Source organism: Heloderma suspectum, chromosome 2, assembly GCF_057233095.1.
Source record: "Heloderma suspectum isolate Gila_16-S chromosome 2, 16-S_ref, whole genome shotgun sequence".
In the NCBI taxonomy this organism is placed as follows: domain Eukaryota; kingdom Metazoa; phylum Chordata; class Lepidosauria; order Squamata; family Helodermatidae; genus Heloderma; species Heloderma suspectum.
In genome coordinates, this window is record NC_139459.1 from 277879767 (window position 1) to 277999962 (window position 120196).

Genomic DNA, 120196 nt, shown 5'->3' on the forward strand with positions numbered 1-120196 from the left:
TAGGTCAGTTCCCTGAATTAAAAAGGTAAAGGTGTCCCCAACAGTCGTGTCCGACTCTAGGGTGTGGTGCTCATCTCCATTACTAAGCTGAAGAGCCAGTGCTGTCAGAAGACGCTTCCGTGGTCATGTGGCCGGCATGACTGAACACCGAGGTGCACAGAACACTGTTACCTTTCCCGCCAAAGCGGTAACTATTTATCTACTTGCAATTTCTTGCTTTCGAACTGCTAGGTTGGCAGGAGCTGGGACTGAAGACGGGAGCTCACTCTGTCACGCGGCACTCGGGTCTCGAACTGCTGTCCTGCCGACCTTCTGGTCTGCAGTTCAGCATCTTAACCACTAAGACACCGCGTCCTTCCCTGAATTACTGGAACCTTTAAAGCTGTCTTTATTAAGAAATATTTACTGAGAGGAAGATCTTATGCCTGTAAGGGGGATGGGCTATCCAACTGTATCACAACTTGATTTTTTCTTTCCTAGACAATCATGACATCATCTCAATGAAATTGTTCCAGCTGATGGTGGATCATCCACCAGAGGAAGAAAACATTGACTGGACAAAGATTGAGCCTAGCGTCAGTCTCCTCAAGTCACCCAAAGGTGAGTTGCTGGCGCTTCTGCCTTGAATGCTTTGTGAAGCAAATGGGATCACCCTCCAACATGAGCAAGCAGCCCCATAACTCTTCGGGGAATGCTAAACAGTCCACATGCCCATTTCCAGAACAGCATTTCACCCTTGGCATGAAGCAATAGACCAAAATTAAAATCTGAGTGTCCTCTTTTAGAGAGTAGACTCTGCAGTCCCAATGCAGGAGTGCAAGATTATGACTGCAATCCTGAATTCCAGTAAATATTTCCAGCCACATTCAGTGATGCTTGAATAAATATATTTTAGAAGTATTTGTGTAGAATCAGTACTGTTTTGTTATTTTGGATGTAATCTTCTGGTGCCTAGTTAATGCTTCTCCAAAAGATCCCTATAACGACTCCGAATGTTGTCAGCCTGTTATTAACCCATTGTCTATCTAGCATAAGAGTGTGATGTGTACTAAGCTTCTTTTCTTTTCTCCTTTAGATAATGTGGATGACCCAACAGGAAATTTCCGTAGCGGGCCCTTGACAGGCTGGAAGGTGTTCTTATTGCTGCTGTGCTCTCTGCTTGGCATAATTGTGTGTGCTGTGGTGGGGGCTGTGGTCTTCCAGAAACGCCAGGAGCGGAACAAGCGATTTTACTAGCGGGGGAGTGGGTCCAGATTCTGGGCGTTTGGGATATTTTTTTTACAGGGGGGAGGGAGAATTGTATAGACTCTGGTTTCTAAGAGGCTCTTTCAGAGAAATATATGGAATATTTTCATATCTCTTTCATTTCCTGGCCACACTAGCCAGGCAACCTGTGTCAAACAATCAGGAATGTAGGGTGAAGCCCTACTTGGGAGCCTGTTTTTTCTCTTTCTGGATACTTTTCAGAGTCAACAGCCCCTATTTTAAAAATAAATAAATAAAGGGAAACAGCAAACAAAATTGGTTAGAACTTAGAAATGGTAAGTATTCCTCCTCTGGGGGGCATGGCTCTGCATGCCAGCTAGTATTTGCTGGTGTTTTTTTCAAGCAGGGTGATATTTCCATAGTCCTGCTAACTCTGCTGGGGGCAATTTTCCTGCCTGGGCCATAAACCCACATCAAGGTGGGTGTTATGAATTGAATGTATTTTGCAGTCTCATTAGTCCTGAAACTTCCTTTTATTGCCAGCTGTCTGTATTGCTGGGAGTGAGACTAAATTACACCAAAACAACTGGTGACCATCAAATGTGATTTTCCCCTTTGGTGATGGAAAGTGTGATTGTGTTGGGAGAGTGGGGGCTTGGTTTTCCCAGTTACTGTGAAGTATGTGCCACAACTTGGTCGCAGAAGCTCAGACCCCATCTCATTAAGCATCTGAGATGTGTGATTCAGCAGTGTACTTTGTCATAACCACATAGCTGTGTGTGCATTTGGAAGATGATAGGTTGAAGAGAGGATATGTGAAATAAAATGAAAAATGATCTTAGCTGGTGGTCTGTCTTAATTTAATGGAGATTGAGAATGAGTGAACTGTATTTGCTGCTACTGGGGCTTTCAATGTGTAATCACCTGATGGCTTGGGATCATGCTGGGTTTAACATGCATGCATTGCTTCTTCACATACTGTGTAGAAGGTGGATCCTCTTCATTAAATTTTTAAAAATGTAGGTATGTAAGGAATTCAATAAGAAAAAAGAAGCCCCAATATATTTCTACTGCATTTTTAATGTGCAGAAAGCTTTACAATCTTTTAGCTCATTTAGGTTCACAACACCGCAATAAGTAAGTTAACTGTTCACGTTTTAGTTGGAAAACTCAGGAGATTGTAACTTTAACCAGGGCCATTACCCTCCTAAATCTACAGTTTAGAAGACTGATTCTCAACACTGAAGTTTGCACCTCCCTGGGTTTAGTACAAGACATTGGCCTAGTTTGCATGTAACGACAACCCATGGGTTGTTTAAACCAGGGGCGTTGTCCTGGGCACGGGCCCTGGATCTTTTCAGCTGTCCTAATTGCCTTTTTTTTTTACATTTTCCCATTGACTTGCACTGGAAAACAAAAACAGCCATAACTTTTTGAGTTTGTATGATAAATACATGAAATGTGGAGGCTTGGTAGCCCCCATGCTGCTGAGTGAATATGCCAAATTCCAGGCAGTTAGGTCCAGTGGGTTTTGTGCTAATCACAGGAAAAAAATGCTATTTTCAAGAAAATGTGTCAAAGCAAAGAGCTATATTTTTTTTGTGCTTCCACATATGTTCATGGAATTTGGGGACCTGGCAGCCCCTATAGAGATGACTGAGCCTGCCAAATTTCAGACAGTTGGGTCCAGTGGCTTTTGCACTAGCCATGCATACATTTTCCTTTTCTCAAAGTTTAAAACAAAAAGTAAAAACTGTCAAGTCACCCAGGGGATTAGAGATCCTAATCAGAAGGTGTCTAATGTGACCATTAGGAGGTCACTATCCCTAATCTCTGGTGTAAGTTTATTTATTTTTTTTTTTGAGGTGCAAAAAATCTCTCTTCCCCCTACTTTTCTGCTCTTTCCTGCCCACTCTTGGGAGCTTGCCTGCAATGAAATTTTGAAGAGGGAGAAGGAAGGGAAGAAAGAGCTCCATGTGAAATACTGGTATTTCACACCGCATCTGATTTTACTGCCCCAAACTGGAACCTTTGGCTTCTGCAGAAGTTTGGTAGCTTCAGTACAGAAAAGGAGCCAATCAGCCTCCACAAACTTATTTCTCCCCCTCCACTTTAATTTCTCCTAAATAGCTGTAGGACTCAAATAATCCCAAAGGGAGGGTTAGGACTATGTGGCGTCATGACTGAGAAACTGCTGGGGCTTTTAAATCGGTTCTACAGTTTTAAAAAAGCTAGAAAAAGCCCTCAACCACCTCACCTCATAAAGTTCATTTAAGTACTGCAGTCCTTATAAACCCTCCACAGCCTCCTAAATTCCTCTGAAGTACTACCTCTCTGAAAGGAGCCACTTGGCTTAGGGAATTCTTTCTACCCACCACTCCTGCGCACATTTCCAATCACCATTCTTCTTCCCTCCCCTATCCTTTCTCTTCTTTATTCCACCCAGAGCATATCTTGGGGAATTCTTAGAATTCTCTTAGGCGGGCAAGAGAAGTTATGAGCTGTATTTGACTTTATACAAACAGACAAAAGCGTTGGTTTTTCTCCTCAAATCTTTGAGAAGAGTGGGTTCACATAGTCACAGAGAAACAAATCTGAGGCTGTTTTGTTTGTCAGTTGCCATTGTCCAGCAATAGGAAGGACTGTAGCTCAGTGGTAGAACATATGCTTGGCATGCAGAAGGTCCCAGGATCAACCCCCAGCATCTCCAGGTGGGACTAGGAAAGAATCCTGCCTGAAACTTTGGAGAGCCACTGCTGCCGGTCAGCACCAACAATTCTGCACTAGATGGACCCAGGGCCTGACTCAGTACAAGGCAGCTTCATGTGTTCCTATGGACAGAAAGTTCTAATGTAAAAAATAGGAGTTTTTGGTTTGTTTCTTAAGTGGAGGGGAGATAAATATTGCTAATTTATGCAATCCTATGTATACCTGCTGAGAAATCCCATTATGTTTAATGAGGCTTACCCTCAGGAAAGTGCATAGGATTGCAGCACAAGTTACTTTTGCCAGGAGGTTTGCACCTTGATGTTCTCCATTTTTACTCAGAAATAAGTCCTGAGTTGTGAGCATGGTCCTGCAGGCTTCATACAGTGCCTACCCAATTCTGTCTAATGAATTGACTACCCTATCAGCTCAGTCCTATGCATGTTTTGTCATCGGTGGGTTTGCGTTTTTTTTTTCTTCGCATGAACCCTAGCTTCAGTGGTGAGGGAAAGGCACTTAGTACATGCTCAGAGGCACTCTTAGTACTAGGGCTCCATAACTTAGCCCTAGTTTTGAAAACAGACTCATTGGCTGAATCCTGGTGAAGTCTTGGCACTAATGAAGTTGTGGGGAAGAAGATACAATGAGAGCTTGTGCATAACGAGGAGGAGGTAGAGAGGAGTTGCACAAAACAAGACATCTGTTTCGATGAAGAATTGCTGGAGGATGGTTGGATGAGGAGGGATGGTTGCATGGAGTGGAATAGAATTGATAGGGGGGAATGTGGCAAAAGAAAAACATTCTGCACATGTTCAGAGGCACTCTATATTTAAGAACATAAGAAGAGCCGTGCTGCATCAGACCAAGGTCCATCTAGTCCAGCATTCTGTTCACACAGTGGCCAACCAGATGCCCATAGGAAACCCACAAGCAGGACATGAGTGCAATAGTACTTTCCCACCCATGTTCCCCTGCTGCTAACATTGGTGAAATGTAAATAAATTCTAGTAATTCTAAATTTGCAGGCATGTATATCCTTCAGAAACTTTGCAAGTTTCTTGCCTGGGGGACACCTCTAATGACCTGTGCATTTTCATACAAATTTACCTAAAAACTGTTGAGGAAGGAGTGAAAGCAATCACTCCCTCCCCCAAATTGGAGAACTCCCCTTCCACATGAACTGCTGCACCTATCCTTCTGAAACTCTGCTGATTTCTTACTTAGAGACAACTGTAGGCTCTCTGTAATTTTCAGAACAATGGCCCACAAGGAACATAGGGAGATAAGTATGTCCTCTTTTGGAAACCTCAAAATGTCAAGGCCACCCTTGCACAAAAACCCGTGTGGCTATCATTCTGAAAATTGGCAGACATTATCTCCTCTGATGGGGCAATGAACCCTGAACTTTTTATCCACTTCTTCCAAGTAATAAATATGTTATTGGCAGTTCCCTTTAAAAGAAAATCAAAATATAAACCCTACACCTATTTTTTATCTGACATTGGGCAGGTATAATCCCCTTCTAGGGGGCTACTATGCCTGAAATTACCATCCAGTTCTGACCAAGAAAAAAAAGTTACTTTTTCTTTCTTTCTAATTTCCCATGGTAGTCAACAGGAAGCATAAAGACTCATTTTTCCAAACACTGACTCAGGTTTGGTGCTGAGCTGAAGTGGTCCAACTACAAATTGGCCCGAGCAGAAGCGGGATGTTTTCCAAAATGCTGAATTGGGGTCTGAGTTGAAGTGGGGTTGGGGGTCAGTGCACACTTCTTATGTATGTATGTAATCTATACACACATGCAAGCACACTGCATGCACACACCACACACACACACACACACATTAGACGTGTGCTTAGACTCGTGTGTGTGTTTGTGTGTATGCAAATTTGTGTTATGGGCCTGTGCCCCGGATCTTTTAAGAACCTCTCAACGCCCCTGGTTTAAGCCATGGGTTGGCAGGGCCAACCAGGAGTGAGTGAGCACACTGCCTCCCATGCGCCCATTGCTTCCGCTTTCAATTAACAAACCAGGTATGTTCGGTTCCTGGTTTGTTATCGTGACGTCTGAACCTGGAAACTCTGGGTTTAAGAGTTAATTGAAAATTGTTAATTGAAAGTGGAAGCGACGAGCATGTGGGAGGCAGCGCACTCATCCTTAGCAATTCATCCACTCATCCTTAGCAATACAGAGATGACTTAGTGGATAAAGTAGCAGTTACAGGAACTCTGGGGGAAAGCGACCATGTTGCACTTGTGTTCTTGGTTCTAAGGGAAGCAAAAGCCGAGTGTAGTCAAACGCGTACCCTGGATTTTAGGAAAGCTGATTTTACTAAACTCAGAACAATGATCAGGAAGGTCCCATGGCAAGCGACGCTAACGAGAAAAGGAGTCCAAGATGGGTGGGAGCTTTTAAAAAAAGGAAATTCTCAAGGCACAATTACAAACAATTCCAACAAGAAGAAAAGGTGGAAGACAACAGAAGAAGCCAATGTGGCTTCACAAAAAGCTTAGAGATGACCTGAAAACAAAAAAGGACACACATAGGAAGTGGAAAGAAGGCCAAGTAACAAAGGAAGAGTACAGGCAGGTAGCACAGAATTGCAGGGATGGTGTCAGGAAGGCTAAAGCTGAGAACGAGCTGAGGTTAGTGAGGGATGCTAAAAACAACAAAAAGGCTTTCTTCAGCTATGTGCATAGTAAAAGGCAGAGGAAAGAAATGGTTGTTCAGCTGTTAAATAAGGATGGTAAAATAACAGAAGACAAAGAAAAGGCAGAGGTGCTCAATTCCTACTTTGGCTCAGTCTTCTCCCAAAGAGGGTCTATGAGCCCCCTGGCAAAGGTGTAGTACAGGCTGAAGGGGCAGGATTGCAGCTTGAGATCGATAGGCATATGGTCAAGGAACACCTAATTCCTTTGAATGAGTTCCTATCTCCAGGGCCAGATGAACTGCATCCTAGAGTAATAAAGGAACTGGCAGAAGAACTCTCAGAACCACTGTCTATTCTCTTTGAGAAATCATGAAGGACAGGTGAAGTGCCAGATGACTGGAGGAGGGCTAATGTTGTCCCTATCTTCAAAAAGAGTAAAAAAAGAGGAACCTGGGAGCCTCAAACCAGTCAGTCTGACATCAATCCCTGGGAAAATTCTGGAGCAGTTGATAAAGCAATCCATCTGTAAGCACCTTGAAAACAATGCAGTGACTACTCGAAGCCAACATGGATTTGTCAAGAACAAATCCTGCCAGACGAATCTGATCTCATTTTTTGATCAAGTAATCTCCTTTGTGGACCGTGGGAATCCTGTAGACGTAATGTACCTCGACTTCAGCAAAACTTTCGACAAAGTGCCCCATGATATCCTGATGAGCAAACTAGCTCAAAGTGGGCTAGATGAGACAACAATCCAGTGGATCCACAGTTGGCGACAGAATCGGACTGAAAGAATGCTTATCAATGGGACCTTCTCAAACTGGGGAAGGGTAATGAGTGGGGTACCGCAGGGCTCAGTCCTGGGCCCAGTGCTCTTCAACATTTTTATTAATGACTTGGAGGAGGAGGTGCAGGGAATGCTGATCAAATTTGCAGATGACACAAAATTGGGCGGGATAGCTAATACTTTGGAAGACAGAAACAAAATTCAAAGTGATCTTGATAGACTGGAGCGCTGGGCAGAAAACAACAGAATGACATTTAATAGGGATTAATGCCAAGTTCTGCACCTAGGAAAAAGAAACCAAAGGCACAGTTACAAGATGGGGGATATGTGGCTCAACAACACTACAAGCGAGAAGGATCTTGGAATTGTTGTCTATCACAAGCTGAATATGAGCCAACAATGTGATGTGGCTGCAAAAAAGGCCAATGCTCTTTTGGGCTGCATTAATAGAAGCCTAGCTTCCAAATCCCGGGAAGTACTAGTTCCCCTCTACTCAGCACTGGTTAGGCCTCATCTGGAGTACTGTGTCCAGTTCTGGGCACCACACTTTAAGAAGGATGCAGACAAACTGGAGAGGGTTCAGAGAAGGGCAACAAAGATGATCAGGGGACTGGAAACAAAGCCCTATGAAGAGAGACTGAAAGAACTGGGCATGTTTAGCCTTGAGAAGAGAAGACTGAGGGGAGATATGAGAGCGCTCTTCAAGTACTTGAAAGGCTGTCAGAGAGAGGAAGGCCAGGATCTCTTCTTGATCATCCAGAGTGCAGGGCACGGAATAATGGGCTCAAGTTACAGGAAGCCAGATTCTGGCTGAACATCAGGAAACACTTCCTGACTGTAGAGCAATACAACAGTGGAACCAATTACCTAGGGAGGTGGTGGGCTCTCCCACATTGGAGGCCTTCAAGACGAGGCTGGACAGCCATCTGTCAGGGATGCGCTGACTTGGATTCCTGCATTGAGCAGGGGGTTGGACTCGATGGTCTTGTAGGCCCCTTCCAACTCTACTATTCTATGATTTTATGAATTCCTGGGTTAAACCACCCAGGAATTGCTGTTACGTGTGAACCAGGTCAATGGCAGGAATGTAGGCTTGTCAGCCATTATGTGCACATGCTAGCACTCTGTGCTTGTCCTACAACAGTAAGGCCATTATATCATAGTTGCCCATAGGTCTCTCATATTGTAGGCCCAGTCCATAAGTAGCAGGTGGCCCTGCTTAACAACCCATAAGCAAATCCACAAACTAGATCTAAGAAGGCTCGTAGCTCAGTAGCGTAACACATGCTTTGCATTCAAAAAGTCCAGGGTTCAATCCCTGGCATCTCAAGTTAGGGCTGGAAAAAACTCTGAAATGCTGCAGAGTCACTGCTAGTCAGTGTGAGTAGATGGGCAGTAGTGACAGTTTCCTATGTTCCTAACTGTAGTGACGGAATGCCACAGTGATATTTGGGGTGGGGAAAAAGAGCTCCGATTCTCAATTCTGTTCAGTAAATTTAGAATTCTGTTCCCGAGTTCAAAGATAGTGGAGAAACACTGAATCAAGCCACAGAATCAAGATCGTTTCAAGACTGGGATGTCGCTGTGCAGCTTGAACCGGAGGACTGCACCTCGCGGACCAGCCGGCGGGGAAGAGGGGCGGGTGTGCGGGGGGGGGGGGGGTGCAGGCGAACGCGTTGCAGAGCGCCTGGGGTAGTCCTACGTCTGACGCCTCCGCTTTCGACTTGCAACCTCTCATAGCCAATGGCATAATAACGCCCCCGCTATTCAGGCGTGGGGAGCACTTCACATAAGCGGCCTAGCCTCCTGATGCTGCAATGCTTTTGGGAATCGCTGGGAGTTGTAGTCCCGCCGCCGCCAGCCCTGTGCTCCAGCGATTACGTGGCTCGAGAGTCCGAGCGGCGGCGGCGGCGGCGGCAGGCGCGGCGCGATGGCGGCTCCCGGGTGCAGGCCCAGCGTGCTGTGGCAGCTGGCGCTGGTGGCCGGGCTGGCGTCCCCCGGGTGGGCTCTGTACTTCCACCTGGGCGAGACGGAGCGCAAGTGCTTCGTCGAGGAGATCCCGGACGAGACCATGGTCATCGGTGCGCGGGGAGGGGGCCGGAGTGGAGGCGGGCGGGGGAGCTGGGGGGGCACTGAACTGGGGGGCGGTTTGGGGGCTGCGGGCAATAGAGAGCCGAGGCGGGGCTGCCGGCCAGGAAGAGATCGGCGCGCTTAGGCGCGGTGGGAGAGGCGGATGCTTCCGCATTGGCGGCTGGTGCGCACTTGGGGGCGGACGGCGGGTCACCGGAAGCTGGGAAATCTTTAGAATCCCCAGCAGCCCATATCACAGAAAGGGGGAACAGGGCGACCCGAACTTTCAGATCGTGAGTGCCAAGAAGAGGAGGGAATCCATACAAAAGCGCCCCTTTGGATCCATATTGACCTGTTGCAGCAACCACCGCCATTGCACAAGGCGACTCAGTACTCTGAGATCTTGAGTGCAAAGCAGTGGGGGAAATCCACACAAATTATCATAACCGTCGTTAACGACGGCGGTGATTCATTGCAAAAGGGGATATGCGAGAGCACGTCTGCAAAGCTGAGTGTGTGGGGCGGGATGATGAGAGTGACGCTAATAATAACGGTAGTGCTATTCTCAGAGCCAGCAGTGGTGCAAGCCCTCGGGCCGCCTGAGGCAGGAGAAGAGCCGCCGCCACGACCCCTGGCAGCAGCCCCCCGCCCCCGCAGCTGCTGCCACTGCTGTGACCCCCCGCCCCTTCCTGAATGGGGCTAGGGTGGGCTCGGAGAACCGCTTTGGCGGGCGAAAATAGCAGGCGCGGGTCTGAGAGAGTCGCTGTTCTGCAATATCTGGCTTTGACGGCCAAACAGCATTTTGCCCCAGTTGTATGTAACTGCATGTGGTGCCTCTTTGGATTGGAACTGTGATGCTTCAGGATGGGGGATTTAAGTTTCCTTCTCTCCTATTATTGGGCAGGAACCCCCCCCCCCACCGCCCTTGCCACTTGTGTGGGGGGTTAAAAAAGAAGAAAAACCATCTCCAAAGCCAGACTTTTTTTTTATCCTCCCACCCCGGGAGGGTGGAATTTCTGCACGAAAACGGGAGTGGAGAAACGTAAAACCCCCTCCTGAATTGCCAGGGTTGCAATCCAAATTGTGGCTGCACATGTTTACACAAGAACGTTAAGTTTGGCCCTGAGGGGGTCCTTCCTCAGAGCCAGGCATTGAGTGGAGAGGTGTCCAAAGAGATCGCCTGTGCTCAGAGCTAGATACCTTTCCTTTGGAGTGGCCGCTCTTCCTCCATTGTTGTTGTTGTTGTTCAGTCGTTCAGTCGTGTCCGACTCTTCGTGACCCCATGGACCATAGCACGCCAGGCCTTCCTGTCCTGCGCTCTCTCCCGGAGCGTGCTCAAGTTCATATTCATTGCATCCGTGATGCTATCTAGCCATCTCATCCTCTGCCGTCCCCTTCTCCTTTTGCCTTCAGTCTTTCCCAGCATCAGGGTCTTTTCCAGGGAGTTTTCTCTTCGCATTAGGTGGCCAAAATATTGGAGCTTCAGCTTCAGTATCTGTCCTTCCAATGAGCACTCAGGGTTGATTTCCTTTAGGATGGACTGATTGGACCTCCTTGCAGTCCAGGGGACTCGTAAGAGTCTTCTCCAGCACCACAGTTCGAAAGCATCAATTCTTCGGCGCTCAGCCTTCCTTATAGTCCAGCTCTCACAGCCATACATTACTACTGGGAAAACCATAGCTTTGATTAGACGGACCTTTGTCGGCAAGGTGATGTCTCTGCTTCTTACTATGCTGTCTAGGTTGGCCATAGCTTTCCTCCCAAGGAGCAAGCGTCTTTTAATTTCATGGCTACAGTCACCGTCTGCAGTGATCTTGGAGCCCAAGAAAGTAAAATCTGTCACTGCTTCCATTTCTTCCCCTTCTATATGCCAGGAAGTGATGGGGCCAGATGCCATGATCTTAGTTTTTTTAATGTTGAATTTCAAACCAGCTTTTGCACTCTCCTCTTTCACCCTCAACAAGAGGCTCTTGAGATCCTCTTCGCTTTCTGCCATTAGGGTGGTATCGTCTGCATATCGGAGGTTGTTGATAATTCTCCCAGCAATCTTAATTCCGACCTCTGATTCATCCAACCCGGCATTTCTCATGATGTACTCTGCATATAAGTTAAATAAGCAGGGTGACAATATGCAGCCTTGTCGTACTCCTTTCCCAATTTTGAACCAATCGGTTGTTCCATGTCTGGTTCTTACTGTTGCTTCTTGACCCTCGTACAGGTTTCTCAGGAGACAGGTAAGGTGGTCTGGTACTCCCATCACTTTAAGAATTTGCCACAGTTTGTTGTGATCCACACAATCAAAGGCTTTAGCGTAGTCAATGAAGCAGAAATAGACGTTTTTCTGGAATTCTCTTGCTTTCTCCATGATGCAGCGAATGTTGGCAATTTGATCTCTAGTTCCTCTGCCTCTTCTAAACCCAGCTTGTACTTCCGGTAGTTCTCGGTTCGCATACTGCTGAAGCCTAGCTTGTAGGATTTTGAGCATCACCTTGCTGGCATGTGAAATGAGCGCATTTGAGCGGTAGTTTGAACACTCTTTGGCATTGCCTTTCTTTGGAATTGGAATGTAAACTGACCTTTTCCAGTCTTGTGGCCACTGTTGAGTGTTCCAGATTTGTTGGCATATTGAATGCAGCACTTTAACAGCATCATCTTTTAGGATTTTAAATAGCTCGGCTGGAATACTGTCATCTCCGCTAGCTTTGTTGTTACTAATGTTTCCTAAGGCCCACTTGACTTCACTCTCGAGGATGTTCGGCTCAAGTTCAGTGACCGCACTATCATGGCTATCAGGGACATTCAGATCATTCCTGTATAGTTCTTCTGTGTATTCTTGCCACCTCTTCTTAATCTCATCTGCTTCTGTTAGGTCCCTGCCTTCTTTGTCCTTTATCATGCCCGTCTTTGCACAAAACGTTCCCTTGAGATCTCCAATTTTCTTGAAGAGATCTCTAGTCTTTCCCATTCTGTTGTTTTCCTCGATTTCTTTGCATTGTTCATTTAAGAAGGCCTTCTTGTCTCTCCTTGCTATTCTCTGCAACTCTGCATTCAGTTGGGTATATCTTCCCCTTTCTCCCTTGCTTTTCGCTTCCCTTCTTTCGTGAGCTACTTGTAAAGCCTCATCAGACAGCCACTTTGCTTTCTTGCATTTCTTTTTCTTTGGGATGGATTTCGTTGCTGCCTCCTGAACAATGTTACGGACCTCCGTCCATAGTTCCTCAGGCACTCTGTCTATCAGGTCTAATCCCTGAAATCTATTCCTCACCTCCACTGTATATTCATCAGGGATATGATTTAGGTCATACCTGAACGGTTTAGTGGTTTTCCCGACGTTCTTCAATTTAAGCCGAAATTTTGCAAGAAGCAGCTCATGATCTGAGCCACAGTCAGCTCCAGGTCTTGTTTTTACTGACTGTATGGAGCTTCTCCATCTTTGGCTGCAAAGGACATAATCAATCTGATTTCGATATTGACCATCTGGTGATGTCCATGTGTAGAGTCGCCTCTTGTGCTGTTGGAAAAGAGTGTTTGCTATGATCAGCATGTTCTCTTGGCAAAACTCTATTAGCTTTTGTCCTGCTTCATTTTGTACACCAAGGCCATGCCTGCCTGTTATCCCGGTGATTTCTTGACTTCCTACTTTAGCATTCCAATCCCCTATGATGAAGAGGAGATCTTTTTTTGGTGTTAGTTCTAGAAGGTGTTGTAGGTCTTCATAGAACCGATCAACCTCAGCTTCTTCGGCCTCAGTGGTTGGGGCATAGACTTGAATTACTGTGATGTTGAATGGTTTGCCTTGGATTCGTACTGAGATCATTCTATCATTTTTAAGATTGTACCCCAGTACTGCTTTTCCCACCCTTTTGTTGACTATGAGTGCTACTCCATTTCTTCTAAGGGATTCTTGCCCACAATAGTAGATATGATGGTCACCTGAATTAAATTCGCCCATGCCTGTCCATTTTAGTTCGCTGATTCCCAAGATGTCGATGTTCAATCTTGCCATCTCATGTTTGACCACCTCCAGCTTACCTTGATTCACTGATCTGACATTCCAGGTTCCTAAACAATATTGTTCTTTACAGCATGGGATTTTCTTTTCACCACCAGACACATCCACAGCTGAGTGTCCTTTCGGCTTTGGCCCAGCCGCTTCACTCTTTCTGGCGCTACTTGGAAATACCCTCTGCTCTTCCCCAGTAGCATATTGGACACCTTCTGACCTGAGGGGCTCATCTTCCGGCGTCATATCTTTTAGCCTTGTGATACGTTCCATGGGGTTTTCTTGGCAAGAATACTGGAGTGGGTTGCCATTTCCTTCTCCAGTGGACCACATTTTGTCAGAACTCTCTGCCATGACCTGTCCGTCTTGGGTGGCCCTGCACGGCATAGCTTATGGCTTCACTGAGTTACGCAAGCCCCTTCGCCACAACAAGGCAGTGATCCATGAAGCTCTACCTAAAGAGAGGACTGGGTGGCTGCTCTGGGGGGTGGGGGGTGGTCCTAGGAGATGGCCTATAGTACAGGCCATCTCCTTGGACACCTCTCCAGCCAGGCCTATAGTACAGGCCATCTCCTTGGACATCTCTCCAGCCAGGCCTATAGTACAGGCCATCTCCTTGGACACCTCTTCAGCCAGGCCTATAGTACAGGCCATCTCCTTGGACACCTCTCCAGCCAGGCAATACCGGACTCTAAAGCAGGACCCCTTCAGAGCCGGGCATTTGAGTCTGGGCACCTCTGAAAAGCCCATCTGCCCTCAGAGAGTAGCTCCAGCCTGTTCTTCGTCTTGGTCTGAGAACATTCCCAGAGCGAAACTGATAGTGGGTAGCTGCTCTGGAGAGCTGTCACTTGCTCGCCTGCTGTGGCATTTGTGGCAGCAGGTGAACAGGGCCGGCGGGACTTTCTGGAGCACCTGACAGTGCTGCAGCAATGTGGAGCCCTCCTGGTGAGTGGTGGGAGCGCACAATTCACTGCGCCTCCCAGTCTGCTGCCTGAGGCCAGGGATTCACCCCACTTCATAGGTGAGCCAGCCGTACGCAGAGCCACACAGAAAAGCAGTCTTTGGAACCCAGGAGGAAGTTAAGAGAGCATCCAAAATCTGCTCTTTTGCATGTCCACTACAAAGCATCCCCTAGCCCACCCTACTCAGAAGTAACACTACATAAATCAGCTTATGCATGTCTACTCAGAAGTAACCAGATTTAGATTACTCAGAAGTAAGCATGGGCAGCAAGTTCTGAGAGCATCCAAAATCTGCCTCTTTGCACAAGCGTTCCCACCGTAGCCACCCTTTGGCATACCTACTCCAAAGTACCTGTGAGAAGCAGCACAATTCAAAAGTCCAAATTATACATGGCTACTCATAAGTAAGCAGGACTGGATTACTCAGGAGTAAGTATCGGCAGCAAACTCTAAGAGCATCCAAAAATCCATTGCTTTGCTGTGACTCTCTCCAACATGGTAACGTGGAGATTAGGGGACAACTGGTATGATGTGCAGGTGCAAATGAGGCAGGCAGCCATGACTGTCCATTGGTCACCCTTCATGGCACTATGTATTCACCCATTCCAGTGAGTCCTGGGAGGAGCTGATTTATGCCTGTATATGGCATTGAAGCAGACAGTCCCATTCCCTACCTCACAGCTTCCTTCCAGGCCATGAAGACTGTTGGGGATGTTTTGAGCATGCACCCAACGTGCGCCTGTGGTACTGAGGAAAAGGAAAAAGGCTATCACTCTTGTCCACGAGCAGGGAGAAGCAAGTGCAGTAGTGCATCTGCCTGTCATGAGTCCATTTGGGATTTGGGGCCATAATTAACCAGGGGTAGGGAGGGCTTTGGAGTTTAGGTGGACACCACCTCATCTGTCCCAACATCTGTCCCAATGTGTGTAGATGATGGTGAAGGGTTATGTTTAGAAACAAGTGATTAATCTGTTCATTGGCCAGCTTTCCTCTTATCATGCTGTGTTCTGCATCACAGGGAATTACAGGACGCAGCTGTTTGATAAGCAACTAGAGTACCTTGCCATTCCTCCTGGCCTGGGCATGTTTGTAGAAGTGAAGGACCCTTATGAAAAGGTACGTGGGCCCAGAAGTTTGTTCTGGTGTGTATTTCATTCTAAGGGCAGGTGTGTGGTGAAACCATACAACATTTCTGCTAAAAAACATAGGGAGAAGTACACAGTCTAAGGCATAGATGGGTAGGTAGATCCAGATCTACTGGTAGATCTCTGTGATTTGAAGTAGATCAGCAAGGATTTCCTATCCCTAATTGTTTAACAAAGGCAACAATGAAAAGACTCCTACCTGGGTGACTAGGAGTGGATTTTTGTGCATGGAAGTGCTGTGACTTCCTATGGGTTCTGGTAACTGCAACAAATTCAGGACTAAGGATTCTTTAATTCCAAATGTATGTCTTGCACTTAGTTCTGGTTGGTGGTTCTCAGGGTTCTAGGGAAAAAAAGAAGATCCTGCAAGCGTGAAGTCTGCCCACCCCTGGCTTAAGGTAGGGATGGGCAGACTTTGGGCTTGTTGGATCTACTTTGTTTTTTCTTGGAACCCCGAGGTTTACCAACCAGAGCCAAGTGCAAAATAGTGGCTCAGGCAGGTGGGCGTACGCTAAGAATTAAGGAACAAGGTGTCTCTGAACACATGCTCAGTTCAGGATTTGTAATCGGTACCAGAACCAACTTCACAGATCCTTCCACACAAAATTCCGCAGCTGGTACCCCAAGTGTTGTTTCTCAGCAACCTAAGTTGAGGGGTAGGGGGACTTTTTACTTGTTGCTGCTGTTAGACAATTGTAAGTCAGAAAACCTTGCTCACCTTTTGCAAGAGGTGTACCAGTAGATCATGATCTACCTTCTGCCTACCCCTGTCTGAGTGTTATGGCTGTGCTACAAAAGCTTTTGTTTTAGTTGCATTTTCTTGTGCTGTTGTCTGGCATTTGTCATTCAGGCACACAGCGACTGGATCTGGGATGAAAAGGCAGAATGGTATTTCTGGTCCTTTATTCCCTTTTTTGTGGAAACAGTGTCAGTGCATTGGGCTTACTGCATAGATGCTTCTGGAACAGTCTGTTTTGGGTAGCTAAAAACCATTTGGAGATTTTTGCTTTGTGGAAGTCACGGGCAAACTGCGCTTTATCCAGAAATCTTCTGCACAGAGTCTTCAGGCTGTGCCTGCTTCACCGTGATGGAGTGCCAGTGATGTGTGTGTATAGAGTTCACAGTTAAACAGGCCATCACCTTTATCCCCAAAGAAGAGCCTGAGCAGCATGGTTTTTGAGAGATTAAGGGTGCAGTTGTATGCATGCTTAGCCAGAAAAAAAGTCCTACAAGGCCTACAACATGCTGGCTGGAGCATGCTGACAGTTGTAGGCCTTTTTTCTGTCTAAGCATGCATAGGATTGTGCCTTAATTTAATAATATTTGTAGCAAATGGTATGCTGTCATATTTTTCTCCTGTTCCCTTTCGATGGAAAAGCTGTCTCTTTGTCACAACAGCAGAATTTATTTATTTATTACATTTATATCCCACCTTTCTTCAATCATGGAACTCAAAGTGGCTACATGTGGTTCCCAGGTAGTCTTCCCTCCAAACATTGACCAGACCCAAACCTGCTTAGCTTCAGCAAAGTGGCTTCCTCATGTGCCTTCAGACTATGTCCTGGGATCTATTATAGCAGTAAATATTCAGTCTGAAGACACGCTTCCTCTGACAGCTTCCACCTGTTTGTAAGGTGCAATCCTTCCTTTAGGATGCAATCCTATGCATGTTTAGACAGAAAAAAAATTCTGTCTAAATATGCATAAGATTGTGCCCTTAGCGGATCTGTGGTTTATAATATATTGCTTGACAGAATACTGTTGGTTGAGACTGACTGCACTGTTGAACTTGTCCTAAGCATGGACTCCACTTTGGATGTTTAATATATAATACATGGGGAGGAGGGATGAATGGAAAGATCGTTGAACTCCTTACTTGAACTGCTTATGTTTTTGTGAACCAGGAACCCAAACATAAACATATTTTTGGGATACTGGGTTTTCTCACATCTCTGTTGTTCTCTTCATAGGTGATGTTGTCCCGGCAGTATGGCTCAGAGGGCAGATTCACCTTTATTTCACACACACCTGGGGAACATCAGATCTGTCTGCATTCCAATTCCTCAAAATTTTCCCTTTTTGCGGGAGGCATGCTGGTAAGAGGATCCAAGTGAATGGTGGAAGGGAGGGTTTGTTAACTGGTTCAGTTGCCAAACCAGCTCAGGAGGCCTCTTCTCCTGGGGAGTATCTGTAGGCCAGAGGTTTGACTGTTGTTGTTTCTCACATCATTGCAGAGGGTCCACTTTGATATCCAGGCTGGGGTCCGTGCCATCGACTACGCAGAGATTGCAGCCAAACACAAGCTGAGTAAGGTGCAGTTGTGTGTGTATCAGTCCTTAGAGATGATGAAGCAGATCCAGAAAGAGCAGAACTACCAGCGGGTAAGAGAGAGAGGGACTCCAGCAGATCACCTCCTTTTTATGCAGAAGATCCCAGGTTTATTTTCTCTTGTATCTCCAATTAAAAGGACCAGGCAGCAGATGATGGGAAGGACAGCTCTTCCTGAGACCCTGGGAAGATGCTGCCAGTCAGAGTAGGCAATCCTGGGTTAGATGGACAAATAGTCTGACTTGGCATAAGGCAGCTTCCTACGAGGCTCCAGTAATGTTCTCTGAACTGTAATGGTGGGGAGGGAAGTTGTCAGTGTACATGCTTGTACTATGCAGTTCTGCTTTTGGGGGAAAAGACCTCATTCTAAGAGGAAATACTATTGGAGGAAGTTCTCTGCCTACGTAACTTATTATTGTACTGTTTTCTCGGCTTTTCAGATTTAGCTGTTGTCCCAGATCAGTTCATGGTGAAAAAGTAGCCCATTGGCTCTAGATTATGATTGGGAAGAGGGTTAACTGCTTTATTTTTCTCTCTTTTGCTCAGAGGCAAGAGGAGGTCTTCCGGCTAACCAGTAAAAACACAAATCAACAAGTTCTCTGGTGGTCCGTTGTCCAGATTCTCATTCTTGTAGCCATTGGAGTTTGGCAGATGAAGCATTTGAAAAGTTTCTGTGTTTTAGGGGTGGAATCCAACTCACTGCCCTTCTGGGCTTCTCAAGGGAGTGCAGTGGTGACTAGCCAGTATGTTCAACTGAGCCCTGGTGAGCACAGGAAAGAGGGTTCTATCTGGAACCGAGTGGTGAGTGTGGCTTCTGTATGGGAAAAAGTGGTGGGATGAGACCAGCAGTATCTAGCTACCAAAATTGTGTGGGTCACCTGTGTTGAACTATTTTGTGAAGCATTCTCCAAGGGGTTTAGGGCTGCCGTATTCTGTTTTCTAGGCTCACTTCTGGAAGGATCAGGACCACCATATTTACTTCAAGATTCGTGGAGCAAGAAAGAAGAATCCATATGGGGATGGTTTTCCCCTATGGAACACTCAGGAAAGCCTTACTGCAGGTACCATGGTCAGTTTAATAGCTTGGAATGTATTCCACTGTTGTGAATTCTGGACTTTTACCTGCACTTAAGAGTGGATTAGTTTCTGGGTCCATTTGCGGAAAACACCATGCAGCCCAATCCATTTGTTTGTTTTTAATATTCAAATCATACACCATAAACAAACTTCACATACTCATATCCATATTAGCAAACATATAATCACCTCACCCAAACCAATGTGGTGTCATAACTGTTGCAGAACCCAGAGTCAGAGAGACCACGGAGTGAAGGAAAAAGAGATTCTTTATTTAACGCGCGGGCTTAAGGCTGGAATCGTTTCCAAAGAGCCAGAAGCCCCGATTTACATTAGCACATTGGTTTTATAGACATTGTGACACATATGAAACGGCTCCTCCTCCCCCTCCCGCATGGGGTTGCAATCCTCAACATTTTTCCTCCTAGCACCATTGTTTATAATACAAGAACTGGGTTATAGGGTAGCCATGATAAGGAGAGAACAGAAGAGAACAGCAGAGAACAAGATATACAGTTGTATGACCTTTGACAAGATAAGGAATTCCTGTGTCTCGTCAGCTTACAACAATATATTCAAGGGAGAAAGAGCTCAGCAAGAACATGAAGCATGAGACTGCATGAGGCTACTTAGTCTGACCCCCGATATGGCTGCTACATTCCCCCCTTAAATGCATAATTTCATTACAATTATAGCATTTCTGATAACTATACAAAGCTTTTTGTGACATACATATTACTTAGCCTCTTGTTGGGCTATTAGAGCATAGAGGGCAGCAGTTTTACTAGCTGAGACATAAAACAGATTGGTTAAACAGCGCATAAGACAAGGAACGCAGAGACATAACAGAACTTTTATGAACAATACTGGTAGAATTAGGATGAACAATGCTTTTAAGCTAGCTAAGATCTGGAAGCCAAGGGGTTAACTAATTGAGCTAATTGTTTTGTCTTATTGTTTTGTTAGCTACTATATTGTGCAGCTTGTTGATCTGTTCATCTACAGCATTGCCATTATCAGTTAAGTTAAAACAACAGAGGTTTTGGTGTGTCTCACAACTTAAATGATGAAGAAGGAAGAGGTAATCTATACCAGCTCTGTTTTCTAGAACTGCACCTTTTAGATCACGCAGCTTTTTATTTAACAAGGACAATGCTCGTGAGGTGGCATTTATGCATTTGGCTAAGCTGCAAGCTAACCGGTTGATTTCCAGACCATCAGCCAAGGCTAAACCTGGAACCTTAACCAGTGACATTGCTAAGGCCAATTTTTCCGAGTCAGAATATAACTGCACATGACTATTACAATTTTTAGTTAGTTGGAGTGCTCGAGGCTGCCATTGACGGATTTTTTCAGGCTACAGGGGAAGAATTGGCACCAGTTCAATTGGCGGCTGAGGCAACATGGGTGGTTATCAGACAAGTTGGCAGGAATGAATGACCAAGTGCGGGAATTACATGTCTAAAACCATCCATGAGGCAAAAGTATGTGGGCATCATTAAAAGATATGTTTTGAATTTTATTTCAGTGGAAGGGGGCCAGGGATAGCTTTATATTTTCTGGAAAATTTTTGACAATTAAGCATTCGTGCACACGTAGCATTTGTTTCAGCAATGATGGGGGTGCGTAGAGTGAACTCTGTAGGGGGTAGGATCTTTGCAACCACGCCCCAATTAGCATTTTGGGAATAAGTTAAACTTACACCATAAATTCTTAACATGGTATCTTTTTGAATGTTCCCAGGATGTCTACAGACAGGTATTAGGCAAGAGCTAATAAGCCTGTTTGCAGGTATACCTCTTGGCAAACAAAAATGTTTTACTCTCGTGATGTTAGCCAGGTGAAGCCAGTAATTATCAGCAAATCACTGGGACAAACTTCTTTTTCTAGGGGCAGGCCCCCCTTTTTGCACCTTATTAAGGAAACACAATGCAACACTACTAACACTACAACACGCATGTTTGATCTTCTTTGGGATCTGACCGTACGCTGGGCAGCTATTCACCTGGCAAGCTGCAGTAGGGTCTAGTCCCCTTCTTCAATTCTCCAGTTGCAGGTCTGACCGTACGCAGGGGGACAGTTTCCCGGTGTGTCCACAGTAAGGTCTAGCCTGAGTCTTCTTACTGCTTTTTCAGAATGATTTTTAAAGGATTTTCAGGATTTCTGTTTACAGTCTACTCTCCCCCTCTCGCTCTCTTGACTCGTGTCCAATGTATCCAGGGTTTAACTCTAGCTGCTTTCATAGCTGCGGGGGTGGAAAGTATGACAGTTCTGAGTTCTTTCCATCTGGGAGTCAAAGGGTTATTTTTTCCTCTTTAACTCATACTTTAACTCTTGGTTGGAAAGGATGAACTTCTGTGATGGGAATGGCTTATTTTCTAAGACAAAGCTACGCTGGGCTTGAAGAACTTTGTTTAGTGTTTGGACTTCTTGTTTAAGGCTAACGTTTGCTTGCTTTTGATGCTGCTCCAGTGTCAATCATGAAGTCAATGTCACTGCCCCTCACAGTCAATGTCACGGCCCCTCTCAAGCTGTCTCCCTCTTCGCCCATTCTGGCCTCTTTGGTTTTTTTTCCTTTGTGTATTTGATTTATTTTATTTGGGCATTCATGCCACTAATGTCCATCTTGTCCACACTGGGCACACTGGTTCTTTTTTTAAGAATCTTCTGCCTCTGCCGGGTCTTCTTCTTTTTTTTTTTTCGTTTACGTCTTCTTGGGCCTCTGGGTCAAGGGGGGTGTACTGGCGATAGGCATTTGAAAGATGCTCCAAGTACGCTCTGGGGCCTCGGTGGCACCTTGCAGCACTTTAGACACTTTGGTCATATTAATTGACTTCTTTATACCTGCCTTTCATGGCTTCTAACAGCAGGGTTTGATACTGGGTGAGGCGCTCTAGCCCAACTTGTGTTTTGGGATTCCAGCAGGGGGGGGTTACTTACAAGGAGACTTTATTGGGTAACTTACAGCACACAGGCGTACTTAATTTTTGGATCAGACAGCTTCTCTGAACCACGAGCTATTGCACTAAATGGGTTTTTATACTATACATGTTACCCATAACACTAGCAAGCATTTTCAGCATAGGCTAGAAGTGTTTGGTTCTCAGGCACAGCTTCCTGTAAACAACTTCGCTTCCCAAAGTGCTTGATAACACTTTTTATTTATTAGTATGGGAAGACAAATTTTTTCTCTTTCTTTTGCTTTCTTTTTCTTTGCTGATCTGCCTGTATTGCAGATCATGTTTCAAACTTTTTATATAAAACTTTCTGCTCCATGCACCAGCCTTGTCTCTTTATTTGTCTTTTTCAAGTTAAACTTACTTAAACTTTTCTGCCTTACACTAGTCCCAATGACACACATTTGGGATAGGCTCTTCTTCTCCTTCTAGTTAGATTTTCTTTATCTTAAAGAACTATTACATTATTGTGGCTACTTTACCCCAGGTAATAAGCTCCAGGCACAATCAGCTGCTTTTAATTTACCCTGGGGGCAACTATGGCCACGCTTCTTTTTTATAAATGTTTTTTCTTTGCCTTTTGCCTTTTCTTTTTCTCTTCTCTATCTGTCTTCTACTTTCTCTATTCCTTCTTTTCTACTTGCTTTTGTCTTTTCTCTTCGTCATCCATTGGGAACCACACTTAGTATCATTTGGAGTTGCAACTAACACTAATCTGCAAATATCACATATACTTTATGATATCTAAGAAATCATAAAATATATACAACAAACTTTTTCTGCAATTTAACACAATGAATGGAAAACACTTCTTGCATGGTAAGGCATGATGGAGCAGATCCAGCAATCATACTGGTCTTCTGGCTGAAAGCTCAGGGCCCATTAAAATCAAGGGACGGGCATACCCACACACGCAGAGTTCTAGGTCACCATTTTTGCATCGGCAACTCTATGCTGCATGAGTTCTGGCAGAAGGAAATCTAAAAGTTATAGATCAAACTCAGCCTGCTGTACACTGAGCTGACTACAAACATAGACACACGGTCCACAGCGATGAGAGTTCAAGTTTATCAAAAGCTTCATAGCACTGTCCATGGCAAGTTTGTGACAATTTAAAATTTTAGTTCATGTGCAGAGTGTCTCTAAAAAGCCCAGATGATGATGGAGGCAAACAGAGAAGGCTCTGGGCAATGAAGATGCGATGTTTCCAGCAAAGGCTCTCTACTTTTGCATCAGTTTAAAAAGGGAAAGTGTGGCCCTACACCCCTTTTGACAGACAAGGGCCTTTAACTTTTTAGCAAGGCCTCTGTCTAAACAGAGCGGCACAGCTCAGCTCTCTAGCCGTGACACTTTAACCTGGGCAACTCCTTTGTAAATTTTATTTTACTTCTGTCAGGTTCTCTCACAGACATTTTAAAAACTTACTCTTTTTTTTTCTTTTCTAACCTGGTACACAAAAGCACTGAAACACTGAGTGCCGAAACTCAGGACGCTGGGGGTGATGGGCATCGCTTTATACTTGCATTTTTCAGGCAGCCATTAATCTTCGGGGAGGCAGTGGGGTGATTTGCAGGACTTCAAAGGCAAGCTTCTCAGTTTGTTTGTATTTGTAAATCCCAAGCTTAAAACAGGACACGATGAGGTACAGGGCAGCTAAATTCTTGCTTTGGCACGGGCAACAAATAACTCGGGTCAGCTTTCTTCGCTGGGGTCTCAAACAGGAAAACAGTCTTAATTTAAAGTTGTAACATCACTGACAGCGTCAGCCAGCCAGCTACACAGATCTCATTGTTTTTTAAGACAGTTGCTCCAATATCTTCTTTTCTTCTCAATCAGGTTGGGTCTCCCAGCTTACACAGTTTATTGCAGCTTTCAGGAGCATGGCAGTAGCATGATTTTGGCTTGGCCAGGAACATGCTGTCTGGTTTCTCGGTCTCTTTAGCACACACACTTAGGCAGTGTAACACTGGACACTCAAATCAGTGAGATTTCTTCATTGCAGGGAATCCCACGGCAAAAGCTTAATGGTTACGCTCTTCAGAAATCATATAGCTGATGGTCAGTAGCTACAGGCTCTATGCAATTTTAACACAGTTCAAAGCTAAACACGGTTACCTTGACAGAGATCTTCAACGTGGTCTTTCCGCTTCATTCTGCTTTGGGACAGTCTTATGGCACACTTTTCACTCGAAGAGGGGTCTAGCCTGTGCTCTGGGGGCTGATTCTTCACCTTTATTTTCTATTTTGCCTTCATCTTCTGGGTCTTCATTTTCAGTTTCCATTTCTTAGGGATTTCATCTCAATTAGGCGAGGTGATGATGTTGCACAACTCAGAACGTTGTGGGCAATTTTCCTGCCCCCCCTCTCTCGGCGCGCTAGGCTAACAGCTACGTCTTCGGCCTTACACTCTCACGCTCCCACGCTTTGTTAAAAGCCAGACTGTCCTGCAACATTTTTCTAATTAACAGCCTCAGATCTTGTTTTTTTCCTCTCAGCTCGACCTTGAGCTTTTTGCTGTTTTCTCTTTCTATTCTGAATCTTTAAAAAAACACCTTTTTATTTCTTTGTTTGACATACATCTCAAGGGGGTGCAAGGTTTGCTTCCCCCACCACCCATAGCCTCCCTCTTAAATTGAAGACAGACACAATTAGGGAATGGGAATTGGTCAGTGAGTAAGGGGTCTCACTGGCCGACACAAGAGGATTTTTCACACCACGCACTTTGCTACTGGCCTGGGCACCCGGACGGTCAACGGTATGCGTCAGAAACCGCAGTAGCCACTCACACAATCATCAATCTCTCCACTACATCCATATGTCCCTGCCACCCACTTTTCCCACTTTTTACCAGAGCGGAAAACGGCTTCCCCAGCTTCCTCAGCTTCCTACTGAGTACTGGCGTGCTAGGTACTGGCGCCCACTCGGGGGTGTGATCAGGCCCCCCTTCTACCCGCAAGGAGTAGGTTCTTTTGTATACGTATACCACCAACACTGACCTTCTTCATAAGGCGGGGCCCTCTTTTTTTCTGCCCAGTGGCCTTTCTCCCTAAAGGCGGGGCCCTCTTTTTCCCATATACTTGCCTTTCTCTTGAAGGCTTCCAATGTGGGTTTCAACTCAATTGCAGCTGCGATATAGGCAGGGCTCAAGTTCCTTCCTCCGCTTCCCAAGGTTCTCTTGCTGCTCGCTGCCGTTTGGGCGATCCCGGTGCAGGCTTTCTCCCATTCACTCGACAAAAAGGTCGGTGGCGCCAAGAAAGGGAGGCATGCGCCGAGCTCGTCCTCCTGGTGCGGCGATCAAGAGCAGGCAACTGCCACCTGTCTGGCTCAGAGCCTGCCACATCCGAGTCACGGCACCATTTATGTTGCAGAACCCAGAGTCAGAGAGACCACGGAGTGAAGGAAAAAGAGATTCTTTATTTAACGCGCGGGCTTAAGGCTGGAATCGTTTCCAAAGAGCCAGAAGCCCCGATTTACATTAGCACATTGGTTTTATAGACATTGTGACACATATGAAACGGCTCCTCCTCCCCCTCCCGCATGGGGTTGCAATCCTCAACATTTTTCCTCCTAGCACCATTGTTTATAATACAAGAACTGGGTTATAGGGTAGCCATGATAAGGAGAGAACAGAAGAGAACAGCAGAGAACAAGATATACAGTTGTATGACCTTTGACAAGATAAGGAATTCCTGTGTCTCGTCAGCTTACAACAATATATTCAAGGGAGAAAGAGCTCAGCAAGAACATGAAGCATGAGACTGCATGAGGCTACTTAGTCTGACCCCCGATATGGCTGCTACATAACTACTGTACTTAATTCAGTTATATTTCATAAAAATAATATCATAAAACATCATTATCACACCTAATGTAGAAGTCATTCATATAAATGGTATATATGACACAAATGTTATTTAGATGGTATAAATGCAACATGTAAAACAGAGTAGCATTAATGGCATCAGTAACCATTTACAAGTAATATGTGAAAATAGCATAAAAATTGTAGGTCACATAAATTGCATAAATCACATAGGTAGAATAAATAGCTTGAAACTATATATACATAGCATAAACAGTCCGTAAATAAATAACCATCTTAGATACCATAATTATTATAACTAAAATTAAAATCTCAAGTAACAACAGTCACAATGAACTTCATAATTATCACAGAAAACACAAACTCCTCTGCTGTATAAATTCTAAATCTCTGTATAGCATATTACACCAAATTAAATGGATGATACCCAATGACCAATGTGGAGTACAAAAATGAATGGAAAAACTGCTTTGATATTGCAGGAGTTCAGCTACCCACTGGTTACTTACTTGGGGCTTCTGCTGGTACAGGAGATCTTTCTGGTGAGGGCTACTTGCCACGGAGGAGGAACTGGCTGTGTTGCTTGGATGTGGTGGTTTAGTTAAAGTAGAGTCATTGTTAGGTGTAGTGGACCTGTTTGATCGCTTTATTGAACTGGATACTAGAGGAGCATAGGTCAGTTCCCTGAATTACTGGAACCTTTAAAGCCGTCTTTATTAAGAAATATGTACTGAGAGGAAGATCTTATGCCTCTAAGGGGGATGGGCTGTCCAACTGTATCATAACTTGATTTTTTCTTTCCTAGACAAACATGACATCATCTCAGTGAAATTGTTCCAGCTGATGGTGGAACATCCACCAGAGGAAGAAAACATTGACTGGACAAAGATTGAACCTTGTGTCAATCTCCTCAAGTCACCCAAAGGTGAGTTGCTGGCGCTTCTGCCTTGAATGTTTTGTGAAGCAAATGGGATCACCCTCCAACATGAGCAAGCAGCCCCATAACTCTTCGGGGAATGCTAAACAGTCTGCATGCCCATTTCCAGAACAGCATTTCACCCTTGGCATGAAGCAACAGACTGAAATGAAAATCCGGATGTCCACTTCTAGAGAGCAGGCCCAGGTCTGATTGTGGCTGTAGTATTAAGCATACTTTCCAGTCAATATGTCCTATTGAGTTCAGTGGACATACACTTCAGAGTAAATATATTTTATGAGTATATATGTAAAATCAGTACTATCTTGTTTTTTGGGATGTCATTCCTATGGTATCCAGTTAAAGATTCTCTAAAAGCTCTCTCTTACAATTCAGAATATTGCCAGTCTGTATTAACCCATTCCCTATCTATCATAAGTGCATGATGCATACTGTAAATCTTACTTTCTAAATTTCTTTTATTTTCTGCTTTAGATAACATGGATGACTCAACACAATTTCTAAAGAGCAAATGGGAGACGTCACTAGTGGGTCTTTGATGGGATGGAAGGTGTTCGTATTCCTACCGCACTGTTTGCTTGATATCACTGTGTGTGCTGTGGCCTTGCAGATACACTTGGAGCAGAACAAGCGATTATACTAGTGGGGGAGTGGGTCCTGATGCTGTATATTTCAGGATATTTTTTACAGGAGGGGAGGGAGAATTGTATAGACTCTGCAGGGGGCAATTTTCTTCCCTGGCTCATAAACCCACTCCAAGGTGGGTGTTTTGAATTGAATGTATTTTGTAATCTCACTGGTCCTGAAACTTCCTTTTATTACTATTTCTTTTTTAAATAATATATATTTATTATAATATATAAGGAAATATAATACACATTGTATCAATCTGGAGGCCTGATCCACTCAGGGCCCAGTCCAAAGAGGTTCTGAGGTTACCGAGATGAAACAAGACCACTTGCGTAAAAGAATGACGTACAGTTTATTGAATACACAGTTATAATATGGATGCAGATATAAAAAATAAATTTAAAAAAAAGCTCACACATGCCCCTCCATTGGTGATCACAGTCTGCGTCACTGGGTGTTGCACTGATTCACAGAATGCAACAGGGTGCCATTCCAAGGGCCTACAGTCTCTAGGCAGGCGGGAGCCCTTCTTTCTCCCAGAGTGTGAACGAATAGCAAACTATCCTGCTAGAATTTATACGTGTCTCTCTTCAGTTCCACAGCCTGTCATGAGAAACACAGGCTGGGAAACAAATCATTCCCCCCAGGAGAAGGGGAGCCTCAGCTCCAGGTTCTCACGGGAGAGTGAAACAACATTCTTATCTCAGAGAATGAGATCATGCAGCTGTGAGATCTTCGTTGTGGAGCTGTAAATGCTTGGTGCCAGTTATCTCACGTGAGAGGCCTACAACTAAAAGCTGCCTATTATGCTAGGCTATACATGTCTCTATACACTCAGCACATTGTATAAGATGTGGCTGTGGGAGCTCACTGAACTCGTCCCCATTCTTCCAGTATCAAACTCACTACACACATTATAAACCCTATAGCATTCATGCAAAAATGAAAAAAGAAACAAACCCAAGCGTCAACATTATTTAACATTCTCATCAAATATTCAGAACAGCTAGCAAGTATGTTAGACAAGTGAAACAATGAAACAATTATACAATGTAGACAAAAGGTGACAAATTTTACATCTTAATCTGATTATAACTAGGGATAACATATTTTTCAAATGTCCAAATTGTACCTAGCCCTCATGAAGTCATTAAAAGGGCACCAGATATTAGAAAAACAGGCAGTCTTTTGTCTACCACCTCTTAAATGGACATAACTAAGTAATCTCTGCAATCTTCCAAACTTTACTATTCTTTCAAAGTGGTGATAGTGTTAGTCCTCCAGTTTTTGGCGGCCAAATTCCTAACAGCAATTAATAGATTCTGAACCATTTCTTTCTGTATAGGATCTATCTGTTCAACTACATAACCAAGCAGAACTGTTAGAGAGCCACAAGATATAGAAATGTGAAACTGCACATAGACCCTTTATGTGCACAAATAACCTTTTTTCCAAAAATAATTAGGGGGCATTCCCACCAAATGTGCATAAAATTAGCTTTGTTGTCACATTGCCATAGATGTGATAATTGTACCAGCTGTTTCTATATTGCTGGGAGTGAGACTAAATTACACCAAAACAATTGGTGACCATTAAATGTGATTTTCCCCTTTGGTGATGGAAAGTGTGATTGTGTTGGGAGAGTGGGGGCTTGATTTTTCCAGTTAATGTGGAGTTTCTGCCACAACTCGATCGCAGAAGCTCAGACCCCCATCTCATTAAGCATCTGAAGTAGGTGATTCTGGTTTCAGTGGTGTATTTTGTCATAACCACATAGCTATGTGCATTTGAAAAATGATAGGTTGAAGAGAGGGTATGTGAAATAAAATGAAAAACTGATCATAGCTTGCAGTCTGTCTTAATTTGATGGAGACTGGGAGTGTTTGAGTGGTGGGTCAACTGCCTTAGCTGTTGTTGGGGCCTTTAATGCAACGTCACCTGATGGCTTGGGCTCAGGCTGGGCTTTAGGATGCACTTCACATTCTGGCCAGTTCAGACATAATGCCTCCTCGTGGGTGTTTAAACCATGGGTAGTTGTGACTGCATGGAAGCAAGCAAGCGGGTTGGTTTCTGCCCATTCGCCTGCTTCCGCTTTGCAAAGCAACCCAGGAATGCCCCCGTTACTGGGTTATTTGCCAAGGCATCCAAACCTGGAACTCTGTATTGTTTGTTGTTGGGTTAAACTCTGGCTTGTTTCTCTCTCAAAAACCCAGAGTTCTGGGTTCAGACGACACGGAGCACAATCCAGGAACAGGGCATTCCTGGGTTGGTTTCTGAACTGGAAACAGCTGAAGCAGTGAGTGATTGGGAGGCAGCGCACTTGCTCATGGACACAACTAGTCCATAGTTTAAACAACCCATGGGAGCATGATGTGCTAATTGATAGGCTGCATAGACAGTTGATTCTCTTAAGTGAATAGTTAGAAATGTATTCATGTAAGGTATTCAATAAGAAAAAAGCCCCAACGTATTTCTGTGACATTTTTAATGCTCAGAAATATTTGAGCTCACCCTCACAGTTAACTCAGTTGTTGTTCGCATTTTACAGTTGGAAAATTCAAGAGGTTGTACCTTTGTCCAAGGCCATTACCATCCTAAATCTATAGCTGAGTAATGTGATTCTCAAAACTGAAGTGTGCACCTCCCCAGGTATAGTATAAGGCATTGGCAAGAGTATAGGGTTGCCAGCCAGGCTACTGATGTGCACATGCTAGTAGGAACATGCTGACAGAAGTAGCATCTTGGTCTCTGTGCTTGTCCTGCTACAGTAATCTCATAGTGGCCCATAGTTCTCTCATAGGGCACTTGTATTGTAGGGGGATTGTACTCAATTGAGGGTTGGACTCAATGGTCTTATAGGCCCCTTCCAACCCTACTGATCTATGATACTATTCTGTGATTCTAGGTCTAGCCCTTAAGTAGTAGGTGGCCCTGTTTAACAATCCTTAAGCAAATCCACAAACTAGATTCTGTTTGTGGGAACTAGGGAGGGGTCATAGTTCAGTGGTAGAACACATGCTTTCATACAAAAAGTCCCTGGTTCAGTCCCTGGGATCTCGAGCTAGGGCTGGAAAAACTCCTCTCTGAAAACTGCAGAGTTGCTGCGAGTCAGTGTAGATCAGCAAGGGTCACACCACTTGTGACTCCCATCAGTCCTAGCCAGCATAGCTAATGGTAAGGGATGATGGGAGCTGTAGGCCCAAAAATCTGGAGGGCCACAAGTTGCCTACGCTGTTGTAGATGGAAAGTACTGCTGAAAAAGAATCAATATGATTTCTGCAAAAGTATATCCTGTCTCACTAATCTTTTCTTTGAGAGTGTCAATAAACATGGATGGGTGATCCAGTGAAAAGTATTTACTTGGACTTCCAAAAGACTTGACCAAGTCCCTCATCAAAGACTTCTGAGCAAACTTAGGAGTAATGGAATGAGAGGAGAGATCCTCTTATGGATCAGTAACTGGTTAAAGTACAGAAAGCAGAGAGTAGAAATAAATAGTGAATTCTTCCAATGGAGGTATGTAAACAGTGGGATCCCACAAGGATCTGTACAAAGACTGATGCTTTTCAACTTGTTCATAAATTATCTGGAATTCGGAGGGAGCAGTGAGCTGGTCAAGCTTACTGATGGCCCCAAATTATTTACGGCAGTTCAAACATAAAGGGATTGTGAAGAGCTCCAAAATGATCTCTCCAAACTCGGACAATGGGCATTAAAATGGCAAATACCTTCAATGTAAACAAGTGTAAAGTGATTCAAGTTGGGGTCAAAATTCCCAACTTCACATATATACTGATGGGATTTGTGCTGGCAGTGACCAAGAAAGAGATGTTGGGGTTGTGGTGGACAGCTTGATGAAAATGTTGGCCCACTGTGCAGCTACTATAAAAAGGGCAAATTCCATGTTGGGCATAATTAGAAAAGGAATCTAAAATAAAACTGCCAATATCATAGTGTCCTTATACAAATCTGTGGTGTGATCGCACTTGGAATACTGTGTACAGTTCTGGTCCCCTCCGCACCTCAAACAGGATATTGTAGAACTGGAAAAGGTGCAGAAAAGGGCAACCAAAATAATCACGGGGCTGGAGGAACTCCCCTATGAGGGAAGGTTACATCTTGGGCTGTTCAGCTTAGAAAAAGGGTGAGTAAGGTGAGACATGATAAGAGGTGTACAAAACTATGCACGATGTGGAGAAAGTGGATGGGGAGAAGTGCTGTTTGCACTCCTGTCCTGCTTGTGGATTTCCCGTCGACAGCTGGTTGGCCACTGCATGAACAGAATGCTGGACTAGATGGACCCTTGGGTCTGGTCCAACATGGCTCTTCTTATATTCTTAAGCGTTTCTCCCTCTCTCATAATACTAGAATACATGGTTCATCCTGTGAAGCTGGGTGGTGGGAGATTCAGGAGAGATAAAAGGAAGTACTTCACATAGTGGATAGTTAAAGTATGGAATTTGCTACAAGATGTGATACTGGCCAATAACTTGGATGGCTTTAGAAGGGGATTAGACAAATCTATGGATAAGGCTATCAATGGCTATTAATCAAGATAGCTTTATATTACCTTCAGCATTAGAAGCACTATGCCTCTGCTTACCAGTTGCTGAGAAACACAAAGAGGAGGGTGCAATTGCCTTCATGCCTGTTTGTGGGCTTCCCACAGGCAGATGCTTGGCCAGTGTGAGAGCAGAATGCTGGACTAGATGGACCTTGGTCTGATCGAGCAGGGCTCTTCTTATGTTCTAGAGCTGAATTGGATGGATCAAGAGTCTGACTCGATTGAGGACTGTGTTCCTAACTGCAATACTACAATATCAGAGTGATATCTGTGTGTTTGTGTGGGGGGGTATATAACCCTGGCATATAATGAAATGAGGGGGGGGGGAAGAGAAGTCACACATATGAGAACTGCATGTGGTGTGTTGGGTGGAATATAAATTAGAAAATGGGGAGTAGGAGATACAGGGTAACAGGCCCATAGCCAACCTAAAAGTTCCAGGGGGGTGCCAAGAAAGTAGGGGGGCAGTTCTTCTGGTTTGCAGGCCTTTTAAAGACAACATTGTAAACTGTTATTTGTAAAAAAAATGTTTAGGGAGGGCAGAGAAAATTTGGGGCAACCCTCCCTCCCAGCCTACAGGGTAAAGCTAAGGGAAGCCTTGGCCAGCTCCATCCTTGGATTCCCTCTCCACCTTAACCCTCAAACTCAGGGTTTATGTTTGATTCTTACTGTCAGTTATCTTCAGTAAGTTCAGCGCTCCGTTCCCGTTCTAAAGACGCACTACATTTAAGTTTCGACACCAGACTCTTGAACCGGTGGAGGCTAGTAGCTCCGATTTCAGTGGGGCTGTGCTTGCATTCTGGGTTTCCGTCAGAACCAGGTAAAACTCTAAAGGAGCTATCCAAAGTGCTGGGCCCATTTTGGAGATAGGGGTCAGCACCTTGGATAGCCTCTTTAGAGTTCTGACGGAAACCCAGAAGGGAACCACAGCCCCACCGAAACAGGAGCCACCATCCTCCAGTGGCCCGGCCTAGAGGTTTGCTCCTCGCGGGCCCAGCAGCGGGGAAGGGGGCTGGCTGCGCCGGGAGTGGGGGAGGGAAGGGCCGGGCAGGCGAATGCGGCGCAGAGCGTCAGGGGAAGCCCCGCGCCTGACGCTCCGCTCCCGCCACACTTGCTGCCTATCGTAGCAACGGTATAAGGGCGCCTCCGCCAGTCGGGCGTGGGGAGGGCCTCCCATACACTTCCGTTCATGGGATCGCTGGGAGTTGTAGTCCCGCCGCCGCCAGCCCTGTGCTCCAGCGATTACGTGGCTCGAGAGTCCGAGCGGCGGCGGCGGCGGCGGCAGGCGCGGCGCGATGGCGGCTCCCGGGTGCAGGCCCAGCGTGCTGTGGCAGCTGGCGCTGGTGGCCGGGCTGGCGTCCCCCGGGTGGGCTCTGTACTTCCACCTGGGCGAGACGGAGCGCAAGTGCTTCATCGAGGAGATCCCGGACGAGACCATGGTCATCGGTGCGCGGGGAGGGGGCCGGAGTGGAGGCGGGCGGGGGAGCTGGGGGGGCACTGAACTGGGGGGCGGTTTGGGGGCTGCGGGCAATAGAGAGCCGAGGCGGGGCTGCCGGCCAGGAAGAGATCGGCGCGCTTAGGCGCGGTGGGAGAGGCGGATGCTGGAGGAAACGGGGTGTAGATGGTGAGGGTTATGTCTGGGAACGAGCGGTTTACGTGTTTAACGGCCGGCTTTGCCCTCATCCTGCTCCCTTCTGACTCACAGGGAATTACCGGACGCAGCTGTTCGATAAGCAACGGGAGGAGTACCTTCCTGCTACTCCTGGCCTGGGCATGTTTGTGGAAGTGAAGGACCCCGATGAGAAGGTATATAGGCACATGGGCCCAGCAGTTTGTTCTGGTGCATTTGTCAGTCTGATGGCGGACGCATGTGGTGAAACCACAGAACATTATTGCTGAAAAGGCACAGGGAGGAGCACGCGGCGTAAGTCAGGAGTGGGCACAAGGCAGATAGATCCTTTTCTACCCGTATGCCTACTGGTAGATCTGCTGGAAAAAGCAAAGTAGATCCCACAAGCCTGAAGTCTGCTCACCCCTTGTTTAAGGTAGTGGTGGGCAGACTGGGACCTACTTTGACCTCAGGGCTCTTTGAAAAAGCAATCAACCGGAGCCAGGTGCAGAATAGTGGCTGGTGCAGGCACACGTATGCTAAAATTTAAGGAACAGGTTGTCTCTGAGCACATGCTTAGCCCAAGGATTTCTGATCAGTACCAAAAGCAAGCTAAGAAGAACGTTTGCCCAAAACCCCATTCCTGGTTTCCCCTCAAGAGTTCTTTCTCAGCAACCTAAGTTGGGGGAGGGGGCAAGCTTTTTAGGGCATGTGCATGTTTAGTTTGAGAAAAGGCCTACAACTCCCAGCACTCCCCAGCCAGCATGGGAGTTGTAGGCCTTTTCTCTGTCTAAACATGCATAGGATTGCACCCTTAGTTGCTGTTGTTAGACAATTGGGAGTCTGCTGTATGTGCAAAGCACCCAGAGATGTACCAGTAGATCCTGATGTGCCTTCTACCCACCTGTTTTTGAGCTTTTGGGCTGTGTTATAAAAGCCTGTGTTTGGTTATATTCTTTTGGGGTGCTTCCAGATGGAGGGATCCTAGAGCAAACAATCAAATGGCATTGCGCAGCTGTTCCATCTTTTCTTCCTTAAGAGATTATTTTTCTGGTAATAAAAAAGAAGGGAGAAGAATTGGGAAAACATAGGAGGGCTACAAATTGAGGGTCAACGTCATCTGGAATCACCCATAAAATCAGTGAATGAAGAAGTGAGCTTCATAATAAATGCCTTGTCTGGAAGCACCCCTGGTCTGGTCTGTTGTCTGGCGTTTGGTGTTCAGCTACTAGATCTGGAATGAAGAAGGAGATTTGTGGTCCTTTGTTCCCCTTTTGGGGGCAGTTTGTTCCCCTTTTTGTGGAAACTGCCAGTGCATTGGGCTAGTGGTATAGATGCTTCTGGAACAGTCTGTTTTGGGTAACTAAAAACCATTTGGATATTTTTGCTTTGGGGGGGTCATGGGCAAATTGCATTTTGTCCAGGACGTCTCCTCTACAGAGTCTAGAGGCTGTGCCTGCCCCACCATTATGGAGTGCCAGTAGTATGTGTATATAGAGCTTTCCATTGTATAGGCCATCACCCTTATCCCCAAAGAAGGGTCTAGGCAGCATGCCTTTTGAGAGATTATAGGTGCAATCCTATTTAGGTTAGACAGAAAAAAGTCCTAAAACTCCCAGCATTCCCAAACCAGCCATGCTGGCTGGGGCATGCTGGGAATTGTAGGACTTTTTTCTGTCTAAATATGCATAGGATTGTGCTCTCATTTAACAATGTGCATAGAAAACTGTATAGTGTCATATTTTCCCCTGGTCCCTTTTAGTGAATGAATTTATTGTTACAACCACTGGTTCCAACAATGGCCACTGGAACCAGAAAAATATGGCATAAAATGCATAACATGTTAAAAGAACAATTTATAATCAATGAAACTTATTTATCATTCCACATAGGGTGTGGGAAATTAGCTCAAATTTAGAAGCTAAAGGGTGAAGTTTGCCATGGTCGATAGGGTATCCCATTTATGGGATGTAAACACATCAAAACACAAAACATTAATAACAACCATTCATAATCAATAAAACTTGTTTGTCATTCTACATGGGGGGTGAGAAGTTAGCTCAAATTTTAGAAGCTGAGAGGGCAAAGTTTGCCACAGCAAATAGGATTCCCCTTTTATGGGATGTGAAGAGAACATCACTTTTCTCCAATTCAGGCTAATGAGTTTTCCCTGTTAGGGCGCATTTTAAAAACTTTATTCTAGCCATAGAGAAAATAAAACAGTGAAACAAGTAGAGGGGAAGGTCCTATACCAACCCACTGCCATATGGGCAGAATCTAGAGTCGTAAAGTATTTTATTAAAATGCCCTTCTAAAACAGCATTTACCATTTGTTGCATCCTAAGCTGGGTTAGGGCATTTCTAAGGGTAAAACTGGAGATAAGCTTCAAAGAGCTCTCACATTCGAACTTAGATTTAAACCTTGCGTAGCAGGGGGCTATCTTGTTATTTGCGATAGCATACAGGTCAGATTGAATAGAGACACTATGAACCCATTCTCAGAGTATCTGCTTGCTCTCTGTAACACAACAGTAAGCTATTATAACATCTATTATATATTACGTATGAAATCACCCTTCCTTGGACAACTTCCACCTGTTTGTAAGACCTTTAGGGTGCAGTCCTATCGGGGTGCCTGTCAGCCTCTGGACTCAGAGGCTGACAGGGATCCTATGGAGAGCAGGAGGAGCACGGAGGAGGCCTTCGCCTCCGTGCTCCTCCCACTCTGCATTTTGGCTAGATGGGCATTTTTGCCTGTCTAGCTGAGGTTCTGTGGAGTGGGCGGAAGGAGCCTGGGGAGGCTGGAAGATTCTTTGGAAGCTGACCTCCCCAGTCCACTCCCCTCCCTGCCCACAGAAATGCCCCCTTTACCTCTTCTCTGAAGTCACTTTTGCACCCTGGAGAGGCAGCTGGCGAGGTTCTGTCTGCACCAGCTGCAAGGGGCAGGGGGAGTGGGGGAGCCCAGACTCCTGGACCTGAGGCTGGAGCGCTGTCTCCGACCTCAGATCCAGGAATCTGAACTATCCTTTGGCCCCCCAGATGCTGTCTAGGGGCCATAGGATTGCTCCCTCCGTGGATTTGTTTATAATATATTGGCTTTACAGCTTGACAGAATGCTGTTGGTTGAGACTGACTGCAGTGCTGAACTTGTCCTAAGCATGGACTACACTTTGGATGTTTAATACATAATACATGGGGAGGAGGGAGGAGGGATGAATGGAAAGATCGTTGAACTCCTTACTCAAACTGCTTATGTTTGTGTGAACTAGGAACCCAAACATAAACATATTTTTGGGATACTGGGTTTTCTCACATCTCTGTTGTTCTCTTTATAGGTGGTGTTGTCCCGGCAGTATGGCTCAGAGGGCAGATTCACCTTTACTTCACACACACCTGGGGAACATCAGATCTGCCTGCATTCCAATTCCTCAAAATTTTCCCTTTTTGCAGGAGGCATGCTGGTAAGAGGATCCAAGTGATGGTGGAAGGGAGAGTTTGTTAACTGGTTCAGTTGCCAAACCAGCTCAGGAGGCCTCTTCTCCTGGGGAGTATCTGCAGACCAGAGGTTTGACTGTTGTTGTTTCTCACATCATTGCAGAGGGTCCACCTTGATATCCAGGTTGGGGAGCATGCCAACGACTACGCGGAGATCGCAGCCAAAGACAAGCTGAGTGAGCTGCAGTTGCGTGTGCGCCAGCTCTTGGAGCAGATTGAGCAGATCCAGAAAGAGCAGAACTACCAGCGGGTAAGAGAGAGGGGGACTCCAGCAGGTCACCTCTGTTTCATGCAGAAGGTGCCAGGTTCACTCTCTCGTATCTCCAGTTAAAAGGACCAGGCAGCAAACGGTGGGGAAGGACAGCACTTCCTGAGACCCTGGGGAGATGCTGCCAGTCAGAGTAGGCAATCCTTGGCATAAGGCAGCTTCCTATGAGGCTTCAGTAATGTTATCTGAATTGTAATGCTGGGGAGTGGGATGGGGGTGTTGTCATTGTACCTGCTCACATGATGCAGTTCTTCTTTTGGGGTACCTCCACCCCGTAGGTCGGGCCTCATTCTAAGAGGAAATACAGAGCAAGAATGGGGTACCTCCACCCCATACGCTGAATGTGGCCCATGGTCATTCACCATCCAGCCTGTGGAGGTTTCCCTCCCAAACTCTGCCCCCTCCGCAGGTGTGTGAACAAGGCAGCTGACTGGCTGTTGCCCGAAGGAGTTGCCCCTCCAGACACGTTCCAGGTCCATTTCTCCACGCAGAGAAAGGCAAAATGGGTTCCAGGGACAGATGACACCAGGAAGGGCAGGACCTCAGGGTGGGCCCCCCACCCCCTGACATCATCCACTGGATTGGTTCCCCACCCCTGCTATAGCAGAACATCTGCCCCCATGAAGCTTATTGTTGCACTGCGTGCTGAAGGTGGGCATACAGATTTAGCTGTTTCCCCTAATCAGTCCATGGTGAAAATGTAGTCTATTTGCTCTTGATTATGAGTGGGAAGGGGAAGAGGCTTAAACTGCTTTTGTTTTTTCTCTTTTGCTCAGTGGCGAGAGGAGCGCTTCCGTCAAACCAGTGAAAGCACGAACCAACGGGTTCTCTGGTGGTCCATTGTCCAGACTCTCATTCTTGTAGCCATTGGAGTTTGGCAGATGAGGCATCTCAAAAGTTTCTTTGAAGCCAAGAAGCTGGTTTAAAAAAGGGGGATGGGGGTGACATCAGCAAAAGGCCTGCATTTCCCACAGGAACAGTTCCTAGTGCTTCATGTGTCCACACTGGGCCCTTTTCTCTCCTCAGTCATTCTTTCCACCCGACTGGTTATTGGCCAGGGTCCTTGTCAACTACCTCTCTCTGCCTCTGCCCCTCCACCTTCCCACCAGTCAACATCCCAGCCTGCTGTGATACCAGCGCAGCGTGTTGGTGCCACGAGACCCTAACCTCTCTCCAGACAATCGAGACCTTCCTACCCGTGCTGCCTCTCATGGTTTTTAGCAAGGGGGAGGCACCCTGTGTTCAGCTTTTCTCCTGCCTAAGAGTGTTCCTCATCAAAATTAAGATTCCTTTTTGGAAGGGCACTCAGGACTCTTTCCCTATCCAGCATCACAAATGTCAAAACAAAAAACTGATGGCAGTTTTGAGCCCTGCTGTACTTGTACTAGCTCTGACTTCTTATGAGATTGGTGGAGCAATCCTTGGGACTATTTCTAAATTATGTGCATGTGTGTTGGCAGGTGGATGTGATAATCTCTGGGCTACTAATCAGGGATAACCAAGTATTAAAATCTACTTGACTTTCCTTATGTCTTCCTCCCATAGCTTGTTAGATTTAAATTTGTTTTTCCTTTATACATGCAGCCGCTGTTCTTCTGACAGATTGGATACTTCATTTGCTCACCAGTCTGAGCTTATGAGCAGTTGCAGGCTTGGTTCTACAACACAGCTTCTGCTGTTATAGCAGGAACATGTGATGACACACTTGTTTCCTGCTGCTCCACCAACCCAATCCTAACTTGGAAGTAAGATCCACTGATTTCAATGGAACTCCCTTACAAATAACTTTGCTAAGATTTGCAGTCCCACTCTCCTTGGGGTTTGTTTTGCTAAATACATTATTTGGGCATCCACCAAAATACTACTGTATGGTTATTATTCCAAACTTATGGAAGCATCCCCTCTTATCCTTTCCCCCATCAAAATTTGGGGTTGCAGTTTGGGGGAGGGGAAGAGAGCAAAAAGTTTGGCTCAGTTCAGACATAACACTCTCAAGCCAATAAACCATGTCTTATTAGCCAAAGAATGAGAATAGTGCCTGTGTACTCCTCATTCCCTTATGCATCTAGTTTCCAGACTTATATCCTGGTTTATTAGGTTTCAGATCCTAACAAGTAGTGCTTATAAGCCACCATGCTTAAGCCATAGTTTCTTGGTGTGTGGTTTAATGAGCCAGGATATAAGCATCAAACCTGGGTGTGCAAGAGAGGTGTGTGTGGAGGGGTGTGGTGTGGAGGGGGTGTGGTGGCACATGGGCCATGATTGTTGCATCTGAACCTGGCCATTGTATGTGTAGGGTTGAAGTGAAGGTCTGTTACTGATCTCCATTGTTTTTTGTAAGCATTAGTTCTAAATAAGCTTGTGGAAAAGCAGCTGTCTTGGACTGGCCTGTCATGTCTGATTTGGATTTGCGGGGGGGACGGGGACCTGACACATTGAAGATTGGGTTTTTACTATAGCTGTGCTTGCCCTATCACCACACCTTATCCATGCCTGCTTTTTTCTATAGAGGCCTGAAACTTTTCACTTGTTTTATTTTTTTCATGAGGATTGAGCAGAAAGCTTAGGAGGATAGTGTGTTATTTGCCCAACAACAACTTCACAGTTAATATGTAGATCACTTCTGTATATAAGTAGGTACAAGCATCCTCTTCCCTTAAAATATGAAAGGGAAAATTTGTTGCCTGAGCATAATGCAGAATTATTCACTGAAGGTAAGTGGGGCATAACCTCCTGGGAACAAGTTCTGTGATTCAACTGGCACAAGCTGGTCAGTTTCTAAAAGGAGTTTTACTGATCTTTTACTTCCTGCTGACATGAAACTCTTGTATAACTGGATTAACAAAATGAGTAGTGGTGGTGGTACTATTGCTGAAATACTTGGGAGTGTCCTCAGGTTGCTAAGGAATTTGAGTCAGACAAATCCACTCTAAACTGTGTTCCCTAATGAATCCAGCATGTTAAAAGCCACAAGTTTGACTTTCAGATAGAACTTGCTAAATGTTGAGGGGCTGAATTCAGGGCATTAAACTGGGCTTTTTGATAGGGGTACATGATTTAGGCCAAGACTCCTCTTCAAAAACAGTTTGGTGCACTGGAAAGAGGAGATCTTTCTGGACTGGTGAAGGAGGGGATGTTTCTAGACTTGTAGAGGAGGATTCCTACATTCAATAGGTGAATGCTGGTGTCCTGTTATTGGAAGGGGGGTGGTGGAAGGGGGCTTTTGATGTGTTTTCAGTTTTCCATATGCTAGGCATTCGGGATGCCTTGGATTTGTGGCACCAGCTACATCAGCCTTCCCCAACCTGGTGCCTGCTAGATGTTGTGGACTTCCATCAGGCCCAGCCAGCAGAACCAGTGGTCATGAATGCTGGGAGTTGTAGTCCAAAATATCTGGAAGGCACCTGATTGGAGAAGGATAATTACACTATCCAGTTGAAGAGTTCTAATATCCCAGCCACCTTTCCTTTACTCTTCTGCTTGGAGATGAAACAAGTCTGTTTCTTACTGCTGTAGCCAGCTACTGACAAAAACTTAAGTGCTTGACAATTTAAATACTCAAAAGTATTTAAACTGCAGGTTTTGAGTGGGAGAATAAAGAGCTTCAAGGGTGAGGGGATTGTTTTAATGAATGACACATGCTCGTTTTATGTTTTGAGGCTATTTTAGCCCTGGTTGCTACTGTATTACAGAATGAGAGAAATTATTAAAGATGGTCTTTCCTTCTAATAATGAGTGCTAGCTTTATTACATTCTAAGATCTTCCACTTTCTTTAGAAGTGCAAAAAGGCACATTGACGTATCAATATTTTAGTCGACCGATGCATTGAAATAAAAATGCTGCGCTTAAAATTAACCAACAGCGTTCCTGTTGTATCCCACCCAAATTCGAATACCTTATAAATCCGCCATTCCCCCGGCGCTGTGTAGAAGTTCCCCCTAGACCGCGCCACTTACCCTAGATTCTAGGCGAGAAGCTCCACTTAGATCAAGGGTGGGCAGCTTTGGGAGCCATTTTCACAGCAGCGATGGAACGGGCAGAGACCCAGGTGAAGGGAGGAAGCAGGCAGTAAATCTCGGACTTGGATCTACTGCCTTCTTCCCCTCACCTGCGTCTCCGTCCATCTTACTTCTGCCGGGAAACTTGCCACGTCTCTTTCGTTCCTAGGCGTCCTTCGGCTAGGAACAAAATTTAGGCGGAACAGCTACTAAGGGCCGCGTTTCTGGGGGAGCGCGCAAGTCGGCGAACCTAGTGTCCTAGCCAACGTGTCTCGGGCGGGGAGTCCTGCCGTCAAGGCGGCAGGATGTTCCCGTCCCGGCGTAAGTCTGCTATGTATCGCAGCGCGGGCGGCGGGTAAGTATTCTAACGGTGAGGGGATTGTGCGAAAAAGGAGCTATCAAGAGGCAGGAGGAGGAGGTGCGGGGAAAGGAGTCGTGGGTGAGAAGCCCTCGGGTGACCCTGTTGTAGCAGCAAGCATCAGCGGCTCAGCTTCTCTCAGGGCTCAGTCGGGTTGGGTTAGCTGCTACGCTTCAGCCCTGAAACACCCGTCTCTCCAACATGTTGTCACACTCTACAGTGACCAAGAAATAGAATCTATGCTGCTGCTGCTGCTATGGAAATATAAACAGACATGGATCTGATTCACTCCCTTCCGTAATGGTACGGCGATTTCGTCCCTGTCCTCATTCAGCCATAAATAAATAGCTTACTTTCTCGCTAGCAGCCTGCCCCCCAACCTGGTGCCGTCCAGATGTGTTTGACTGCAACGCCCATCATTCCCAGTCAGCACGGCCAACATACCTCGAGGGCACTAGGTTGAGGAAGGCTGTTGTATAAGAATGAATGGAAAGCACAGCAGCAGAGGGGATGAGACCCAATGCCAGAGGCGTTTTATGAGAAGAGACCAGGAGCCCTTCCGTGCCCTTCCTGTTCTGATATTTTGCTAGAAAAGTAGTAACGAACTGTGTTGTCTCTGAGTCAGCGTGTTTCCTCCTAAGTAACCATAACATCTGCCACACATCAAGAGTTAAGAGGAAGAGTTTCCAAGCTGGAGGATATAACGTGAAGCAGACCTGGGACCCTGTGCTGTTTGTACCTTCTGTAAAGAGCCCATTTCAGATCACAGAATCATAGAATAGTAGGGTTGGAAGGGGCCTATAAGACCATCGAGTCCAACCCCCTGCTCAATGCAGGATGACTGTGAAGGCATAGGAGCTGGTGAAGCATAGGGGCTAATGGTCCAATCCTATGCATGTTTACTCAGTAGTAAGTCCCACTATCCCCTTTATGGATCACTGCCTTGTTGTGGCGAAGGGGCTTGCGTAACTCAGTGAAGCCATAAGCTATGCCGTGCAGGGCCACCCAAGACGGACAGGTCATGGCAGAGAGTTCTGACAAAATGTGGTCCACTGGAGAAGGAAATGGCAACCCACTCCAGTATTCTTGCCAAGAAAACCCCATGGAACGTATCACAAGGCTAAAAGAGATGACGCCGGAAGATGAGCCCCTCAGGTCGGAAGGTGTCCAATATACTACTGGGGAAGAGCAGAGAGTATTTCCAAGTAGCGCCAGAAAGAATGAAGCGGCTGGGCCAAAGCCGAAAGGACACTCAGCTGTGGATGTGTCTGGTGGTGAAAAGAAAATCCGATGCTGTAAAGAACAATATTGTTTAGGAACCTGGAATGTCAGATCAGTGAATCAAGGTAAGCTGGAGGTGGTCAAACATGAGATGGCAAGATTGAACATCGACATCTTGGGAATCAGCGAACTAAAATGCACAGGCATGGGCGAATTTAATTCAGGTGACCATCATATCTACTATTGTGGGCAAGAATCCCTTAGGTGAAATGGAGTAGCACTCATAGTCAACAAAAGGGTGGGAAAAGCAGTACTGGGGTACAATCTCAGAAACGATAGAATGATCTCAGTACGAATCCAAGGCAAACCATTCAACATCACAGTAATTCAAGTCTATGCCCCAACCACTGATGCTGAAGAAGCTGAGGTTGATCGGTTCTATGAAGACCTACAACACCTTCTAGAACTAACACCAAAAAAAGATGTCCTCTTCATCATAGGGGATTGGAATGCTAAAGTAGGAAGTCAAGAAATCACCGGGATAACAGGCAGGCATGGCCTTGGTGTACAAAATGAAGCAGGACAAAAGCTAATAGAGTTTTGCCAAGAGAACACGCTGATCATAGCAAACACTCTTTTCCAACAGCACAAGAGACGACTCTACACATGGACATCACCAGATGGTCAATATCGAAATCAGATTGATTATGTCCTTTGCAGCCAAAGATGGAGAAGCTCCATACAGTCAGTAAAAACAAGACCTGGAGCTGACTGTGGCTCAGATCATGAGCTGCTTCTTGCAAAATTTCGGCTTAAATTGAAGAACGTCGGGAAAACCACTAAACCATTCAGGTATGACCTAAATCATATTCCTTATGAATATACAGTGGAGGTGGGGAATAGATTTCAGGGATTAGACCTGATAGACAGAGTGCCTGAGGAACTATGGACGGAGGTCCGTAACATTGTTCAGGAGGCAGCAACGAAATCCATCCCAAAGAAAAAGAAATGCAAGAAAGCCAAGTGGCTGTCTGATGAGGCTTTACAAGTAGCTGAGGAAAGAAGGGAAGCGAAAAGCAAGGGAGAAAGGGGAAGATATATCCAACTGAATGCAGAGTTCCAGAGAATAGCAAGGAGAGACAAGAAGGCCTTCTTAAATGAACAATGCAAAGAAATCGAGGAAAACAACAGAATGGGAAAGACTAGAGATCTCTTCAAGAAAATTGGAGATCTCAAGGGAACGTTTTGTGCAAAGACGGGCATGATAAAGGACAAAGAAGGCAGGGACCTAACAGAAGCAGATGAGATTAAGAAGAGGTGGCAAGAATACACAGAAGAACTATACAGGAAAGATCTTAATGTCCCTGATAGCCATGATAGTGCGGTCACTGAACTTGAGCCGGACATCTTCGAGAGTGAAGTCAAGTGGGCCTTAGGAAGCATTAGTAACAACAAAGCTAGCGGAGATGACAGTATTCCAGCCGAGCTATTTAAAATCCTAAAAGATGATGCTGTTAAAGTGCTGCATTCAATATGCCAACAAATTTGAAACACTCAACAATGGCCGCAAGACTGGAAAAGGTCAGTTTACATTCCAATTCCAAAGAAGGGCAATGCCAAAGAGTGTTCAGACTACCGCACAATTGTTCTCATTTCACATGCCAGCAAAGTTATGCTCAAAATCCTACAAGCTAGGCTTCAGCAGTATGCGAACCGAGAACTACTGGAAGTACAAGCTGGGTTTCGAAGAGGCAGAGGAACTAGAGATCAAATCGCCAACATTCACTGCATCATGGAGAAAGCAAGAGAATTCCAGAAAAATGTCTATTTCTGCTTAATTGACTACGCTAAAGCCTTTGATTGTGTGGATCACAACAAACTGTGGCAAATTCTTAAAGTGATGGGAGTACCAGACCACCTTACCTGTCTCCTGAGAAACCTGTACGAGGGTCAAGAAGCAACAGTAAGAACCAGACATGGAACAACTGAGTGGTTCCAAATTGGGAAAGGAGTACGACAAGGCTGCATATTGTCACCCTGCTTATTTAACTTATATGCAGAGTACATCATGAGAAATGCCGGGTTGGATGAATCAGAGGTCGGAATTAAGATTGCTGGGAGAATTCTCAACAACCTCCGATATGCAGACGATACCACCCTAATGGCAGAAAGCGAAGAGGATCTCAAGAGCCTCTTGTTGAGGGTGAAAGAGGAGAGTGCAAAAGCTGGTTTGAAACTCAACATTAAGAAAACTAAGATCATGGCATCTGGCCCCATCACTTCCTGGCATATGGAAGGGGAAGAAATGGAAGCAGTGACAGATTTTACTTTCTTGGGCTCCATGATCACCGCAGACGGTGACTGTAGCCATGAAATTCAAAGACACTTGCTCCTTGGGAGGAAAGCTATGGCAAACCTAGACAGCATAGTAAGAAGCAGAGACATCACCTTGCTGACAAAGGTCCGTCTAATCAAAGCTATGGTTTTCCCAGTAGAAATGTATGGCTGTGAGAGCTGGACTATAAGGAAGGCTGAGCGCCTAAGAATTGATGCTTTTGAACTGTGGTGCTGGAGAAGACTCTTACGAGTTCCCTGGACTGCAAGTAGGTCAAATCAGTCAATCCTAGAGGAAATAAACCCTGAGTGCTCATTGGAAGGACAGATACTGAAGCTGAAGCTCCAATATTTTGGCCACCTAATGCGAAGAGAAAACTCTCTGGAAAAGACCCTGATGCTGGGAAAGACTGAAGGCAAAAGGAGAAGGGGACAGCAGAGGATGAGATGGCTAGATAGCATCACCGATGCAATGAATTTGAACTTGAGCACACTCCGGGAGAGAGCGCAGGACAGGAAGGCCTGGCGTGCTATGGTCCATGGGGTCACGAAGAGTCGGACACGACTGAAAAACAACAACAACAAGTCCCACTATGTTCAGTGGAGCTTAAAGTTATTGCAGCCAAAGAGTGTGGCATAAGAGCCCATGGTTCAAAATAAGCTTTCTAAGGGTGCAATCCTATGCATGTTTAGACAGAGAAAAGGTCAACAATTCCCAGCATTCGAAAAGGCCTACAACTCCCAGCATTCCCTAGAATGCTGGGAGTTGTAGGCCTTTTCTCTGTTTAAACATGCACAGGATTGCGTCCCAAGTAACTTAAGCAAGCCAAGAGCACTTTGCCTCATCCCCATTATGGGAACTACTAATATTGAACTACTATCCAAAGTCTTTTATTGCAGTAATAGCTGTTATATGTAAGTAAGATAGCTTAATATTGACTACGGTGTGCATGTGGCCTTGCCTTCCTGGCCCTTATCCCTCCCACCAATGCAGCCCTCCACCTGAAAAAAATTGCTTACACTTGGCCTTTATTAATACTTAGTGCCACCTTCCCCCAACCTGTTGCCCTCCAGACGTGTTGGACTACAACCGGAGTGGGCAACCCTTTTAGGACTGGGGGACGCATTGGCTCCAGCAGCAGAAACAATTGGGGGGAACGCATGCGGGGGTGGGCCTGATCAGTGAGACAGCAGTGGATGAGGCCAGGTCACACTAATTCACAGACATCCATTTTCTCTGTCTCTCTCTCACACACATTCTCATAGACACACACATATATATTCAGGGGCATTATCAATGGGGGGGCTAAAGCCTCTTCTCTCCCCACTTGATCCTGATTCAGGATCACTGGGGAAGAGGAAGAGTCTTTGCCCCCCCCCCCCGCCCCGCAGCAATCCTGATCCAATTAGCAGCAAGAAAAAAGTAAACCTGCCTGCTGATATCACCGGGATGGGGTGAGGTTAAAGCTTCCCTCCCCCCTGTCCCACCCAAGCAATCAAGATCACTGGAGGAGGGGAAGATGCTTTAACCTCACCCACCGTTCCAATCCTGATAAATATCACTATAACAGAGATCCTGCCTGCAGAGATTGCTGGAATGCAGCAAGGTCAAAACCTCTTCACACCCAATGGTCCTGATGAAGATTGTTTCCCTGTTGCTAGCAGCAGAAAACAGCAATATGTTCTCCACAGTCCAGTTGGTGGTTGATGAGCTGGGCTCTGGGGAATAGGGGGCTGGGATTCCATGGGACTCTGTAGACTGCAGAGAGGGCAAAGGCAGTGGATTGCCCACATGTGGACTACAAATCCCATTATCCCCAGCCAGCATGGTCCTACACATCTGGTGGTCACGAGGTTAGGGAAGACTGGCTTCATGTTAATGAGGTTTCCCATGTCTGTCCAGTTTCATCTATTTTATTTTCACATTGTGGCAATAGCGTTATGCTGAGGTTTTGCTGTTGGGGCACAATGAGGGACTTGAATTCCAGTCCCAATGGTGATTCCCACACTGACAGGCTGTGCTTACTCTGGAGAAGCCTGTGGTGGTTTGTGTATATCTATCTTCCGCTCTTTTGCACTTGGGGTAGTCCATCCTGTCTCACTGTGTTGTACTGCCTTGTTCTGATTTTGCTTCAGGTCCTGCAGGCTGCTGGGCATCCTATCCCGGAAATGCTCTCTATTTCAGCTCTTCTTTGTTGCTCTATTGCTGGGTTTTCTTTCCCTGTTGTGGCTGCAGCTCAGTTGCTCAGGGGATGTAGCTAGAAGTCAACGAACTGAGGCTACGGTGCCTCAGAAACCCTGCCCATTTGAGCCTCTACCTCAGCTTCCTGATGACCCGTCATGGGGACCCCACCGCCTGGCAGTGTTGGTGCCTTTCCGGGAGCGCTTTGAGGAGCTGCTGGCTTTTGTGCCCCACATGCATCGCTTTCTCAACAGGAAGAAAATTCGCCATCATATCTTTATACTCAACCAGGTGGACCATTACAGGTACTGTAAGGTATGGGTGAACCCCATGCTCATGCTTTTTCTCCTTTCTGCTCTAACCTATTCGAAATCCTAGATTTGGTATGTTCCCTTCTCAGAGTGGATTTGGATGTGACATTGCTATAGAAGGTTCTGAAACATGGGGCCACCCTATTCTCTGAAATAGAACTGTTGAATTACTTCCACCTGGAAGATGTACAAGCTGGAGATCATGTCTGAAGTCACTCTGTCAGTGAAGCAATGCTTAGATACTGCTAAACATCCCAAAGGAGCTAACTGTCCTAACTCCCTCTGGCTTTTCCTCTGTACTCTTCTATTGAGCAGGATTGATGCTGTCTCTGGCACAGCAAAGATTTAGCGTTGTTAGACGATGGTGCCACCTTCGCTTTTTAAGCCATAAAGACAAAATTGCATAACAAACTTGTGGCAGTCCTAGTTTGAAACTAATATTTGTTCTTGAGTTATAATTATTCACTTGAGACACTTTGTTACTGAGCTATATAAACAGTATTGGTGGTACACATTAACTAATGTTCAATTCAATCTTTTGATGTGCATGATTGGATTGTTCTATCTCTTACCTGTTGCTTGGGTCTGGTGGAGAGCTAGAGTCTTTTTTTGTGTTTTGTTTCTTTAATCATGGTGGCTTTTGGACCTTAAATTTAATTAGAACTTATTAGAAATTGGTTCTAGTATCCATGTGAAAGGGCCTTCACTTATTTTTCTGAAACCATAAGACACAGAATCCAAAGAGCTCTTCAGTTTGCTTAAATACATCTCAGAAAGCAAAAACTTTCTCCTGTGTCCTTTTCTGTTTCCTCCAAGGTTCACATCATCACTCTTCCCATTTTGTATCTCATTTCACTTTCTTGGCACTGTTTTTCTTCATCCCTCTCTCTGTTCAAACTCTGTTCAGAATGCCTTTCCTGCACTGCATGAGCAGTGGCTTCTATAATGCATACTAATACATGTTGGATTTGCACTATTGCACTTATGTATGTGGGTGCAAATTCACCCTGCCAAATTAAAAAAAACAAAATTAAAGGATGCCTCTAACAGGAAAGACCATGATCAGGAAAAGTGGGGATGCAAGATTAATGCCTGCACCTATCGTGCAAAATGCTTGCTCTTTAAAGAGGAGCAAGGTTTTGTGCAACATACCCAGGATGTAGAATACAAAATACTGATTGTTTTCTAGATGTGACTGGTCCACACGCCTCGCACTATCATTAGTAGAAAGTGGTGTAAAGGGCTATTGGCAAATTATGCCATTTATATCCTTCCTTTGTCCCGCAAAACTCAAGATGGTGTACCTGGGGTCCCTAGGCAGTCTCCCGTAAGACCTAATTAGGCTGATGACAGAGCTTTTTTGGTGGTGGCCCCATGATTTTGGAATTTTCTTCCAGGGAGATAATGTATGCCCCCCCTCTCTATTGGTTTTTAGAAGAACCCTAAAGTCCCTTTTATTTGTCAGCTTTTGGGTGTTCTTAGGGTTTGTTTTATAAGTATTTTATTTGCTGTTGCTATTTTATGTTATGTAATTATGTTGTTATTTGAATAACTTTTCATTAGTACTGATTATTGTAAGATGTTCTGTGATGGTAGACACCCTAAAAGGGCAAGGTATTACATTTATTTAAATGAATGAATGAATGAATGAATGAATGAGCTAGGATGACCTGCTAGAACAAAGAGCAAACTTTTCATGTTCAGCAAGGAATTACGTAGGGTTCTAGGATAGGGGTGGGCAGATTTCAAGCTTGTGAGGTCTATTTTGCTTTTTTACTAGCACCCTGAGATCCACTAGCCAGAATCTGGTGCAAAAGACATACGCTTTTAATTAAAGAGTTTTGAACCCAGGAAGTGGTTTTGAGTAGCAGAACTGAACAGTGCTCACAGTACTTTCACACAAAAATCCACTTCTGATTACCCCAGTTCTTTTAATTTCAGCAGTATAATTTAGAGTGGGGTGGGTGGGAGGGAGGGGAGAAGTCATTTTGTTGCTGCTGCTATTAAACAATTTAGAGTCAGAAATCCTTGTTCATCTATTGCAAATCAGAGATCTACCAGTAGATTCAGATCTACTTTCTGTCCACCCATTCTAAAAGGTGCTAAAGTCTACTACATACTTTAACAACAGTCCAAAGCTTCCACCCACCAGTCTGCTAAACAATTACTCCATGAAGTCTATATGCTGGGGGAAAAGTGCTAATGACAGGGATTATGTGCACATGACATTTTGTTACAGTGCGTCTTTAAAAGCTGCATGATCTTTGAATTCAGTTATCCCCCAAGCAGTGTTAATTGTTGAATTTAGCTCTGTATCATGCATGTATTACACATGAGAGTTGGAAGGAGGTGGTAATGAAGGAAAAGCTACCCAAAGCAACAGCATGGAACAAAACTCAATTTGTTCTTCATGACTTTGCGTGTGAATAGAAAGTACTTCATTGATTAATGACCTACACAGTCTGAGCACTTAATAGAATTACCTTTTCATCCCTCTTCCTATTGAATAACATGAACCCCCCTATTTTTGGGCAGGGGGGCTTTTAGCCAATATTAAGATAAGATCCTGTAAGCAAAAACATGTTTCTGCTCTCTTGGCCTTTCGGCATGTCAGCAACTTTTTACACCACCTGCTACCAGTGATTATGTGGGGAGGGTGCATTGTGACCCAGCACTGGGTACACTAGGTTTTGGAATCTGGCTGTTTTGATAGCAAATTCAGAATCCTGAACAATTTTGGGATATGTGTTTTAATCAAATCCTCCTGACTGCAGCCAGCATTTTGAAAATACGTAGTACATGATGAAGGATCAGAAGTGAATGTGAGTCTCATTTGGGTTTCCAAGGGGCAGAGCTGCTTCACTCTGCAAAACTCTCTGTTCCTCTTCGTGACCCATGCCTTTGTTTTTATACATCTATTTCACTTCTTCCCTTCTGCCTCATGCTCTCATTCCTCATTTCTCTTTTACTACTGTAGCCCCTAAGGAAAAAAATATACATTCTAAGAACGGAGAGAACCTCTAGATGAATAAAGTGCATTTGTTCATTAGGGCGTTATTTACATAGTTGATCTAGTTAGAGAATCTGAGTGAGATTTACTGTGGAATTCTGAACTCCTGTTTATCTGTAATTGCTTATCTAGTTTCTGTTGGGTTTCTCCTACATTAAAGATTCTGTGTTCCTGCTGGGCCTTCTTTCCTACTCCTCATGAGTTGGAGAGTTGCTAGTGAAGTGATAGACCATAAAACAGTGGCTGGATGCATGGCCTGAGCACTTTTGACATAGTGGTGGCTAAGCTTTCCTGAGCCAAACTTTGAGACTTCGTTCCAGTCTGCTCACATTGGTCTCTTGGGCAGGTTTAACAGAGCATCTCTGATCAACGTGGGCTTCCTGGAAAGTGGCAATGACACAGACTACATTGCCATGCATGATGTGGACTTGCTACCTCTCAATAAGGAATTGGACTATGGCTTCCCAGCTGCTGGGCCTTTCCACGTGGCATCGCCCGAGTTGCACCCTCTCTATCACTATAGCACCTATGTGGGCGGCATCTTGCTGCTCACCAAACAGCACTATCAAATGGTAAGTCCCCAGTTCCTTCTCACAGAAAGGGCTCATGGGATTTTTGCTGAAGAAGCCCTTGCTAGTTCTTTGGATGGGTGGAGGGTGTCAGTCTACTTGCTTGGTGTTTAGATTGGCTACTCCATGCTTACTGGCTTCAGGTATAAAGATCCCCACTCCCTTAATCCTCTAGATGAAGAAGTCTTAAGGTAATGGTGCTGGCTGTGCCTCGGTACAGTTAACAGCACATTTTACAGTCTCTGCCCCAAGTCTCATTGGAGGAAATGAACACTGGGATTAACTGCATTTTTGCTGTTGTTTCCTTTCAGTGCAATGGAATGTCTAACCGCTTCTGGGGCTGGGGCCGGGAGGATGATGAATTTTATCGCCGCATTAGAGGAGCTGGACTTCAGGTGAGGATGCAGTATGGCTCTAGCTGGCGGTTGAGGACCTAACCTTGGGACTCAGGTTCCCAGTGCAATCTGAGCCTGCTACCAACCTCTTTCCCTGCTTCCCATAGGAAGGATATTATTTAGGCAGGTATTCTGCAGAGCTGTGTGATTTCTATGTTGAACCAAGACTTCTGACGTCAGACAAGTTGCTCATGCAGGCTCTGCCACTTTGTATTTCAGCTCTTCCGGCCCTTAGGCATTACAAGTGGACATAAGACATTCCAACATCTGCATGACCCAGCTTGGCGCAAGAGAGACCAGAAGCGCATTGCTTCCCAGAAGCAGGTAGGAGTTTCTCATGTGGGAGGTGGGTGAAGGATGTCTTTATCTTGGAACTGGAAGCTGTTGCCTTACCTAGGTAGGATCTGGCCATACAGCACTGTAGTCAGTCCCACATTCTTGCTCAGACATTCCTGCTCTCACTTCACATTTTACTCTAGCCTTACTCAATATTGAATGGCAGTTGGAGGACAAAGAAATCTATATGGGTTGAATCCCATAGAACAGAGTCTCAAATGTCTACACGATTCTATTATTTTGACCTTTTTAAAATTCTGACTTTTAAAACACACATTTCTGTCCTAGATGGATTGGGATAAAAACCATACAAGGTAACCAATTAACACTAGCATTAGAAAGTAGGAAGTGTATCTTTTGCAGTCAGCATCACTTCCCACTCCTGTCCCTTAGCCTCTCTGATTTATTCTCCCCAATGTTCCGAAACAGGTATCAGCTCTCTCTCCCTTTTGACCGTCAGTAAATGAAATCCAAAATTTCAAAAATAACACCCACCCATGTTCTGCAGTCAGAACAAAGCACGCAAATAAAAGAAAACCATGCAATTGTGTACAATTCTAATTGTAAGATTTACAGAAAACCTGGGAGCTTTTAGATGAGGGCTGAGACAAATGTTTACCAGTGAATATTAGCACGACAGAAAAAGGCTTTGTGGGGAGCCTAAAGTCTCCTGAAAGACTACACAAATGTTTACCTTTTCACGCCTATTTGTCAGCATTCGCAACCCATGGCTGCTTCGGCACTACCTTTTTGTTTTAAAGTCACCCTTCTTCCTAATAATGATGTTATCACACAGTCATATCTGATTAACTTAATAATTAAGCAATTATATCAGTGTTAGTGGCTGATGAGTGATTCGAAGACACCAAAACCGGGGCCAAAGCTACAGCTCACAGTAGAGCCACTGCCTGAATGTTGGGATGTGTATCGGGAGGCACCTTCTCTCTGCAGTGCTCCCCCAACATGAAAAAATGCCTCCCCAAAAGTTCCGCACCTCAAAAAGAAAATCACTGGGAAGTGTGCATGACTTCCACTAAGAGGAGGAGGATTGATTATTGTAGACCCCTTACAAGAACTGTGCTCCAAGCCTCTCTCGTTGACAGTGATTTAGCCACCTCCTGCTTATTTCACTCTGGGTGCTCCCTGAGCTCTCTCACTCAAACATCAGCCACACCCTATTCCACGATGGCATCCTTTGCTCTCCTGTTTGGGACCTCTGTGCATGACGCTTGGCATTTTTGTTTCCACTCAGGAGCAGTTCAAGGTGGACCGTACCGGAGGCTTGACCAACCTCGAATACAAAGTGGAGTCACGCACTCCGTTGAATGTGGCAGGAGCTCCCTGCACAATCCTGAACATCTTGCTAGAATGTGACTCCATTGAGACTCCCTGGTGTGTGTTTGGCTGAGCTGCCTACCACATAGACTGTCTATTGTGTTACTGTGCGGCTGGTTGCCAGAATTGCTGCTGGGCTCTCCGAAGGCAGGTCCTTCTGTAGGAACCAACAGCACAGCAGAGATGCCTATGGCTCAGATGGTTAAAAGGAGGGCTGAGGATCCACACCAGTTGACAGGTGTATGTAGGGCACAGCCTCTTCCATGTGGATACTGTAAGGTGACAACGAACGCAGAGGTGCTGGCAAGATTAAATGGCCTGAGTCCCTGCTCAGCCTGCTTGCCGTTCAGAAGGATGTTGTCTTGGCTACCTACATTGAAACAAGCAGAAGGACATCTCAGACTGAGAGGCAGGAGCGTGACTAAATTGTCCTCCCTGTACAAGCCAGGGCTCCAACTCCCAGATGGTGAGGGGTGGAGAGACCTGTAGACTTGTTTCAGAGTTTGTTGCCCAAGCTGATACTTAAAGGACTTACAGAATCAGCATCTGGTTAGTTTGTTGGAAGTTTGCTTCTCTCATGATGAAATATGCATAAATGCCCGCTGTGAAACTCTGATGCCCCCCAACTCTTCCTCCAGGGGCCTCCTGCTAAATGGACACCTTGCTCTCTGGCTGTGAGAGCATCATCACCTACCACCTTACCTAAGCCCACTGTGGTAAAGGACCTTGTTCTTGGGGTCTCTGGGGCTGTAAAAGTGTTTGGCTTGTTGCAATAAAGCCATTGAAGTGAGTGGATCCCGAAGGAACATCATAAGTGGAATGTGTGTGAGAGAGCATGTGTGTGCATGTAGGCCATAGACAGACAACATGGTGCCCATGGGCACCAGTGTGGCCCCAGACACCTTTCATGGAGCTCATGAAGGTGTCCTATCCCTCCCACTATTTTTAATCAACAAATTAAATTAGTTCTGTTGGTGCTGAAAAGTGTGGATGCAAAGGAGGTGTTTAGTGTGCTGGGGCTCAGATCCCACCTTGGCTTTATACTCAGTCTTTTGGGTAGGTTACTTGCCCTTTGTGATTAGCCACGCCTCCCATGACAGCTGTTTTGTGGTGGTGTCCAGAACAGTTCCTCAAATTGCCAAATGTGTGCATAAACCCCTGATGTCCCAAGAAATACCAGGGTCTCGCGGTTTGAGCCTTCTCCCTTTTCCTGCCAATGTGACTTTCTACTACTGGAATCCAGAATCCTGACCTAAGCCTATCCTTCTGAGCTTAGATTAGCCTTGATCTTGCCAGGCACGCCTTCAAGCCAAAGACTCTAGCCAGAGTTGCGCGCATGCGCGCACACACACAGACATATATATTGTCTGAATATGATGCATTTGTACACTCCTGGCTACTCCCAATAAGTCTTTTTCGCCAAGGGAGTTGGAGACAAAGCTGAAGCCCCCACATCAGGAACCCAGGCCAAAACACCTACGACAGAACTGATAGCTCCTATGCAGCCGCAGCCGGCATCTGTAGAAGTGGCTGGTCACAGAGCTGGCTGTGGAGATGCTGGTAGTCTGCTGAAGGCTCACTGTAGAGAGGTGGAGGGTCTGTGCCCGTGGCGGGATGTCACTGGGCCCTGCCACATGAAGGGGTGGAAGGGATGCTTGCCAAGCCTCCATAGAAATGCCTGCTGCCTCTGGACTCCTCTCCTCTTTCAGAGGCTTAGATTTTTTCTTGGGCTGCTGAGTAAAGATGCTGCTAAATTGTTCCAGGCTACTTGGATGCTCAGACTGACTTGTGTTCATAGCATTGGAGGAAAGTTCCTTGTAGTTACATGACATGAGCTTCTGCAGCTGAGTTTTGGATGCGGGTTTTTTCCCAGCAGAGATAGCTGTAAGGGGTAGGGGAGAACCAAAAGGGTTAGAGTTGTGCTTTCCTAGGGCCCCAAAGCAGTTTTTACTTAACGAGCTTTTCTTTTGTGGCTCGGGTATGATGTTTCAGTTGATGCTACATTGTAGAACTGTGAAAAAAGACCTCCAGAACCTAAGGACAGACGTCCCAGGATACCTGTTTCCTACATGTGCTATACAGTGCAGAATCTGGATTCTGGGTTTTTTTTAAACAAAGTAATTGTTTTGTGAGTCTCCTTATGTGAGACTGTTGGATACTTAGACATCAAAATGGGCTTTCAACAGGGCTTCCAGTATTATGTTCTTCCCCCTGGCCTCTGAGCTTCTGTCTTTGCTTACTGTCTCCTATTCTCTGTCTACTCCTCCCCTCCCAGTCTAGTCCTTGTCTAAACCTTCCCAATTTTGCAGACAACCCATATTGCAGTCAAGTAATGCAACTCAAGTTAAAATGCATGATTTATTCTGAGTGCAGAATCTGCATTCCCTTAGCAAAAACAAAACGCTGAGTCTCTTTTAGGCATAACATATGATTATACTTACCGGTAGCTAAAACGACCAGGGCAAAGGGGAACAATGCAAAATGGAAGCTTTTGGGCTATCTAGCGTGGTCTTTAGAGGGCTGGCAAGATACGGGGAGAAGACCGAAATGTGGGTAGGGGTGAGGGGAGGTGTTCAGACCCCGTGCGAGGAGGTTGCCAGACTAGCTCCGCCAATGACACATGGGAGTGGAGCTCCTGGTTGGCCCTTGGATGGAGGAGCTATGTGCAAGCATGCCAGCGTATAGACGTAGCACCCCCTCTCAGGCTTGCTGAATGTGTGGGGGTGAGGCTAGCCTACACCACAGCCCCCTTGTGTGTGCTTTCATCTGAGCTCTCCCTCCCTCCCTCCCTCCAATAACACAAACGGAGCAGAGCAATACTTTTTTCTAAGGCTCTGAAATCTGCAGTGCACATCCCTCTGATACCGACCTCCTTGGTCCCACTGTTCAGCAGTGTGAAGCTAGCTACTACAGCACATACTGGCTGCTACTAAGTGCTGAGTGATATTTTTTTCAATATGGGAAGCGGTATATACATTTATTACGTAATAAAAAATAATAAATACTGTGAGAGGCTGACCGAGAGCCTAAAATTCTTCTCAGCATTGCTGCTCTGGCTCTTTGAATTAGGTTTTACTCTAGAAGTCACGAAAGATGCTGACAAGTGAATGAAGCCGTGACTCGGCTTGGGTGGCTGCTGTCTGTCTGAAGAAGGGCACGTGAAATAGAGGGGGTCTTGCCATTGCTAATGCTGAGCGAATGGTTTTGATCAGCGTACCAGCAGAGCAGCTCTACTTCCTCTAAAGAATAATGGCAGCTCTGCTTCAAGTAAGCTTGTGCTGGATGCCCTAAAGGTTAATTACGTGGAAGCTGTTCCTACTCAGCATGGAGCCAGTGCTTGCTTGCTTGTGAGCTATCCCACGTGGCAGCCTTCTCCAACCTGGTGCCCTCCAGATGGTTTACACTTCAACTGCCATCAGACCCAGCCAGCATGACCAATGGTCAGGAATGCTTGGAGTTGTAGTCCAAGACATCAGGAGGGCACCAGTTTGGAGAAGGCTGCTCCAGGGTTTGCACAGGGGCACGGGACCGAAGAGATGAAGGTAAGCACTTCTCCAACTCCCTGCAGTCGGTGAGGTCTTTGCAGTGCCTTGTACAGCTAAGGCTCCTCGTCCTGTCCTTTAATCAATTCACCTGCTACTGTGTGCAAGGAGCTGCCAGCCCTGGGACCAGACTTCACTGCTGAGAGCTCCAGCTCAGTGTTCACACTGGAGGAAGATGAATCCTCGTTCGCCTGCATAAAAGAAGCAGACAAGGTCAGTGCCGCAGCCTTGGAGCTACAGTCAGGGCCAGAAATACTGGAACAAGGGTAACTGTTTTGGCAGTTGGCCTCTGTACACCACCACATTGAAGTTGAAAGGAAACACACCCAGATGGGAGTGAAGTCAGGACTTTCAGCTGTAATTCAAGGGGTTTGACAAAAGTGGGGCACTAACCATTCAGGAAGGACAGCCAGTGGCATACACACACACCCATCGTTGGTGGCTCATAAGTAATGGAACAAATGGCTGACAAGCAGCTGCATGGCCAGGTGTGGCCTGTTTCCTGGGCACCCCATGACCAATCAAGCAGATGAAAGGCCTGGAGGTGGTTCTGAGTGTTACATTTGCATTTGGTAGCTGTTCACTGGAACTCTCAACATGAGGTCCAAAGAGGTGTCCATGCGAGTGAAGGAGGCCGTCATTAGGCTGAGGAAACAACATAAACCCATCAGAGAGATAGCAAAAACAGTGGGAGTGGCCAAGACAACAATTTGGAACATCCTGAAAAAGAAGGAATTAACTGGCAAGCTCAGCAACAGCAAAAGGCCTGGAAGACCACGGAAGACAACTAAAGTGGATGACAGCAGAATTCTGCTCATGGTGAAGAGGAACCCTTTCACAACATCTAGCCAGGTCAAAAACGCTGTTGCGGAGGTAGGCATGTCATTATCAGCATCTACAGTCAAGAGATGGCTTTATGAATGTAAATACAGAAGCTTCACAAGGTGCAAACCACTAGTAACGCTCAAGAACAGACAGGCCGGATTAGCCTTCGCCAGCGAACACCTAAAAAAGCCTGCCCAGTTCTGGAATAAGATTCGTTGGACTGATGAAACCAAGATTGACTTGTACCAGAATGATGGGAAGTGAAAAGTATGGAGAAGGAAAGGAACAGCTCATGATCCAACGCATACCACATCATCTACACATCAAACATGGTGGAGGCAGTGTTATGGCATGGGCATGTATGGCTGCCAATGGAACCAGGTCACTGGTGTTTATTGATGACCTGACTGCTGAGAAAAGCAGCAGGATGAATTTTGACGTGTATAGGGCTATACTTTCTGCTCAGATTCAGCCGAATGCTGCCAAACTGATAGGACGCCACTTCATATTGCAGATGGATAATGACCCAAAACATACAGCAAAAGCTACCCAAGAGTTTCTCAAGGAAAAGAAGTGGGATGTTCTTCAATAGCCAAGTCAGTCACCTGATCTCAACCCACTAGAGCATGCTTTTCACTTACTGAAGACAAGACTGAAGGCAGAAAGACCCACAAACAAGCAGCAGCTGCAGTCAAGGCCTGGCAAAGCATCCCGAGGGAGGAAACCCAGCATTTGGTCATGTCCATGGGTTCCAGACTTCAGGCAGTCATTGACTGCAAAGGATTTTCATCCAGGTATTAAAGGCAATCCTTAAGTTTGAAATGATGTTGGTTTGTTCCATTATTTATGAGCCACCAACGATGGGTGTGTGTGTATGCCACTGGCTGTCCTTCCTGAATAGTTAGTGCACCACTTTTGTCAAACCCCTTGAATTACAGCTGAAAGTCCTGACTTCGCTCCCATCTGGGTGTGTTTCCTTTCAACTTCAATGTGGTGGTGTACAGAGGCCAACTGCCAAAACAGTTACCCTTGTTCCAGTATTTCTGGCCCTGGCTGTATATATGCCACTGTTCCATCACGAGTTTCCTACACCACCCCCAACCTGCTCACTGTGAGGGCCTCTATAAAGCTGTTAGAAGGATTAGTAGTGTATTGCCCAGCATCTTCATCCTCATTAGAGAAAGGTTTCATTACAGAAGCAAGGGGGAAGGGGAGTCAGTCACTACCAGAACTCCCATTTTATTTGGATGGGGCAGCGAATAGAAGATGCGCTTTGGTGGTTCAAGATGCCGCACTCTATGTCAGCCTTCCCTAACCTGGTGCCCTCCAGATGTGTTAGACTACAGCACCCCCCATACCATTGGCCATGCTAACTGGGGATGGGTGGGGGTTGTAGTCAAACACACTTGGAGGACTCCAGGTTGGGAAGGACTGTTCTGTATTACTCTGCTTGGGCAGCAGAGTTCTCTGCCAGACCAGCAGTGTTTAAATCCAGATGTTTTAGACCAGGGGTGGAGAACCGCTTTCAGCTCGAGAGGAAATTCAGTTTCAGAGAAGCTGTTGGGGTGGGGTGGGGTGGGGTGGGGGAACACATTCCAGTGGTGAGCAGGGCTGAAGGAAAAGTAGGTGGGGCAAAAGGACAGAGCCAAAAATACCAAGAACGATCTGTGTGTTGTAGCTTAAGTCTCTTACTGTCAGTAACTAAGGAGAGGCATTTTCACCTTTTTAGAATGGGGGTGGTGGTGGAGGGAAATGCACACAAGCCTGGAGGAAGCAGTGGGGTCAAGGGAAGGAGGCACGGCCAGATTGGGACCCAGGGCTTGTAGTTCCCCACCCTTTTCATTTTGACCAAAGGTTGGTCATCTCTACACCACCCTAAAATCCTGCATTTAAAACGGGCTTTCTGCTTCCATTTTAAATGCAGGATCACGATTCTATTTTCCATGTGCTTCCTTTCCCCCTTCCCCTTTCCCCCTCCTTCTCCCCGTATCTGAGCCTTCCATTATCTTTCATTGATCTCGCTCCTCTTCTTGCCGCTTTCCCTCTTTTCATGGAGGGAACTCAAGCGGAACACAACGGGGTAATTTGATAGCTCATTATCTGCGATCTATTTAAAACTGGAACAAAGGGCATTTAGTGCAGGAGACACCCTGGAGGTTCATGGCGTCATATAAAGAGCCTGCAAACTTCCGTGAAGGAGCAATCTCAATCGCAGGATCAAAACTCTGTGTGAAGAAAGCCGTTATTTCAGAAATGGCACTGAGAACACTTTCCGCCAGTTGAGAATGCTGTTCATGTGGGACGGAACCCAGAAGAGCACCGTTTATAAACTGAATGTAAATTCTAATTAATGTAGGTTCCTCACTGAAGTTATACATGTGGGAAAGGTGAAGTGGGCTGAAATGTCTCTTGTGGAAAATGGGCCCAGTGTTTCCAGCTTCTCCTGGGTGAACAAGCAATTGCCTGCAACACTCGCACTTGCAGAAGAAAACCCAACACCTGGGGACAGGTTCCACTCTGGTGTGCACGTACCAAGCTGGATGATTGAGACGTGGCTTCTTTGTGCACCTTGTACCTCTTGCCCTTCTTGCTTCCGCAGAACCTGTTAAAGAGGGCCCAGGCCCCACGAGAGCTGAATGCTGGCTCGCTGGTCGGCGATGAGATCTGTAAGAACTGGATGTCGAGCTGCAGGTGTCCTCTCGTCTTCTCCTTCTTTCCAGGTCGAGATTGCAGCACAAACCACCTGCAGTGAGAGAATGGAACAGCTGCTACTGCAGGTGTCCAACACACCACTCTATCAGATACCACTGCAGTATCAGGTTCTACTTCCTGACACATACAGGTGACACTACATAGGGCATCACGCTCCAGTTTAGGAACATCAGAAGAGCCCTGCTGGATGAGACCAAAGGCCACCTAGGACGGCATTCGTTTCACACGGTGGCCAAACAGCTGCCTGTGGGAAGCCCAGAAGGAGGGCCTGAATGCAATAGCTTCTTTGATACCATGTACTGTGGGTGGATGCTGACGTTAATTTGTCAGGTTGGAAGTCACCCCAGTGAACGTAACTGTGTTGTAAGCTGATCATCTGTAGCGGCCTGCCAAGTGCTAAGGAGGATTTTGCCACTTCTGCCCCAAGACTTCTGATTGGGGGGCAGATGTGTGGTAACGTTCTCAGCACTTAGCAGGATCTCGCAGCCTGCCAGCTTCCTGCTTGGTTGTAGGGCTACCACTGTCCGTTCCAGCATAGTAACTGGCTGGCTTCATTCACATAAGAGGTACCCTATCCTGCACTGTAGATGATCAGAGTGGTGTGCCTGGATGGTTGGTGTATCTGGATCCTGGCAGAGTCTGCAGTTGGGCATGCATGTACTTACTGCTCACTTCGCATAGCTTGATAACTAGCAGTGAAGTGCACTAAATCCTATCAATATGCTAAACTACACAGCCAATTGTGACGAGGACAAAATGCCTCCCTCTTGCTTCCAGTAGCCCACTCCTTTTCCTTCCAGTGCCTACTAAATCCCAGTCCCTGCCAAAATTAAGCCTCTAGCTGTGTGCAGCATTAAAGGGAATACATGTTGAATGTTGCCTTCCTTGTTTGCAGTTGGTTTTCTTTATTACAAGATCTTATAACGTGGGAGTGCGTGTGACATTCATGTTGTAGCTCCTGGCTGTACAATTCTGCACCTGTTCATCCTATTTCTGCTGCTTGTGGTATGGTCCACTTGCTAGGGCAGGGAGAACTCAGGGCCATCACCTGCAAGCTATATCCCACACTCCTTGCCTGATGCCACCCCGTGGCTCCGATAGGTGAGCTCTGCTTAACTCTACAAGATGGATGTGGGATTGGCTCTGCTCACTCGTTTTTCCTCTTCGTTTTGTCCCGAAAGAGCCGGGCAAGAGGCAAGCAGACTCTGCCGAGAAACTGGTTGAAATGATGCAAGGACTGGTGCATAACGGTTAGGATGAGGCCATGCTCTTCTGAGTCATCCAGCACAGTGGGCAGCTGCAACATGCACTCTTCATGCCATTCAGGGCTTAGGCTGTGTGGCACTACAGATGTCCTAAATTTTTGCTTTTGTAGCTGAATCACAACATAGGGGTTGCTGCTGCCCGTGGTTCCCTTGGCACGGAGGGAGCAGGCGCGCAGGACCGTCAATTGCAGGTGGGTGGGGTGCCAAGCCTGCTCCTTTTCTGTGTCCTCATCCACCCTGCAAAGACACATCCTAGTATTATTGGTGGGCTTGGGGAAGTGGGGGAGACATTGACATAATCTATTATGTAAACTAACAGCTGGGCTATTAGTATTTTGCAGAAGAGATGGAGAGGGGGCAGCTGGGTAAGTAAGGCAGTAAATTGGCTGAAAGACAGCCAACTCTGTCTCAGGGCAGCTTTTGCATTTTCAGCACCAGACCTGGAAAACAAGGGCTGGGAGGCAGGATTTTGACCTTCAGTGGCAGCCAAAGGCACAACATGGAGATTGTGTAAAGTGGCCATGGCTTTAATTCCAAAGCCGCAAGCAACATCTGCTCTAGCACAGCAGCCAAACATTTCAAGAACAATAACCGAGGCTATCCCTATGTCCTCCTCTTTCCCCTTCCTACCCATATCCTGAAGAACTGAGTTCGCCTAAGACGATGAGCAGATGACGATAGAAAAGCGAGCAGAAGAATTCTAGGGCAGCCCCTGCCCTGGGAGACTAAGGAAAGGGCAGCAGGGTCGTTCGCTAAGGCTGGGGGTGGGGGGAAGAGAATGAAGCAGGGAGGGGGACAGGTCCGGCCAAGACCTTTTGATGCCTGAGGTGGAGGACAAGGTGGACCTGCTCCCCATTCCATGCACCAGACACCAACTGGACGGACAGCTGAATCTGACTTCAGCACTGGCGAGGCGACAGTGTCCCCCACTGCTGGTTTAGGAGGTGCCAGGCAGGCTGTGTGGCATATGTAGTGCTGTCCCCTTAACATTATTATGTTAATATATTATTAAAATATTTTTATTTTATTTTAACCATTTGCAATCTGCCCAGAGAATATCTGTTATTGGGCAGATTAAAACGCAATAAATAAATACTATTATTAATAGTTATTCCATTTATTAGTTGCCCTATAGCCAAAGCTTTCAGGGCAGTATACAAAACAATAGCAAATACAATACAAATAATGATAAAACACATTAAGGTTGCAAGCCTATGCTTGTTTAGATAGAAAAAAGTCCTACAATTCCCAACATTCCCCCCACCTGCAGCCAGCCATGGTGTCTGGGGAATGGTGGGAGTTCAGAATCATAGGATCATAGGACAGTAGGGTTGGAAGGGGCCTATAAGACCAACCCCCTGCTCAGTGCAGGAATCCAAGTCAGAGCACCCCCGACAGATGGCTGTCCAGCTTCACCTCCAGTGTGGGAGAGCCCACCACCTCCCTAAGTAATTGGTTCCATTGTCGTATTGCTCTGACAGTCAGGAAGTTTTTCCTGATGTTCAGCCGGAATCTGGCTTCCTGTAACGTAAGCCCATTATTCCATGTCCTGCACTCTGGGATGATTGAGAAGAGATCCTGGCCTTCCTCTCTGTGATAACCACAGTCTCCAACAGAGGTCACCTGATCAAAAAATGAGATCAGATTCATCTGGCAGGACTTGTTCTTGACAAATTCATGTTGGCTTCGAGTAATCACTGCATTGTTTTCAAGGTGCTTACAGATGGATCACTTTATAATCTGCTCCAGAATTATCTCAGGGATTGATGTCAGACTGGTCTATAGTTCCCAGGTTCCTCCTTTTTGCCCTTTTTGAAGATAGAGACAACATTAGCCCTCCTCCAATCATCTGGCACTTTACCCGTCCTCCATGATTTCTCAAAGAGACTAGACAGTGGTTCTGAGAGTTCTTCTGCTAGTTCCTTTATTACTCTAGGGTGCAGTTCATCTGGCCCTGGAGATTTGAACTCATTCAAAGGAATTAGGTGTTCCTTGACCATATGCCTATTGATCTCAAGCTGCAATCCTGCCCCTTCAGCCTGTACTTCACCTTTGCCAGGGGGCTCATAGACCCTCTTTTGGGAGAGGACTGAGCCAAAGTAGGAATTGAGCACCTCTGCCTTTTCTTTGTCATCTGTTATCATTTTGCCATCCTTATTTAACAGTTGAACCATCATTTCTTTCATCTGTCTTTTACTATGCACTTGTAGGACTTTTTTCGGCCTAAACATAGGATGATGATGTGATCCTATGCACACTTATCTGGCAGTAAGTCACATGGAGCACAATGTGACTTACTTCTGAGTAAACATGCATAGGATTACACTGTAGAAATTTAAAAGCAACCACAACAATGATTTTAAATAATTCTAAAAGAAGAAATACATATCAAAGCTGCTAAAACCTGGAAAATGATACTTTTTAACTTTTTAAATGCAGCTTTAAACAAATTGAGAAAACAAGGTAAGAATTTTTAACGTTTTTTTTAATGGTAGGGCCAGCCCAGGTGAGGGAGGCAGTGTAAAGTGGGAGCTGGGTTCAAATTTCTGTCCTACAACTAGTCTCTATCTGCCTAACCAACAGGATAAAGTGTGAAAAGTCCATTTGAGCTGCCCTGAATTATTATTATTATTACTTATTAATTAATTAATATCCCGCCTTTTCCCCCCAATACTGAACTCCTTGGAGGAAGGGATGATGGTGCACAATTGTAATTAATAATCGCTGTTTTTCTTAGGTTGGGACGGGACGCAGTCGACGTTTAGCTGTCTAGCTATATAGATGGGGCCACTGTTTACCCGATCACCGGCAAGGACCGTGTCCCGCCCTGCTTTACGTTCAGCTCCATGTAGCCAACTCCTCCTCCTCCTCCAAGCTACTCCCTCAACGATACCCAGGGTAAGGCAAAGAATTCCCTTTCGAGAACGTGGAGTCTGTAGCGCGGACAATCGAGTGGGCGGGGCTATATTCAGCAAGACTCCTCCTCTTGCTGAACCCGTGCGTGGGGCTCGCTTGGTGGGCGGGGTCTCGTCCAGGACTGGCGGGAATGGCTTTGGGAACGATGAAAGTGATTCCAGTGGAAGGGGCGCTTTGCCGCTCGCAGCCTGAGCGAAGCCGTAGCGATCCAAATGCCCTCTTCTTGGCTCTGTCCATCTATGAAAGTTTTCAGGAAGCTTGACCTCCTTTGCATCTGGCTCACGCTACCCAGCAATCCAGGGAGGGAGGCAGGCTGGATCCCGGCTCTGGCCTGGGGAGATGCTGACGGCTCCACCAAAAGCAAAACACAAAACTACAAATAAATAACGTCCGGGTATTCGCCTGACTTTTTTCTGGAGAAAGGCTTACCACCCCCACCAACCCCATCGTTTGAGGATGCCCCTTATTCAAACGAAGATGCTGTGCTTTGGAAGTCCAAGCTGGTTTGGGCAAACGAGGATTTTCCACACGATTAACATAAAAACAAAAAGGAAACAAAAATTAACCCCACGGTGCCTGGAGGGTTGGAACATACTCCCCCCCCCAAAAAAAACACGAAGCCCCCCCTCCAAAGATACGTGCGAATTTTGTTAAAAGGCGGCTTATTAACTGACATCCCCTATAAATCCGTACATGACAGTACAGTCATGAGAAGAAAATGCCCGCAGAACGTGGCTGGGGAAAGAGCCGTGCTCATCCTGTGTTGGTGGTGGTGGTGGGGAATGGACAATAGTGTGCCATGAGGAATATGTCTCACAGAAAGCAAACCTCTGGCCTGATTAAGAGAGCTGGAGATCTCGAAAGCTGGCACACTTTTTTGGTCTTTGGGTTGGCCTGATAAAGGCATTACACAGTATTGTGGATTACGGGTAGGTGGAACCACAGGCCGCCAGTAGCATCGCTCTCGCTCTAGGGGGCGCTCGGTCTACAAGCCGGAAGGTGCCGCGTTCCGTTCGTCCAACCCTACAAGCTGCGCGTTCGCTTGGTTTGGGATGAGGACAAAACAAACAACCTTGTTCTAAAATTAGAAATGTGGCAGACAAGAGCTACGGGAAGCTACTGAAGTGGCCTTTGTGCTACCCTATTTTAATATATGTATGGGAAAGACATGTGTGATTACACGCCTTTACTGAACTGCAGTGCCTTCTCCAAGGTGCTTTCTTCTCCCAGCTGCTAACTTTTTGAGGACAACCTTGAAAAAAAAAGCAATGAATTTGCCAGCCTCCCCTTGAATTACTTCATTTAAAGAGAAACATTCCCTTTCAGTGTGAATTCTTCTGAAAAAACAGAGTGGGGAGGTTACCACTACCTGTTTGCAACTCTGTATGAATTGTTCATATTTTGGGAGTTCAATCCATCATAAATAGAAAATGTAATTATAGGTGGAGTCAGTATATATGTCTTGCAAAGGCAGAACTGCCCACACAAATCATCTTGAGCCGGTCCTGCCTTCCATTTCAAGCGTATGTGTTTTAAGAAATGGCTTTTGGAAGCTGCAAACAGCAAATATGCTTTTAAGAAACGAATAATAAAAGGGTATGTGGTTTTTGAGAAATAATACACAGTACTGAAATTATCACTCCCTGTAATAGTGAACTTGGGTGATGAGTGCCAACAAAACTGGAACCAAAATGAAGCCATTGAGAAACAAGTAGGACTACCAGCACATTTAAAAAGACACCAAGGGGCCATCCCTCCCAGAAAAGCCCAGTGAAAACTGAACATGCTCAGTAGCCACAGAATGTTGAGCATCTGCTGGAAAATAAAAATGGAATATGGGAATGGTGGTAGCGAAATGCTCTGCCTGGAGAGAATGGCTGGCTGCAACCCTGAACAGGAACTGTCCTCTTAGCAGGGAGGATACACTGCAACATTTTATTGCAGTTTCCACTTGTTGCATAAGAGCAAATAATGCCACCAATACTCTGGAGTCAGCACTGGCTTTTTATAAGCTTTCATATTGCCTGTAATTTCAAAAATACAAATCCTAAATGACACAGGGCTACAACCATGTTTTCCATTGTAAGAATTAAATTATGTGACCAGATACTTACAATATACCGTGACTGCAATAATCCCCTCCATGTCCTACTTGTTTTGCCCCACTGATGCAGGAAGTGCCTGAACAGTTCATAATTTTTGAGCTAGAAGCAACTTTGCTAACAGATAACCTGGAGTTTGTGTCAGTCAAATGTTCAGAAGATGATCTGAAGTTGGTTGAGTTCAATTCTTTCAATCATTGTTCAATCAGTAATGCCCCCTTCTATGTTTCTGTCTAGCAGTATGTTCAGTTTTTCATATGCCCAGCTGCCTTAAGGCTTATGATTAGATAATGTCCCTCCAAAGTTTTCTGATGGTTTATTTTATTTTGTTTGTTTTGGCTGCCCTTCTTTCTACCAAAACTATTCCCCTCCTGTCCCTCCTGTAGTCCCAGAGCATGGTTAACTTCCCCTTATAACCACTAGACAAACCTAACTCTGAAACTACATTCCCACAAATTATCTGAGATGGCCTGGATGTATTATTTTAGTCCTGTTGCTCATTCATATTCTCCTTAGGGCTCAGTAGTGCACATAATATTCCTTTCTCTTTTGGAGATTTCAAAGAGTATTCCGGCTACAAAATGTAGATGCAAACTTCAGATTAAAGGTGTCCCCAACCAGTCGTGCCCGACTCTAGGGTGCGGTGCTCATCCCCATTTCTAAGCCGAAGAGCCAGCGCTGTCCGAAGACGCTTCCATGGTCATGTCGCCGGCATGACTGAACACCGAGGTGCACGGAACGCTGTTACCTTTCCCACCGAAGCGGTACCTATTTATCTACTTGCAATTTCTTGCTTTTGAACTGCTAGGTTGGCAGAAGCTGGGACTGAAGACGGGAGCTCACTCCGTCACGCAGCACTTGGGTCTTGAACTGCTGTCCTGCCAACCTTCCAGTACTGGTGGTATAATGTGCTTTCTCCAACAATCTGTCTATTAAGTAGGGATGGATGAGAATTTAATTTGAAGTTGGTTGGTTTTTATAAGAACTTATCAAAATCCACAAAATTCACAGAAATAATTTGAGTTTTCACAAATTTGAATGTGGGAGAAAGTGAAACTGACAGATTTGTTCATCCTGGCAGAGGGCTTTGAGTGCTTAGCTCTTAGAAGTCTGAGTTTGAATAGGCATTCAGATATGTTTGTGAGGCTGAATTAGGATGGTCATTTCTTTTTCTTTCTTTTTCCTGGCTCCTCATCTTTAACAGCCTACATGACAGGCAGGTATAACATTGTCCTCTCTATGCTAGGAATAGCAGTACTTGTTGAATTTGGTCAGTGCAAACAGGTAAGAATTTTGTTTAGTTTGGATTTTTTACATTATTATTTATAAGAACTTACCAAAATTCTCTTCTTTTTTTTCTTAAATGGGATGGAAAAAACTTGAGATTTGGGGGCGAGGGGAATCAAATGTGGGAGAAAGTGAAACTGACAGATTTGCCAATCTGTACTATTAAAGAGGTGGGCGGCCACATACTGCACCAGCTGCAAACTCCAAGCAGCCTCTAAGGACAAGCCTATGGAGATCGCATTACACCAATCAAGTGTGCAGATTAGGGAGGAATTTATGTTGCACATTAATAGTAACAGAAATATGTCAGAAAGATGCAGTGGATGTTTCTGTGCTCAACTATGTGGCACAGTGGCAGAAAGAGCCAGGCAATGCCCCTGGCCTCAATTCTCCTAGGAGCCTAAATAGGGGCACATTACAACCAAACAAGCCACCGAGATTGAAGAAATTGATATTTCCTGGAGCCAATCCTGTCTGAAGTGAGGTGGGACCCATCTCCCACATGATTTGATTGTCTGATACTTGTTCTTCTTATAAGGGAAGGATGAATGGACACCACCACCTGCCCCCCGCCCCCGGCAACCATGGACTTTTCTCTTTGGGGAATTCGACGCAACAGGAAATGTTATTGTTCTGCATGTGCTGCCCAAAATACATGCCCGACAGGTCTCCTCCCCACAAAACCTTTCAGTTTAAACAGCATACTGCTGCAGACAAGGGCAGCACAATACCCAGGGAATGGAGTCAGAGAGCACACTGCCATTCTTTTGGCACGTCCTCCCATGTCGTACGTATATTCTGAAGTGAGGTGTAGTCGGTACCAAGAGGGTGTGTTTGTAACATTTATCTCTGTCACGAAAACTGGGTCTCCATACACACCAATGAGCTAGTCCTATTGTTGTTGTTCAGTCGTTAAGTCGTGTCTGACTCTTCGTGACCCCATGGACCATAGCATGCCAGGCCTTCCCGTCCTCTGCTCTCTCCCGGAGTGTGCTCAAGTTCATGTTCATTGCATCGGTGATGCTATCTAGCCATCTCATCCTCTGCCATCCCCTTCTCCTTTTGCCTTCGATCTTTCCCAGCATCAGGGTCTTTTCCAGGGAGTTTTCTCTTCGCATTAGGTAGCCAAAATATTTGAGCTTCAGCTTCAGTATCTGTCCTTCCAATGAGCAGTCAGGGCTGATTTCCTGTAGGATTGACTGATTTGACCTCCTTGCAGTCCAAGGGACCCGTAAGAGTCTTCTCCAGGACCATAGTTCAAAAGCATCGATTCTTGGGCGCTCAGTCTTCCTTATAGTCCAGCTCTCACAGCCATACGTTGCTACTGGGAAAACCATAGCTTTGATTAGATGGACCTTTGTCGGCAAGGTGATGCCTCTGCTTCTTACTATGCTGTCTAGGTGTGCCATAGCTTTCCTCCCAAGGAGCCCAAGTCTTTTAATTTCATGGCTACAGTCACTGTCTGCGGTAATCTTGGAGCCCAAGAAAATACAATTGTACAATTAAAGGCTGGTAACCCAGGGGTGTGGAACTTCAGGCCTGGGAGCCAAATCTGGCCATCCTAGGGTCCCAGTCTGGCCTTCCAGGGTTCCCCAGATGGCCATGCCCCCTTTTCCCTGGCCACCAATCTTTCCCGGCTTTTGTGCACCCCCCCTTCTCAAAATGGCTCCCCTAGGGCTCAGTTACTGGCAGTAAGAGCTTTAAGCTGCAATATGCTGACAGTTTTTGTATTTTTGCCCCCATCCCCTTTGCCTTCGGTCCTGTCCACCACTGGGATGCAGCCCCCTGAAGAGTTTCCAAAATGGAATTTGCCTCTTGGGCTGCAAGAGGTTCTGTTCCCCTGTGGTAAACAGTGAGAGGAATAGGAGACCTAGTATAACATGCCGATGGGAAAAGAGACAGCTCAGCAGACTGCATGGAAGCATGTACAAAGGCCCACAGGGAGAGCAGCAGGACTACACTAACCCGTAAGCTGAGCATGCTATAAAGTAGGGACCTTGCTCTAGTGCAGAATGGGCAGAAAGTAGATTAGGATCTACTGGGAGATTGATGATTTACTGTAGATTGACAAGGGTTCCTGATTCCCTATTGTTTAACAAAAGAAACACACACACACCCCAGTTAGTCTGTTAGAATCCATGATTTACAGTAACTCAGATGTAGTTTCATGCTTGTAAAATGAGGGCCATCCCAATCTATGGCTTCTGGGGTGTACTAGGTAATTAGCTCCATCCCCTGAGCCACCATTTTGCTCCCAACCATTATTTTGCACCTGGATCTGGTAAGCAGACCTCAGGATTCCAGTAAAAGGGAAACACAACGCAGATCCTGCAAGTCCATAGTCTGCCCAACCCCTGGTCTAGTGTAATTACCTGCTAGCATCATGTTCATGGGCTTATACTCCATTCTGTGCTGGCTTAATTTCAAATTCCCCACAAGACACAGTGGCTGTGATACTCAATTGCATGAGAGGGGATCCATGGCCAGGTTCTCAGCTGGTGGGAAAACTGAAAATCTTGCTGACTTTCACAACACAGAGAGCAACACGAACATGCACACGAAGTGTACTGGAGAGACAAGCAGAATAAGGCCCTGAGGGCGCTGGTGTGGCTCTGTCAGAGTGCTTTTGGGAGGGGAGGTAGTCAGAAAAATGTGGAACCTTTGCATGTGGCCCTTTGTGGGTTTCTCACATCTTTCCAGGTGCGTGTCACTCATTCAGCTCATTCTCTGTGTGCCATCTTGAAGGGAAAGGGAAGGCATGCCGTGCTGATGTGTGTAGATGGCACTATGAGATGGTGGGTGGCTGCTTCTGCTACTTCAGAATATACTTAAAATTTCATGGGATTTTAATGTTGGTAGTCGGAAATCATGGGGAAGTGGCAGGCCTGCAGCCAAATCCACTCTTTGGCTTTATTCATTCATTACATTTTAAAACTACCCAATAACCACAGTTTTCTGGATGGTGTATAAACTTAAAACATAAAATGCAAGATAGCAATAAAAAAACAATTAAACAGGTCAGATAACTGCAAAATAAAGCTAGCAGCAGCACATAACAAAACCAAAATAAAACCAGTATCAGGGAAAAACCTTGCAAAGATCTAAAAGCACTAAAAAAAAGTCCCTAAAATGCCTGGGGGGGGGGAGTTTTCACCTGGCATCAAAAATACCATAATGTGGATGCCAGGTGAGTCTCTCTGGAAAGGAGATGGCATTTCGCGGATGGGACACAACCACTGAAAAGGCCCTCCTCCCAGTAGTCACCTGCCTTACCTCATTTGGCGGGCACCTGGAGAAGGGCCTCAGGTAGTACCTTAGGGTCTGGGTAGGTAAATAGGGGAGGAGACATTCTTTCAGGTGACCTGGCCCCAAACTGTTTAGGGCTTTAAAGGTTAAAACCAGGACTCTGAATTCAGCCTGGAAATGGACCGGCAGCTAGAGTAGATGGCAAAGTATTGTCAAGAGATGATTGTATATCAGCCATTCCCAGTTAACAGTCTGCCTGCCCTATTTTGGACTAATGGAAGTTTCCAGGCCATTTTCAAAGGCAAACCCATGTATAACGCATTGCAGTGATCCAAACAGGAGGTTATCAGAACATGAATAACTGTTTCAAGGCTATCTCTGTCCAGGTTTGGACATAGCTGGTATATCACCCTAGGCTGATAAAAAGTGTTCTGTGCCTCCAAGACTACCTGGGCATCGAGTAGCAATGCTGGATCAAGAGCAACCCCAAACTACACGCCTGATCCTTAAAGGGGAGTGCAGTCTGTTCCAGAACAGGGTAAACTTCACTCGCTGGAGAGATGAAACACCCACAAACAGTATCTCCATCTTGTCTTTATTTCATTTATTGGCCCTCGTCCAGCCCATTAACCTGCCCATGCAGGGCCTACACTGAGTATTCAAGGGGAGGCTATGAACTCAGCAAGGCCAAGCTTTTAACCATGGTATTTATGCAGGGAGTGCATCTATGGAGAGCACCAGGACCATGTGTGCTCTGTGGGGATCATCATGCTTGGATGGCCATACGGCAGGATGGGTGCCGCAAGCAGCACAGGCCGTGCAATTTTGTAGCACACCTGAACAGGAACAGGAAGGTTCATGAGTCAGACCTGCCCCCTTGATCTCTCCAATCATGTGCTGCTACCAGGTTCAGGAAAAGGAGAGGCAGGAATACACCAAGTCTCAGGGCCTGCATGTGTTGCGGTAGTATGCGCTAGAGTGGCGCCATCTTTTTTGCCCTTGTAGCCCTGATTTGTAGCACATGGAGCAAATGCACACATCTCTGGTGATGTTAATTTGCTAGGGATGTGAGAAGATCAAGGACAGAATAGATAGATACACATGACAGGAAGAAAATATTTAAGACTACAGATCTGGGAAATATGTGGGGGAAATTGCATAGGTGTTAGTGGCAGTACTGGTGACCGAAACATATGACAGAACTGATATTGAGGCGAGCTACATGAATGTGTGTATGTATGAACGTTAAAGAAAACCATCAGCAGCAGAGACTGTGTTGGGAAAGGACCTCACTGGTTAGGAATCGCCTGATACAATAGGTTGTTGTTGTTCAGTCGTTCAGTCGTGTCCGACTCTTCGTGACCCCATGGACCATAGCACGCCAGGCCTTCCTGTCCTGCGCTCTCTCCCGGAGCGTGCTCAAGTTCATATTCATTGCATCCGTGATGCTATGATACAATAGGAGGGAAGTTCAAAGGCATAAAGGTTTGGCTTGTATTTTGGGGACTGAGGGTTGTAGATAGGGTTTCCAAAAAATTGCCAAAAAAAAACAGGAAATGCATTACCAAAAAAGAGGACAGTGATTTGCATAAAATGTGCATATGCTAATTAATATGTATAGATGCAAATTTACGAATAGTTATCACAGTCTGAATAGAAATAGAGTACATCTCATCATCCCCTTCATGGATCACTGCCTTGTTGTGGTGAAGGGGCTTGCGTAACTCAGTGAAGCCATAAGCTATGCCGTGCAGGGCCACCCAAGACGGACAGGTCATGGTGGAGAGTTCTGACAAAATGTGGTCCACTGGAGAAGGAAATGGCAACCCACTCCAATATTCTTGCCAAGAAAACCCCATGGAACGTATCACAAGGCTAAAAGATATGACGCTGGAAGATGAGCCCCTCAGGTCGGAAGGCGTCCAATATACAACTGGGGAAGAGCAGAGGGAATTTCCAAGTAGCGCCAGAAAGAGTGAAGCGGCTGGGCCAAAGCCGAAAGGACACTCAGCTGTGGATGTGTCTGGTGGTGAAAAGAAAGTCTGATGCTGTAAAGAACAATATTGTTTAGGAACCTGGAATGTAAGATCAATGAATAAAAGACCCTGATGCTGGGAAAGACTGAAGGCAAAAGGAGAAGGGGATGGCAGAGGATGAGATGGCTAGATAGCATCATCGATGCAATGAATATAAACTTGAGCACACTCCGGGAGAGAGCAAAGGACAGGAAGGCCTGGTGTGCTATGGTCCATGGGGTCACGAAAAGTCGGACACGACTTAACGACTGAACAACAACAGCAACAACATCTCATCATAGTGTGGAAGACTGTGACCAGGTGATTGGTGTGCCTACCTGTTCAGTCTGCTGTTCAGGTGCAAACTGGATGGGCAACAGTTCTTATGGAGAGTTATCTTTAAACCAGACTTGGACAGGACACCCCTTCAAATAGAGGATGCCTTCAAATAGAGGGCGGTCCTCTGTGAAAGAGGACACATGGCCACCCTAGGGTTGACGTCTGTGCCTGGGAATGCACAGCAGAGATGGTATTGAGGGGAGGTTGAGGAGAGGTTTGGAACATGTCATTGTAGCTGGAGGAGAACACGCCCAGTGCAGAGCATGTGTTAGGAGCACAGCATGTAATTACTATGCCAGAAGGTGCTTTGCCTGGTTCCTGTTTTGATCTGAACTGCGGTGTTGCTGGCATCCCTCCCAGGTGTAACCATCACACCCAGCCAGGAGGCTCCCTGACAACACGCCCCCGATCCCGGCTTCATGAGCCTGTGACAGCTGGGGAGGGGATGGAAAGGAACAAAAACCAGAACACGGCTAGGAGGGAGCAAGTCTGACTCAGAGCCATTAACTGTGTCATGTCTCATTCGCATAATGGAATGGTGGAGCAGAGAAAGGGCTTGCCAAGCCATGTTGACTTGTCTGTCTGCCCAAGGATGGGTGCTTTGGAGAATTAGGCTTTTTGGGATCACACTGCAAATCTGGCGATTCTTGTGTGCCTACAGGCAGTGAACAGCTGACTCCGGTTCTGATACAACCCACTTATTTCTTATTCTAAATATGGAGTTATACAAAGTGGACACACTTCTGTTTTTCAGTTAAAAAGGCATTGCTCTTCATTCTCCAAACTGCCAGAGACCTCTAGTCGCCCTGAATCTAGCTTACTGCATTGGACACTGTTCCACTGGACAATAATAACTGATACACTCTGAATGGGATCAGCTCAGCTGGTGGATTGTGGATCAGCCACCCCCCAACCTGGTGCCCTTCAAGCGTGTTGGACGGCAACTCTCACTATTCCCAGCCAGCATGGCCATTTGGAGTTGCCGTCCAACACATCTGGAGGGCACCAGGTTGGGGGTGGCTGGTGTCAATAGTTGAACCCAATATGAGCAGAACCTGCACTGGCTAAAATGGCCAAAGCTGCCTGGCATGCCATGGAGTCCATTCCAGCAATAGCAACCAATGAAATTAAGGCTACAATTGGATGCATGTTTGTCTGGGAGCAAGTCCCATTGAAATCAGTATTGGGACTTACTTCTGAGTAAACATGTGTGGGATCATGTAGCATGGTAGCAATCCTATGCATACTTATTTGGAAACATTCCACTGAAATTAATGGAGCTCACTTCTGAGGAAAGGACTGGCCTATAAAGCACACTAGTTTTATGTCAACTCTGGTGTTCAAACACTGTATCTGGCCATCTTCGGCTTTCCCATTTATATCGGAGAGCTTGAAAGTGTCTATCTGATGTAAAGCACCAAAATTACAGCCTGGAAAATTCAGAAAATGTAGCCTGAAATACCTTTCTGTTTCCTGACTAAATGAAGGATTTGGGGGAAAATATTCAAACACTTCCTACTATACATATTCTTTTTGGGGTAGAGATATCAGAGCTCTCTGAAGAGCCTCTTGACATCTTTCAGGAAATCCAGACTGTGCCACTGCTGACTGGGAGTACAGTGCTGTTGTCAGCTCGCCCACTGATTCTCCATGGCCAAGACTTCCATAGAAAAGAGCGGGGGGGGGGGAGCATGCAGCTTTGTGTTGAGTTAATCATCTCTGGAAGCGAAGAAGAATCCTGCAGGAAGCCCCCTGCGTGGCTGCATTATTTTGAGCCTCTAATTGCTCCAAACAATGCTACAGCTTGAGCAGTGCTTGGAGCAGCTCTTACATCAGAGAGTCAGAGCTGGAATCCCAGGCAGATTTCCAGACTCTGACCTGCAAATGGCTGGGAATTTGGGATGCTTCATCGTGCAGTCAAAACGTTTCATCTTCAGCCAGTTCTGTTTCCTGTTATTGACTTCAGTGGGTTTCACAATCAGACTCACAAGGAGGCTATCAAAGTGCCGTTTGCCGTGTTAGCTGCAGGGCAATGTGCTTGGCAAGTCCTGGCAGGTCTGAGCTGCCCGCAGAACAGCAGTTCCTCCAAGGGTTAATGGCACAGATGTGGGCTGCTGCTCCTGTTGCAGCAACTGAGGCCATGCTCTGCCTGGGTCCTTCGTGTCTCAGCCTTTACATTCTTATGTGCTTGGGGGATAGGATAGGATGAGAATTAGAGTGCAGTCCGGATTGCAGGTGCATTGTTGTATGGGAGCAGAAGGTAACGCCGACCATCCATGTATAACTGAGTCAGCCCTGCCATTAGATAGTGAGGCACCTGCCTCAGGCAGCAGACGCTGGTGGGGGGGGCAGTGTGGCATCCCATGGACCACTTCTCCTGAGCTCCACCCCACCCTGCCATACTGCTCTGTTGGAGAACAGAGCTGTGTATGCCACCCTGCAAACTAGCCTGCTACCCTCAGCTGTGGAGGAGGATGCTATCCCATTGCCAGCGCTGAAGTAAGATTTAACTTCAAAACCTGTCAGCATCTGTACATGAAATGCGGGGTGTGTGCGTGTGTGTGCATGTACGCTCACGCTGTTTTGTCTTTTGCCTCAGGCAGCAAAATGTCTTGGGCTGGCCCTGATGTGTGATAAGAGAGACTGGCCTCCAGACTGGACACTTCGAGACAGACACTGTTTGGAGTGAAGGCAAACTAGACATCTCTGTCTAGTTGGCCCTGTGTCTGGAAACAGAGATCCTGGTTGTTTGGGCATCACAGCAGAACCATGACTAACTGGTACTCAATAGCCTATCCTGGAATGAACCCCTCAGGAGAATCAAGCTGCAGTGCAAGATGCTCACAATAACCCTCACGATAAAGACAGAGATAAGGAAGAAAGCAAGCATTCTCCAGGCTGCAGTGATAATTGCAGGTCTGTTCCTTTGTAGAAATTGTTACTTTCTGTGTGCTAGAAACATTAATTTACCCCCTCTTGAAATTTCCTCTGGCCCCAGAATCACCATAATCATTCAGCAAAAAACACAGAACCATAGGGCAGGAAGGGATGTCCAGCCCTGTATTCTCAGCTTCCTCTGGGATCTATCAAACGTCTAATCTCAAAAGTTCACAAAAACTGAGCCAAACTAGATGATATGAGGGAAATCATGTGGCTTCCACCCCCATATTGCCCCTGTCAGGCTACAGTGAGGGCTGAGGAGAGGGTGCTTTACCCTCTGCCTACAGATTCTCCCCTACAAACAATTTTTAGTTATTCTGCCACCAATTCCAGCTGGGTTCTGAAAACAAAAATTAACCTGGCTGAGGGGAAAGTAATAGCCTATTGGCGAGAATTGGCTGGCGTAAGAGGAGTTACGCTTTCTTCCCTCCTGCCTGCTGATCATCTCGTATAAATAAATGCCCCTTGCGCCTGTGTTCTCCATTCTCTCAGCAAATGTGGGGTTGGGAGCCATAAAATCATGTCTAGTTTTTGGCCCTTACAGTCACAGTTTTATTTATTTCTTACATTTATATCCTGTCTTTTTTCCTCCTTAAGGAACCCAAGGCGGCGTACATAATCCTCCTCCTCCATTTTATTCTCACAACGACCCTGTGAGGTGGGTTGGGCTGAGAGTCAGTGCCTGGCCCAAAGTCACCCAGTGAGCTTCCATGGCAAAGTGGGGACTAGAACCTGGATCTCCCAGCTCCCAGTCCAACGCTGTCACCACTACACCCATAATGGCAGAGATAGAGGAGTTTCCTTATCTTCATGCCTTAATTCTGGCACACAGTCCTTCAGCACTGATTCAGCCTGGTGACAGTCTGTTCCCTGTGAATGCCAGACTACTGTAACTGTAGGCGAATGAGCCTATTCTTGAAACCCACGATTCTTAAGGAAGTTTTTTATATATAAATGAGAAGAATGTCAGGGCTGTCCATTTCTTCACACTATTGGGCTACATGATTATTTCTGCACACATGACATGCCTAAGGGAGCATGCACACGTTGCGACATGTTATCCGCTTTGAAAAATAAAGACTGAAATCCCTGTTTTGTTTTCACTAAAATAAACAGGAACATAAGAAAATGGGAAATTACTTCTGTGCTGTTTATGGTGCTGAAATATTTTTTGATTAAGGGCCACATCCTGATCTCCAACCTATAGATCTCTCACTTTCTCATGTGCTATGTTTGGCCAATCATGGCATACCCCGGCTTGTACTTTATATGTACCCAAACCACTCATGAGTGTACTTCTAAGGCCAGTCATCTGCTACTACAAACTGTTGTCTGGCAGTCTGAATTATTTATTTAAAGTATGTCTATATTGCCCTTCATTATCAAATGAGGGGGTGTGGGGGGGGATGTACAAAGTGCATTAATGCAACAATTAAAATAAAATACAGAGATAACACAATAACAATGACAATCTACCAAGTTAGGTATTAAAATAAATTATACTGTGAATGAGACTGTCACTGAGCACCTGTGTGGTGAGGGACTTAAACGAAATAACAGTAATATGCCTTCTTAGCTGGGGATCTCTCTCCAGCCTTTGGTATGGAATATCCATCAGTCTGGGGTTGTAACTCATACCAGCTAGTTAGCGAGGAGGACCAGTCTGGAGCCAGTTTTGCAGTTTGCAATAAGAGACAGAAGCAGAGAGAATCAGCCAGATTTGGGGGAGTGTGTGTGCACGCCCATTATAGCCTTGGGTGAGGGAAACAAAGGCTCTTTGGAATCTGAGGCAAGATCAGAGACGGTGCGACCTGCTGCAGGAGCCCATTTACTTCCAACATGTTCAAGTTATATATTTATAAATAAAGCAAGGATTACAAAGGCCCCATAACTCTCCCTTTCATCCAAAAGAAACTAACACAGGTAATGTGAGCCCTGGACTATTCAGTGTTCAGGGAAGCGGAGTGCCTGGGGTGCTATCCGTGGTGAATGTTGTCTCCTGCACTGTGTGCAGGAATTCTCTGCCCTGCAGAGGGTCCATCGCAGAAGGTCCTTCCGGGATTTCCATGTTGACTTCTGCAGGTATTCTGTAACCTCACTGCCAGGTCCCTCTTTACCCTGTTGATTTGGCTGCCTTGGATTTTGGAAGCACTGATAAGGTTGGCTCTGGCATGAAGAATTTCTCTCATTCAGATAGCTGCGAAAGGCAGTAATTGACTCAGGGGATTGCAGTACTTTCTTACTCTCTAATTTCACCACCCACAAGCTCCAGTACAGCTGAAGCATTCTGTCTGTCAGGACTGCATAGTTTCCTCACATAGTTTTAAATCTTATTTTTGCTTCCAGGGCAGGGGGCTCTCTGATTGCCAGCATCTAGCTGATGCCTCTCCTCCAGCTCATGATCCCTGCGGCAATTATTTCCCCATGCAAAGCAATGCTGACACATCAGGGGAGGGTGGAGTGTATTTTTAGCCTCTTTAATGTGATTTAGCAGCTGGAAATGAGGGGGGAATTATAGTCAAAAGGTAACAACTGTGGGATCTCATGGCTGGGGAGGAGGGGGCAGCTGGGCTTCAGCTGTGCAGATTAAAATCGCAACATGCCTTTTTGGCAAAGTGCGCCTGGGTAAGAGTAAATGCAGGAGTGGAGTGAGCTTGGTCAGACATAAGCAAGGCTCTCTGACCTTGGACAAGAGGGGGGAAGCAGCTTGTGAAAACAGCTCCTCTCCAAGGGTCCCATTCCATCCCCAACAAGCGGACTCCCCTGCCCCACCATGGGTCGACTTGTTTATGCTGAAGGTCATGCGTTGTGCTTGAAAAGAGTAGAACTCAGCAAGGTTAATATGCCCATTGCCTCTATCAGCTTCCTTCTTGGGTCAAATTTCATTTGGGACTGTGGCACTGGAGAAAGAGTTAAATGCCCTTCCCCATGCACCATGGTCCCCATCCTGACCAGCCCCCCCCCGCTATTTTCAAAACAACACAGATCTATTAAATGCATTCACACCTTTAATATAATGTGTTGTTTGGCCCTAAGGAACCCACTTCACTTACAGTGTGCTCAGGGTCCTCCCTCCCAACAGTTGGTCCTATGGTTAAACCTCTCACTCTGAACAGCTTCATTGATGTCAGTGGGATAACTTTAGCATATCTGGTTTTAGCTTTGCAGTCTGTACCCCAAACTTGCAAAAATATCTTGCTTTTGGTCACAAAGATCAGCTGCCATTCTTGAAAGTGTAGAGGGCAGGCATGGGCAACTTGTGGTCCCCCAGATGTTTTGGCCAACATCTCCCATCAGCCTTAACCAACATAGCCAATGGTGAGGGATGATGGGAGTTGTAGGCCAAAACGTCTGGAGGACTACCAGTTGCCTGCTCCTGGCATAGAGTGATGTGTGTCCACTTCCAGGTGGGTTTCCACACAGCTATGCTGATTTGATAAAGAGATAGAATGGGGATCTACTGTGGCATTTGGAATAATTTTTAAGGAAACATGACAGCAGCTTGCTGCTATGGTTTGTCAGTTCCTCTGAGAATAATATTGTCTGCAACAGTGGCATTGACAGATCTCGAGTGGCTAGTGTCAATTTGTCTGAAGAGATGGGAGTACCAGACCACCTTACCTGTCTCCTGAGAAACCTGTATGAGGGCCAAGAAGCAACAGTAAGAACCAGACATGGAACAACCGATTGGTTCCAAATTGGGAAAGGAGTATGACAAAGCTGCATATTGTCGCCCTGCTTATTTAACTTATATGCAGAGTACATCATGAGAAACGCCAGGTTGGATGAATCACAGGTCGGAATTAAGATTGCCGGGACAATTATCAACAACCTCAGATACGCAGACGATATCACCCTAATGGCAGAAAGCGAAGAGGATCTAAAGAGCCTCTTGTTGAGGGTGAAAGAGGAGAGTGCAAAAGCTGGTTTGAAACTCAACATTAAAAAAACGAAGATCATGGCATCTGGCCCCATCACTTCCTGGCATATAGAAGGGGAAGAAATGGAAGCAGTGACAGATTTTATTTTCCTGGGCTCCAAGATCACTGCAGGCGGTGACTGTAGCCATGAAATTAAAAGATGCTTGCTCCTTGGGAGGAAAGCTATGGCACACCTAGACAGCATAGTAAGAAGCAGAGACATTACCTTGCCGACAAAGGTCTGCATAATCAAAGCTATGGTTTTCCCAGTAGTAATGTATGGCTGTGAGAGCTGGACTATAAGGAAGGCTGAGCATCAAAGAATCGATGCTTTCGAACTGTGGTGCTGGAGAAGACTCTTACGAGTCCCCTGGACTGCAAGGAGGTCAAATCAGTCAATCCTAAAGGAAATCAACCCTGGCTGCTCATTGGAAGAACAGATACTGAAGCTGAAGCTCAAATATTTTGGCCACCTAATGCGAAGAGAAAACTCCCTGGAAAAGACCCTGATGCTGGGAAAGACTGAAGGCAAAAGGAGAAGGGGACGCAGAGGATGAGATGGCTAGATAGCATCACCGATGCGATGAATATGAACTTGAGCACACTCCGGGAGAGAGCGCAGGACAGGAAGGCCTGGCGTGCTGTGGTCCATGGGGTCACGAAGAGTCGGACACGACTTAACGACTGAACAACAACAAATGGGATTAACTGATTGCATTTTAAGCTAGATAGTGTTTGTGACATTAATAGCCATTTATTTATATGGCTTGCAGTTTAATTTTTCCATTGCCTTTTTCTGAATCTGCTTCCTTCCTGTCTTAATCACAAGTCTTCCCTCATTTCCACTTATGCTTTGAACTGTCTCGACTTCTTCTGGTTCCTTTTGTTCTTTCTCTTCATAACTGATTCTTTCTCTGCTCTTGTTACAGAGCTTTTCCTAAACTGGAGTGATGATGGGGAGAACTGTCAAGGTAGGGGAGTGGGACACATTGCCCTATGAGCTGATCATAGGTGGGTAATGTGATTATATACTGATGTTTTTCCCATAAACAGTTAATAAAATATATCTTTTCTAAACCCTCGGTATAGCTAGGATAGAAACTTCAATCAGGTATGAGTTATTAAAATTTAGTGAACTAAACTCAACATAAATTGCACGAGCATTTGAACATCATATTCTTAATAATTAGAAAACATTTCTAGTGAGTAGAATGCTTTACGACCCTCACAACAACCTTGTGGATTAGGCTGCCTTCATTCCCATTTTATAGGTGGTGAACTGAAAGTACAGCAGAATAGCAACATGGCAAGCTGTCTTACCTTGAGCATATAACTGAGCTATAGTATGAAGCATGCAGGGATCCAGATTAAAGTTTAAAGACTTATTAGGCCACACTGAGCTCTACTGATTGCATTTGCTTTTCAAATGCCACACAGGTATTGTGTTATCGCACACCATTGTTCTTGTATGAGTTACATGAAGTTTTTCAAATGAAAAACCTAGAAGACAAGATCAGTTACACCACAGGACAACCCCTGGGGTGAACCAGACTTGAACCCTGACCTTGCAAACTAACATTTAAATGACTGGAAGGGCAATTCCCATTTGTTAATTACCCCCCCCCTCCTTCTGCTCCCAAGAGAGTGCCCCCGGGCAACAACCGCCCCTCCGACCTGCTCAGAGCTATGGATGCTGGCTGGCTCTAATCGTTTGCGTTTGATGTCGCAGCTCCATATTTGCTTCCTGTGTTTTCAATCGTTTTGCACTCGTCTTCTCCGAAGTGGCAATTTTTCTTGCTCTCGGGGGGTAATTTAATTGACCACTTATAGTGCTGTAATCTTGCCTGAGTCAGTGGGGCTACTCCCAATGTAAGTGGCCGCTGAAACACCCTAGTAGGGTGCAGCCTTCTTTGCCCGCTTCATCTTAGTTTGGAAGGAAGTGTGGAATCCAGGCCGGGCTTTACCGCGGCACTGGCGGCGGCAGCCGAGCAAGTTGGTGCCATTGCTTCCTTCACTTCTAAGGCGTGGGTAGGCACAGATGCTGAGCGAATCCAGACCGGGTTTTGCCTCCTCCCCAGCAGCACAGCCAGAGACTCCCGGGCTCCTTGCCTCTAGTGGGGTGTTCAAATCTCAGCGAGGGAAGGAAGATCCAACTGAGGGGCTGCAGGAGGAGAGCGCGGAGTGGAGTCCCACCCAGTCTAGCCGGGGATCGGGGCCACAGGCAGCAATCATGGTGAGTCGTACGGGTCGCCCCTCTCGTCGGGGAAGCTTGAAGGCGCCCCAGTTCGATCGGGATCTGTCCAGTCGGCTGCTGGTTCTTTGTTCTCTTCCCCTTTTCGGACGACGGTGCTTGGCTTCCCTTTCCCCCGCCAGGGTCGACTTCTCCCCCCCCCCGTGGTCCCCCCCCCCCGTCTCCGAAGGCAGCCGCAAGCGCTCCCCGGGCACAGCGGACCCCGCGGTGGGGGTCTGGGACAGGCTACTCGGGCGTGGGGGGCTGGGTGGGGGGCGCTAGCATCTGGGGCCGGATTATTGTGGCTGTTGCTGGGAGAGGAAACGAAGGGGTCGTCGGGGCGCGTATAGCTGGGGAATACTGCCTCGGGCGAGAGAGCTGCTCGGTCGCGTCCGCGGCGGGAGGGGTGGTGTTTAGAGGACGGCTAGGCGGCGGACCCCCCCCCCCCGCGGAGGCGAAAGGCGATCCGGTGCCTTGATCGAGTTTTGAGTTGGGGGGGTGGCGGGAAAGGCGCATCCTTTTGTTTGGGAGAGCGGCCCTTCGTTAGAACTGCGCAGCGGAGGTTGCGCGCAGTAAAATAGTCGCCTTGCATGTGTGGTGCAAAGGACCGTCGGGATATCGTCGATCTATGTTGGGAAGTTACCTCAGTGCAGGGCTTGCTACCAGGATAACTTTATGTTGTGACAGTCATTCCGGGATCGTTTTCTAGCTAGTTGTCGATCTGGCTAAACCGGAACACATTATACTTTCAGTGTGTGCGTATGATTTACCTACTACTGTTTGACAAGGAGAAAGACGAGCTAATGTCATCAAATATTTCTTGCCATAAAACACCCTGACAGTTTAGCCCAGGGTGGATCTGGGCCTAACACACAGCTCTGAGGTTAAATTGCTTTATTCTTATTGGTACCACATGAGCGACCACATGAACGGTGCCCTGGAAATAAAGTCAAGTCTGAGTGTTTAGTGTGTGAAGTGCCTTGACTTTTAATGACTCTCCTTGTCATTTAGTATGGATTCATTATCCCTTTACATTCATTGATAACCATTTTGCTCTCACAACCAAGATGGTTAAAAAGCAGTAAAGGAGTACACGGACTTTTCCATTATTTTAATTCATATTTTTGTGTGAATTGCATATTGTCATCCACTTTAGCAATTGTGAGTGTGAATCCAAGGTGTGGCAGTTATTCTGGATAAATTAATCTGGAAAATGGCAGTATGGTCTTGAGCATGCATCCTCTGTTGTGTCTGTTCTGTGAACTATCCTTTCCTCCACTTCTCCCTATGGCCTGAGTTATTCATAAGGAACCGCGAAGACCAGCCTTCTCCGGCTTGGTGCTCTCCAGGTGTTTCGACTACAACTCTCAGTATTCCTGCCCATTAGCCATTCTTGCTGGGGCAGGTGGGATGTCCAAAACACCTGGAGGGCACCAGGTTGGGGAAGGCTGATCGAGACCATCATTCTGTTCCATTTTGTTCTTCTGAGTAGCATAGGAGAGAGAATTCCACTGGAGGCTCCTGCTGTGTGTGATCACTGAATGCAAGTTACATATCAGGATTGTTAACTAGAATGAAGTGAATGAAGCGAGTACAAGAGGCTGCTGCTTGGAATGTAATCCTATTGTTGTAAGAGACCACCCTGAAGTGATGTGAAACATCCTAAGCATATGTTCTTGCCACCTTTTGTAAAAGGGCACGGTACACTTGAATATGGCAGGATACAAAATAAGCCAGTGCTTGGCCTGAATACTTGATCTTTTTTCTTCTGATCCCCTTCAAAAGTCATCCTTAGACATTTTACCTTTGTAAGCAAACAAACAAAGACGCCTTCATGACCGGGGAAGTGTGAGCTTCCATCAGTGACAGGCCTCGCAGTTCCTTCCAGATTATATTATCTGACAGTTTTTCAGTCAACTTGCCCAAGACTTTGAAGGACCTGGGATGAAAAATTGAATGGAGTCTCATCAGCATATTGAAGATAGTTGTCTTCAGATCTTCACAACAGCCACACATGCAGGTTAGATAGGAGGAAGGACAAGATGGGGCCTTGGAGGATTTCACAGAAAATATCCAGAATAAATACATCCACTACTATCCCTGGGACCACTTTACCACTGGTAGAACCACTCATGAGTACACCATCAAATACATGCTAGGCCTCAGAGTCACAACCACATCATCTTATTATCAGCTGCATCGATCAAGTCATTGGGTTAGAGAGGATGGAAAGGGAGGAGCATTCACCCACCCGCAGCAAGCCCACCCACCTGTGGATCAAGCTACGCAATGCAGAACACAATTTGCTAGAAACAGAGAGTGGGTATGCTTCAAAAATAGCTTGAGATGATTCATATTACAAGCCAAGCTACACACTGCAGGGGAACACAAAAGCCCCCAGGCTCACTAATCATTGAGGGAAATTCCCAAACTAATCAAACCCTGAAAATGGCCAAGATCAACATTGCACAAGTTCTTTGCTCGAGTTCCAGGCATATATCATCAAGCAGAGCCGCAAGCAAAGTGTAACCGAGATCAGAAATGAGATTGGCTTTCTCCCAGAAGGGTATTTATGTTTTCATTACTATAAATCATTCACCTTTTCAATGGCTCAGATCAGGGTACTTCCATCTTCACTTTGTTTACCACATGGTCTTATTTGATGTGTGCAGAAATAGTCCCGGAATATTAACCAAACATTAAAGGTTGGAATAAGGTTTATTAGATCCTCTGTTTTGGCAAAGGAATCCAAGTTAGGTTTGTGAGGTTGTAAACTCAAATAAGAGCTTTATGAAGGTTGGGCTTGTATTTGTGGCTCTAAGGAGATCACTTTTTACTTGTACCAGCAATTACAGACAGAGCAAGGTAGTTACCACATCCGTTTGTTCTGGCCTTCTTGCTTTTAATAATCTGATATGTTACAGGATCAAATAAATAATGTGCAGACATTAGAGTTGATGATACTTTCCCCCTGCGAGAAAAGGTTTTTGTCTTTGCAGGAAACAGACTGTGTTCATCGGTCTGGACCAGGACAGTTTTGCTAATACAACATATATTATGCAAATCAATTACTGTATGAAAATGGGCTTATCTGGAAAAATGGTTCCATTTGTGTGTTCTGCTCTAACCCAAGATTTGAGTTCTTGCAAAATTTAGAATATGTTTGGCAAGAAATAGTGTCATGGCAGGAGGAAAGATACGGACAACAGAGGAACATGACTAGAAGCTACAAAGACTGAGTGGGAAAAAAGGTTGCCCCCCACCCCCACTCCATTCCTGGTGATGGTACCTTTTTCATATTGCTTGTGCTCCTTTGAACATGACTCCATCAAGATATGCTTTGTTGTTGTTCAGTCGTTCAGTCGTGTCCGACTCTTCGTGACCCCATGGACCATAGCACGCCAGGCCTTCCTGTCCTGCGCTCTCTCCTGGAGTGTGCTCAAGTTCATATTCATTGCATCAGTGATGCTATCTAGCCATCTCATCCTCTGTCATCCCCTTCTCCTTTTGCCTTCAATCTTTCCCAGCATCAGGGTCTTTTCCAAAGAGTTTTCTCTTCGCATTAGGTGGCCAAAATATTGGAGCTTCAGCTTCAGTATCTGTCCTTCCATTGAGCACTCAGGGTTTATTTCCTCTAGGATTGACTGATTTGACCTCCTTGCAGTCCAGGGGACTCGTAAGAGTCTTCTCCAGCACCACAGTTCGAAAGCATCAATTCTTCGGCGCTCAGCCTTCCTTATAGTCCAGCTCTCACAGCCATACATTACTACTGGGAAAACCATAGCTTTGATTAGACGGACCTTTGTTGGCAAGGTGATGTCTCTGCTTCTTACTTGCTGTCTAGGTTTGCCATAGCTTTCCTCCTAAGGAGCAAGCGTCTTTTAATTTCATGGCTACAGTCACCGTCTGCGGTGATCTTGGAGCCCAAGAAAGTAAAATCTGTCACTGCTTCCATTTCTTCCCCTTCTATATGCCAGGAAGTGATGGGGCCAGATGCCATGATCTTCGTTTTTTTAATGTTGAGTTTCAAACCAGCTTTTGCACTCTCCTCTTTCACCCTCAACAAGAGGCTCTTTAGATCCTCTTCGCTTTCTGCCATTAGGGTGGTATCGTCTGCATATTGGAGGTTGTTGATAATTCTCCTGGCAATCTTAATTCCGACCTGTGATTCATCCAACCCAGCGTTTCTCATGATGTACTCTGCATATAAGTTAAATAAGCAGGGTGACAATATGCAGCCTTGTCGTACTCCTTTCCCAATTTTGAACCACTCGATTGTTCCATGTCTGGTTCTTACTGTTGCTTCTTGACCCTCATACAGGTTTCTCAGGAGACAGGTAAGGTGGTCTGGTACTCCCATCACTTTAAGAATTTGCCACATTTTGTTGTGATCCACACAATCAAAGGCTTTAGCGAAGTCAATGAAGCAGAAATAGAAGTTTTTCTGGAATTCTCTTGCTTTCTCCATGATCCAGCGAACATTGGCGATTTGATCTCTAGTTCCTCTGCCTCTTCGAAACCCAGCTTGTACTTCCGGTAGTTCTCGGTTCGCATACTGCTGAAGCCTAGCTTGTAGGATTTTGAGCATCACCTTGCTGGCATGTGAAATGAGCGCAATTGTGCGGTAGTTTGAACACTCTTTGGCGTTGCCCTTCTTTGGAATTGGAATGTAAACTGACCTTTTCCAGTCTTGCGGCCATTGTTGAGTGTTCCAAATTTGTTGGCATATTGAATGCAGCACTTTAACAGCATCATCTTTTAGGATTTTAAATAGCTCAGCTGGAATACTGTCATCTCCGCTAGCTTTGTTGTTACTAATGCTTCCTAAGGCCCACTTGACTTCACTCTCGAGGATGTCCGGCTCAAGTTCAGTGACTGCACTATCATGGCTATCAGGGACATTAAGATCTTTTCTGTATAGTTCTTCTGTGTATTCTTGCCACCTCTTCTTAATCTCATCTGCTTCTGTTAGGTCCCTGCCTTCTTTGTCCTTTATCATGCCCGTCTTTGCACAAAACGTTCCCTTGAGATCTCCGATTTTCTTGAAGAGATCTCTAGTCTTTCCCATTCTGTTGTTTTCCTCGAGTTCTTTGCATTGTTCATTTAAGAAGGCCTTCTTGTCTCTCCTTGCTATTCTCTGCAACTCTGCATTCAGTTGGATATATCTTCCCCTTTCTCCCTTGCTTTTCGCTTCCCTTCTTTCCTCAGCTACTTGTAAAGCCTCATCAGACAGCCACTTGGCTTTCTTGCATTTCTTTTTCTTTGGGATGGATTGAGTTGCTGCCTCCTGAACAATGTTACGGACCTCCGTCCATAGTTCCTCAGGCACTCTGTCTATCAGGTCTAATCCCTGAAATCTATTCCTCACCTCCACTGTATATTCATAAGGGATATGATTGAGGTCATACCGGAATGGTTTAGTGGTTTTCCCGACGTTCTTCAATTTAAGCTGAAATTTTGCAACAAGAAGCTCATGATCTGAGCCACAGTCAGCTCCAGGTCTTGTTTTTACTGACTGTATAGAGCTTCTCCATCTTTGGCTGCAAAGGACATAATCAATCTGATTTCGATATTGACCATCTGGTGATGTCCATGTGTAGAGTCGCCTCTTGTGCTGTTGGAAAAGAGTGTTTGCTATGATCAGCGTGTTCTCTTGGCAAAACTCTATTAGCTTTTGTCCTGCTTCATTTGGTACACCAAGGCCATGCCTGCCTGTTATCCCGGTGATTTCTTGACTTCCTACTTTAGCATTCCAATCCCCTATGATGAAGAGGACATCTTTTTTGGGTGTTAGTTCTAGAAGGTGTTGTAGGTCTTCATAGAACCGATCAACGTCAGCTTCTTCGGCATCAGTGGTTGGGGCATAGACTTGAATTACTGTGATGTTGAATGGTTTGCCTTGGATTCGTACTGAGATCATTCTGTCATTTTTGAGATTGTACCCCAGTACTGCTTTTCCCACCCTTTTGTTGACTATGAGTGCTACTCCATTTCTTCTAAGGGATTCTTGCCCACAGTAGTAGATATGATGGTCACCTGAATTAAATTCGCCCATGCCTGTGCATTTTAGTTCGCTGATTCCCAAGATGTCAATGTTCAATCTTGCCATCTCATGTTTGACCACCTCTAGCTTACCTTGATTCATTGATCTGACATTGATATTTTTTCAAGATATGCTAGAAACATCTTTAAAAAGAAAAACTAAGATGCTCAAGAATCTAAATTCTGCATCTGAAGCCAGATTCTGTGTGGTGTTCTGTATGCATAGTTGTAGGCGAAAACATCTGGAAGGCTACTAGTTGCCCAATCCTGCAGTAAAATGAAGTTTTGTATGTTAAAACTCCAAAGGCTAACAGCGCAACATGTTTACTCAGAGTTTAATGGGACTTACTCCCAGGTAAGTGGGTATAGGATTGCAGCCTCATAGCACTTTATGAGCCTTTGGTAGGAACATATTTGGCTTTCATAATTGAACATTCTCTGTGGACTATCTTAGTAATTTTTCCTCTTCATTATTTTTTTGCTTATCAAAGTAGATCAGGGTAGAATGTAGATCTGGAAAGATTGGCAGATCTCTGTGTGATTTGCAGTAGACCCACAAGGATTTCTGACTTCCAGTTACTTAGCAGCAAGAAAATGAGACCATACCCTCCTAAAATATACGGCTGGAATGAAAAAAGCTTGGGGTAACCAGGGATGGATTTGTGTGGAAGGGCAGTGAACTCCATTCAGTACTGGTACTCGAAACCAATTCTTGGGTTCAGAATTCTTTAATTCTAAGTGTATGTCTTTTGCATAACCCTCCATTTGAGGGTTGCAGTAAAAAGCAACGCAGATTTCACAAGCATGACGTCTACCTGCCAATGATGTAAATTATTAAGTACCTGAAGATACATATATTTCACACTACAATAGTCTCTGTCATCCTGTTGCTCTGAATAGTATAGGTCAGAAAAGCAAGCCTGTGGAATTCTAGAAAATGCTAGCCATAGAAAATGATGATTTCACTATAGCTGCAGGTCAGTTAATAATAAACCTCTTGTGTGGGCTTGTTTGGTTCTTTGTAGGACAGTCAGAGTCATGAGATATCCTGCATCTCCCTCACTGTGATGAATTGCGTTCGGATGTCTGTGAAAGTTGTCTGGTGGCTGAGCAGTTATTCAGACTAATTTATTCTATTTCTGAAAGAGTTGATCTGAGCAGAGCCAAGTCTGAGAATACTCATACTCAAAGGAATGTCTGAGTATTGCTTCTAACCTCGAATGCTCCAAACATAGTCAGCCCTACCTGCCTGGGGGTTTCACAAACAGCTTCCTGTGAAATTGCTATTATTAGATTTAGAAGGATATAAGAAACACTAGTGACTTCTTCTTTGTTTCAGTTGTGTGTTGCCTCACCCTTTTTGGAGAGGCAACTGTACAGTATACATGGGCAGTGTATGGAATAAGTCTCTCTTCTTCTCAGGATGATAGCCTATTTTGAAAGTATCTGCTTGGTGAATCTTGCCAGAGGGAGACATATTTGCCATTCTCACTTAGGCACTGTGATCCACTTTCAGCCAATCGATATAATGTTTTTTAGTGGCTAGAGTGTTGGACTGGAAGCTGGGAGATCCGGGTTCTAGTCCCCACTCGGCCATGGAAGCTCATTGGGTGACTTCGGGCCAGTCACAGACTCTCAGCCCAACCTACCTCACAGGGTTGTTGTGAGGATACAACGGTGAGGAGGAGGATAATGTAAGCCGCCTTGAGTTCCTTGCGAGAGGGAGAAAGGCGGGGTATAAATGCAATAAATAAATAAATAAATAAATAAAATATAAGTGTAATAAAGAAATAAAATAAATACAAAGCATATTGTATGATGTGGCTCTTGGAGTGGGTGTACAACATTAGATGGCCCACTATATGAGAGTCAGTGTGGTGTAGTGGTTAGAATGTTGGACTGGGACTCGGGAGATCCGGGTTCTAATCCCCACTCAGCCATGAAGCTCACTGGTTAATTTTGGGCCAGTCAGTGACCCTCAGCCTAACCTACCTCGCAGGGTTGTTGTGAGGATAAAATGGAGCGGAGGAAGACTATGTAAGCTGCCTTGGGTTCCTTGCAAGAGGGAAAAAGGTGAGATAGAAATGTAATAAATAAAAACATACATTCACTAATCTTGGACTGTGCCACAGGGGACATAGTACTCTAGAGACAATCCAGAAATTTCAGCTGGTCAAAATAGGGGAGTGGGACTGTTCACAGGGACTGGCCAATTTGATCATATTATGCCTGTGCTTTATGATCTGCACTGGCTGCCCGTCCATTTTTGGGCCCAATTCAAAGTGCTGGTATTAACCTACAAATCTCTAAATAGCTTGGGGCCTGATTACCTGAAAAATCATCTCCTTCCATATATACCTGCCCGGACCCTAAGATCTGAGGCCCTTCTCTGGGCGCCTCTACCAATGAGGTGAGGTGGGTGGCTACTAAAGAGAGGGCCTTTTCAATGGTGGTACCCCAATTATTAATGCCCTCCCCAGAGAGGCTTGCCTGGGCCCTATGTTGTGGTCTTTTCAGCACTAGGTGAAGGCCTTTTTATTTTCTCAGGCTTTTTATTCCTTCAGTTTTAAAAATTGTGTTAGTGCATATTTAGACCTTTACACAACTGCTGGCTTTTACTCTGTTTTTTTTATTTTGGTTTTATCCTCCTTTAAACTTAAGATTTCTATATTATGTTTCATGATGTTATGGTATTTTATGGTTTTAAGTTTTGTTTTGTGAACCACCCAGATAGCTTCAGATATTGGGCAGTATAAAAATATAATAAATAAATAGGTACATAAATAGAAACCAAACCCAATGGCAGGGAATTACTGCTTCAAACAGCTAGATAAGAGGGGATCAATTTGAATACAAAGTTTGTCCTGGCTGTTATACTGACTGAAACGTGCAGTTTTTGTTGCCCCCTCTCAAAAAGGACATATTTCTGAAAGATGGGTAGCCAAAGTTATCAAAGGGTTGCAGTGGCTCCAATGTCAGTGGGATGGTGAATCCACTCCGGATTTCCGTCAGAGCCAGTCAGAATGTTAAAGGAGATATCCAAGGCACAGCTACACTTGAAGCACCTTGGATAGCTCCTTTAGAGTTCTGATTGGTTCTGATGGAAACCCGGAGCACTGGCCCACTGACATGGGAGCCTCCAGCCTCCACTGAGGGGTTGAAGTACCTCCAACTGAGAAAAGGTTACATACAGCATTTGTGGCTGTTCTCTTTATAAAAATGATGATTGACAGAGGTTTATAAAAATTATGCATTGTGTGGAGAGAATAGACAGAGTTAACATACTTGCATAATACTAGAACTTGGGGGGTTACTTGGTGGAATTGTTTGGCAGTAATTATTTATTTATTTAAAGATGCTTGTAAGCAGCCCATCGGACAAAAGAGCCTTCTCAAGGTGGTATACAAAATTCATAAAACATCAGTAATACACAATTAAAATCCAATCAACAACTTGCTATTCAGAATGGATAAGAGAAAGTACAGCAGCTAGTCTTGCTGCCCTCGGCAATTCAGGAAAGTATTGCTAATTTATGGGATGTGCTGCTACAAGATGCGGTGATAGCCATCAGCTTAGATGACTCTAAAATGGGACTGCATGAATGTATGGAGAACAGATTATCAATGAGTTTTAGCAACAATAGTGAAATGGAACCTCCACATTTAGAGCAAGTATGCCATTGAATACCAATTGATGGGGTGGGGTAGATAAGATAAATGGGGGGGGGGCTGCTGCCATCATGACCTGCTGTGGGGCTTCTCAGAAGCATCTAGCTGGCCATGGGTAGGAACTGAATGCTGGACTACATGGACCCTTGGTCTGATCAAGCAGGGCTGTTCTTATACTAGTGTAAATCCCATGTTGCCACAGGGCTAGTAGTCTGAGAATGATTGGATGAAAATATGTTTGCCCATTTCCCTTGTGATTGTCTATCTGTTTTCGTCTCTTGTTTTTCTCTCTCATCTCCCCCTGGTATCCTTTCATCTCTTTCTCCTCAGCTTCTATTCCTCCTCCTCTTACTATCACTAACTGACTTTTTTTCACCTCCTTTCCCAACATTCTGTGTGTGTCCTTTCATTGGCCCAGCAGTCAGAGAGCTCACAGGAACAAGCATTATTACACATACATACACACAGTGTGTCACATGTTACATTACATGCACAGTGTAGCACATATTCATTAGCCTGAGTGTTCATTAACCTCCCCTTTGCCCCATCCCTCTCCCTTCCTGAGCTGCCCAAAGTTGGATCTTTGAAGTTTCAAAATTTTCTGCACGTTTATACTGCTCAAGCTTCAGTTTGAAACAAAACTGAGCAAAATCGGTCAGGTAGATTTCTAGTAATAAGCCTTACACTACCTTATTCTTATATAAGATGCTGGACTACATGGACCCTTGGTCTGATCTAGCAGGGGTCTTCTTATATATTCCCATGAAACTCTGGGCCTACTTCATATATTCAGAATCATGACAAACCTCTAAAGAGTTGATATTGGCTTAAATGTCATACCATAGCAACCACATTTTGGATTTTCTTGATTTGATTTGCCTAGAGACTTTTTTTTTAAGGACAAGATACTGTTAATATTCTCGGGAGAGATTAAGATTTCCTGTGTCCCAAAATATTACAGCCCACACACATCAGTGTTCGAATATATAGGTGTGATGTATCTAGGGGTTCCCTAGCAGGCCCTGGCTCCTAGAGGTCACTGGGTAAATCACTCAGCTGATCCACTGAGTACAGAATTTCCTTAATGCTCCCCCAAATAGCCAGCTGCCACAACCTATTAATTTACAAAGAGCAGCAGGACTCTTCTTTGTATATACTTAACTGTATATGTCAAAGCCAGCACATGGAGTAAGATAGGCCAACCTTAGAACCCATACAGTCCAGAACACAAGTCGTTAAAACTTTAAACATATATTTATTTATGAAACACAACAACCAGAGCAAGTAGCTGGCTGATAATAAATAATGGTTCTATCTACTAACCTAACCTAACATCACCGACTCAACTGCTTTCTTTAACATCTATCCTTACCAGCCTTTTGCCCCCCCCCCCTTTAACTAATTCCTTATGCCTGAACAAGGTACCCCAATCTGGTGCTCTCCAGATGTGTTGGACTCCCATAATCCCATAGCCAGCTGGGATTATGCTGGCTATGAGATTATGGGAGTTGTAGTCCAACACATCTGGAGGGCACTGGGTTAAGGCTGGGGTACACTGACACATGTAAGAGGAGCAGGTTCAATCATACCAGCCCCACCCCTAACATTCTGTATTAAGTGGTGGGGGATCTGCAGGTGGCTTCTCCTCTCATTTGCTGGAACCCTGCTTTATCAGGGTTCCCGACTGTGCAAAGAGTTCTGCTTGCATTCAAGCAAACAAGAGTAGAAGCCCCCTGGAGACCACCCCACTCAACACAGAGGGTGGGGCTGGTGTGTGCAAGGACATTGTGGGCAGCACACACAATCCCATGCCTCTTATACATGTTCGTAACACCCAAATAGGGCTATTCTCTCCATCCCAACTCAACCGACTTAACACCACTCATTATTCCATTCTGGCCCCCACTGTCAATCCTTCCTCCACTCATATTTCTCATACAAGAGGTATCAGCCTTTGGTGACAACAATCCTTGAACCTGAGTTGCTTTGAGAACTGAGCATGAACCTTGTCCTACCTCATTCTTACAGTATGTGCCTCTGGATCTCAAATAGCTGCAGTAGCCTCTTGCTGTGCTCTCTTCTGTGTGCATGATCCCAGTTCACCCTTGCCCCTCTACATCTTCCTTTTCCTGCCTGCAGCCCTTGTTTGTGAAACAGAACATGCCTTTCTGTCATGACTCAGGAGTCCAGCAGTGACATGGACTCTGAAGCCGAGGATCCAGTGGTGCCAACAGGCGAGGCTCTGGGTTTGAGCACCACTGCAGAACTGCCAGAGACCCCTGAGTCCGAGCCTCCAGAGACCCCTGAGTCCGAGCCCCAGCACCCATCTACAAGAGCCCCACATTCCAGGGAGCCCATGCACCAACACCAGCAGCGTGCCAGGCGCGAACTCTTGAAGAGACGGAGGAGTGCTAGGCTACCAGCCAGGGGCCTGTCCCTTTAAGGCTTCCATTCTGAAGAAAAGGGTAGAGTCTGGGGCTGTAGCATAAAAGGCTTCAGTCTGGCCTAAGACTGTCGCAGCAAGTTGCTCACTAGGAGCAATCCTGGGTGCTGCCTTGACTCCTGCCCTGCCTCCTCTTGCTGTGCCTCTTGCTGCCTAGTATTGAACCCTGTGGGCTTCTGCTTGGGCCAGAAGAGGCCCATCCCTGACCCCCATGCACTGCTTCTAGATTGGAAACTGTGGATGGTTTCGAATGCTGCATAGGAGCACTGAAAAGAGGATGCAGCAAAGCAGCAAATCATGCAACTTTCTCTAGATGGACATCTGGCATTTAGTGCCTAGAAGCATGGAAGGAAGATGAGGAAGTCATTAATTTTGAGTAATATCCAAAGCCACACTAGACTTTGCCTGCTTCACCTTTGAGCCTGCCCCATTTACCTGCCTCTCTTGCCCCTGTCTTAGCTCTCTTAACCTGTACTGATGATCAAGAATCTATCCCTGACAGTTGTTTGGATCAGATTTGGCCAGTTCCTTGGCCTAACCTTGTAAATAGTTATAACATTGGGTGCGGCTGGGGTATAGGACAAAATAAAGTGTTAGTTTGGATGATGTTGGAGTTGTGATCAGACCCTTGGCAATTCTTGTGATGATAATATTTGTACTAAGAAAAGAACTGGGGCTAGGGATTGGTTTGGTGTAGCACAAAGCCCATTGGCCCATTCTGAAATGAACCATTCCCTAGTCCCAGTTCTTTTCTTAGGACAGACATGATCTCCACAGGAATTATTATTAAATTAGCTCAAACTCCTTCTTATGACAGTGGCAATTGCTGGTATTTCAATCATGCAAAAAAAGAAGTCATACAAAGTGCACATTCAGAGATGATGTACCTTGAAAAGGTAATGCCCTCATTTTTCAATGTATGATGGAATTTCACTCTCAGGCATGAAATATTTATGTCTGTTCAGCTATGTAACAGCAATTATTCTTGCTCTACATATCATTTATAGACCTGTCCAATTTTCCTTTAAATTCTAATCTTCAGATATAACCCGTGGCAGAGATTTAATTATGCTTTGGTGGTGGGGAGAGAGATGCTGCCACTACACCAGCAGAATGGCCGCGGTATCTTATCTCCCTGTAGTTTGGGAAGGGAAGGGAAGGGAAGGGAAGGGAAGGGAAAAACACACAGCCAGAAAATACAAAGATGGTGTCAAAATGGCAGACATGTCCCCAGCATTCCTGGATATACCCCTAGTCCCCAGCAATCAGGGGCTGTGCCAGCAGTGACACCCACATAATGTCCATACACAGAGGGAGCCATTGAACTCACAATGCTGGAGAACTCCCCCCACCCTGAACAAACCCTGCATGGCAACACACACAAAGATGCCACAGTGTTCGCAATCCAGGAGCTCCAGGCACAGCCAGCAATGACTCCACTAATGCCAGTCCCCAGACACAGGTTCATATCCCATTCTGCTATTCACAAGCACTGTTTTGGAGTACAACACGCATAAGGAAAGAAAGGAGATCCCACACAACACAGCACCCACATAGGTCCCTGGGCAGGACCCCTGAGGATCCCTCCCAGGTCAAGGGTTAGTAGTGAATGGTGGTCAGCAGCTGGAGCATGTTGTCCCTGGAGACACAATAGGTGTTTGTGTGGAGTAAAAGAGGAAGGGCATGAGTGGTGCCTCCTGGGTGCTCCATTAGTGTTCATGCCTCAACCTCCGAGACTGCAGAGACTCCACTTTCCTCCTTGGGGGTTGTAGTGAAATACTTTCTGTGCAGCAGCTATTTGGTCTGCTCCATATCCATGCATCTAGGTTGTGATCCTGCAAAGCACAAGGGCTGATGAGCATTTGGCCAGCAGAGGCAATGACTGGCAGGCCTGGACTTTGCCAGCACCGAGCTTACGGGCTTCCCCGGTGTGTGGGAGACACTGCTCCCTGCTGTGGGGGTGCGGGGTGGACATGTGCATTAGAGCAATACAGTTCACACAAGATGCAGCAAACACATATAGCAAAGGGAATTGGGTGGGGGTGATATGAGAGGCAGTTATATTTTGAAGCAAATGGTCCTCCCTTCTCTTGCTTACCTGTGTGGGGTCCTTTGTCCTGGAGTGGAGTTTGGCATTGGGTGTTTATGTCTGGAAGTGGGTTCTAATGAGCAGATAAATGTCAATGATATGTCAAGTTCTCCTCTGTATTCTGAGGCCAAACTGTGTTTTGTGCAACTGCTCCTTTTATATGCATTAGTGCACTTTCTCCATAGTTTTCCATCCCCTGAAAACAGCTCTTTTCCAGGAAGCCTTCCTTGGTTAACCAGCCTCGGTTTTATGGGCACTCTGTTTTTTTAAAAAGTAACGTTAATATCATGTTTCATTCTTTTTATCTTTTGTTTGTTTTATCTTGTGTTGTTCATTGCTCCAGAATCTGTTTAGATGTGGAGCAGTATATAAATATTGTAAATAAATAAAATAAAGTTCTTGCTCGCGTGCACAACATGAGGCCAGAGAGATGCGATATGCCCTATGCCGCACACCCATCATCTGAGTACTGGCCCCCGTATGGAATTTAGACTCTGGCGGTGGTGTGTTGTGATTGGGTATGGAGTTCCACCATATCCTATACTCTTTCGTGACTTGGGTGGGGCAAATGTCGATGCAGGAGCAACTTAAAAAAAAAATCCCTCCCATTAGATTTCTTGTGCCAGGGCTGGGGCTGGCTGGTGTAAAGTTGTGATGTTGGCAGGGGGTGGCCATGGCTTGAAGAGGCTTAATGGCTTAAGTAAATTCCTCCTATGTACCACCTACATCCTGCTTATGACTTCACCCTATTTCAGCTGCTCCACTGGTGTATCTTTGCTGGTGGATTGGCTCAGTCACTCGAGTGTCCTGCCAGCATATCTATTGTGCCAGTGGCATATCTCAAATTCCACTGGCATAGCAGGGCTTCCACCGAATCCTATAGCCCCTCAGCTGGTGGATGTTTCTTTTAAATTGTTTAATTTTCTAAACACAAAAGACAAACAAACAAAAATACAATAAATTTAAATCTAATTATTGACAGACTGTAGTACGTTTTCTTCCCCTTAACTTTACGGATAAAAATGTAGGTAGAATCCATTGGCTGCTTGGAGGTTTTATTTATGGTTCTTCATAATAATGAATTACATTTAGTCTTTTTTCCATAATCTGAGGAAAGGCTTTGACAAATATTGCTGCATATGTATATAAAATATAAAATAGAATCATGCCACATTTTGTGAAAATCAGATTTTTAAACTGTGCCTTTAGCTAATTTCAGTTGGTACATCAATTTTTCTACCATGGCTCTTTGCCACAGCTCCATGTACCAAGATTTCAGTGTTAGAAGTTCTGCAGTTTCCCACGTTTTAGCTATGTTTTTCCCACGTTTCACCCTGCGGGGCTGCCATCAGCATGAACACCATTCCTTAGATGTCACTTTTGCATTTCGTTCTTCTGATATTGTTAACAGAGCCACTGCTGATGTAAGATATAGACTTTGGTGTGTGATGTTTGCCATTTCTAAGAATATCATGTCTCCAAACTGTAACACGACAGGACATGGATCTTGAGTACAGGACTGCACTCTTATTTGTTTCTATGTTAAGTTATTGTTTGCTCATGAATGAGGGTGCTGTCCAGACAGTGATGTCTTCCAGTCATAACCCTCGCACGTTTTCCCACAAGTTCTTCCAATTTTTTCCTTACTGGCCACAGAAAATGCATTCAAGAAAAAAAGAATTGCTGCACAATACCTTCTCATAGGTAGCATTAGGAGCCTTCTGTCCAGTGCCCCGAGCCTCTGAAAAAATTAATACTGTGTTCACCCTTTTCTCTAAAAGAAGCCATTCTAGTAATTCTAGTATTTTTTCTACATCAGTTTCTTTTTGCAATCCTTCCTCTGCCTGAATCCTTTTCTAATTCTGCCACAATTTTAGGCAACGTATGTCTCCTCTATTTGTAAATATAATAGCTGAACTACTTCTTAAATGTCTTCTCTCAGCATAAAGATCCCCATGTTTTCCTCTAACTGTAATCTCAGTTAGAGTCTCAGTTAGTGAAATAACATAATGTAGTATTAGGCTGACCATACATACCGGTTTAAATGGGACGGTACTGTTTTTTTCATATTTCCCGACGTCCCATCATTTTAATATAAATGTCAATTTTGTCCTGTTTTTAATTTTTTGTAAAAAACTGAACGCGTTTATCAGAAGGCTCTATGCTAATCAGTGTGTGCAGTAAAACTATTAGCGTGATGAAAGAGGAAGTTCCATTTGCTTTATCTAGCCAGGGCCAGGCTTCTTGAGCTAGTGACGATCAGACACCGCCCCCTTGCTTGTCTGCAGTGGTGGGGAATTCAAGAGGTGGTCGCTAAGCCCCATTCAGCATGTGGGAGCCAGGAGGGTGAGTCTTACTGTTATTTCTACCATCATTCCTCCCATCATTACTTTTTCATGAATACGGAATATTACATAACCCCGTCCCGTTTTTGTCATCCTAATATCCCGTTTTTGTCTCCAGGAAATATGGTCAGCCTATTTAGTATAGAATCAAACTTCACAGTCTTCTTGCCCAGGGGTCAAGAGTCTGGAATATAAAGCTGGTTACAAGCCTGGGGTCTTCTAGGGGTTCTTCTTGTAGGCCTCTCCCAGATTAAATCAGCCATCTTTACTCTTTGTTAACCCTTTTTAGTACCAGATTAACATCCTCCGCAAGTCTTTCCACCATTATGGGTTTGGTTTTAACACTGTACTAAGAAGCAGAGCATTCACTGAGCAGAATGAGGCAAGGTTTGCCAAAGTAAATCTGGCAGGAGAGATGCATTCAAACTAAAAAATAAATGTATAAAAACACATATATTAGGCTATAACTCTGTATGTGAAGCATGGACAAAAGGCCAAATAGAAGAAAGGACATTTAAGGCTTGTGCCTGAGAACAATGTGAGTTGGATAGGATCGAAATGAATACATAAATAAACGGGATTGGAGAGGTATGAGAATTGCTGAACAGTTTGAAGAGCCAATCAAGTAGGATAGAGCATGAGAGCATAAGAAGAGCCCTGTTGGATCAGACCAAGGGTCCATCTAGTCTAGCATTCTGTTCACACAGTGGCCAACCAGCTGGTGATGGGAAACCCACAAGCAGGACATGAGTGCAATAGCACCCCTCCTGCCCATGTTCCCCAGAAACTGGTGTACATAGGCATACTGCCTCTGATACTGGAGGTAGCATATAGCCATCAGGACTAGTAGCCATTCATAGCCTTCTCCTCCGTGAATTTGTCCAATCCAAATATCCTAAGGAAAGTGATATTGTATATGATAAGGCATATCCTTCAAGATATGACTGAAGGGAAACTAAAAGGGAAAACCCCCAAAATCCACAGTTGGGCAATACCTTTATATTTAGGACCAACCAAAATTCCATAATATTTTCTCCAGAACTCTTCATCAGGCCAGATGGTGTGGGGGGTGGAGAGAAACAGAAAAGTCCAAAAAGGTGCCCAGATGTTGTGGGCTTGAGGTCTGTCGTTTAGGTGGTACACCCAGTCTTAAAATGGAGGTTGCAGATTGAATGAATTAGTCAGTGCATCTGATTACACCTAGCAATACATTTGGGGAGAGAGAAGCAGCAATGGTTGATCTCCATTTCTGAAAACACAAAGGCCAGCTGTAACTCTGATTTAGAACTCTGATCTAAAAGGAAGAAGGAAGAGCAAGAAGAAGGCTCAGATATGACTACATAAACTGATCGGGGAAAGGGAGGGAGGAGCAACGCCGACTGAGGTCACAGCTCATTTTTTCTGTTGCCCCGTCTCCCTTCTGAGGGGGTGGGGTTTCAGGAAGAGGGAGGGGCCTTGCCTGTGGTTCTGCAGGCAGGATGAGGTGGTCTGTTGGGCCACGTGTAGCCCGTGGGACAGAGATTCCCCATCCCTGAAATAAAGCAAATTGCAACTGAAATAAAGCAAAGCAAGAAGAGAGAAGGGTGGAGACATACACTGACCAGTGGAGAGTCTTTGGACATCAGTCTATGGACTGAATGCTACAGAAAGAGACAGAGATCTGGCACAAGCTTCCATCCTGGGAGGTGTAACAGGTTGGGTGGATGAACTTCCATAGAGAGTCAGTGTATCACAATGCAAGTACGTCTGACCTGAAGAGGTTCAGCACTGTGAAAGAGCCTAACTTCACAGAGGATTTGAAACGCTTGTTTTGATTTGACCCATCCCCGCTCCCAAACCTCCCACACACAGTGCTGAGTGCCAGCAGTGAGCATGAGCACAAGCTCCAGCAGCTGATTTCATTTCTCTGAGGGCTTGCTCCATTCTGGGTGCCTGATGCACACTTGGCTCTTGGAAGGAGATGCTGGGATCCTTTGTGGGGTAATGACAGCACAGGGCCAGAGGCTGTCAGACAGGGGTGTGTGTGTGTGTGTGTGTGAGAGAGAGAGAGAGAGAGAGAGCGAGCGCGCAATTAAAGGAGAGTCATTATCATTATTTTGATTTACACTACACACAGGGTGTTGGATCTCAAGGGGTGTGACCCTCTAAGCTAGGGAAGTTTCAAGAGCCGGTGGAATCTGGGTCACCAACACTCTGGGGCATGTAGAGTAACACCCCATCCTATCTGCCAGTGATGGTGGGATAGGATCATGATAATGAGAGGCTTAACTTACCACCCCTACCTTTGCTGCCACGTGAATTGTCACCCAGTGTTTGTACATCCAGGGTGGAGACCTCTTACTCCTCTGTAAGAACTGTGTCAGCCCCCTGCTAAAGCTGGCCTGGATCTCTGCCACAGGCCTACTTGGAACAGACTATATTATCAGAATATGTGGAGACTTAAAGAGTGGTGTGGATGGCGGCTGCCATGGAAACCTTCCCCTTTGGGATTGCCTTGACCCTGACCACTTGACATGGCTGAAGCTGGCCTACTGGCTTCTACAGGAAATATTTTGGCTCCCTTGGGTCTATTGCCAGTTTGACTATTTACGTTTCCTGCGCACGTTGGCAAAGGCCTTTCTCTGTCTGGTTTGCTTGCCTACCTTGGGCACTTTTTTGACCCAGGGTTATAGAGATGTTGGGTTAATTAATTACCTAATAACTAATGAGCCTGTGCAGTGCTTAGGGTCATTATCTCGCAGGACCAGAGCATAAGGTTTGGCAGCAGCAAGTTCATTCAAAATGGAGATGGTGAGGCGCTAGTCTTGCTGCCCTCGGCAATTCAGGAAATGAGTCCTCAGTTGGTAATGATGGAAATTGGCCCTCCCTTATTAGCAACCTTGAGATTAGCTTCTTAGCTGTCCTTGCCTTAAAGCACCCCGAAAATACCTTTTTGCGTTAGCCAGCCACTGGCACAGGTGGAGCCCAGCATGCCACTTGACTCTGTTAATGTGTATGTTGCCAGTGCATATTGGAAAAGGCTGACTTCATAGGGATGAAAGAGTAGAATGGAGCTATTCCCTGTACCTTGGACTTGTTCACCAGGGACTTAGGCCTGCTCTACATATGCAGCAGAATGAGGTGGTAGAAACCTAAGGACTGCATCGTTTCAGGCTGCAGGTATTGAATATCCTACCACATTAAAAAAAACTGGATATAGAAAACTAGCATATCTGGGATAGCTCGTTGCTTGCTATACTAGTTTCTAGTTTTGTTCTTGTTTTACTTTGGGGAGCATTCAGAAGTGTGACCCTCCACCTGCAATCAGAAGTGACCCAGTCCAGTCGACCACATCAGGAGTCCCACCTCACTTTATTGCATGTGTAGACTAGGCCTTAATCTGTAGTGTCTGGAAACCAAATTGCTCTGCCATAAGTGGGGAAGGGGACATGTCTGTCTTCCACTTGGAAGAAATTAACTCCAGGTTTTCAGGCTCCCTCCTAGCAATGCTGAGTATCTGAAGCCTTCACACCTGCTCAGGAAATGGTGCAGTCCTGTCTGTGTTACTACCCAAATGTCCTTTCCTGTTTCCTCTGGTTCAGCTGTTTGTGCTCCCTCCTCTCTTCTCAGCATCTGTTTCCAGTTTAGCTGCTTGCAACATTACCTACTGAAGGGAAACTCTGCCTCATCAGAATTAACTGGTGCCAAGATACTTATTTTGGTTGTTGCCCAGAAAAATTAATTTTTTTCTTCCCACCAAGCAGTTAAATATATTTGTTTTGTTTAATTTTTAAAAAATTATAAACTGCTGTTCATCCTCTAGGGAGTAAGAGTCCTGCCTTTAGCAAAAGGGACAAAGAGGTTTGTTCTTCCTTATGGGGAAGTGGGAAGGCAGTAGCTAAATAGCAACGTATATCTGCTTGTTCCCGAACTCCACAGGCACTTAGATCCAGCGTCTATCTGGGGCTAGTCCTGGGGACCATATATAGGAACTTTCATGAGCTATGGGAATCACAAGCGCATCCTGCCCCTTTCAAATTGGCAGTATTATGTTGTAGCAATGAGGGCAGAGAAAGTGCTTTCTGTGAATCATAAATGTAGCCCTTGGTTCCATTACTATATTGAATCCTTACCTTCCTGCATGCATGTACATGCCATGTGAGTGCAGGACTGGGGCCAGGCTAGTGTATTCTTGAACTACAACCAGTGGGCTAAATCATAGAGATACCACATCTCAGTCATGAGATTGAGGGCCTGTTTGGGCAGGTGGTGATTCCACACACAGCAAGAAGCCTGGAGGTCAGGGCAATAGAACTGAGATGGGAAAAAGGTTGTCAGAATCTGGTATGTTTTCCTTTTCAGCCTGAAACCTAGCTGAACATCAGACTGCACACAAAACTAGCTGGTAGCGAGAATAAAGGACTTGTTCCTTGGGAGGGGGAAATTGTAGTTGCACCATCACTTGCAGCCTGACGAGATGGTATGAGACCAGGCTGGATCCTGGGCAGGGGCTCCATTACTTATCGTGTTCTTGCGAATGGCAGGTCAAACTCTTGTGACCTATTCTGATTGGCCAATTTAACCACAAAATGTGCTGCTAGCGTTATATATGACTCTGGCCATAGGAGGCTGTGGGCTCTCAGTGATCGTCGCCTCCTATGCAGGGTCAGCTTTACAATAAATGGTGCCCTGGGCAAGGAATGCCTTCAGTGCCCCCCCCCCCTTCCCATCAACTTACAGCTTTCTTCTTAAATTATTTACAGTGCTTACAGTGTTTATTTTTTATCTAGAACAAATGACATCAAACTGGAAGTTGAAAAAGGAACTGACTTGAAAGCTAATTGATGGAAGTTCATTTTTGTAGTTAGTACCCAAACATCCTGTACAACTTTGAAAAAAAGAAGGTTAAAACATGTACTGCTTTTTTCAGCCTACCTTACTGCAGACAGCACAATCACTGACCCAGTTCACATGTAATGAGAACCCACGGGTTAAACAATGTGTTGTTGGGAGTGAGCAAGCGAGCATGCTGCCTCCTGCCTGTTTGCTGCTTTTGTTTCATTTCTGCTTTTTGTAAACAACCGAGGAACACCCCGTTTCTGCCTTGTTTGTCGTGACACGTGAACCTGGAAGTCTGGGTGTTTGAGGGGGAAACAACCCAGAGTTTTAACCCATGGTTTGTTGTTGGGTTAAACTCTGGGTTGTTTCCCCTTCAACATCTCAGAGATCCAGGTTCGCATGTCAACTGAGGAATGGGTGGCTTTCCTGGGTTGTTTACAAAAACAGAAATGAAGCAGCAAGTGGGCAGAAGGCATTGCCCTCACTCATTCCCTGCATGGCCCTGCCCCATAGTTGGTGATGACGCATGAATCAGGTAAAAAACTATTCGAGTCATTGAGCTCAGCTGGGTGCCCCTTTAGCCCAGTGCTGTGGTCAAGTGCCCAACTCACCCATCCCTAAGGCTGGCCCTGTTCCTATGGTGTTCCTAGGGATAGTGGAAGCTGCCACTGTATCTATACCAGCTCAAAAGCTGGGTTGGGGCTAAGGATGAGGAAATGACTTGCATTACCTTTGATTAGAGAAGAACTGGTGGCTGCACACGTAATGCCAGTCTTGGAGCTCCTTCTCGGACACCTAGCCTATGTTTATGTTGGTTTCCCACCCTATTGCCTGAGGCAGGAGGAGGAGCTAGATTTGGGAGTCAGTTCATCATGGGAAGAGAACAGCAGTAGCTTAGGCCTGTGTGGGGAGCTGGGCTGGGTGGATCTCAGCTCCTTGTTGGAGTTAGTTCTTCCTGGTGAGGCCTCTTCTGCACTTGGACTCTGCTCTGGCCTGGTGAGTATTAAAGCAAGTCAGTAACAGGGATGCAGAAAGCAGGGCCCCAAAGATAGCTGTAGGGCACTGTAACATCAGTGGCTTCTGTCAGTGATCTCACCTACCAAGACAGAAGAGAGGACTTCCTAGCATGGTAATGTCAGGAATAGAACGTGATCGATATTTAGCTTGATCACCCAGGGACTGGTGGGAACAAACATATCAATAACTTTTCTGTATCTGTGACTTCCTTTGGCAGTGCTGGAATCCCGCTTGCCTCTAAATCTCCATGGCAACAGCACAGGCCTCTCATGTGACCTGTGACCCCGGCCATTATTTCTTCGAGCCTTACTCTCTGGATTCTAAGCCCGACAACGACTGCAGCATGGGCAGCGTGGGCAGCCTCGTAGAGAAGCAGGATTTCTCCCCGGCAACACCAGGAGGTCTGCGAGGGATGCGTCAGCCAGACGGGTTGCTCCGGAAAGGAATGTCTCAGCGTGAAGTCTTTGGCTACTTACATGGGGGCAAACGGGATGCTCGGGCTGAGAAGAAGCACCAGCCATCTGGTGGCGGCTTTAAACGGGACTACGAGAGCGACCGGGAGAACCAGTCCCCTGAGCGCTACTTCCGGGATAATCATCGGGGGGCAGATTTCTCCAAGAGCTCTTTGCCTGAGCGTGGTCGCTTTGACAAGGTGAGAGAGATGGGGGTGTGGTAGCAGTAAGGAAAATAAAGTATTCTTTGCAGGAAGAGATGAGAAGTGGAACTACTGCGGGGCTTCTTAGCATAAAACCATTTCATTTCCCCGTTGGCCTATCCCATCAGCTGCCCGGTAGCTTTGCAGTATTTCTGGGTTTGTATCGCATTAAAATTTAGCTTTATAGATGGCCCAGCAGTTGTGATGCGGACATGCTGGGTCAGCAGCATGTCCTGGAACTGCGTTGGAGCAATAACGGCCCCAGTGGAACCTGGAACTGAGGTCACGTGGTCTGCAATGGATAACAGACCGACTGAATCAGCTCCTGTTGCTTTGGAGCGGTTGGCAGACCCTGGGCCACACCCAGCCTCACACATGGCCTCCAACATCTGCTAGCTCAGGGGTGGCGCCTAGCATGTTGCTGCTGGCCCGGAAAATGCCTCTTGGATCAATAGCTGTGTGTGAGTCATCACTTCCAAGTCAGCTGCCACTCAGCCCTCCTGGCGCATAAGGGAGAGATGCCCCAGAGGACTCTGTGTTATTGTGGAGGCCCTGAGGATCTCTCTCTATGCCAGCACTGGGAAGGCTGAAGGTAGCTGGTTGGCTCTGAATGAGGGCGCAACGCTCAGGCATGCTGAGTGTAGCTTAGCTTCTGCCACTTCCTGAGTGCCTGCTCAAGTAGCAGCGCAACCCAAGTTAATGCAGCTGCTCCCTGCTTCTGAGCTGAATAGCCCCCTTCAGCCTTTCCAGCGGTGGATTAAGGAAAGACCCCAGGGCCAGAGGAGACAGAGAGGCTCTAGCATCTTTCCCTTCAGCAATGAGAAGGCTGAGCAGCAACCCATCTGGCCCAGAATCAGCACCACTCATGCTGCTGCTGGTCCAGGCAGCAAGAAGCTGTACTATGGAGGCCATCAGCAATGCCTGATCCACTTCAGAACCATCAGGCACCCATCTTGGCATTAATAAGGCCTGCTCTGAGATTTTGTCTCTTTATGCCTTCCAAATTTGTTTAGCCTAACAGTGGGATCATCCCTGGCAAATAGTCCAGTCCTGTTCCCCACCCACCCATCCACCCACCCATACACAGTAGCTTGGCCAGGGAGTGTCCAGCCTCCCTGGCCAAAGAAGTTGGCAGTCTCTGCTTCTTCTTGAAGGCCTGTATTGTCTTCAGCAGCTGAGCCAGGGAGTAGAGGAGTGAGTCATTCTGTAAATGTCCATTTCTAAGAAATATGGCAAGAACATGCTGACTTGCTTCTGTTCCTGCTCTGCTCAGCTACATTGCTAAATTATATTGGCTAACTGCATTGGCTGATGTAACTAACTGCTCCTGGCTATTGTGTTCCTTCCAGTGTCGGATCAGGCCCTCGGCTTTCAAGGTGGTAGCTGGCAAGAGCCTCTTGTCCATGCAGGGGCTCTCGTCAGCTAAAGGGCAGAAGCTGTCCAAGAGCAACGGGAGCCTGCACACACTCCTGACGCAGAGCAGCACCAGCAGCTCCTCACAACGGGGCCCCCTGCGCAGCCACCTGCTGCACACCATCAGCCTTGACGAGGGCTCCAACTCCATCCAAAGCTTCCCCACCTACAATCCCCGTTTCAAACCTGCTCCAAGCCAGCTCAGTGCTTCCATAGGCAACATCAACCACATTGGCGGTTCCTTAGACAGGGCGTCTCGGGGGCCACGGGATCCTTTGGCTGTAGAGAAAGCGCCGCTATCCTGCAAGAGCCTGAGCCGGCTGCAGAGCTCTGGGGAGCCGCCACCTCCGTATGAGGCCACGTATTCCTTGGAAGATGTGGTGAAGCAGCTTGAGGACCGGCTGAGTGAGAAGGGCATGGAGCTCCGCCAGCTGAAGCGAAACCTGAGTGAGAATGATGACCCCTTCACACAGGTGGGTGAATTCTCTCCCTCAGGGCTCACTTGGTCTAGTGAGTATTACAAACTGCTCTCCCCTTTCTTCATTTTTGCCTTCTGAAGCCTGCTTCTTCCTCAGTTCCTCAAGCTCTCCATTCTTGACTTGCATCACTGTTTTCCATCATGTCATCCTTCTTCAGGCTTCCTAATAGCCACTCCCCTGGTACCCATAGTGAATAAGAATTGCTTCAAGGCAACCAAGCAAGGAAAACTTTATATCAGGGGTGCAGAACCTCAGGCTCGGGGGCCAAATCTGGCCCTCCCAGGAATCCAGAATGGCCCTCTGCGGTTTGCCAGAGAGCCACAACCCCTTCCCCTGGCCACAACCCCTTTTTCCCCCAAACCAATTGGATGATGGTTTCCTGGGGTTTGTGCAGTTTCCTCCCATTCTAAAAGGTTGAAATGCCTCTCCTGAGGCTTAGTTACTGTTTGTATTTTTGGCTCTGCCCCTTTTGCCTTAGCCCCGCCCACCACTGGAATGCAACCCCCTTAAAACTTCTCCTAGATGGAATTTGGCCCTTAGACTGAAACAGTACCCCTGCTTTATATAAAGGAAGATAGCTGGTTGACTTCTTTATTTCTTTCATGCTTTCAATGTGCCACAAATGTATAACATGGATATATTTGGGCAGGTGGGCTAGTAACTTCATTACTTCTCTGCAAGACTGTTTATTTGCAAGGCTCTCATATCTGCTTTCCACACTCATGACAAACCATCTCCTGTCACTGATCTATTTCTCAAGCCAGCTTACTAGTTACTTGCCCATTCCTAATTAGGTATTAAATTCATGATACGAGTCATAGAAAAGAAAAATACTTACATAGGAGGAGATGCATGTGACCCCCCCATTTGCGGAAGCTTGTTTGTTGAGGAGGAGGAGGAAGTGTGTTGTAGTGGTGATTCTTTTCCTTACAGAAAGGCACTACGTTGAAAATTGTGTTGACGATGAAAGATCTCCTCTGTGGAGCAGACTATATAGTTGAGAACTTGTGCTGAGGCATGCTCCCTCGTCTTAGCACCAGTTTCAGGGATGCTGCTGGATTCCCTGCAGCGATAGACAATGACCAAATCTTTATGCAGGCAGGGCAGGTTTTAAAATAACTTTGCAAACGTATTCACAAAAATTACTAGCTCACAAAAGTTTTCTATGTATTTTGTTTGCCTATGTTATGCTAGTAATTAGTGTGACCTAAAAAGTAAAACAGAGGATGAGATGGCTAGATAGCATCACCTATGCAATGAACATGGACTTGAGCACACTCCAGGAGAGAGCGGAGGACAGGAAGGCCTGGCATGCTATGGTCCATGGGGTCACCAAGAGTCGGACACGACTTAACGACTGAACAACAAAAAAGTAAAAAGGGCTAATGTTTTGGCTAAAGCTTTCATGTCTTGTCTAGAAGCAATTCTGTTCTCTATCTTAGGCAGTTAGGTGAGGGCCGCTTACCAACCTCTCTCTCCCGTTTTTAAAAAGTCCTCTCCTTTTTTGTGGATGAGGGGAGTACAACAGAGTGAAAGACGGAACTGCCCAGATAACTGGACTGTAATATATACAGAGTTCATGTTGCTACCCATCTGTGCCTTCTCTTTCTCACGAATCAGAGCATGAAATACACTGGAGCATGTGAACTGGGCTCCTGGAGACTGAGTTGGCAGTTCTGATATCACTGGGCTCTGTTTTGTTCTGCCATCCTTAAACTGCTGGGCAGTTTACATACAATGAATATGGGAAATCTCCTCCTTCCCCAGAACTTTATGCATGTTAATCAAGCTTATGTATTCATAAGGTTGGGTATAAGGAGCTGCTTTATTCTGAGGCATGCTAGTAGCCCTTTAATTGCAATCTCGTCTAAGCAGACTGGCAGCAGAATCTCCAGCAAAGACCTTTCCAAGCCCTGCTACCTGGCTGCTTAATCTGGAGATGCCACAGATTGCACCTGGGGCCTTCAAAGGATGATACTCTACAGCAGGGGTGGGCAGTAGGTAGATCTCCAGATGTTTGGGAGTCAACTCCCAGAAGCCCCTCCCAGCATGGCCAATGGTCAGGAATGCTGGGAGCTGAAGTACAAAATGTCTAGAGATCTAATTTCTGCCCACCCCTGCTCTACAGCCCTCTCCTGAGGGAGGTGAATTTGCCTTACATAAAAGCCGTGAGCTTTACGGGCTGAGAGAGATCTCTTTTTGAGAAACTTCCTTGATTTGCCAGTTGAATTTGACCTGCCACCTCTAGAGCTGGAATGAGTCCCCTCCATAATCTTCTCTCTTTCTGGCAGATGTTTGAGGACAAACAGCGTTTGTGGATGGATGAGCTGGATGAACTGAAGCAGATGTATGTGGCCAAGCTGCAGCAGGTGATGCAACAGGCCCAACGCAGCCAGCGGGCACTTCAGCTGCAGCTCTACAAAGCACAGCAGGAGAAGAAGCGGCTGCAAGAAGAGCTGGATCTGCAGCAGAGCCAATGTGAGGAGCTGAGGCTGCAGCAGCAACAGGCAGAGCGCCTGAGTCCCAAACTGGAGGAGACCAAGTGGGAGGTGAGTGGGAAAAGTGTGTGCAACAGAGCAGTGCCCTCATGCGAGTCTTTCCCCATTGTGATCCTGGCTCTTGGTTGCTCCTAACTGCATACATGGTTCTCCTGATGCCCATGCAGACCCATCCGTAGAAGCAGGCTGCCAATTATAGCAAACTCCCAGATGTCTTTGTGAAGCAGAGAAACACTCACTAGGTAGCTGGCAAGGTTACTGCTGCTACTGCTTGTAACCTGCCCAGCTGTGGAACTAGGTTTCAGCTGCAAAGCCTTCCCCTATACCTTCACAATCCCCTCTGAGCCAGCCCACTATCTCCCCTCCCCTTTGGGGTTCTCATTGTTGCTTCATTGACTCCACAGTGGCCATGACAATATTCCAACCTCTCTCCCTGTGTTCTGCTGCACTGCACAGGCTCCAGCGGCTCGCTGATTCTCCATGTCCATTCTTCTCCCCTGTTCTTATCCTAATGTCCTGTTTTGACAGGTCTGTCAGAAGACTGCAGAGATTTCATTGCTCAAGCAGCAACTCCGAGATGCCCAGGAGGAGATGGCCCAGAAACTGGGTGAAATCTTCAGTTTGAAAACACAGCTGCGGGAGGCCCGAACAGAGCTGCAAGCCAAGGACTCACAACTGGCACAGCTGGAAGACTCTTTCCAACCCTTGGCAGAGCATGGCTCCCCTGTTCCTCCAAGGGACTCCCCCATGCAAGCTTGCCAGGACTTCTTGGGTTGTGAAACGGATGACTCTAAGTGTCGGGGAATGCAGGGGGAGAATGCAGAGGGGGCCGAATGGCTATGGGCAGAACTGCTGCGGGAGAGGCGTCAGGCCCAGTTGCAAGCTGCAACCTTTGAGCAGGAGCGAAAAACCTGGCAAGAGGAGAAGGAGAAAGTCCTGCGCTATCAGCGGGAGATTCAGGCCAGCTATATGGAGATGTACCACCGGAACCAGGCTCTGGAGAGGCAGCTGAGTGAATTCCGGCAGTTCCAAGCTGAGCCCAGAGGTATCAACTCAGAGTCTCCTTGGATTCAAAGAGTTGAGTCCTCTAAGATCTGAACAGTATGTGAGAGAGAGAGGCCCTGTGCTGGGATTGCAGAGGGGCAAAGGAACCACACTGCAGCATGGACCATAGGATTTGGTGGAGGAAGTGGCAAAGCTGATGGGCCTGTTAAGCTGACCCAGAAGCATCCTCTATCATAACATACAGGATTTTGTAGGCTGCTGCTACCCATGGAATGGAATCCCAGCATGACATTTGGCCTTTTGTCTGTCCAGCTAGGTTGTTGCCACCCTACCACTGCTGTCTTGGACGGCAGGATGTTCTCCTGTTGTGTCCTGCTTTGTGCCCACCTTGGCACTGCCTGTCAGGAAGGAAGGTTTGTTATTGTGGAATGTGAATGGCCATGATTGGGAGCTGTGATCACTCTTGATAAGGTCTGATGGGGAAAACTAATGAAGAATATGTAGAGGACTGTTCCATCACACCCTGGATTCTTACTGGGGTTGGGGCTTTGTCCCAGCACAGCTTGAGACTTGGCCTGTTGTGCTAAGAAGGTTGACAGCAAACCCACCTCAGCATGAGCCTGTCCTGTTGGGAGTTGTTTTCTGTCCATCTGGCATGTCCTCATGCTGTGCCTGGTTTTGAAGCTCCAGTTGTAAATTGGTTGTGTGCGCCTTGTATTGCAAGTGACTGAGAGAGATCTTCCTGTGTTTTGCTTCAGAATGGGTAAGAAACTGAAGCATCAGCATCCGCTCCATTGGCCAATGATGCAAAAGCTCAGTGAAGGCCAAGCCAGTTGGGTTCAGCCTCCCAAAAAGCCATGGGGCAGTGTCATCTGGGCTTGGGCCAGTTTCTCCATGAGTGGGGCTAGGGGTACTTTTGATCCCTCTGTTCTGTTGTTGCTTGGTGCCCCAGTTCTGGATTTGAAGATTCTGGCCAAAGTGATGAGCCCTGAAATGGAAGCTCTGCCTGGCAATGCCTGGAATAAAATTCTGCCTGACATTTCTGTCTCCATGGCTGTTGCTTTCTCTTTTCACTGTAGTGTTGTTTCTAACATTCCTGGCATCAACAACCATAGCATAGTTTCCAACAAGTAACTTGCAAGCTGAAGCTGCTCTACAATCAGTCCTAAGAGTTTGGCCTAAGCCAGTTAAGCCAGTGCAGCAAGAAATGGAGCCATACATATCCCAGAACAGAGGACACTCTCTTCTCTCTTTTTTTTGTGGGGGAGGCAGGGTAAGGAATTGGTCGTGATGATAAGAGAGAATCTTGTTGAGGCCTTTTTCTGAGTCCAGTGATGAGAAGTGAGTATAATCTTACACTAGGAATGCCCCCTGAGATGGCTTCTCTTCCTGCATTAGAACAGGGTAAGGGAAGTGTGAGGTAGGATTTTCAGCTCAGTCCCATGCAAAGCTGGTCATGCCCAAGCCACCTGATTTCAAGTTGTAAACTGTACAAATAAAGATATGGAAATTTACAGTATAACGAAAAGAGTGAAGATAAAGAAAGTGCTGTGGTCTTCTGCGAGAATATGGCATTGGCTGAACTGAAAGCCTTCTTCTTCTCCACTTAAGGGGAGTGTTGCTCCAGTAACTGAGTGAGGCCAGAGAGCTGTCTTGCTATGTTCCCAGTGCAAACATACTGTCAACATCCTCAGACCATATTGGATTTGGGCTACCATTACCCAGTATAGAGCATTTATCCTGAAAGCCCATATCAGAAATGCTTTGGGTAAGACGGCAGTGACAGGGGCTGTTTGCACATAAGGACAGCCTATGGGTTAAAGAACTCATGGGTTATCAGGGATGAGCGGGAGAGAGTGGGCGTACTGACTGCAGTGCACATGCCACTTCTGCTTTTACTCAGCAGCCCATGATCAGCTGCTTTTGCAGGTTGCTGAGTGTGACCTCCAAACCCACCCCACTGGGTTGCTTAGGGGCTAAACAACCCAGCAGTTAATCCAACAACAAACCATGGGTTAATCGCTGGGTTGTTTAGTCCTTAAACAACCCAGCAGTCCAGGTTCATACATCACACTGCACAACCTTCAAAAGAGCCAATCATGGGTTGCTGAGTAAAAACAAGTGGTGGGCATGCCACAGGCAGTGTGCCCATTCTTTCCCACTCATGCATGGCAACCTATGGGTTGTTTGACCGGTGGGTTGTCATTATGTGTGAATCAGGCTGCAGACCTTTAACAATTTTTCAGGTATGTGTGGGACTCTGGATGAGACAACCCTTGATACCCATAGGTCTCAGCTTGCATTGCTTGTTCTACTCCATGGTCCCTGTTGGATTTGACATAGTTTGTTTGTTGCTATCAATATGCTGTTCAGAGGTTAATTATGTAGCTCTGGGGCACTTACTGTCTGCATCAATTTACTTTCTAGAGCAGAAAACAAATTAGATTATATGCTGGCTGGTAGATGTATCCTATAGGAGCATGTACTGTGCTGGGTGTGGAATAATCCAATCTTATATAACTCACAGAGTCCTTCCCTGCAAAATCTTCTCTAAATCGTACTGGAGTTGAAGTATCTAAGCATGTAATAGATTATTTGTCTGATAAGATGGCCGAGAGTCACTGCAGTCCTGCCACCTCTCGAAACGTAATGCCATTATTGGATACCTATGCTGTGTACTTGGCCCCTATCCAAGCCACAGGCCCAAAGTCACAGACCAGGGTTAGTGAATGATGGAAAGGAACTGTATAAAGAATCTTCAGAGCAGACTGCATAAGAACACTAGGCTTGGAGAGAGAGTGTACTTCCTACTAACCCAGTTGGAATTGACTTCCCTGGTCCCAGGAAACTGCAAAGGCTTGTTTTTCTTGTGGGACAACTATCTGTTGAAATATCTTGTTTGTTTCACTGTGCCCACGCCAGTCCAGGGCTCTGTTGGCGCCTCACTCCCAAATCCCCAGAGCAGGTTTCCACCCATCAATTACAGCTGTGGGGAGTTGAGGAGCAACCTAGGAGAGGGCGGCACCAAAACTTGGCAGCTAAGCCAGAAACCGAGCTGCTGGCTCCGATGCCACAGGGAAGAGTCGAGGCGTCACGGGCCGAAGCAGGAGTGTTTGCCTGATAGAGCTGCTGGACAAACCAGTTTCCTGAATTCCACAGGACTGATTCATTCCCTCCAAGAGGCTGGGGCCCAGGCAGGTGCCACTGATAGGAGGAAGGCTGCTATGATCCAAAAACACTTGGAGAGCTCAGATGTCCTGGCCCCTCCAGCCATCCTGGATTTGGCATGGGTTTCCTCCAAAGGCCTATGACAGCAGCTTTTCCTTCTTGGCCCCCAGCCCAGAAATCCAGTCTCTACAGCCCTTCCTACCATAGCATGTCACTCCAACTCCCACTTTAAATTTCTTCCCTCCAGAGGCCTCACACAACTTCAAGTCATTTCCTTCAGGCACGGCCGTGTATCCAGCTGGAGCAAGACACAAGCATATTCTGATGCACTTGCCTTGTGTATGTATTCTGCAGTCTGGTGTATTTCACTAGCAAGATTCTCCCTGAGTGTCAGTTCTACTATTTTATTTCCCAGTTCTCTAGCTGGACATCACAGCCCTCTCTCTCTCTCTGGGATTTATATCTAGCAAAAATGTGGCTGCTGCATGTTTGTCACAAGCCAAGGTTAGAGGCTTGCCACAGGTTCATCTGGGTCAATTTCTGTAGGACCGAGGGACTTAAACAGGTACTTATGCTCCAGTGTAGGTCCACTGGCATCACCCCCTAGCATCTTCCCCTATATGGGATGGCCAAATTTTAAGCATGAGCCAAAGTAATTTTATGTAGCAGTTTACCAAATTTTAATCAAGGTATAATAAAGATCTTGCCTCCCCCTGTATTGGTTAGGAAAATTGTCTTCAAACTTGCAAGAAAAGTCAAGGAGTTAAATCCAATGTCATATGAGCGGACTTCTGCTCATGCATTAGTGCTTCCCCTTGCGCTCCTACCACCAACTCTACTCCAGAGGGTCTCTCAACCCTCTGGAGCAGATTTGGAGGGCTGCAGGGGGAGGAGAAATTCGTTCTGCTGGTGGGCAGCCAGTGCTGGATACAACCCATAATCCAAATTTTAATGGTACATCTCAAGTCTTAGTTTTCTATATAATGCCCAGTTGATAACTACTCAGAGAAGCAATGAGATAGATACCATGTGTGTTTCATAGTGATTGCTGTTTCATGTTATCTGGAAAGCAAAGTACCACTGCCAATCTGCCTCTTGAATGAATCTTCTGCAAAGAACATTAGTTGCTCTCCCTGCCCCAATGACCTCATGCTGCCTGGACCCCAGAATTACGAAGTCCTTATGCATTTCCAACTTGATTATTGGAGACTGGGCACTCACAAGATCAGGTTGTGGAGAAAAAATACACTTCTAGGACCTGGACCTTTGTTTGGAGAACATAGTAGACCCCTGAGGCAACAGAAGCTATAAATATAGTACCATTTGTATACATGGTGTACAGAATAGTGTAACCAAAAAACAGGTCCCTGCTCCAAGGAGCTTACAATCTGAATTTAGGTGATGGGGAGGAGGGAGAAACTGGCTGCTTTTTTATCGTGAACATGGGTAACCATTTGGCAGATAGCCATGGCTAAGGCTAGTGCTTTTACTTGGCACAATGAATTACCACACCTTAAGAACGTAAGAAGAGCCGTGCTGGATCAGACCAAGGGTCCATCTAGTCCAGCATTCTGTTCACACAGTGGCCAACCAGCTGTCAACCAGGAACCCACAAGCAGGGCATGAGCGCAACAGCACTCTCCCACCCATGTTCCCCAGCAACTGGTGTACATAGGCTCACTGCCTCTGGCACTGGAGGTAGCACATAGCCATCAGGAGTAGTAGCCATTGATAGCCTTTTCCTCCAGGAATTTGTCCATCCCCCTTTTAAAGCCATCCAAATTGGTGGCCATCACTACATCCTGTGGTAGCGAGTTCCATAGTTTAACTATGTGCTGTGTGAAGTCCTTCTATCTGTCCTGAATCTCCCACCAATGAGCTTCATAGGATTATCCTGGGTTCTAGTATTTTTAGAGAGGGAGAAAAATGTATCCCTATCCACATTCTCCACACCATGTATGATTTTGTATACCTGTATCATGTCTCCCCTCACCCTCCTTTTTTCCAAGCTAAACAATCCCAGCTGTTGTAACCTTCTCTCATAGGGGAGATGCTCCAGCCCCTTCATCATTTTAGTTGCCCTTTTCTGCACTTTCTCCAGCTCTACAATATCTTTTTTTAGGTGTGGTGACTGGAACTGCGCACAGTATTCCAAGTGTGGTCGCACCATAGATTTGTATAGGGGCAGTATGACATTGGCAGTTTTATTCTCAATTCCTTTTCTAATTATGCCTAACATGGAGTTTGCCTTTTTTTACAGCGGCTGCACACTGGGTTGACATCTTCATTGAGCTGTCCACCACAACCTGAGCTGTCAACCCCAAGATCTTTCTCCTGATTGGTCACTGCTAGCTCAGATCCCATCAGGCTATACTTGAAGTTGGGATTTTTTGCCCCAACGTGCATCACTTTATACTTGCTTACACTGAACCGCATTTGCCATTTAGATGCCCATTCTCCCAGTTTGGAGAGATCCTTTTGGAGCTCTTCACAATCCCTTTTTGTTTTAACAATCCTAAATAATTTGGTGTCATCGACAAACTTGGCCACTTCGCTGCTCACTCCTAATTCCATATCATTTATGAACAGGTTGAGAAGCCTTGGTCCTAATACAGATCCCTGTGGGACCCCACTATTTACTTCACTCCACTGGGAGAATTTACCATTTATTCCTTCTCTCTGCTTTCTGTTCTTTAACCAGTTACTGATCCATAAGAGGACCGGTCCTCTTATTCCATGACTGCTACGTTTGCTCAGGAGTCTTTGGTGAGGGACTTTGTCAAAAGCCCTTTGGAAGTCCAAGTAAACAATGTCTTCTGGATCACCCCTGTCTACATGTTTATTGACACTCTCAAAGAACTCTAAAAGGCTAGTGAGACAGGACTTACCTTTGTGGAAGCCATGTTGATCCTTTTCCAGCAGGGTTTGTCCTGCTATATGCTTACTAATTTTAGCTTTAATAATGCCTTCAACCAATTTACCCAGAACAGACGTTAAGCTAACCGGTCTGTAATTTCCCAGATCCCCCCTGGATTCCTTTCTGAAAATTGGTGTTACATTGGCCATCTTCCAATCTCCTGGTATAGAGGCTGATCTTAGGGACACGTTGCATATTTTGGTTAGAAGATCAGCAATTTCATAATTGAGTTCTTTGAGAACTCTAGGATGAATACCATCTGGGCCCAGTAATTTATTTGCTTTCAATTTATCAGTAAGGTTGAGAACTTCATCTTTCGTCACCACTATTTGCCTCAGTTCCTCAGACTCCCTTCCCGAAAACCTGTTCAGGCACAGGTCTCTCTCCTACATCTTCTGCAGTGAAGATGGATGAAAAGAATTCATTCCGCTTCACTGCAATATCCTTGTCCTCCTTCAGTACTCTTTTAACTCCATTGTCATCCAATGGCCCAACTGCCTCCCTAGCTGATTTTCTGCTTCTGATATATTTAAAGAATTCTTTATTGTTGGCCTTGATGTTGTTAGCGATATGCTCTTCAAAATGCTTTTCTGCATCTCTTATTGTCTGCTTGCATCGCCTTTGTGCAAGCTTCTGCTCCCTTTTGTTTTCCTCACTTGGGCAAGACTTCCATTTTCTGAAGGAAGCTCTCTTTTCTCTAATAGCTCCCGTAACACTGCTCGTTAACCATGCCAGCAACCTCTTGGACTTGGTGCTACCTTTCCTAACCTGTGGAATACATTTTAGCTGGGCTTCTGTTATGGCCTCTGGGTTTTGAGTAATCTCCAAGCATTTTGAAGGGATTTAATCCTCTTGACTCCCTCTTTTAACTTTCTTTTCACCAGTTCATTTCAGAGAAGTTTCCTCTTTTGAAGTCAAATGTGACTGTGTTGGGATTTCCTAGCAATTTCCCACTTAAATATATATAAAATCTGATTGCATTGTGATCACTGTTTCCAATTGGTTCAATAACATTTGCATCTCATACTAAGTCCTGGGCAACACCATTTAGGATTAAATCCAAGGTTGCCTCCCCTCTAGTCTTTTCCATGACCAACTGTTCTAGGGCACAATTGTTTAGGGCATTGAGAAATTTAACCTCTTAGTCGTGGCTGGAACATGCATTTATCCAATCAACGTGGGGGTAACTGAAGTCGCCCATTATTACAACACTTCCTTGTTTGGAGGCCTCCCTGATTTCATTTTTCATCTCAAGGTCACTCTGAGCATTCAGGTCTGGGGGATGATAGCATGCTCCTAGCACTACATTAGTTTTGGAGCCTGGTATTGTCACCAACAGTACTTCTGTGGAAGAGCCTGCCCCTTTTAAGTGTTCTAGTCCTCTTGACACTATGCCCGCTTTAATGTACAGGGCAACACTGCCTCCACTACGCCCTTCCCTGTACTTCCTATAGAGTTTATATCCAGAGATGACCGTATCCCACTGGTTCTCTCTGCTCCACCAAGTTTCTGTAATGCCCACTATATCCAGTTTGCTTTAAAAGCAAGCACTCCAACTCTCCCATTTTGGGTCAGAGGCTTCTAGCATTTGCATAAAAACACCTAGACATGGTGTCACTCACTAGATGCCTCCGGCGTGTGCATCTTTTGCTATGGGATGTTGTCTGCTTTGATTGTCTAATATGTTCTACCATGTACTCCTGGCCTATTTCCTACCCTTCTACATTTAGGCAATCAAAAACATTTTCATCTTCATCCCTTTGGGATGATTTAACCCGAACCAGATGCTTCCCAGCTCCTGTCGGCTTTCCCCCAGGTTTTAGTTTAAAAGCTGCTGTGCCCCCCTTTTTATGTTTAGTGCCAGCAGTCTGGTTCCATTTTGGTTCAAGTGGAGTCTGTCCCACTGTAATATGACTCAGCGGAGCCTGGTGATTCTGATTTCGGTGGGGCTGTGATTCCACTCTTGGGTTTCAATCAGAACCAGCCAGAACTCTAAAGGAGCTATCCATGGTGCTAAACCCATTTTGGGGATACGTTTCAACCCCTTGGATAGCTCCTTTAACGTTCTGGCTGGTTCTGACTAAAATGCAGAGTGGAATCACAGCCCCACTGAAATTAGAGCCACCAGCCTCCACTGATATGACTATGGCCTTCAAATATTTGGTTTGGGACTGGTTGATAACTGTGTTTATTGTAAAAGATTTCTATGCCACCTTTCAAACAAAGTTTTCCCAAAGAGGCTATAAAAACATTTTAAAAATAACACCAATAACTAAAATAGTAAAACTAAAAGAGCAGCATAAAGCACCTCGAACCAGCAGTCCAATATATAATTATATTCAATTATTAGCTTGTTTCTAAACTCATATCACACTGAATTATAGTTCTAGGCTCTCCTCTGCAGTCTGAGAACAAAGCCAGGTTCTAATTTTATTTATTTATGTATTATTTCCATATATGTGCTACTTTTCAGTTGTGCATTTCTGAAAGTGGCATACAACAAAATAAAAACAACACAAGTAACAATAATGTAATGGATAAAACAAAAAGCAACAATCAAATGCATATGCCAGCAGGAGATATTTAAAAGGCCAGCAGAATTTTTAAAAAGTATTTTATTGCCCTTCTGAAAGGGCCAGTAATGCAGATCTGGGGAGGTCTCCCTCCGAAGGAAGTTCCACAAGGTTGAAACCATCACTGAAAGAAGTTATTACTGTTAGCAGAAAACAAGTGCGTCTCCCCTCAGTGGTGGAACTCAAAATAGGGCTTGTTAGATCTCAGTTCTTGGGGGCATACAGGAGAATTCTCCGACATATCCTAGCAAAGGCTGTTTTAGGGCCTTAAATGTCAAAATCAACACTTTGAATAACTGGAAGCTACTGGAGCTCTTGCAGAATTGGCCTAATATGCTCCCTGTATGTGATCTGGCATTTTGGACCTGCTGAAGTTTGCAAACTACCTTCAAGGGCAGCTCTATGTACCAGTGCATTACCGCAATGCAGCTGAATATTTAGCAAGCTGTGCAGTTAAAG

At 45.8% G+C, this 120196-nt stretch overlaps 6 protein-coding genes across 8 annotated transcripts in view; 5 read left to right on the forward strand and 1 right to left on the reverse strand.

Moving 5' to 3' along the window:
- Positions 1–2047, forward strand: part of LMAN2 (lectin, mannose binding 2) — a 5269-nt gene extending 3222 nt beyond the window's left edge. The window contains exons 7-8 of the mRNA XM_084839446.1: positions 481–600; positions 1076–2047. Coding sequence (XP_084695572.1) covers positions 481–600; positions 1076–1236 — 281 coding nt within the window. The 3' untranslated portion in view covers positions 1237–2047. The remainder of the gene's footprint in view (positions 1–480; positions 601–1075) is intronic.
- A 7119-nt stretch (positions 2048–9166) lies between these two features.
- LOC146354646 (transmembrane emp24 domain-containing protein 9-like) lies at positions 9167–28220 on the forward strand. Of its 2 annotated transcripts, none has more exons than XM_084839447.1 (8): positions 9167–9431; positions 15404–15501; positions 17501–17626; positions 17765–17911; positions 18405–18659; positions 18802–18919; positions 26521–26640; positions 27127–28220. In XM_084839447.1, the coding sequence occupies exons 1-8, from the start codon at positions 9281–9283 to the stop codon at positions 27189–27191; spliced, it is 1080 nt and encodes a 359-aa protein (XP_084695573.1). In that variant the 5' UTR covers positions 9167–9280; the 3' UTR covers positions 27192–28220. The 2 variants fall into 2 exon arrangements, 1 of the variants encoding a protein (XP_084695573.1); XR_014788458.1 differs by having other exon boundaries at positions 9196–9431; positions 18802–18927; positions 27127–27670.
- Positions 28221–33101: 4881 nt separating this feature from the next.
- Positions 33102–40950, forward strand: LOC146354647 (transmembrane emp24 domain-containing protein 9). Its single transcript, XM_084839451.1, has 5 exons — positions 33102–33292; positions 33552–33652; positions 36791–36916; positions 37054–37200; positions 37995–40950. The coding sequence occupies exons 1-5, from the start codon at positions 33142–33144 to the stop codon at positions 38142–38144; spliced, it is 675 nt and encodes a 224-aa protein (XP_084695577.1). The 5' UTR covers positions 33102–33141; the 3' UTR covers positions 38145–40950.
- Positions 40951–41484: 534 nt separating this feature from the next.
- Positions 41485–57126, forward strand: B4GALT7 (beta-1,4-galactosyltransferase 7). Its single transcript, XM_084839450.1, has 6 exons — positions 41485–41572; positions 47267–47617; positions 50980–51205; positions 51514–51597; positions 51817–51921; positions 53186–57126. Exons 1-6 carry the CDS (start codon positions 41523–41525, stop codon positions 53339–53341), a joined length of 972 nt encoding a protein of 323 aa, XP_084695576.1. The 5' UTR covers positions 41485–41522; the 3' UTR covers positions 53342–57126.
- Positions 54723–64460, reverse strand: LOC146354649 (uncharacterized). Its single transcript, XM_084839449.1, has 5 exons — positions 64411–64460; positions 61499–61849; positions 60168–60378; positions 56902–57001; positions 54723–55150 (listed from the first exon to the last, which is right to left on the reverse strand). Exons 1-5 carry the CDS (start codon positions 64458–64460, stop codon positions 54723–54725), a joined length of 1140 nt encoding a protein of 379 aa, XP_084695575.1.
- Positions 64461–82493: 18033 nt separating this feature from the next.
- On the forward strand, positions 82494–112599 carry N4BP3 (NEDD4 binding protein 3). 2 transcript variants are annotated; one of them, XM_084839453.1, is made up of 5 exons: positions 82494–82610; positions 105247–105681; positions 107034–107570; positions 109868–110125; positions 110603–112599. In XM_084839453.1, the coding sequence occupies exons 2-5, from the start codon at positions 105277–105279 to the stop codon at positions 111170–111172; spliced, it is 1770 nt and encodes a 589-aa protein (XP_084695579.1). In that variant the 5' UTR covers positions 82494–82610; positions 105247–105276; the 3' UTR covers positions 111173–112599. The 2 variants fall into 2 exon arrangements, with proteins under 2 accessions (XP_084695579.1, XP_084695580.1); XM_084839454.1 differs by lacking the exon at positions 82494–82610 and adding an exon at positions 99134–99195 and having other exon boundaries at positions 110603–112120.
- The last annotated feature ends 7597 nt before the right edge of the window (positions 112600–120196 follow it).

Coding starts and splice junctions, on each gene's coding strand:
- LOC146354646 (XM_084839447.1), top strand. CDS start 9,281: ATGGCGGCTCCCGGGTGCAGGCCCAGCGTGCTGTGGCAGCTGGCGCTG. Junction 17,912..18,404: donor AAGAGCAGAACTACCAGCGG/GTAAGAGAGAGA, acceptor TCTTTTGCTCAG/AGGCAAGAGGAGGTCTTCCG. Junction 18,920..26,520: donor TCAGGAAAGCCTTACTGCAG/GTACCATGGTCA, acceptor TTTCTTTCCTAG/ACAAACATGACATCATCTCA.
- LOC146354647 (XM_084839451.1), top strand. CDS start 33,142: ATGGCGGCTCCCGGGTGCAGGCCCAGCGTGCTGTGGCAGCTGGCGCTG. Junction 33,653..36,790: donor TGAAGGACCCCGATGAGAAG/GTATATAGGCAC, acceptor TTCTCTTTATAG/GTGGTGTTGTCCCGGCAGTA. Junction 36,917..37,053: donor TTTTTGCAGGAGGCATGCTG/GTAAGAGGATCC, acceptor ACATCATTGCAG/AGGGTCCACCTTGATATCCA.
- B4GALT7 (XM_084839450.1), top strand. CDS start 41,523: ATGTTCCCGTCCCGGCGTAAGTCTGCTATGTATCGCAGCGCGGGCGGC. Junction 51,598..51,816: donor TTAGAGGAGCTGGACTTCAG/GTGAGGATGCAG, acceptor TTTGTATTTCAG/CTCTTCCGGCCCTTAGGCAT. Junction 51,922..53,185: donor GCATTGCTTCCCAGAAGCAG/GTAGGAGTTTCT, acceptor GTTTCCACTCAG/GAGCAGTTCAAGGTGGACCG.
- LOC146354649 (XM_084839449.1), bottom strand. CDS start 64,460: ATGGAGCTGAACGTAAAGCAGGGCGGGACACGGTCCTTGCCGGTGATC. Junction 61,850..64,410: donor CGGTCCTTGCCGGTGATCGG/GTAAACAGTGGC, acceptor GTGTCTTTGCAG/GGTGGATGAGGACACAGAAA. Junction 60,379..61,498: donor AAAACGAAGAGGAAAAACGA/GTGAGCAGAGCC, acceptor CTCTCACTGCAG/GTGGTTTGTGCTGCAATCTC.
- N4BP3 (XM_084839453.1), top strand. CDS start 105,277: ATGGCAACAGCACAGGCCTCTCATGTGACCTGTGACCCCGGCCATTAT. Junction 107,571..109,867: donor ATGATGACCCCTTCACACAG/GTGGGTGAATTC, acceptor TCTTTCTGGCAG/ATGTTTGAGGACAAACAGCG. Junction 110,126..110,602: donor TGGAGGAGACCAAGTGGGAG/GTGAGTGGGAAA, acceptor CTGTTTTGACAG/GTCTGTCAGAAGACTGCAGA.